This window comes from Antedon bifida, chromosome 8, assembly GCF_963402885.1.
Source record: "Antedon bifida chromosome 8, ecAntBifi1.1, whole genome shotgun sequence".
NCBI lineage: Eukaryota > Metazoa > Echinodermata > Crinoidea > Comatulida > Antedonidae > Antedon > Antedon bifida.
The window spans coordinates 7,585,366-7,710,154 of record NC_136233.1 but is presented as its reverse complement, the minus strand read 5'-3'; the positions used below and the strand labels follow the sequence as shown (position 1 = coordinate 7,710,154).

Here is a 124,789-nt window from a genome sequence, read left to right as displayed (position 1 = left end):
CGGGGGGTAGTTGTCCAGGGGGTAGTTGTCCTAAGGGGGTTGTTGTCCTAAGGGGGTAGTTGTCCGGGGGTTATTTGTCCGGGGGGTAGTTGTCCTAAAGGGGTAGTTGTCCTAATAGTCCGGGGGGTAGTTTTCCGGGGGGTAAATGTCCAGGGGGTGAATATCCGGATACGGAAAATAATTTAATCAATTTTGATATAATAATAATTGGTGTAATAATGATACACTATTCCTGTTTTAGTAAGCTAGGTATATTACGAACGATTTTTATTTATTGTTTTCCATGTACGTACTAATAAAACCTGGCGCTAGTTTCCTTCGCTTGTATTTTTACTCCAAATTTCATAACTAACTTTATCGTGTGAATACCACACCTTAGAAGTATACCTCATGAGTACTTTAATGAAAGAATCACATAAAAAGTAACAAATAAATCCTTAAATTAATGATTTTACAGGCGTGTTTCTCGCACACTGTCGAATTTCACTTATTCAATATTTTTGTTTCTACGGAGCGCCAAAAGAGCAACGATAATAGAGGACTAAAACTCAGTGGAATGCGTCAATTTCTCATGCATTTATTGGTGAAAAACACGTTTTATTTCAATATATTTGTTAATTTGTCAATAAAAACGCTGTAATATGTTACTGCTGATACTGTTCTGTTTTCAAAGAATAATAATCGATCCTAAATCAACATCACTACCTAGTCTAGACCTAGGACATCCTACTAAGGATATTATGATGAATTTTTCTATTTTATTCTTTAAAAGGTTAACGAAACCGTGTACAGTATCAACAGTAACATTTTTCCTTACTGACAGTGACAAAATCTATTGAAATTGTACGTGATTTTCACCAAATAATGCGTTAAATATATGGATTCCACAGAGTTTTTAGCCCTCTAATTAATTTTGCTCTTTTGGCGTTACATAAAAACCAAAACATTGAACATTGAGTGTGCGGCGAGAATACGTCTGTAAAATCACCAATTTAATGGATTTATTGTTACTTTTATGTGATTTTTCTTCATTAAAGTAGGCCTACTAATTCTAAGCTGTGGTATTCAGGATAAAGTTGGTTAAAATACAAGGCAGGTGCAAAAGGGAACTAGCCTAGCGGACCTAGGCTACTTCAATCTCGGTGATTTCCTGCCTCGCAAATTTGAGAAATGATAAAATGATGCCTCGCATTTTTTGATGATGGTAAAACGATGCCTCGCATAAATTTCTGACTTGCCTCGCATGCCTTCCCTGCCTCGCGTGCCTCGCTGCCTCGCACTTTGTTACTACCCTTTTGTTCCTTTAAAATATATTTAAACAAGCCCCTATTTTTCACAAGAGATGACTCATTAAATAATCTGAAAGCAAGCAGCAGTTATAGTACTCTAGGCCTAGACACTGACGTTTTTGCTAAAAAGGATTCTTGACTACTCGACTCGACGATTCTCACTTCTGTAAAAAAAAAAATATATTTATTCACGTATAAAAAGAGAAAAGAAATGTTTAATTATAACCCAAAAACCATTGTCTGACAGACAATTTTTAAATTGAACTTAAAAATACTTTTTGCTTTAAATTTTCAGGTAAAATAACTATTATGTGACAATAAAATGACACATTAAAAAACAAATTTGAAATAAAAAATATTTTTCAGAGGGACAATATATCTGTAAAACTGTTACGTCAATAAGCGAGCAGCGTTTTTTGTAAGAAATATTTCTTGTTTATATAATAATAATAATAATAAATAACATTTATAAAGCGCAAGAGACAAAGGTTTCAAAGCGATGTGTTTCCAAGATCTGTGCAAGTAGTAGTAGTAGTAGGTATAGGAGGCCTAGTCGCCTACTAATGGAGGTACTGTTCTGTAATACATTGTGCTCAAATGGACACAAGTTGGCACCAGTGTTATAAAATGAATAAAGTCACTGAATTTTAAATATTTTCGTATGTTCATACTGTGCTCAAAGTGGACCCAATTTGGCGCCAGTGGAGCACAGTGATATACTGCAGGGGCGGACGCAGGCAACGCCCTTAATTTCATACTAAATGTTTTTTTCTGCCACTAAATTAAAATTTAGATCCTATTTCATCATATTATTGATTAACTATTAACGTTATAGAAGTCCAGGGGGAAAAGACTATATTTATCTTCATTTCCCTACTTCCGTATTATTTGGGCGAATTTCCGTAATAATTACGGACGTTACGAACTTTGAAAATCAGTGTTTAATTGCTTCTTTCTGCATATTTCGATGGTGGTTGTACAGTTTATAGTGGATAAATGAAAATGAATTTAGGAAATTGTGGTTTCACTGACTTATTTTAGCATTTATTTCAAAATAATAAAATTTAAAGTTTTGCTCAATATATTTGTAGCAGCAGCTTCACATTTTGTTTCTAAATTGTTTTAATTATTAATTGATAATAATTAATTTGTATTCATTGATTTTAATTGCTGGAATTTATTCAAGTACCGATACTACCAAACAATGTTATCCTGGTTTTTCGCTTGTGTTTTACCGGCGGAAAAAACAGGCGTGATACGATCTGTTTGCTACTGTGTAGCCCGATATAGAGTATCATTTCTATTCGTGAATTTTACGTGCGAGCGTACCATTTCCGGCCATCTAGGGGTGTCATTTAACAAAAATTCCTTTGCCACAGGCCCCACCATGGGGACCTGTGGCGCAAATACTCGGTGTCTACGGCCCTCTGAGAACTCTTGGGCAACCCCCTTAAAATAGTTCTGCGACCGCCCCTGTACTGTAATAGATATACGAAACGAACTGAGTTGATGATACATATATAGCGTCACAAAATTAATGTCCGTATTGCGTCAACTAGTATGACCTACCAAGAACTACCAAGACCTGTCGATTTAAAGTGTTAATTTAACTTTTAACTTCTAATAGCGGACATTTGTGACGCAATGTATGCATCAACTCAGTTTCGTCTATATCGCGCTAAAATTGAGGTTTTATTATTGAAAATGCTATTATAAGAAGTCTATATATATCAAATTTCGTTAAATTAACACTTTAAATTGACAGGTCTTGGTAGGTCTTGTTAGTTATTGGTATTTAGGAGGACCCCAAGTCACAAACAAAAATACTTCTGGAATTCTAAAATATTTCAAACTTGGTATAGGCCTATGTTCAATATCGGTTACCCCATCTGTAATGAAAAATCTAGAAAACTCAGATCTCAGATATATCTGAGTTTTCTAGATCTAGAAAACTCAGATACTGTATCTGACTCGACTTTTCTAGATCTAGAAAACTCAGATATCAATATCTGAGGTTTCTAGTTCCAGAAATTGAACTAGAAAACTCAGATCATCAAATGAGTGGTTGGATTAATTAGAAGGTAGGTCATTTGAAATACTAGAGTATTATTAAAACTGATTACTGTATGTTTTCTTAATAATATTGTAACATGCAAATCATAAAGAAAATACAGTGCACGTTACCGTTAAAGTGTAGGCTTAAAAATTAGGTATGTACGTTGCCATCATTGGCACTCCTCGCAAAAAAAAACAGCCTCCTGGCGATGATTAACAGGTTCTCTACACTGTATAAAGATGTTCGTTTTTGTTGCAGTCAAAGATAAATAAGATTAAAAGTGAGCATGTACGTACTTGCATCCCCATTTTGTACAGAGAGAGGAGACAATTATTTGCTCAACTATTGTGTTGCTTTCACAAAGGACATTTTTTAGTATTGACAAAAAATTATGATTTACGCATCATCCGACTTTTTGGTTTACGAAAAGCAACCGAACATTATGCTTTGTCTTGTGTTTTTTCTTTTATTATAAGCCTATGCATTAAATCAATGCGCCTCAAAGTCAATGACCATTTATCATGTGATGTATTGTTTCTATAATGAATGAAATCAAAGCGTCATTATATACTTTCTTTTTATTCAATTACTGCTTTGATTTGTTTGTGTTTTTTTTTTATAAAATCTGCATGCCGATGTTTCCATTCGTATTGAATATATATATATAAATTAATTAATTAAATTTCAGTATATCACCGGGCGGTTTAGAATTAATGTTCTTTGCCTCTTGTGTTTATATATATAAAAGTATCTCTTCGGAGATCCCGCCTCGTGAATAAAAATACTGAAAGATGAGGGCGTATCAATTTGATCTCTGTTGCGCGTGCGTACAACTGAGGACTAGTGCTGTTCCGCCGTACCACGCCGAGAATGTTAAAGAGTCGTTATCCAATCGAGTTCGAACAATACCATGAAAGCCCCAGTGGTCTAATGGTTAGGACATCTGCATATCAAGCAGGCGGTCCGAGTTCGAGTCTCGGTTGGGGCGACTTTTTCTCATTCTCACAGATTTCCTCATCTTTATCGTTTCAAATTAATTAATTAAATTTCAGTATATCACCGGACGGTTTAGAATTAATGTTCTTTGCCTGATTTGTTTATATATATAAATATATATATCTTTATCGTTTCAAATTATATATATATATATATATAATTTGAAACGATTTGTTTATATATATAAATATATATATCTTTATCGTTTCAAATTATATATATATATATATATATATATATATATATATAATATACTATTTTGATGGTGCTGTTGTGTTGACTGCATTTTATAAGTAGTTTGACTCAACGCAAAGAATGGTACAGATATCATTTTAAATCGTTTATTTTGTTTTTATTTATTAAACAAGTATATATTATAATATGGCAGTATATACATTTGCTGAAAAAATAAATCAGTCAATGTTCACATTAATACATAAAACGAAACATATTTTACTATTCTATTTATTTTATATATAAAGCTGGCTAACTTTTGGTAAATATTATTTGAATTGATTGACTCATTGATTGATTGACTCAACTTGATTCATATTCTCGTTGTGGCCAGGAAATATTTTTATAGTCTATAGTTCTATATTTATCTTTTTGATTTATTTTATATCTATTTTAAAATTTAAGCAAATGTAGGCTTATTTGAATTTATGCCATTTTATAGTAAATTGAATCTGTATAAAAGGCCCATGTAACGATCATCGATAAATAATTAAACATGCATCTTGCATAAAACAAACGAAATTGAAAAATTTTCATTTTAGAATTGAACTATACAATAACCATTTATGCTGTCTTTGATAAATATCATATTAAATACAATTTGATTAATAGACAGATTATAGAGGTATCTAATTGTATACCTCCATGGACTGATATGTCTATCGTTATCTTTCTCATGTTGTAACTATAAGAAAACGATTTTTTTGCTTAAAAGTAGTAATTTCAAAAAGCCGCGGAGAAGGGTGCGTGGCGCAATGTCATGGACGATGTTACGGTGGACAAGGATCATCCCTCCAAGAAATGTTGGTTTGCCTCTCTCCACCCAGGGGCACAAATGGGTACATGGTAAAGTCAAAACTCAATTGCGCTGATTTTACTAGCTGCATTTATTATGGTAGTATGTGTCCGGCATGTTTGATCCAAAAAATTACCGGGGTAATAATGTGAAGCGCTTAGAACTTTTGTGCAAAGCTCTATATAAAAATGAGTATTATCATTTATTGTAAGTACTTTAGATTGAATTTTATCAGAATACTTAATACAACGTCACATATGAGCATGCGCAAACAACAATGGTTACATCATCTATGTTTTGCGCATGTGCAAAAGATGCTATCACATTGATGTGCGTGTGGTTACCATAACTACGTACGTACATATAGTATACATACTTGTTCATTCATCGCATACTCGGAAAACCTAAAATTAAAATGCCTTCTTTACTTTGCTGTTGCGGAAACAATACTTCTACAGTCCAGGTAAAGTTTAATAACTATAAAATTGTTTGTATGGGGGTTAGACAATTTGAAAAAATCAATAAAAAAACTTGGAAAAGTTAACATTTTTCTAGGGCTTCTAGCCTAGACAGCGCCGCCTGCTGAATCGAGCGTTAGGAGGTGCGCGGCGCATGAGAATCAAAGAAACATGGTGCTTTCCAAAATTCTAGGCTACACCATCATGATTCGTTTGTGCGTATGTGCAAATAGGCTCACAATATGTGCGCATGGTTACCATTACTACGTACGCGTACATAACCTATAATGCAAAGTTGTTACATTCATTTCTTTTGTATCGTAATCGTTCAGAAAACCTAAAACAAATGTTATCTTTTCTATGCTGTTGTAAGAACAATACCTCAAAAATCGAGGTAAAGTTTTATAACTATACAAATTGGGAAGTACAATTTTAAATAAACAATGAATTAATGCAAAAATTGGACAGTTTGCTAGGCCTCTCCTCCTCCTCCTAGATAAGCGCGCCTGCTAAATTGCTGCTGGTGCGCGCGCGAGGATGGAAGAAACACACAAGGCCGGCCAGCATCGGCGGAGCTAGAGGAGGAGAGCCTGTTTTTAGTGTGTATAATAATATGGCTACACCATCATGATTTGGTATGTGCGCATATGCAAATAGTCTCACAATTGTGCGCATGGTAACCATTAACTACGTACGCGTACTACAAAAATAATAAAATACAAAGTTACATACGGTTTCTTTAACATAAATCGTACTAAAATAAAAATGTTATCTACTCTATGCTGTTGCAAAAGCAATTCCTCTAGAGTCCAGGTAAAGTTTGATTTTATTCAATTTTAGCTAGGAGCCTAGGGGCTAGACTAGGCTAGTTAGTTAGTTGCATGCAGGAGACTAGGCCTGCTGGAAAAACGAGCGTTTGTACGTATACCTTTGGTGTGTGTGCGCGCACGCACGTCTCGTGAGGAGGAGGATCGAAAAAAGGTACGTTCAATGAGAGCTAGTTGGCGCATCAAAAGTACACATCCAAAGTATCTATAGGCCTAGCCAGGCTAACTTTGGGCATTTAATTATTAGAGAAAGAGAAATTTTAATTAGGCCCTACGCCTATACCAGGCCTAACTAGCTACTAGGCCTCTAGCCTAGTAATAATGTATAATATAAATTGTTTTATTTCTTTTTATCAAATGAAAAATAAATGGCTAGGCCTAGCCTAGTACTAAGTAGGGCCCTAGGCCTAGCCTAGGGCCTAGGCCCTAGTAGTAGGCCTCTAGGCCTCCCTAGCTGTGTGCTCTCTAATAATTACCAATCCAATCCAACAACAGTGTATATGGTTTATTATTAGTTTTAGGTATCTAAGAAAAGATTTCATTCAGACTTAAAAAGTATATTTTTTTTAATTATTAATATATAGCCTAGGCTAGCCTAGCCTACTAGCTAGGGGGTAGGCTAGGCTAGGGGCCTATAAATAGGCCTATTATAAATTTTTAAATGATATTTTTTAAAATTTTATTTTTTTATGTCTGTTTAATATATCTTATTATTTGTCTATACTTCTTGTCTTCCACAAGCATTCTGCTTTTTTTTATGTTATCGGTTTTTATCTCTTTTTTGAATGTCACTTTGAATTGAATAGAATAGTCTACCTACATAGTTAGTTAATTAGTTTTCTGTGCTAATGTATTGTATATTCTTGTATTTAATATTCAGCCTTTCTTTAGATGCCTATTTTTTATCCAAGGGATAAGCAGAATTATTGGTAAATAAAATATGTGAATAATTTTATGTCACTGTGTGTTTATTTGTTTGTATCCTCATTTAATATATTTGTATTTCTGTATTTTCCCTTTTTATAAAACTTTGTAACAATTTAAATGATTTATTAATACAATGATTTAATTTAATATTTTATAATTTTATTTTCTAGTTAATGTTAGATATTATTTAAAATATGAATATTTTATATTCTATTAATTAAATATGAACTTGAACTTTATTTCAAAAAATAATTACTTAATTAAAAATAATTGTATAGCTCATATTCATAATTTAAAATTGTAATACTTATAGGCCTATACCTATATTGATTTATCTAAAATTATAATAATTAATATTACGTTTTTATTTAACTTTCCTCAAGAAATGGAAATTAAAATTTTACTATAGATCATTGTTATTTTATACTAGGCCTATATTATAATGTATTGATTACATTTTCCAATCATTAGGGGTTATTAAATATTAATTAAATTAATAACTGAAAAATTTAATAATTACATGTAATTTTAATTTTAATCAATTTTTAAATTTATTTTTTAAACAATTCAAATAAAGATAATACATTTCTTTTTATTTAAAATGTGTTATTAAATTATTTTTGTTATTGTTATTAACCGTAATATTAAATAATATATATTATATATTTATTGTTATTAAAGTTTTCAATTATTGACTGATTTGCTTTAAATGATTGTTAATGTTACTAATAATAACTAACATTTAACAATAACATTTGAAATACTTAATGTTGATTTTTTTTAATAATTTGTGATTCATCAAAGTTGTTCATAGTTTGTTTTATTGTTTGTGTTATTTTTTTGAAAAAGTTACTATCAATTAAAACATAATAGTATAAACACAAACATACAGGGGTGAAATAATGACCGGAATTATTTGGTTTCACAAAAAGTCACAAAAAGACTTTAAAGATGTCCCCAAAACATAAAAAATTAAAATTAGTGAAAAGTGAATAACCATTATATGACAAAGAATTGTATAAAAACAAATTTTTTCGGGGGACAATCTTTCAATTTAGTATTATTTGAGGGGTTTCAACTTGCATGGATATATTTGTTTGAGATAAAAATATAACTTTGCACTGACTAAAATTATTTTAAAATGTCAATGATCGTAATTTAATTTTTCTGTCTATCGAAAGACCTGTTTACATTTTATAAAGATAAATTATAATTTTATTCAAACAACAAAATGTGATGTTAAGAAATGATTGCAATACTAATAGTTTTTATTGCTGTTTAGGTATTAGATACCATTGGACCGGCTGCCGCAGCTAATGCTGCCGCCGCTGATGCTGCTGCTGCTACATCAGCAGCGACCACTGATGACCCCACATTATCAGAAAACCAGCATGTATTCCTTTCGTGGATAAGGAGTAGGCGGAGGAGAAGAATTAGAGAGAGTAGCTTTGTGAGTTTTGTGTGGTTATGTATCCAGCCTCTCACCGTTGAGATCTATGGTTCTTTTTTTTTTTTATTACTATTTTGTAATTATTATTAATTATTATTATTTATTATTCATGACCACATATCTGTGGTTTCAATTTGGTAAAGGTCTGGCAATAACTTTATGAGTAATCCTGCTAACTAATGAAAAAATATAGAAACACACTCAATTGACTACATAACCTCTCGCCATTCTGGCGGAGGTAATTACAGACAGATAATAAAAAGGGTTAGTAGTAATTAGTAAGTAAGTAGAATAGTAATTTTGTATTATGATATTGTAACAATTGACTGATTGATTTATTTATAGCCTATTGATGACATCAAAGAGGAACCTACCATCAAACCAACTTTCAACACTCCCACAGTGGATCCAAGTGGGCGCCCTTCGCCCACTTTCTCAACCACAACATACGTTGTATCCACTGTTGGAAGTGTTGAGAGTATACAAGTTGAGGAGAAAGGTATAATGCAAAAAGCTAACTCAACAATGATTTACCCATCATAGTATGATAAACAAAATATTCAAGTAAAAAGTATATTATAACACAATTAAGCTAACGATAACAGTAAATAATAAGTTAATAAGCTACTAAGAAACTGAGCAAAATAACATGTTGTGTGTAATACACATAATGGAATACACAATTAAATTAATTTCTTTAAATTAATCAAAATTAATGAAAAATAAAATTAAAAATATTCAAATGTATAAATAAAAGACAAAATAAATAAAATTAATTAAAGGATACTTGAAAAAACAATCCAAAATTTAAAAAATAGAAATCAATCAATTTATAACACAACAGCATTGACCTAATTTAAAAGAGCATACATACTGGGCAAAAAATAAATCAAAAATTATTTTCAAAAAATAATAGTTATAATTAGAAATGAATAATATTATTTTATCATTAATTTTTAGATAGAACCTCTCCAGCACAACCCACCACACCCGAACCTCCTACCAGCGAAGTTGAACCAAGTGCCTCCCCAGTGGTAGATCGGGATTCCCCAAGTGGTTCGATCGAAAAGTGTGAATTTCCACCAGAGACTAAGGCTGCTTTTCCCGATGTGCCCACTGAGAAAAGCTGGATCGACGTCCTTAAAGAACGTTTCAACTTAAGGAAGATGTTTCTCAGACTAAGACGCCGATCCGGAAGGTCATCCGGTAGTGCATCTGTAAGTATCTTTTGTGGTGTTTGTTGGTGGTGGATTTGGTTGAATGTAAAAGAAAAAAAAAGTACAATATGGACATAGGTGTATAACTTTGGTTGTAATTATAAATACATATAATATTATATTACATATAGGATGGTTGGTTTTGGTGAAATTGTTTTTTTTTCTATACAAATGTATTATGGCTATGTATAATAGATTTTAACATTCATTTTATTATAATTTCTATAAAAAAAAAAATTAATACACTAGAGTACTTTATATCAAGAGTACTTTTAAAAAAAAGAAAATTATTAGATAATTTTAATTTGTTTTACAGCCCTCCTTCGAAGATGAGCCCAAAGAACCGGATGACTTGCCCGGTGATTTTGAACATGATTACAACTCCAACTTAAACGTAATCCATATTTCGTCGGGCATCATTCCAGACGAGGATGTAATCCTCCCTGGAATGGTCATGCCCTATTAAGTGTAAGGTAAGCAGTCGTTTAAACCACATCCTTCATTGTTGTTCTAACTAACATCAGTTTTTTTTTTATAGCAAAGCACTAAATTGTCAAAAATTAGCAAATCATCCATTCCTGGATACGCCTCTAACCGTTGCTTAATAGTTATGATTAAGTATGAAATTATAATTAGTTTAGTTTTTGTTTCCAAACTGTTGTAAAGATAATACAGCATGGTTCTTTTTAAAATGATTTGCTAATGGTTTTCTCGCCACCACTATCTTCAAGATATAATTGATTCGAAAAAAAGCCATTTAAATAATATGATTGCAATACGAGATGTACTATCACCAAAAATTAATCTAAATATATTAATAAAGCTATTAAAAATAGTTTACAGCCTAAAGCTTTTCAAAATAGTTTACAGCCTATATTTACTATGTTTCTTCTTTTTTTTTTCAGGAATTGTTTTGGTGTAGCTCAATGGCGGTAAGTTTGTAGGGGAGAGGAGTGTGTTTTTCTTATGGTAGGTGGATGGCGAAACCTGTCTATGACTCTTTCTTTCAAATCTCTTTACATATCTCTTGAGTTGTTGTGAAGTTATGAGCATGGGTTGTGTTATTTGTTTTGTGGTATGACTGATCGGTTATTTTGTTTGTTTTTTTTTACAGTAACGTTTTGGAGAGTTTTAATTGTTTACTTACAGTATTTTGCCAAACATAGAGGTTTATTATCATTGTTGTAGCTAAATTACATTTTTAATTTCACTGAATATAGAAGTACTGCAAAAACATAAAACAGTATTTTAATGATTACTAGTATAAGTATATTTATAATGGTTGCATTTTTATAACTAAATTGATGTTTGACAAGATACATTTTGGCAACGATAAACCTATACAGCTTCTCTGTTAATTTAATGTACAGGCACTATTTGGTACAGGTAAAGAATAACACACTGTTATTTGTAATTGTCTACAATGGACAATTTGCAAACTATTGTTTTCTATAGGATGTATTTTTCCACAAATTACTGACTATAGTTCAAAGGTCAATGGGGTTGTCAATGTGCATGCCTATATTTATCCGAGTGGCGCATGATGCGCTTGCGTTCCGAGTGCGTATGTCTACGCTTATCAATGTTCAAATGAGCTCGTTTGCTGTGTTGTGGTCGGTTAGAGAAGTCTTCGTTTTGAATCTCATGGATTTGTTCGGCTCGTGAGATGCATTCGTAAAGCCTGCAAGTGTTGCCTATGTTATGTAAGTAGCATTTGTCGGTAAAAAAATGCTGCAACTCGTGCCCGATATTGATTCATTTTGTCTTTGACTTGCGCTTACTCCTGCATGGTAATTTCACCTTATGTGTTCTCTGATTGGTTAAATATTTTGAACAATTATCAATTGTGATGTAATCTTAATATTCTCTCATTGATGTATGAGTGAAAGGTACAACAGGTAAACAAATACTAAGAAAAAGTGAATGATTTTTAACCTAAAAAAGTAGAAAGTTTATCAGGACATACAATAGTGTACACGCTCAAATAGCCTACCTGGTAAAATTTCCACTTTAGAATAATGGCCCAATTAAATATTGTCTTGTCCCATTATTAGATGACGCGTTTTATGTTTGCACCCTGGTCGGTATTTGAGAGAGTGCATTTTTCCTTATATGTCAAAAAAACTAGGTTCACTAATACTGTAAAAAAAAATAATAAAAGACATAAATATCCTATTTAGATTATTATTACAATAAACAAATATTAGATCAATATTATTTTTTTCCATAAAGAATTTGATTGGTTCGTTTACGTTATGCTTACACACTAAAATATGTAATTAAAATAAACTCTTACAAAATAAATTTAAATTAAACTTTTGACGTTGAATAATGCATATCTAGATATAATATTAGATATCTCATAATTATCTCTATAAAAAAAATTGATATGATTAAGATTTTAAAGTATACACCTTGTTATAAGAAAGACATTTTTAGTAATAACACATTTTAGTGGCAAAATCAACACAGTTATGTGCTCAACCTGGTGGTGGATCCAAACCAGACAGCTATGTGTTATCACAGGCTAGACCCAGGATCCACAGAGCTTAGGAGCCTCAGCATGAGCAGCCCCAATGCAACTACCCTTAGTAATGCCCTTCCCCCCTGTGTTACACCACTGAACCAAGCTATACTAGGAGTTTATCAGTATTTTACTTTTTAGGCAATGAGGCAAAATGAAGGAACACAACCACAACAGCAGCTCTTTCCTGTTTTTTAACAGGTCTATGGCAACATATTCAGTTATTGTTTTTAGCTTGTCTCACTCTTCTATAGCTAGTTTCCATTTACCATTCATTGTACATGAGAAACAATGCTCTCTATAGCTAGAATTTCAATCCCTGCCACTGTGAACTTTGCTATATACTTTAGCTTTCACACCAGTCCCATCTACGTTAATTGTGTTATAATATACAGAATACTTTTTACTTGAATATTACTCAGTGTTGAGTTAGCTTTTTTGCATTATACCTTTCTTCTCACCTTGTACATTCTCAACACTTTCGACAGTGGATACAACGTATGTCGTAGTTGAGAAAGTGGGTGATGGCCGTCCAATTGGTTCAACTGTGGGAGTGTTGAAAGTAGGTTTGATGGTAGGTTCCTCTTTGATGTCATCAATAGGCTATAAATAAATCAGTCAATTGTTACAATATAAGTTTCCTGGACTTTCTGCATTCTCACTCCTGAGAAAGAATGCAGGTACAGTGGTAATTAAATCTAACTGATAATTTTTGGTTTCACCACCAATCAAGAACTACTTTTTAAAATGCTTTAGGTTGCCTTCACTATTGCTTGAAAACAGTTATGTTTTAATGTGAATCTGTACATTTGTTATTAATCATATATAAAATAACACATCTTTAGGTTCTTAAATAATATTTTTACATTGTAGCACCTCTTAAACCAATGCAATCTAACAACAGGACACTGAGCTCACCTTGCCAAGATAGGAACTCATAAAATCATTCATTCATCAGTCATTTGATCTTAGTTTTGACTTAATATTAGTAAAAAGATAAATATTTTACTTGAGCCCGATTCAGGCCCGATTTCAGGTACAGACAAACATTGAAAAGCCTCAGAATAACTACAGACTTGGGGCAAGTCTACATGTTGTTTAGCCTGTCAAACTTTCTACCCACTGGCGGTTAATAATCATAAACATTTTCAAATGGTTTGTTCCCTTGTCACTTCCCATTCAAGCTGTTCTCTAACATCAATGCGAGAAAAGCGAGTTCATTGGTTAATAGTTCAAATATTAGACCAATCGGATTGCAAATAGGGTGTTACTGCAATGCACTGTAGGTAAAAGTTGATGGTTAAATATTTCAATATCGGGCTTTAGTTGTGGTGTTTTTTCGATGTATCTTGGGGTCGGGTGAATTCCAAAATGAGGTTTGAAGCGGAGGAGTCTCTGGCTGTCCATGGCATGGCATATACAGACTCATTGGGCATTGAATAGCGATTGATGTGCACATTCGGAATGCAGTCGGATCATTGGTTACTCGGTTTTATGTGGGCATGCACATTGAGAACTCTATTGGCAATATTGATACAGTGTGTATCCATGGTCTTTTGAAGAAGGCTAACTAGGTATGCTTCGTGGTCGCACACATCTACAACGTTGTGTTGCCAATAGCACTCTATATCATGTATAGTAGAAAACTAGTTATATATTTCTGTACCAATATAAAGCGTCTGAAAAGGTAAAAAATTTAATTTACCAAAAAGAAACACCTTGATTGCAATCAACATCTTGCATTCAAATGTAATTGGTTGCCATTTTGGTTTTAAAAAGTTGCAGTTAACTAACATCATTTAGGAAATAAAATGCACCATGATAACAATACATAAAGACCATTATTAACATCCGACAATGGTTTAGCAACTGTTAAAACACTGTTGCAAAAACATCAGCAAAAAAAAAACAGTGCTCTATTAGTAGTCTGTTACAGCATTGCTTTACAAATACCAAAGCATTTAGCAAAATGATGAACAGACCTTATGACTTTATACCGTTTTCATCAAGAGTATTGGGTGATTTTTTTGCCATCGATTTTAACTTTTACAACCTGAATTAAGTAAATATCATTAAGCCGACCTGTCTGCTGCATTCATTTACTGTGATTTTATGCAAATTTCTGACCAGCTTCGTCTTGAGTTTGAACGGAGTGCGTTTGATTGAGAAGTTGTCAGTCTAGACTGAAGCCTGCCAAAGATTACATAACGAGTCAAACCTACTGCTTGCCGCCACGAGCATACTATTTTAGCTACACCACCGAACATTGAATAAACTTTGATATACATATATATGATATATTTTTAGTGTTTTATTTGTGTCGCGTTTTTATAACATGTTTGCCAGGTCTTTGGATTGTCCCGCTGATTCTTTTGTTGAATAGGTCATTTTAACATTATACTAATGTCACCAAAAATTTGAATTATAAAAAATGTTTATCTGTTAAAGCAATAATAATTGAAACAAAAAATCAAATCAATTGGAAACCAATTGTCTGGAAGGCAACGGTTTTCTGGTTTAGTTTATTTTGTCTTTTTAAAGCGAAATCGTTATTTTTGTTGTTTTCCCCTACGAAAATGAATAGGCCTATTACAACCGCTAATGTAGAAAACGCCAGCTAATGTAGAAAATATTATATATTTGTCTAAAATCATGTGCAAATGAATCTCTTTACAATTAGAGCTATCAGTCTATATCCACCTCTCGTAAGCGACCGACTATTAAAAAGAGGACATTTCGTAAGTGACCACCTCCCAAAAAACAGACCGTACATCATATGCAACCACCCTCGTCAGCGACAACCTCTGTTGAACGACCACCATCTCTGTTAAGGGACCGCTTCTCATAATCGATAACCTTTCTTAAGACCACACCTCTCGTAAGTGTCCACCTCTTTTAAAGGACCACCACCTCTCTCTTTACTTATCAATCAATCTATCCACCTCTCTTAAGCGACCAACTTTCAACAAGCGACCATCTCGTAAGCGATCACCTCCCTAAAAGGACCATACATCGTAAGCAACCACCTCTCTTAAGGGTCCGCTTCTCATAATCGACAACCTCCCGTAATAACGACCACACCTCTCGTAAGTGACCACCTCTATTGAACGACCACCATCTCTCTTAAGGTACCACCATCTCTCTTAAGGGACCGCTTCTTATAATCGACCATCTCGCGTAACAACGACCTCTCGTAAGTGACCACCTCTATTGAATGACCACTCAATAGAGGTGGTCGCTAACGAGGGTGGTTGTATACGATGTATGGTCACTTACGAGATGGCCGCGTTTTGAAAGTCGGTTGTTTACGAGATAGCTAAGTAAAGAGATGCATTTGCAAATATTTGTATAAAATGGTTTGTAAAATATATAATATTTTCTACATTAGCTGGCGATAGTAACTACATTAGCTGGGAGGCAATTTTTGTTACAACATTAGCTGTTGACCGTTCTAATACAGACAGATTCGCCTAGAATTACATGCAGGCAATGGAAAGGTGTACAGAAATCGGTGGAATGTGGTCATTCATAATTATCAATGATGACCAAAAATCTTGCATTTATGAGATCTTTTATAGGGTCTAATTTTAAAATCGTTATCTATTTTATAAGTGAGAGAGTTTGTACGTTTGTTTGTTTGTTCGTTATACAAATTGTTGTTACTGCACGTAACCTTACATATGGGGTATCAAAATGACCGCAATTGTACCGGGAAGTTCTAAACTATTTGAACATCATCCGCCATCTGGGATCCAAGTCAGGGGCCAAAATGTGGTCAGAATTGCCCACTTTTCCCCACTTTCGATGTTTGTTCGTTATACAAATTTCTGTTTCTGCATGTAACGATAGATAAGGGATATCAAAATGATCGCAATTGTACTGGGGAGGTTTAAAACTACATTTTAAAAAGTCCAGGGAATTTGTTGGAAGGGGTTGGGAGATAGGGTGTGGGAGTTGGGGTTAAGGGGATAGTGGGGATTTGCTAAGGCTAGGGGTAGTAGGCTATCAAATTGACCAGAATTGTGGTTGGAAAATGTATTTTAATGATCCCTGGGAAGGGGATGGGAGTTTGGGGTGGGGATGTAGGCCTATCACCATGACCGAAACTTTATTGGGAATGTTTTACACATCACCCAGTATCTGTGGTGTGTTTGGAGGAGCGAACATACTGGCGTAATGAAGTAGCCTATATGATTGAAATTGTACTAGGAAAAGTTACTACATTTGAACTTTCCAGGGGAGAAGTTAAGGTTTGTTGATTGTGGCTGCTGTGATGGTGAGAGAAAAAAAGAAGGCTGGGGGACCGCGGTATCAAAATAAGATATTTTAATCATCAGCCAATATGACACCTATTCATTTACACAATGTACTTAAACCATTATTAGGCCTATCATAGCTATGTATATCCCTCTCAATTTGAAGCTAAAGTTGAATTGAATTTGTCCCGAGGAAAGGACTCGCTCATCTTCTCCTCTTCCTCTTCTTCCATCTGGACACTATTGAGCCAACTTTCAAGTCCTACTAGTTCTTTACGCGTCGTCTGACGGCTCTGAAACATAGCATGCATATACTATAGGGTAATAGGTAAACAAAGCTATAGAGAGACAATTTTCGTACGGATGCAGAATTATGACGTCATAAACACTGTACCAATCGAAAAAATTCGGATTTATAAAGTACTACTAACTCCTCCCTTATTCGTTGTAGTATTGAGCTGGGATTTGGCATGGGTATAAAACAGGGACATGTCCTCAAAGCTATAGAGCTGGATTTTCACGGTGCTGCTCTAGCCCGCTACGTCACAAGAGATGACTCATTTATAAGCTGAAAGCAAGCAGCAGTTAATAGTACTGACGTTTTTGCTAAAATGGAAACTCGACTATAATTTATAGTTCCCAGCTGCTGGATCCAAAAAAGAGAGTCTATTAGGACACGTCATGCTAAAATTACGAATCCCAAAGCATTTCTGGTATTTATGAGTTCCATTTGACCAAAAAATGTAATACTGTAATTCGCTGTCAGATAATCATTTAATTATTATCAAAACAGTCCATTAAAGTTTTTGTTTGTAATAGGATACTTCACACTTGAAGTATCTAGGCGTGATGAAGTGACCCCCAGACTTGACCTTAGCAATAAAATAAACTATAGTGACAGAAATTGAGTCTGTGTTTCATATCAAAGTTATTCACTTCTGTAACAAAAAAATATTATTCATTCACGTATAAAAAGAGAAAAGAAACGTTTAATTATAATCCAAAAACCATTGTCTGACAGACAATTTAAGTATTTTTTGCTTTAAATTACATTTTTTCAGGTAAAATAACTATTATGTGACAATAAAATGACACATTCAAAACAAATTAGAAATAAAAAATATTTTCCAGAGGGACAATATGGAGATTGTAGTTTAATTTTCAAAAACGAATGTTATACTACAAACAACCTGTTAAAATACACACATATATATGTAAAGTTACAAATATGAATATGTTTTTTACGAGAAAAACCTGTAAACAAATTACAGATGAATTTTCTCTTTTTCAGAGTTTATGAGAATATAAATATTTAAGAAGTTATAACCGTCAATTTTAATGTAGGACATCACATTCAATGCGGATAAACGTTATTTATAAACTTGTTTATACACATAATTAGATTTTCTGTATACATCATACAGAAAAAGTGTCTATTCGGAGTGCTAAAGTAGGCCTGTATAAAGTTATAGCCAGCATGTCACAATGTCACGTTCTTTTTCGATCATGTGAATAGGCAATTTCATAATTGCTAGTTCCGGGAAAAAAGTTCAATAACATGCTCAAAGACTACATCGTATCATGTAACAATTTTGGAAAGACAGGAACTTCCTTTTACTACTGTATATAAATTCTTGTTTCATAGTCAGTATTTAATGTAGGGCTACGTTTCAATTACAAAAGAGCGTGATGGAACCAATACAATGCATTCTGTAAGTAATAATTATTTTAACTTCTTTAAATCAAAGCTTTTAACCTTTTAAGACCTTTATCATCATCTCGCACTTTAACTGTACTTCATGATTTCATTCATTGTATTGTTGTGTCAATGCGCCATGAGCATCTAATTTGTGATGGAAACCGGCGCAATATAAGATTTCCTTATTCATATTATGAATATTATTTATCGGTTATCTCCAGTGTTCTTCTGGGTTGTTGGTCATGTCTCAACTGCGATAACACTTTCTTAATAATTATGTGTGCTGTTCCCAAGATGGCCGACATGTGTGCGCTCCCTACGGAGCCGGTACATTTAAATTTTCATGCATGTTTTTGCATTTTTTGAAATTGTTCCGAGAGCGCCAAATACGATTGGAACCACAATAACTTTTGTTCTGTGGATTCTATTGATTTCAAAAACCAGATCTTGGTAATTTTCACTTCTCGACCATTGTTCTGGTGGTAGAACAAGTCTTCTCGGATAATGACTTAAAACTGGAGGTCCAGTGTACACATCTAGCTTGTGTGCACTTTAAAGAACCCAGTAAGTCTTTCAGAAAAGTAGGGGGTTACCCCGGTGTACTGGTCCATTCAGCCCCTGTCGTTGTGGACAGACGAACAGGCGCCGTTTGGTGGCAGCACTTGATACGAAGGGACCCTTAGGTGGAGTAGAGAGTTGTGGTATGTGTTGTCCACACATGTGCGTAATTCAGCCCAGTAGGCTGCGAGTCGCAGGTTATTCCCACATTTACATGTACATTCCTGTGAGTAGTTTCCACATTATTGGCAGACAGGCAATAGGACGAGTTATTTGCCTGGGTGCCCTTTGCAGGATTTTTTTTGGGAATTAATACTGTTCTTCCTTTTACCATCCACTCAGGCACATTTCCTTGGGACATACAGTCATTCAGGTGTAATACAGACACATTTTAAAACCAGTATCCCTGGACATGGTCAGGTTGTTCTAGCTCTTCTTTTCCCTTTCCATCCAGAGTTTGATAAAAACCATTTCTGGTTTGTTCTAAATTGGCGCTTCTGTTTGAACTGTTGACATCTTTCATCATATCTCCTAACCTTAATTCCTCCTGTCTTGATTTTCTGCTTTAATATGTCTGAAACTTGCCTTTCTCTTCGAGGCTGTATTTTCTATTGTTTTCTTTGTGTTTTAATCTCATGTTTCCTTTTCGGATTTCCTCGATCTTGCTGAGATCTTTTCTCCATGATTTAATACTTTGTTTTGTTTGCATTATTATTATTTGTATTATTATTATTATTTGAATTATATTATTGTACAAATATGTCTTTTTTATGTGATTAGTTTGAACAGGTTGAAACAATTTTTTATTCTCAAATTGTCTTGTTTTCAAGTTTGCTTGTTTTAGTAACTTCTTCATCAGCAGACGATCGGTTGATATGGACAGAAGTGGACACAAGGAACCCATCGGTACCGGCTGTAAAAATTGTAACTATGTCTGCAAATCGAAATATGAAGCAGGCACAAAGACAGATGTGGAAAAAACGTTATTTAACATTTATTGTTGAACCAGGGAAGTTTGTTGCTTTAGACACTGACAATACCGATCAGACGGTATTTTTCAGTGCTAGCTTGCGCACGTCGGTATACAAAACAAAATTGATTGCAAATAAGAGTGTTAGTGTAGTAATCGATAAAACCTCCAAAAGTGTTGAAGGAATTGCTGTCGACTGGCTGGCAAAAACTCTGTACATTATTGACCAGACATACAACTGGATTTTTCTAATCAATTATAGGGACAATCGACGTTTATCCTATTCTTTATCACTGTGCTCAAGTATACCAAAATGACTATAGTCGAGAACAGTGTTAAACGGGATCATACATTAATGTTATTTGTTAGGAGGATCAAACACAATTCTTGTTGCCAGATTTAATTGACATTACAGGTATGAAGTCTATCAATATACAGTACCGCTTAATACAATACTTGTTGAGGCCATATCCATCTTTAAAAAAGTCGATTTATATCAATACTCATCAACATACGATATAACGATAGTATTTATTGCAACTTGTCCATGTCATATTCATCTACAAATAAAGTGTCTATTACCGTACTTTTAAAAATATATTTATATCAATACCCATCAACGTATGTACGTGTGCATATTATATATACAAAAATATATACATCAACATAAATGACTATAGTCGAGAACAGTTTTAAACTGCATCGTGTACTTGTGTTATTTGTTGTATATTGTTAAGTTTATCCTATTCTTTATCACAACAACAGAACAGTGTTAAACGGGATCGTACATTGATGTTATTTGTTGTATATTGTTAAGTTTATCCTATTCTTTATCACTGTGCTCAAGTATACCAAAATGACTATAGTTGAGAACAGTGTTAAACGGGATCGCACATTAATGCTATTTGTTGTATATTGTTAAGTTTATCCTATTCTTTATCACTGTGCTCAAGTATACCAAAATGACTATAGTTGAGAACAGTGTTAAACGGGATCGTACATTAATGTTATTTGTTGTATATTGTTAAGTTTATCCTATTCTTTATCACTGTGCTCAAGTATACCAAAATGACTATAGTTGAGAACAGTGTTAAACGGGATCGCACATTAATGTTATTTGTTGTATATTGTTAAGTTTATCCTATTCTTTATCACTGTGCTCAAGTATACCAAAATGACTAGAGTTGAGAACAGTGGTAAACTGGATCGTACATTAATTTTATCCTTTGCTTTACTGTGCTTTGATTTACTGTGCTTTGATTTGGTTGCCCCGCCCCCATATGCTGCCTACTAAATTAGGATTCCCTAGCTTTTCTATAAAAATTGAAGTACACACAATGCACGTTATACGGAAGTCATAGTCTTGTAAAATACAGACACAATAGTTTTTATCGTATTGTTTTCATTTAAATATCACTAAGATTGTCTTAAACTACAAACAACTAAAATTAGTGAAGGTATGCAAGTGTTTCTAAATGTTTACTACTGGTAGTATTAATACAATTTGGATTATATCATTTTCCAGAAAGGTAAATTCAAGGTGTTATCATCGATTTTGTGTGATTTTGGTCGGATTTTGTGTACACTACCATTTCGTAGGGTCTTCGCTTTCGAGGTCTTCGGTCTTCGATCTTCGCTTTCGAGGTCTTCGCTTTCGACACACCCACTTAAACGATCCACCCCGCCGTCAAACCTGGTTACGGCCCTGGTACGAGTTGGTGTGGGTACGAGTTGGTTGAGGTACGAGTTTGCCAAGTTGGGAATAGGTACGAGTTATTTTGAGTACGAGTTGACCACTTCTAAATGCTAAGCCTACATTTTAAAAGGTGTATACTGTATTTCTTTATGATTTAAGTCGTAGGCCGCTACTACAAGTTACAATAATTATTAGTTATCCGCTTGGTAGAGCGGATAACTCCTTGTTACTGTATGGGATCAATATTTTTGGTTATCCGCAACTTAGTTGCAGGATAACCCTTGTGATTGTAAATATCTTTTTCTTCATCATCTTCTTTGTTGGTTATCCGCAACTTAGTTGCAGGATAACCCATGTGATTGTAAATATCTTTTTTTTTCATCATCTTTGTTCTTCTTTCTTTCCCGGAATTTTGTTGCACGCATATCTCTCACCCTTGTCAACATAAGATTGTATAACTTTGTCATAAGATTGATCTGTAGCTGTAGATGTGCAGGAAACTTTGTTATATGACGTTAGAGTCGCGTAGCGCAAGTTACGCGCGATTTTATGAATTTCAATGTTTGGTCATAGATTATAAACCAAAAGTCATTTTGTATTGACACTTGGTGAAAATTTAAGTCATATCAAGGGCAAACTTTCTATGGATTAAAAATGGCATGTTTTACAAGAAGTTACGCGCGCACGCGCATTTAAAGTTTCAAAATGCGAAAAAATAATTTCTAATCAACTTTCTGCGCTGATCATGACATTTTAAGCATGTCAAAAATTCCTGTGCGCGCGAAAAATTTTACGCGTAAGGTGCGCACGGAGCATGAAAATCATGTGTTTTTTTCTTGAATTGTGATTTTCTAGCCTTTCCTAGTCATTTAAAAAAAGATTGACATCATTTCAAATTAAAATGACGTCATACGAACACGTTGATTTATACCATTTGCGCGCGTTTTAGTTGCAAAAGTGACAAAATATTGTCAAAATTTTGCCTATTTTTAATCTATTATAGCTCCTCAGGATCATCCACGACCCCCAATTTTTTTAATTTAATATGTAAGCAGATATGTTGTAGATATAAATTCATGCAGAATCTTTACCACTCGGATGTTATGACGTCATCGTATGGCCACACGAATGTAAAATATAGATTTTTTTACTCTTTCGTTATTGCTCATCACATTAAATAGAGCGCATCTCGCTTATACGTATTCCATTTCCTCAGATATTTTAATACTGTCTACGTCAATCAACTATCTTTCGCATGAATTAAAAATATTTTAATTTTTATGACGTCATCGTGCCTAAAAATGTAAATAACGTGGGTCACCTATTTTCATCTTTACAGTAAATTTCAATCTGTTATAGCTCGTCAGAATAAAAAGTGATAATCATGATTAAAATGTTTTCTGGAAGCTATTGGATTGTAGATACGAATTCATGTAAATATTTTGCCAATCAGATGTTGTGACGTCATCATATGGCCAGTTGAATTAAAAAAGTCACATTTACATCTCTTGCGTAAAAGTTCATTGCGTTTAAACGAGAGCGCATCTCACTTTTACGTGCCCAAAATTTTTCAAATTTGTATTAATGTAATTAATTAGATAATTATCTTCTAAAATTGTTATTTTATATGTCAATTTGATGACGTCATCATGTTAATAATTGCATTTAAAAGATGGGTCTCGTAATTTCGTCTATGCTATACTGTATATAACATATACAGTTTATTCTGTAAAATACTGTAATATGCTGTATGCTACATAATAGGTACAATTCAGCACTGTAAACATATTTATTTCATGTCATAGGATGGCATAATAATTGTCGAGGTTCATATAGTTAAGTATGTGCATGTTGCGTTTGCGCGGATAACCCGAACTCGTCAAAGTGACGAGTTCAAATCTAGTTGGTTATCCGCAACTTAGTTGCAGGATAACCCATGTGATTGTAAATATCTTTTTTTTTCATCATCTTTGTTCTTCTTTCTTTCCCGGAATTTTGTTGCACGCATATCTCTCACCCTTGTCAACATAAGATTGTATAACTTTGTCATAAGATTGATCTGTAGCTGTAGATGTGCAGGAAACTTCGTTATATGACGTTAGAGTCGCGTAGCGTAAGTTACGCGCGATTTTATGAATTTCAATGTTTGGTCATAGATTATAAACCAAAAGTCATTTTGTATTGACACTTAGTGAAAATTTAAGTCATATCAAGGGCAAACTTTCTATGGATTAAAAATGACATGTTTCACAAGAAGTTACGCGCGCACGCGCATTTAAAATTTAAAAATGCGCAAAATTAATTTCTAATCAACTTTCTACGCTGATCATGACATTTTAAACATGTCAAAAATTCTCACGCGCGCGAAAAAAATTACGCGTAAGGTGCGCACGGAGCATGAAAATCATGTGTTTTTTTCTTGAATTATGATTTTACAGCCTTTCTTAGTCATTTTAAAAAAGATTTACATCATTTCAAATTAAAATGACGTCATACGAACATGTTGATTTAGACCATTTGCGCGCATTTTAGTTGCAAAAGTGACAACAAATTGTCAAAATTAAGCCTATTTTTATTCTATTATAGCTCCTCAGGATCATCCACGACCCCCAATTTTTTTAATTTAATATGTAAGCAGATATGTTGTAGATATGAATTCATGCAGAACCTTTACCACTCGGATGTTATGACGTCATCGTATGGCCACACGAATGTAAAATATAGGATTTTTTACTCTTTCGTTATTGCTCATCAAATTCAACAAAGCGCTTCTAGGTTATACGTATTCCATTTCCCCCGAAATTTTAATATTGTCTACGTTAATCAACTATCTTTCGCATGAATTAAAAATATTTTAATTTTTATGACGTCATCATGTCTAAAAACGTAAATAACGTGGGTCACTTATTTTCATCTTTACAGTAAATTTCAATCTGTTATAGCTCGTCAGAATAAAAAGTGATAATCATGATTAAAACGTTTTCTGGAAGCTATTGGATTGTAGATACGAATTGATGTGAATATTTTGCCAATCAGATGTTGTGACGTCATCATATGGCCAGTTGAATTCAAAAAGTCATATTTTCATCTCTTGCGTAAAAGTTCATTGCGTTTAAACGAGAGCGCATCTCACTTTTACGTGCCCAAAATTCTTCAAATTTGTTTTAATGTAAATTTTTAGATAATTATCTTCTAAAATTGTTATCTTTATATGTCGATTTGATGACGTCATCGTGTTAAAAATTGGATTTAAAAGATGGGTCTCGTAATTTTGTCTATGCTACACTGTATATAACATATACAGTTTATTCTGTAAAATACTGTAATATGGTGTATGCTACATAATAGGTAGAATTCAGCACTGTAAACATATTTATTTCATGTCATAGGATGGCATAATAATTGTCGAGGTTCATATGGTTAAGTATGTGCATGTTGCGTTTGCGCGGATAACCCGAACTCGTCAAAGTGACGAGTTCAAATCTAGTTATTCTTCTTTCTTTCCCGGATTTTTGTCTACAGCATATCCCCTATTGCTTGTGAACTTAACTTTGTATAACTTGGTAAAAAGATTGACATTGAAGTGTAGATGTGCAGCCAAGCTTTTCGACGATGTCAGAGCCACGTTGCGTAAGTTACGCGCGATTTTGTGAATTTATATAACTGATCATAACTGTAGAACCAACAAATATTCTTTCATGAACCTTAGTGAAAATTTAAGTCATATCAAGGGCAAACTTTCTATGGATTAAAAATGGCATGTTTCACAAGAAGTTACGCGCGCATGCGCATTTAAAATTTCAAAATGCGCAAAATTAATTTCTAATCAACTTTTTACGCTGATCATGACATTTTAAGCATGTCAAAAATTCCCACGCGCGCGAAAAAATGTACGCGTAAGGTGCGCGCGAAGCATGAAAATCATGTTTTTTTCTCTTGAATCATGATTTTACAGCCTTTTCTAGTCATTTTAAAAAAGATTGACATCATTTAAAGTTAAAATGACGTCATACGAACACGTTGATTTAGACAATTTGCGTGCGTTTTAGTTGAAAAAGTTATAAAATATTGTCAAAATGATGCCAATTTTGAATCTATTATAGCTCTTCAGGATCGAAGGTGACCCCCAATTTCTTTAACTTATTATGTTAGAAGATATACTGTAGATATGAATTCATGCAGAATTTTTACCTCTCGGATATTATGACGTCATCGTATGGCCACACGAATGTAAAATATAGGATTTTTTTCTCTTTCGTTATTGCCCATTACATTCAACAGAGCGCATCTCGCTTATACGTATTCCATTTCCCCCAGATTTTAATATTGTCTACGTCAATCAACTGTTTTTCGCATGAGTTAAAAATATTTTAATTTTTATGATGTCATCATGTCTAAAAATGTAAATAACGTGGTTCACTTATTTTCATTTTTACAGTAAATTTTAATCTGTAATAGCTCGTCAGAATAAAAAGTGACGCTCTTGATTAAAACTTATTATAGAAGTTGTTGAATTGTAGATATGAATTCATATTCAAATTTTGTATATCTGATGTCATGACGTCATCATATGACCAGTTGAATTCAAAAAGTCATATTTGCATCTTTGGGTAAAAGTTCATTGCGTTTAAACGAGAGCGCATCTCACTTTTACGTGCCCAAAATTCTTCAAATTTGTATTAATGTAATTATTTAGATAATTATCTTCTGAAATAGTTATCTTTATATGTCAATTTGATGACGTCATCGTGTTAATAATTGGATTTAAAAGATGGGTCTCGTAATTTCGTCTATGCTACACTGTATATAACATATACAGTGTATTCTGTAAATTCTGTAATATGCTGTATGCTACAAAATAGGTACAATTCAGCACTGTAAACATATTTATTTCATGTCATATGATGGCATAATAATTGTCGGCGTTCATATAAAATAAACGTATGTGCATGTTGCGTTTGCGCGGATAACCAGAACTCGTCAAAGTGACGAGTTCAAATCTAGTTGGTTATCCGCAACTTAGTTGCGGATAACCCATGTGATTGTAAATATCTTTTTTTTCATCTTCTTCTTTGTTATTCTTCTTTCTTTCCCGGATTTTTGTGCGTCGCATATCCCCTATTGCTTGTGAATATATCTTTGTATAACTTTGTCATTATATGGACATTTACCTGAAGTTGTGCACCTCCATATTTTTAATGACGTTAGAGTCGCGCAGCGTAAGTTACGCACAATTTTATGAATTTCAATGATTGGTCATAGATTATAAACCAAAAGTCATTTTGTATTGACACTTGGTAGAAATTTAAGTCATATCAAGGGCAAACTTTCTATGGATTAAAAATGACATGTTTCACAAGAAGTTACGCGCGCACGCGCATTTAAAATTTCAAAATGCGCAAAATTAATTTCTAATCAACTTTCTACGCTGATCATGACATTTTGAGCATGTCAAAAATTCCCACGCGCGCGAAAAAATTTACGCGTAAGGTGCGCACGGAGCATGAAAATCATGTGTTTTTTTCTTGAATTATGATTTTACAGCCTTTCTTAGTCATTTTAAAAAAGATTTACATCATTTCAAATTAAAATGACGTCATACGAACACGTTGATTTAGACCATTTGCGCGCGTTTTAGTTGCAAAAGTGACAACATATTGTCAAAATTAAGCCTATTTTTAATCTATTATAGCTCCTCAGGATCATCCACGACCCCCAATTTTTTTAATTTAATATGTAAGCAGATATGTTGTAGATATGAATTCATGCAGAACCTTTACCACTCGGATGTTATGACGTCATCGTATGGCCACACGAATGTAAAATATAGGATTTTTTACTCTTTCCTTATTGCTCATCAAATTCAATAAAGCGCTTCTCGCTTATACGTATTCCATTTCCCCCGAAATTTTAATATTGTCTACGTTAATCAACTATCTTTCGCATGAATTAAAAATACTTTAATTTTTATAACGTCATCATGTCTAAAAACGTAAATAACGTGGGTCACTTATTTTCATCTTTACAGTAAATTTCAATCTGTTATAGCTCGTCAGAATAAAAAGTGATAATCATGATTAAAACGTTTTCTGGAAGCTATTGGATTGTAGATACGAATTGATGTGATTTTTTTGCCAATCAGATATTGTGACGTCATCATATGGCCAGTTGAATTCAAAAAGTCATATTTTCATCTCTTGCGTAAAAGTTCATTGCGTTTAAACGAGAGTGCATCTCACTTTTACGTGCCCAAAATTCTTCAAATTTGTTTTAATGTAATTTTTTAGATAATTATCTTCTAAAATTGTTATCTTTATATGTCAATTTGATGACGTCATCCTGTTAAAAATTGGATTTAAAAGATGGGTCTCGTAATTTTGTCTATGCTACACTGTATATAACATATACAGTTTATTCTGTAAAATACTGTAATATGGTGTATGCTACATAATAGGTACAATTCAGCACTGTAAACATATTTATTTCATGTCATAGGATGGCATAATAATTGTCGAGGTTCATAATAGTTAAGTATGTGCATGTTGCGTTTGCGCGGATAACCCGAACTCGTCAAAGTGACGAGTTCAAATCTAGTTGGTTATCCGCAACTTAGTTGCAGGATAACCCATGTGATTGTAAATATCTTTTTTTTCATCTTCTTCTTTGTTATTCTTCTTTCTTTCCCGGATTTTTGTGCGTCGCATATCCCCTATTGCTTGTGAATATATCTTTTGTATAACTTTGCCATTATATGGACATTTACCTGAAGTTGTGCACCTCCATATTTTTAATGACGTTAGAGTCGCGCAGCGTAAGTTACGCGCGATTTTATGAATTTCAATGATTGATCATAGATTATAAACCAAAAGTCATTTTGTTTTGACACTTAGTGAAAATTTAAGTCATATCAAGGGCAAACTTTCTATGGATTAAAAATGACATGTTTCACAAGAAGTTACGCGCGCACGCGCATTTAAAATTTGAAAATGCGCAAAATTAATTTCTAATCAACTTTCTACGCTGATCATGACAATTTAAACATGTCAAAAATTCCCACGCGCGCGAAAAAAATTATGCGTAAGGTGCGCACGGAGCATGAAAATCATGTGTTTTTTTCTTGAATTATGATTTTACAGCCTTTCTTAGTCATTTTAAAAAAGATTTACATCATTTCAAATTAAAATGACGTCATACGAACACGTTGATTTAGACCATTTGCGCGCGTTTTAGTTGCAAAAGTGACAAAATTTAGTCAAAATTAAGCCTATTTTTAATCTATTATAGCTCCTCAGGATCATCCACGACCCCCAATTTTTTTAATTTAATATGTAAGCAGATATGTTGTAGATATGAATTCATGCAGAACCTTTACCACTCGGATGTTATGACGTCATCGTATGGCCACACGAATGTAAAATATAGGATGTTTTACTCTTTCGTTATTGCTCATCATATTAAATAGAGCGCATCTCACTTTTACGTGCCCAAAATTCTTCAAATTTGATTTAATGTAATTATTTAGATAATTATCTTCTAAAATTGTTATCTTTATATGTCAATTTGATGACGTCATCGTGTTAATAATTGGATTTAAAAGATGGGTCTCATAATTTTGTCTATGCTACACTGTATATAACATATACAGTTTATTCTGTAAAATACTGTAATATGATGTATGCTACATAATAGGTACAATTCAGCACTGTAAACATATTTATTTCATGTCATAGGATGGCATAATAATTGTCGAGGTTCATATGGTTAAGTATGTGCATGTTGCGTTTGCGCGGATAACCCGAACTCGTCAAAGTGACGAGTTCAAATCTAGTTGGTTATCCGCAACTTAGTTGCGGATAACCCATGTGATTGTAAATATCTTTTTTTTCATCTTCTTCTTTGTTATTCTTCTTTCTTTCCCGGATTTTTGTGCGTCGCATATCCCCTATTGCTTGTGAATATATCTTTTGTATAACTTTGTCATTATATGGACATTTACCTGAAGTTGTGCACCTCCATATTTTTAATGACGTTAGAGTCGCGCAGCGTAAGTTACGCGCAATTTTATGAATTTCAATGATTGGTCATAGATTATAAACCAAAAGTCATTTTGTATTGACACTTGGTAAAAATTTAAGTCATATCAAGGGCAAACTTTCTATGGATTAAAAATGACATGTTTCACAAGAAGTTACGCGCGCTCGCGCATTTAAAATTTCAAAATGCGCAAAATTAATTTCTAATCAACTTTCTACGCTGATCATGACATTTTGAGCATGTCAAAAATTCCCACGCGCGCGAAAAAATTTACGCGTAAGGTGCGCACGGAGCATGAAAATCATGTGTTTTTTTCTTGAATTATGATTTTACAGCCTTTCTTAGTCATTTTAAAAAAGATTTACATCATTTCAAATTAAAATGACGTCATACGAACATGTTGATTTAGACCATTTGCGCGCGTTTTTGTTTAAAAAGTTACAAAATATTGTCAAAATAATGCCTATTTTGAATCTATTATAGCTCTTCAGGATCGAAGGTGACCCCCAATTTTTTTAACTTATTATGCAAGAAGATAAATTGTAGAAATGATTTCATGCAGAATTTTCACCTCTCGGATGTTATGACGTCATCGTATGGCCACACGCATGTAAAATATAGGATTTTTGTCTCTTTCGTTATTGCTCATCACATTCAACAGAGCGCATCTCGCTTATACGTATTCCATTTCCCCCGAGATTTTATTATTGTCTACGTCAATCAACTATCTTTCGCATGAGTTAAAAATATTTTAATTTTTATGACGTCATCATGTCTAAAAATGTAAATAACGTAGGGCACTTATTTTTATCATTACAGTAAATTTTAATCTGTTATAGCTCGTCAGAATAAAAAGTGATAATCATGATTAAAACGTTTTCTGGAAGCTATTGGATTTTAGTTACGAATTCATGTGAATATTTTGCCAATTAGATGTTGTGACGTCATCATATGGCCAGTTTAATTCAAAAAGTCATATTTTCATCTCTTGCGTAAAAGTTCATTGCATTTAAACGAGAGCGCATCTCACTTTTACGTGCCCAAAATTCTTCAAATTTGTATTAATGTAATTATTTAGATAATCAGCTTCTAAAATAGTTATGTTTATATGTCAATTTGATGACATCATCGTGTTAATAATTGATCGGATCGGAATGGAATGGATCGGAAAGCTTCCGAAGTTTCTTATACCTACATTATTGGTGGCGCAATATATTGCATTGCATTGCTATTGTTCACTACTGGTATTCGCGGGCGTATTTGCATATCAGGTGAATGATTATATCGAATAGGCTGCGTGAGCGTTGGTTCTGCAGAAGTTGTTTTAGTTGTTGTCTGAGTAAGACATGTTATATACTGTATTTCTTTTAAGTGTGGATTCTCGCCAATACTGTGAGTAGATAATTATTTTCTATACAACCATAATGTTTTACAGTATTACTCCATGTGCATAACCGAGTTAAGTTGTTATCGTTCATTATTTGTAACGACAATGAATTCACTGTTTTTAATTTCTCTTTGATATACAGCTTTGTCTTATTAGATAGCATACATGTTGAAGTTAGTTGTATCACATACCATGTTGAAGTTAGTTGTATCACATACCATGTTGAAGTTAATTGGATAACTTACCAGGTTGATGTGATTAGTAGTATGAAATTGGTGTATTGGATCCAGGTATAAGTTCGTTAAATGTTATATACAGTAATACTAATGTTATATACAGTAATACTAATTGATAATTAGTGAAGTGACCATATTATAGTAAGCTTGCTTGTGATTGTTTTTATTGTTGAATTATATTACACTGCTGGAAAAATAATAATTATGACGTTGTTTTATACAGGGTTTGTTCCTGTTTAGAAAAATAAATGATACAGAGTAAATGCAGCCTCATCTTGCGTATTGTTTTGTTGCATGGGATACATGGCTTCACAAACCAAACCTTAATGGTCTAAACCTAGCAAATCAATATTAAGGATTCCCGAACCACGACAAATTGGCGTCACGGACAGGATGGATGCAACGTTTCAAGCGTTCCTGAAGGAGGATTGCATTGTGTATTTTCAACAATTGTTTTACCAAACCCTGGATCGTGCATAAGACAAGGAGTATTGGACAGATAAGATTTATGAACTTAATTTAATTTTAGAACGGAAAGTGTATGGTTTTATATATATTACAGAATCTTTGTTCCGATGGACATGGCAGCCAGTGTGTTGTTATTTAAGATGATGTTGTGAATTGATGCTTATACTTACCTTATATGAAATATTGTTACTTTTGCATTACACTTACGATACTTATTTTTTGTATTGAAACTCTGTTTATTGTAGTAGTGTTTAAAGTATTTGTAGTTACTATAATATTGTCACAAATTCACCTTCTGCAATGTCGCTAGGCGAATCTAAATCTGAAGCAGCTGCAAGCGGCGATGGCGTTAATGATATGATTGCGGCATTAACTAATGTTTTAAAAGGCGTTTCGGTTCAGAAAGCTCCTCCGATTAAGTTAGTAAAATTTAAGGGTGTTCCAAGATCTCCTGGGGACCTTACGTTAAAAGAATGGCTTGAAGATTTTCGAATTTATTGTGATCATTATTCGTTGGGCGATGATGATCGATACGATACCCTGATTAGTCATCTTGGTGGCTGTGCGAAGGATGAGGTTAAATGCAGTATGAGCATGTGTGAAAATGGGAAGAATGTGAAAGCGGCTATAAGAATTTTAGAACTCGCTTTTAAATCGGAGGATTCTGTTGCATCATATAGTTCAGCATTCTATTCTAGGCAATTGTTACCGGGTGAAACCTTGGCTGAATATAGCCTTTCTTTAATGAAATTGTACTCCCAACTTGTCGAAGCGTCTCGCCCCTCTGAGCAATCCGCTTTGAGACATCTTCAAGATACTACTTTAAAGCAGCGTTTAGTGGACGGTGTTCGTGATCCTACAGTTAAGCGTGAATTACGTCGCATTGAGCTAGCTTTTAGAGGAAAATCTTTTTTTGATATGCGCGAAGAAGTTCTTGAGTTGTATAAAATTGATATTGTTAGGTCAAATCCGCGTGCACATGGCGTAGAATGTAATGAACGGCCCTCAGAACTATCAGAAGTAAAGCGAGAATTGCAAGCATTAAAGAAACAAATTAGCGAAATTCAGCGTTCCCAATTTATATCTAGTCCACCTAAGTTTAATCAAAATTCTACAGGTCCTTTGAAATGTTACAATTGCGGTAAAAATGGTCATACCAAATCTGATTGTGAAATACCTTCTGGGTTGTGTTGGTTTTGTAGAGGAAGAGGTCATTATTCATATGCATGTCCACATAAGAATCGTAGTAGTAATTCTAATACTCCGGGTATCCAACGTAGTGCTTCAGATACGCCTACTCAAGATATAATTAATACTGTTTCTAAGTCACAAGCCAATCATCCAATTCCAACTGGTAGTGTTGAACGTGAAGTTCATATCCCTGTTGTTGCCACGGACAATAATGGAAATATGTCTAACGCCCAATCCTTGAAATGTTCCGATGCTGTTTTAGTAGATAAATTAGTAGCCAGAAGTCCATGTACTATCGTTAGAATAGGCTCAACTGAGTTAGGTTGTATCTTGGATACAGGGGCTGAAGCTTCAATAATTCCGTCATCGGTCTATAATAAGCAGTTAAAGTCAATTGTTGGAGAGCTGGGATCTGTTAATGGACTTTTCATGAATGTTATCGGTGTTTGTGGGGTGGAGGTTCCAATCGAAGGATATGTAGAAATTCCCATTGTTATAGGTGAACAAAAGTTAACTGGTAGCTTTTTGGTAGTTTCAGATGCTGTCACTGTAACTAATCATAGTAATGAATATCCTGTTTTGATTGGGTGTAACATTTTACGCGAATTACAAGGTTTCCATCTATTACGTGATCTTTCACAGGTAACAGCTACACATGTTGATGCTCCATGGAATAGAAAGGCTGAAATTCTTTTGCAAGTAGATGAGGATGAATCAAGTATCTTAGTTTCTTTGCAACATTCTGACGTGACTGTTCCTTGTGATTCACATTCAGACATTGTTGACGGTAGTGTAAAATCTGATATTGATGATTGTAAATTTAGTGACCACACCCAAAGTCGACTTGTATCCGTCGGTTCTGTGCGTAAGTTATATGACATTAATCACTCTTATTCTAATTCTTTTTGTGGTACCGAGTTAAATTCTGAGAGCCAGCAGTTACCGCCTGGGGTAATTATCAACGGTAACCTTGATTGTGTGGAAACTCAACTAGTGACTAACCTATTGTCCAAATATAATCATGTTTTTTCTCATAGTGCTTTTGATGTTGGAAAGTGTGATGTTATTCCTCATGTTATCAATTTAAAAGATGAAACTCCAATTAGACTACCATATCGTCGTATTCCTCCTCATTCTATATCAAGTGTTAAGTCTATGTTACAAGAAATGTTAGACCAGGGAATAATTAGGCCGTCCAAGAGCGAATTTGCAAGTCCCATTGTGTTGGTCAAAAAGAAAGACGGGTCTTTGCGCATGTGCGTTGATTATAGGAAGTTGAATTTCCAAACGTTGAAAGATTCATTTCCCCTACCACGCATTGATGAGGTTTTAGAAGTACTCACTGGGTCTTGTTATTTTTCTACCTTAGATTTATCTCATGGATTTTTCCAAATTATAATGGCAGACGAATCCATTAATAAAACTGCATTTAGGGTTCCTTGGGGACTGTATGAATTTGTTCGTATGCCGCAGGGTCTGTCTAATAGCCCGGGAACATTTCAACGTGTAATGGAATATGTATTAGGCGACATGAATTTGACTCAGATTGTGTTGTACTTGGATGACATTTTGATATTTTCTTCTTCGTTTAAACAACATTTATCTAGATTAGAAAATGTGTTGTCTAGATTGTATAAGTATGGGTTAAAGGTTAAGGGCAAGAAGTGCGATTTCTTTAAGACGGAGGTAACCTATTTGGGTCATGTTATTTCATCTGCTGGAGTTGCTGTAGACTATGGGAAAATAGAAAAGATACTGACCTGGCCAACGCCAAAAAGCATTACTGAACTTAAATCATTTCTGGGACTCTCTTCATACTATCGAAAGTTTATTTGTAATTATGCCAAAATTGCTGCGCCTTTGCATTTGGTAACCCGGTTGTCTGACACACAAGCGGGGAAGGCCCACAGGTTTCGTTGGACTGAAATTGAAGAAGCTGCATTTGTTGAATTAAAAAATGCTTTAACTAAACCCCCAGTTCTTGTATATCCCAAATTTGATGAACCATTTGTTATTGAAGTAGATGCCAGTTTGAAAGGTTTAGGTGCTTGCTTGTTGCAGGACTCTAATGGTTCTCTTCATCCAATTGCTTATGCAAGTAGAAGTCTTCGTGGTGCTGAATGCCGATACCCTGATTTATCGAGTTTTAAGTTGGAGTTGTTGGGGCTAAAATGGGCAGTGGTGGATAAATTCGCTTCTTACATTCAGGGTTCAAAGGTTACCATTTTTACTGATCATAATCCTTTAGCGCATTTAAAAACTGCAAAGCTTGGCGCTACAGAAATGAGATGGGTCTCTCAGTTAGCTATGTTCGATATTGAAATCAAATATAAGCCAGGTTCTAGCAACAAATGTGCCGATACTTTAAGTCGTCGTCCGATTAGCGTGTGTACAGATTTTAAGTCAGATCTAGGAGTTATCGCTTCATGTCTTAATATATATGTTGATTCTCATCCCTCAATTAATAAGTGTAAACCATGTATTGAAATTGATCAATCATCACGTAGTATTAACAAGGCATTGTCTATTTTTCCTTCTTACTCTCATGAGCAGTTGGCAGAATGTCAGAAGAAAGATAGGGAATTGGGAGAAATCTGGAAATTATGGATGGAAAAATGGTGTCCTGGTGACCGCTACAATACAGATAATTCTAGAATGTTGGGCTGGTTGAGACAGTGGACAAGTTATAGAGAGATTTGTGGAGTTCTGTATAGAGAGATCAATGAAGATATCCATGGTAAAATTCATCAATTGTTAGTGCCTACTAATTTGCGCAATCTTTTTATAGATTTATGTCATGATAAATGGGCTCATCAAGGAGTTCAACGGACTATACAACTTCTAAAGCGTCGATGTTTCTGGCCAGGTATGAACGGTGATGTACGTACGCATATTTCCAAGTGTTTTAGTTGTGTATCTAGTAAAGTCCCTACACCAACGGTCAAACCCCCTCTTCGTCATATTCTAGCCTTTCGTCCCGAAGAGATTCTTGCTATAGATTTCTTAAAGATGGATCGTGGAAAGGGAGGCTATGAGGACATTCTTGTTATGACTGATGTGTTTAGTAAGTTTTCACTAGCGGTCCCATGTAAAGATCAGACGGCTGATACAGTGGCTCGTGTATTGAGAGATAATTGGTTTTCCCATTATGGTGTGCCAGCACGGTTACATTCGGATCAAGGTAGATCCTTTGAGGGTAAAATTATTCGAGGTATATGTAGTCTTTATGGCATGACAAAATCTCGCACTACGGCGTATTGGCCTGCAGGTAATGGGCAGTGCGAACGTTTCAACAAGACCTTATGCAGTTTATTGCGTTCTTTAAGCCCGAAAGATCGACACAAATGGCCCGAATTGCTGCAGCATATTGTGTTTATGTATAATTCCACCCCTCATACCGTTACAGGTGTAACACCGTATCTTCTTATGTTTGGTCGTGAACCATTAATTCCATTAGATCACTTTATTGGAGGTGCGGAACAAGATTGGTCTGAGGATTATTTGACTAAAGAAGCTGATCTCATGAAGAGGGCATATGAAGTGGTTTCACGTAGAATCAAATCAGCAGCAGCTAAAGAAGAGCATCGTTATAAGTCTTGTTCTCCGAAGGAAATATTAGAAATTGGTGATCGGGTTTTACTTCGCCGAAGACATTTTAATACTAGACATAAATTGGCTAATAAGTTCGAGGAGCACTCATATATTGTTGAGACTATTAACAAAGAAGCAGACGTTTTTGGTATCCGCTCTGCAGTTGGGGGTCCTTTGAATTATGTTAACCGCAGACGATTGCGATCAGATCCTAGGAGTGTGGTGGAAGAACCGGTACATTTTGATTGGAATGAGTGGTTGCCGTATGATGGTCTAGAAGCGGATGTAAACTATAAAGATGAAAGTTGTGAGTCTGAATCTGACGATGATGTTGAAAGTTTTAAGATTGTTGTAGATGTGAATTCTGATAAACAAATAGATGTTGAGCGTGATGATTCGGGAGTAATTCCAAGGCGATCATCTCGTTCTACAAAAGGTGTTCACAAAAATCGATATCGGTTACCCATGTCCACTCTTCAAAAATAAATTTGTTTGTTTCGCTCCTTTTGGGTCAAAAGGGCATCCAAGCGGGGAAATTGTAATGGATCGGAAAGCTTCCGAAGTTTCTTATACCTACATTATTGGTGGCGCAATATATTGCATTGCATTGCTATTGTTCACTACTGGTATTCGCGGGCGTATTTGCATATCAGGTGAATGATTATATCGAATAGGCTGCGTGAGCGTTGGTTCTGCAGAAGTTGTTTTAGTTGTTGTCTGAGTAAGACATGTTATATACTGTATTTCTTTTAAGTGTGGATTCTCGCCAATACTGTGAGTAGATAATTATTTTCTATACAACCATAATGTTTTACAGTATTACTCCATGTGCATAACCGAGTTAAGTTGTTATCGTTCATTATTTGTAACGACAATGAATTCACTGTTTTTAATTTCTCTTTGATATACAGCTTTGTCTTATTAGATAGCATACATGTTGAAGTTAGTTGTATCACATACCATGTTGAAGTTAGTTGTATCACATACCATGTTGAAGTTAATTGGATAACTTACCAGGTTGATGTGATTAGTAGTATGAAATTGGTGTATTGGATCCAGGTATAAGTTCGTTAAATGTTATATACAGTAATACTAATGTTATATACAGTAATACTAATTGATAATTAGTGAAGTGACCATATTATAGTAAGCTTGCTTGTGATTGTTTTTATTGTTGAATTATATTACACTGCTGGAAAAATAATAATTATGACGTTGTTTTATACAGGGTTTGTTCCTGTTTAGAAAAATAAATGATACAGAGTAAATGCAGCCTCATCTTGCGTATTGTTTTGTTGCATGGGATACATGGCTTCACAAACCAAACCTTAATGGTCTAAACCTAGCAAATCAATATTAAGGATTCCCGAACCACGACAAATTGGCGTCACGGACAGGATGGATGCAACGTTTCAAGCGTTCCTGAAGGAGGATTGCATTGTGTATTTTCAACAATTGTTTTACCAAACCCTGGATCGTGCATAAGACAAGGAGTATTGGACAGATAAGATTTATGAACTTAATTTAATTTTAGAACGGAAAGTGTATGGTTTTATATATATTACAGAATCTTTGTTCCGATGGACATGGCAGCCAGTGTGTTGTTATTTAAGATGATGTTGTGAATTGATGCTTATACTTACCTTATATGAAATATTGTTACTTTTGCATTACACTTACGATACTTATTTTTTGTATTGAAACTCTGTTTATTGTAGTAGTGTTTAAAGTATTTGTAGTTACTATAATATTGTCACAAATTCACCTTCTGCAATGTCGCTAGGCGAATCTAAATCTGAAGCAGCTGCAAGCGGCGATGGCGTTAATGATATGATTGCGGCATTAACTAATGTTTTAAAAGGCGTTTCGGTTCAGAAAGCTCCTCCGATTAAGTTAGTAAAATTTAAGGGTGTTCCAAGATCTCCTGGGGACCTTACGTTAAAAGAATGGCTTGAAGATTTTCGAATTTATTGTGATCATTATTCGTTGGGCGATGATGATCGATACGATACCCTGATTAGTCATCTTGGTGGCTGTGCGAAGGATGAGGTTAAATGCAGTATGAGCATGTGTGAAAATGGGAAGAATGTGAAAGCGGCTATAAGAATTTTAGAACTCGCTTTTAAATCGGAGGATTCTGTTGCATCATATAGTTCAGCATTCTATTCTAGGCAATTGTTACCGGGTGAAACCTTGGCTGAATATAGCCTTTCTTTAATGAAATTGTACTCCCAACTTGTCGAAGCGTCTCGCCCCTCTGAGCAATCCGCTTTGAGACATCTTCAAGATACTACTTTAAAGCAGCGTTTAGTGGACGGTGTTCGTGATCCTACAGTTAAGCGTGAATTACGTCGCATTGAGCTAGCTTTTAGAGGAAAATCTTTTTTTGATATGCGCGAAGAAGTTCTTGAGTTGTATAAAATTGATATTGTTAGGTCAAATCCGCGTGCACATGGCGTAGAATGTAATGAACGGCCCTCAGAACTATCAGAAGTAAAGCGAGAATTGCAAGCATTAAAGAAACAAATTAGCGAAATTCAGCGTTCCCAATTTATATCTAGTCCACCTAAGTTTAATCAAAATTCTACAGGTCCTTTGAAATGTTACAATTGCGGTAAAAATGGTCATACCAAATCTGATTGTGAAATACCTTCTGGGTTGTGTTGGTTTTGTAGAGGAAGAGGTCATTATTCATATGCATGTCCACATAAGAATCGTAGTAGTAATTCTAATACTCCGGGTATCCAACGTAGTGCTTCAGATACGCCTACTCAAGATATAATTAATACTGTTTCTAAGTCACAAGCCAATCATCCAATTCCAACTGGTAGTGTTGAACGTGAAGTTCATATCCCTGTTGTTGCCACGGACAATAATGGAAATATGTCTAACGCCCAATCCTTGAAATGTTCCGATGCTGTTTTAGTAGATAAATTAGTAGCCAGAAGTCCATGTACTATCGTTAGAATAGGCTCAACTGAGTTAGGTTGTATCTTGGATACAGGGGCTGAAGCTTCAATAATTCCGTCATCGGTCTATAATAAGCAGTTAAAGTCAATTGTTGGAGAGCTGGGATCTGTTAATGGACTTTTCATGAATGTTATCGGTGTTTGTGGGGTGGAGGTTCCAATCGAAGGATATGTAGAAATTCCCATTGTTATAGGTGAACAAAAGTTAACTGGTAGCTTTTTGGTAGTTTCAGATGCTGTCACTGTAACTAATCATAGTAATGAATATCCTGTTTTGATTGGGTGTAACATTTTACGCGAATTACAAGGTTTCCATCTATTACGTGATCTTTCACAGGTAACAGCTACACATGTTGATGCTCCATGGAATAGAAAGGCTGAAATTCTTTTGCAAGTAGATGAGGATGAATCAAGTATCTTAGTTTCTTTGCAACATTCTGACGTGACTGTTCCTTGTGATTCACATTCAGACATTGTTGACGGTAGTGTAAAATCTGATATTGATGATTGTAAATTTAGTGACCACACCCAAAGTCGACTTGTATCCGTCGGTTCTGTGCGTAAGTTATATGACATTAATCACTCTTATTCTAATTCTTTTTGTGGTACCGAGTTAAATTCTGAGAGCCAGCAGTTACCGCCTGGGGTAATTATCAACGGTAACCTTGATTGTGTGGAAACTCAACTAGTGACTAACCTATTGTCCAAATATAATCATGTTTTTTCTCATAGTGCTTTTGATGTTGGAAAGTGTGATGTTATTCCTCATGTTATCAATTTAAAAGATGAAACTCCAATTAGACTACCATATCGTCGTATTCCTCCTCATTCTATATCAAGTGTTAAGTCTATGTTACAAGAAATGTTAGACCAGGGAATAATTAGGCCGTCCAAGAGCGAATTTGCAAGTCCCATTGTGTTGGTCAAAAAGAAAGACGGGTCTTTGCGCATGTGCGTTGATTATAGGAAGTTGAATTTCCAAACGTTGAAAGATTCATTTCCCCTACCACGCATTGATGAGGTTTTAGAAGTACTCACTGGGTCTTGTTATTTTTCTACCTTAGATTTATCTCATGGATTTTTCCAAATTATAATGGCAGACGAATCCATTAATAAAACTGCATTTAGGGTTCCTTGGGGACTGTATGAATTTGTTCGTATGCCGCAGGGTCTGTCTAATAGCCCGGGAACATTTCAACGTGTAATGGAATATGTATTAGGCGACATGAATTTGACTCAGATTGTGTTGTACTTGGATGACATTTTGATATTTTCTTCTTCGTTTAAACAACATTTATCTAGATTAGAAAATGTGTTGTCTAGATTGTATAAGTATGGGTTAAAGGTTAAGGGCAAGAAGTGCGATTTCTTTAAGACGGAGGTAACCTATTTGGGTCATGTTATTTCATCTGCTGGAGTTGCTGTAGACTATGGGAAAATAGAAAAGATACTGACCTGGCCAACGCCAAAAAGCATTACTGAACTTAAATCATTTCTGGGACTCTCTTCATACTATCGAAAGTTTATTTGTAATTATGCCAAAATTGCTGCGCCTTTGCATTTGGTAACCCGGTTGTCTGACACACAAGCGGGGAAGGCCCACAGGTTTCGTTGGACTGAAATTGAAGAAGCTGCATTTGTTGAATTAAAAAATGCTTTAACTAAACCCCCAGTTCTTGTATATCCCAAATTTGATGAACCATTTGTTATTGAAGTAGATGCCAGTTTGAAAGGTTTAGGTGCTTGCTTGTTGCAGGACTCTAATGGTTCTCTTCATCCAATTGCTTATGCAAGTAGAAGTCTTCGTGGTGCTGAATGCCGATACCCTGATTTATCGAGTTTTAAGTTGGAGTTGTTGGGGCTAAAATGGGCAGTGGTGGATAAATTCGCTTCTTACATTCAGGGTTCAAAGGTTACCATTTTTACTGATCATAATCCTTTAGCGCATTTAAAAACTGCAAAGCTTGGCGCTACAGAAATGAGATGGGTCTCTCAGTTAGCTATGTTCGATATTGAAATCAAATATAAGCCAGGTTCTAGCAACAAATGTGCCGATACTTTAAGTCGTCGTCCGATTAGCGTGTGTACAGATTTTAAGTCAGATCTAGGAGTTATCGCTTCATGTCTTAATATATATGTTGATTCTCATCCCTCAATTAATAAGTGTAAACCATGTATTGAAATTGATCAATCATCACGTAGTATTAACAAGGCATTGTCTATTTTTCCTTCTTACTCTCATGAGCAGTTGGCAGAATGTCAGAAGAAAGATAGGGAATTGGGAGAAATCTGGAAATTATGGATGGAAAAATGGTGTCCTGGTGACCGCTACAATACAGATAATTCTAGAATGTTGGGCTGGTTGAGACAGTGGACAAGTTATAGAGAGATTTGTGGAGTTCTGTATAGAGAGATCAATGAAGATATCCATGGTAAAATTCATCAATTGTTAGTGCCTACTAATTTGCGCAATCTTTTTATAGATTTATGTCATGATAAATGGGCTCATCAAGGAGTTCAACGGACTATACAACTTCTAAAGCGTCGATGTTTCTGGCCAGGTATGAACGGTGATGTACGTACGCATATTTCCAAGTGTTTTAGTTGTGTATCTAGTAAAGTCCCTACACCAACGGTCAAACCCCCTCTTCGTCATATTCTAGCCTTTCGTCCCGAAGAGATTCTTGCTATAGATTTCTTAAAGATGGATCGTGGAAAGGGAGGCTATGAGGACATTCTTGTTATGACTGATGTGTTTAGTAAGTTTTCACTAGCGGTCCCATGTAAAGATCAGACGGCTGATACAGTGGCTCGTGTATTGAGAGATAATTGGTTTTCCCATTATGGTGTGCCAGCACGGTTACATTCGGATCAAGGTAGATCCTTTGAGGGTAAAATTATTCGAGGTATATGTAGTCTTTATGGCATGACAAAATCTCGCACTACGGCGTATTGGCCTGCAGGTAATGGGCAGTGCGAACGTTTCAACAAGACCTTATGCAGTTTATTGCGTTCTTTAAGCCCGAAAGATCGACACAAATGGCCCGAATTGCTGCAGCATATTGTGTTTATGTATAATTCCACCCCTCATACCGTTACAGGTGTAACACCGTATCTTCTTATGTTTGGTCGTGAACCATTAATTCCATTAGATCACTTTATTGGAGGTGCGGAACAAGATTGGTCTGAGGATTATTTGACTAAAGAAGCTGATCTCATGAAGAGGGCATATGAAGTGGTTTCACGTAGAATCAAATCAGCAGCAGCTAAAGAAGAGCATCGTTATAAGTCTTGTTCTCCGAAGGAAATATTAGAAATTGGTGATCGGGTTTTACTTCGCCGAAGACATTTTAATACTAGACATAAATTGGCTAATAAGTTCGAGGAGCACTCATATATTGTTGAGACTATTAACAAAGAAGCAGACGTTTTTGGTATCCGCTCTGCAGTTGGGGGTCCTTTGAATTATGTTAACCGCAGACGATTGCGATCAGATCCTAGGAGTGTGGTGGAAGAACCGGTACATTTTGATTGGAATGAGTGGTTGCCGTATGATGGTCTAGAAGCGGATGTAAACTATAAAGATGAAAGTTGTGAGTCTGAATCTGACGATGATGTTGAAAGTTTTAAGATTGTTGTAGATGTGAATTCTGATAAACAAATAGATGTTGAGCGTGATGATTCGGGAGTAATTCCAAGGCGATCATCTCGTTCTACAAAAGGTGTTCACAAAAATCGATATCGGTTACCCATGTCCACTCTTCAAAAATAAATTTGTTTGTTTCGCTCCTTTTGGGTCAAAAGGGCATCCAAGCGGGGAAATTGTAATGGATCGGAAAGCTTCCGAAGTTTCTTATACCTACATTATTGGTGGCGCAATATATTGCATTGCATTGCTATTGTTCACTACTGGTATTCGCGGGCGTATTTGCATATCAGGTGAATGATTATATCGAATAGGCTGCGTGAGCGTTGGTTCTGCAGAAGTTGTTTTAGTTGTTGTCTGAGTAAGACATGTTATATACTGTATTTCTTTTAAGTGTGGATTCTCGCCAATACTGTGAGTAGATAATTATTTTCTATACAACCATAATGTTTTACAGTATTACTCCATGTGCATAACCGAGTTAAGTTGTTATCGTTCATTATTTGTAACGACAATGAATTCACTGTTTTTAATTTCTCTTTGATATACAGCTTTGTCTTATTAGATAGCATACATGTTGAAGTTAGTTGTATCACATACCATGTTGAAGTTAGTTGTATCACATACCATGTTGAAGTTAATTGGATAACTTACCAGGTTGATGTGATTAGTAGTATGAAATTGGTGTATTGGATCCAGGTATAAGTTCGTTAAATGTTATATACAGTAATACTAATGTTATATACAGTAATACTAATTGATAATTAGTGAAGTGACCATATTATAGTAAGCTTGCTTGTGATTGTTTTTATTGTTGAATTATATTACACTGCTGGAAAAATAATAATTATGACGTTGTTTTATACAGGGTTTGTTCCTGTTTAGAAAAATAAATGATACAGAGTAAATGCAGCCTCATCTTGCGTATTGTTTTGTTGCATGGGATACATGGCTTCACAAACCAAACCTTAATGGTCTAAACCTAGCAAATCAATATTAAGGATTCCCGAACCACGACAGTGACCCCCAATTTTTTTAACTTATTATGCAAGAAGATAAATTGTAGAAATGATTTCATGCAGAATTTTCACCTCTCGGATGTTATGACGTCATCGTATGGCCACACGCATGTAAAATATAGGATTTTTGTCTCTTTCGTTATTGCTCATCACATTCAACAGAGCGCATCTCGCTTATACGTATTCCATTTCCCCCGAGATTTTATTATTGTCTACGTCAATCAACTATCTTTCGCATGAGTTAAAAATATTTTAATTTTTATGACGTCATCATGTCTAAAAATGTAAATAACGTAGGGCACTTATTTTTATCATTACAGTAAATTTTAATCTGTTATAGCTCGTCAGAATAAAAAGTGATAATCATGATTAAAACGTTTTCTGGAAGCTATTGGATTTTAGTTACGAATTCATGTGAATATTTTGCCAATTAGATGTTGTGACGTCATCATATGGCCAGTTTAATTCAAAAAGTCATATTTTCATCTCTTGCGTAAAAGTTCATTGCATTTAAACGAGAGCGCATCTCACTTTTACGTGCCCAAAATTCTTCAAATTTGTATTAATGTAATTATTTAGATAATCAGCTTCTAAAATAGTTATGTTTATATGTCAATTTGATGACATCATCGTGTTAATAATTGGATTTAAAAGATGGGTCTCGTAATTTCGTCTATGCTACACTGTATAACATATACAGTGTATTCTGTAAATACTGTAATATGCTGTATGCTACAAAATAGATACAATTCAGCACTGTAAACATATTTATTTCATGTCATAGGATGGCATAGTAATTGTCGAGGTTCATAGTTTAAAGTATCTGCATGTTGCATTTGCGCGGATAACCCGAACTCGTCAAAGTGACGAGTTCAAATCTAGTTTTTCTGTATTATTCTTGGATCCTTCCTTCCTTTTTGTGAGTCGCGTTTCTCTAAAATGTGTAAACATAACATTTCATAACTTTGACAACATATGGGCATTTACGTGAAGTTGTGCACCTCCTATTTTTGAATGACGTCATAGTTGCGCAACGTGACTTACGCGCAATTTTATGAATTTCAATGATTGATTATAGATTAAAAACCAAAAGTCATTTAGTATTGACACTTTGACAAAATTTAAGTCATATCAGGGGCAAACTTTCTACGGATTAAAAATGGCATGTTTCACAAGAAGTTACGCGCGCACGCGCATTTAAAATTTCAAAATGCGCAAAATTAATTTCTAATCAACTTTTTATGCGTTTCTTGTCATTTTGAGCATGTCAAAAATTCCCACGGGCGCGCAATTTTTTACGCACGCGGTGCGCACGTAGCGTTAAAAACATATTTTTTTCTCTTGAATTATATTTTTCAAGTCTTTCCTAGTAATTTTGAAAACAATTTAGACCTTTTCCAGTTTAAATAACGCCATACGAACACGTTGAATTAGACAATTCGTGCGCGTTTTTTATGAAAAAGCTTAAAAAATCGTCAAAATTATGTCTTTTTTTAAACAGTCATAGTTTCTAAAGTAAACCGTGAACCGTTTATTTTTATTACAAAATCTAGAAGTTGATGAGTTGTAGATATCGGATCATGCATCGATAAGGCTAAAAAAACATTGTGACGTCATCGTATGGCCACACGAATGTAAAATATAGGATTTTTGTCTCTTTCGTTATTGCTCATCACATTCAATGGAGCGCATCACGCTTATCTGTATTCCTTTTTCGCCTAAATTTATATATTGTGTAGGTCAATCAACTTTCTTTAGCATGAGATAAAAATATTTTAATTTTTATGACGTCATCGTGCCTAAAAATTTTAATTACGTGGGTCATTAATTTCATCTTTACAGTAAATTTTAATCTGTAATAGCTCGTAAGAATAAAATGTGATAATCACGATTAAAACGTTTTCTGGAAGCTATTGGATTGTAGATACGAATTCATGTAAACATTTTGCCAATCGGATGTTGTGACGTCATCATATGGCCAGTTGAATAAAAAAAGTCGTATTTTCATATTTTGCGTAATAGTTCATCACATTTAAAAGGGTGCGCATCTATATTTTACGTATTCAAATTTCTTCTACACGTTAATATGTTGTTCCTGAGATAATTTCCTCCAGAAATTGCTATTTAAGTGTTTCATTTTGATACCGTCGCCATGTTAAAAATTGGAATAAATGGCGGGTCCCGTAATTTCACCTATTCTACACTGTATGTAATATGTATACAGATTATACTCTTTGCATGTATATACTATATGACACAAATTGACAGAATTCAGCACTAACAGCATATCATATTCTTCAGTTCTTGTCATAATGCCATAATCTTTATCTGTGTGCAATATTCCAACGTATGACGTGCACGTGGCGTTTGTCGTGGTGCGGATAACTAACTCGTCAAAGTGACGAGTTTCATGTCTAGTTAGTTATCCGCTTGGTAGAGCGGATAACTCCTTGTTACTGTATGGGATCAATATTTTTGGTTATCCGCAACTTAGTTGCGGATAACCCATGTGATTGTAAATATCTTTTTTTTCATTAGTTATCCGCTTAGTAGCGGATAACTCCTTGTTATTGTAGTGGATCAATATTTTTTTTTTTCTGTATTATTCTTATTTCTTTCCCGTTTTTTTGTGGCTCACGTATCTCTAAAATGTGTAAACATAACATTTCATAACTTTTACAACATGTGGGCATTTATGTGAAGTTGTGCACCTCCTATTTTGAGTGACGTCAGAGTTGCGCAACGTGACTTACGCGCGATTTTATGATTTTTAATGATTGATCATAGCTTAAAAACCAAGCGTAATTTTTTTTTTACCCTTTATGAAAATTTAAGTCATATCAAGGGCAAACTTTTAGTTAACTAAAAATGGCGTGTTTTACAAGAAGTTACGCGCGCACGCGCATTTAAAATTTTAAAATGCGCAAAATTAATTTCTAATCAACTTTTTACGCCATTCATGACATTTTGCGCATGTCAAAATTTCCCACGCGCGCGAACAATTTTACGCGTGCAGTGCGCACGCAGCATGAAAATCATGTTTTTTTCTATTAAATTGTGATTTTCCAGCCTTTCCTAGTCATTTTTAAAAAGATTGACATCATTTCAAATTAAAATGACGTCATACGTACACGTTGATTTAGACCATTTGCATGCGTTTTAGTTGCAAAAGTTACAAAATATTGTCAAAATTATGCCTATTTTGAATCTATTATAGCTCCTCAGGATCAACCGTTACCCCCGAGTTTTTTAACTTAATATGTAAGCAGATATGTTGTAGATATGAATTCATGCAGAATTTTTTCCTTACGGATGTTGTGACGTCATCGTATGGCCACACAAATGTAAAAAATAGGATTTTTGTCTCTTTCGTTATTGCTCATCACATTCAATGGAGCACATCACGCTTATCCGTCTTCCATTTTCTCCGAGATTTTAATATTATCTAGGTCAATCAACTATCTTTCGCATGAGTTAAAAATATTTTAATTTTTATAACGTCATCATGCCTAAAAATTTAAATTACGTGGGTCATTAATTTTATCTTTACAGTAAATTTTATTCTGTTATAGCTCGTAAGAATAAAATGTGATAATCACAATTAAAACGTTTTCTGGAACCTATTGGATTGTAGATACGAATTCATGTGAACATTTTGTCAATCAGATGTAGTGACATCATCATATGGCCAGTTGAATAAAAAAAGTTGTATTTTCATATTTTGCGTCATAGTTCATCACATTTAAAAGAGCGCACATCTATATTTTACGTATCCAAATTTCTTCTACACGCTAATATGTTGTTGCTGAGATAATATCCTTCCGAAATTGGTATTTTAGTGTTTCATTTTGATACCGTCGCCATGTTAAAAAATGGAATAAATGGCGGGTCCCGTAATTTCACCTATTCTACACTGTATGTAATATGTATACAGATTATACTGTTTATACTGTATATACTATATGACACAAAATTGACAGAATTCAGCACTAACAACATATCATTCTTCAGATCAGGTCATAATGCCATAATCTTTTTCTGGGTGCAAAATTCTAACGTATGACGTGCACGTGGCGTTTGTTGTGCGGATAACTAACTCGTCAAAGTGACGAGTTTCATGTCTAGTCTTCTTCTTTGTTATTCTTCTTTCTTTCCCGGATTTTTGTGCGTCGCATATCCCCTATTGCTTGTGAATATATCTTTTGTATAACTTTGTCATTATATGGACATTTACCTGAAGTTGTGCACCTCCATATTTTTAATGACGTTAGAGTCGCGCAGCGTAAGTTACGCGCAATTTTATGAATTTCAATGATTGGTCATAGATTATAAACCAAAAGTCATTTTGTATTGACACTTGGTAAAAATTTAAGTCATATCAAGGGCAAACTTTCTATGGATTAAAAATGACATGTTTCACAAGAAGTTACGCGCGCACGCGCATTTAAAATTTCAAAATGCGCAAAATTAATTTCTAATCAATTTTCTACGCTGATCATGACATTTTAAACATGTCAAAAATTCCCACGCGCGCGAAAAAATTTACGCGTAAGGTGCGCACGGAGCATGAAAATCATGTGTTTTTTTCTTGAATTATGATTTTACAGCCTTTCTTAGTCATTTTAAAAAAGATTTACATCATTTCAAATTAAAATGACGTCATACGAACACGTTGATTTAGACCATTTGCGCGCGTTTTAGTTGCAAAAGTGACAACATATTGTCAAAATTAAGCCTATTTTTAATCTATTATAGCTCCTCAGGATCATCCACGACCCCCAATTTTTTTAATTTAATATGTAAGCAGATATGTTGTAGATATGAATTCATGCAGAACCTTTACCACTCGGATGTTATGACGTCATCGTATGGCCACACGAATGTAAAATATAGGATTTTTTACTCTTTCCTTATTGCTCATCAAATTCAATAAAGCGCTTCTCGCTTATACGTATTCCATTTCCCCCGAAATTTTAATATTGTCTACGTTAATCAACTATCTTTCGCATGAATTAAAAATACTTTAATTTTTATAACGTCATCATGTCTAAAAACGTAAATAACGTGGGTCACTTATTTTCATCTTTACAGTAAATTTCAATCTGTTATAGCTCGTCAGAATAAAAAGTGATAATCATGATTAAAACGTTTTCTGGAAGCTATTGGATTGTAGATACGAATTGATGTGATTTTTTTGCCAATCAGATGTTGTGACATCATCATATGGCCAGTTGAATTCAAAAAGTCATATTTTCATCTCTTGCGTAAAAGTTCATTGCGTTTAAACGAGAGTGCATCTCACTTTTACGTGCCCAAAATTCTTCAAATTTGTTTTAATGTAATTTTTTAGATAATTATCTTCTAAAATTGTTATCTTTATATGTCAATTTGATGACGTCATCCTGTTAAAAATTGGATTTAAAAGATGGGTCTCGTAATTTTGTCTATGCTACACTGTATATAACATATACAGTTTATTCTGTAAAATACTGTAATATGGTGTATGCTACATAATAGGTACAATTCAGCACTGTAAACATATTTATTTCATGTCATAGGATGGCATAATAATTGTCGAGGTTCATATAGTTAAGTATGTGCATGTTGCGTTTGCGCGGATAACCCGAACTCGTCAAAGTGACGAGTTCAAATCTAGTTGGTTATCCGCAACTTAGTTGCGGATAACCCATGTGATTGTAAATATCTTTTTTTTCATCTTCTTCTTTGTTAGTTATCCGCATAGTAGCGGATAACTCCTTGTAATCGTCCTGTTACTTTTTTTTGGTTATCCGCACTTGGCGGATAACCCCTTGTTATTGTCAGGATCTTTTTTTTTTTTTTTTTTTTTTTTGGTTATCCGCACTTGGCGGATAACCCCTTGTTATTGTCAGGATCTTTTTTTTTTTTTTTTTTTTTTTCTATGTTATTCTTCTTTCTTTCCCAGAATTTTGTGTCACGTGTATCTCAAATTCTGATCAACATTACATCGTATAACTTTGTCAGAAGATTTACCTCTATCTGTAGAAGTGCAGGACAGTTCGTTTTTTTACTTTAGAGTCGCGCAGCGTAAGCTACGCGCGATTTTATGAATTTTGCGTATTTAACATAGACTAAAGACCAAAGGTCATTTTGTAATGACACTTGGTGAACATTTAAGTCATATCAAGTGCAAACTTTCTATGGATTAAAAATGGCATGTTTCACAGAAAGTTACGCGCGCACGCGCGTTTAAAATTTCAGAATGCGTAAAATCAATATCTAATCAACTTTCTACGCGTTTCAGGTCATTTTGAGCATTTCAAAAATTCCCACGCGTGCGCAATATTTTTACGCGCACGTGCGCACGTAGCGCAAAAACATCTTTTTTTTTGCTTGATTTTTGTTTTTTCAGCCTTTTCTAGTAAATGTACCAATTTTCAATCAATTTCGACTTAAAATCACGTCATACGAGCACGTAGAATTAAACAATTTGCGCGCGTTTTTAATGAAAAAGTTAAAAAATTTGTCAAAATTTTGCCTTTTTTAAAACAGTCATAGATTGTAAACTACGTGGTGAACTTTTTTAAAATTGCATATTCTGGAAGTTGATGAGTTGTAGATATCGAATCATGCATCGATATGGCTAACCAGACATTGTGACGTCATCGTATGGCCACTCGAATATAAAATATAGGATTTTTCTCTCTTTCGCATAGCTCATCACATTTAATAGAGCGCATCTCCACTTATCCGTATTCCATTTCCCCCCATTTTGTTATATTGTCTAGGCCAATCAATTATCTTTCGCATAATCTACCATTTTTTAAATTGTGATGACGTCATCATGTCCAAAAGCGTCAATAACTTGGGTCCCTTATTTTCACCTATTCTGCACTGTATGTAGTACGTATACAGAATATAGTGTATACCGTATATACTTTGACGTGACGCAAAATAGAGAGCGCACTAACATTTTTACAATGGCATAATCGTTTTTCTGCGCGCAATATTCTAACGTATGACGTGCACGTGGCTTTTGCGCTGCGGATAACCTAACTCGTCCGTAGTGACGAGTTCAAATCTAGTTTTTTGGTTATCCGCACTTGGCGGATAACCCCTTGTTATTGTCAGGATCTTTTTTTTTTTTTTTTTTGGTTATCCGCACTTGGCGGATAACCCCTTGTTATTGTCAGGATCTTTTTTTTTTTTTTTTTTTTTTTTTTTCTATGTTATTCTTCTTTCTTTCCCAGAATTTTGTGTCACGTGTATCTCAAATTCTGATCAACATTACATCGTATAACTTTGTCAGAAGATTTACCTCTATCTGTAGAAGTGCAGGACAGTTCGTTTTTTTACTTTAGAGTCGCGCAGCGTAAGCTACGCGCGATTTTATGAATTTTGCGTATTTAACATAGACTAAAAATCAAAAGTCATTTTGTAATGACACTTGGTGAACATTTAAGTCATATCAAGTGCAAACTTTCTATGGATTAAAAATGGCATGTTTAACAGAAAGTTACGCGCGCACGCGCGTTTAAAATTTCAGAATGCGTAAAATCAATTTCTAATCAACTTTCTACGCGTTTCAGGTCATTTTGAGCATTTCAAAAATTCCCACGCGTGCGCAATATTTTTACGCGCACGTGCGCACGTAGCGCAAAAACATCTTTTTTTTGCTTGATTTTTGTTTTTTCAGCCTTTTCTAGTAAATTTACCAATTTTCAATCAATTTCGACTTAAAATCACGTCATACGAGCACGTAGAATTAAACAATTTGCGCGCGTTTTTAATGAAAAAGTTAAAAAATTTGTCAAAATTTTGCCTTTTTTAAAACAGTCATAGATTGTAAACTACGTTGTGAACTTTTTTAAAATTGCATATTCTGGAAGTTGATGAGTTGTAGATATCGAATCATGCATCGATATGGCTAACCAGACATTGTGACGTCATCGTATGGCCACTCGAATATAAAATATAGGATTTTTGTCTCTTTCGCATAGCTCATCACATTTAATAGAGCGCATCTCCACTTATCCGTATTCCATTTCCCCCCATTTTGTTATATTGTCTAGGCCAATCAATTATCTTTCGCATAATCTACTATTTTTTAAATTGTGATGACGTCATCATGTCCAAAAGCGTCAATAACTTGGGTCCCTTATTTTCACCTATTCTGCACTGTATGTAGTACGTATACAGAATATAGTGTATACCGTATATACTTTGACGTGACGCAAAATAGAGAGCGCACTAACATTTTTACAATGGCATAATCGTTTTTCTGCGCGCAATATTCTAACGTATGACGTGCACGTGGCTTTTGCGCTGCGGATAACCTAACTCGTCCGTAGTGACGAGTTCAAATCTAGTTTTTTTCTATGTTATTCTTCTTTCTTTCCCAGAATTTTGTGTCACGTGTATCTCAAATTCTGATCAACATTACATCGTATAACTTTGTCAGAAGATTTACCTCTATCTGTAGAAGTGCAGGACAGTTCGTTTTTTTACTTTAGAGTCGCGCAGCGTAAGCTACGCGCGATTTTATGAATTTTGCGTATTTAACATAGACTAAAAACCAAAAGTCATTTTGTAATGACACTTGGTGAACATTTAAGTCATATCAAGTGCAAACTTTCTATGGATTAAAAATGGCATGTTTCACAGAAAGTTACGCGCGCACGCGCGTTTAAAATTTCAGAATGCGTAAAATCAATTTCTAATCAACTTTCTACGCGTTTCAGGTCATTTTGAGCATTTCAAAAATTCCCACGCGTGCGCAATATTTTTTACGCGCACGTGCGCACGTAGCGCAAAAACATCTTTTTTTTGCTTGATTTTTGTTTTTTCAGCCTTTTCTAGTAAATTTACCAATTTTCAATCAATTTCGACTTAAAATCACGTCATACGAGCACGTAGAATTAAACAATTTGCGCGCGTTTTTAATGAAAAAGTTACAAAATTTGTCAAAATTTTGCCTTTTTTAAAACAGTCATAGATTGTAAACTACGTGGTGAACTTTTTTAAAATTGCATATTCTGGAAGTTGATGAGTTGTAGATATCGAATCATGCATCGATATGGCTAACCAGACATTCTGACGTCATCGTATGGCCACTCGAATATAAAATATAGGATTTTTGTCTCTTTCGCATAGCTCATCACATTTAATAGAGCGCATCTCCACTTATCCGTATTCCATTTCCCCCCATTTTGTTATATTGTCTAGGCCAATCAATTATCTTTCGCATAATCTACCATTTTTTAAATTGTGATGACGTCATCATGTCCAAAAGCGTCAATAACTTGGGTCCCTTATTTTCACCTATTCTGCACTGTATGTAGTACGTATACAGAATATAGTGTATACCGTATATACTTTGACGTGACGCAAAATAGAGAGCGCACTAACATTTTTACAATGGCATAATCGTTTTTCTGTGCGCAATATTCTAACGTATGACGTGCACGTGGCTTTTGCGCTGCGGATAACCTAACTCGTCCGTAGTGACGAGTTCAAATCTAGTCTATGTTATTCTTCTTTCTTTCCCAGAATTTTGTGTCACGTGTATCTCAAATTATGATCAACATTACATCGTATAACTTTGTCAAAAGATTTACCTCTATCTGTAGAAGTGCAGGACAGTTCGTTTTTTTACTTTAGAGTCGCGCAGCGTAAGCTACGCGCGATTTTATGAATTTTGCGTATTTAACATAGACTAAAAACCAAAAGTCATTTTGTAATGACACTTGGTGAACATTTAAGTCATATCAAGTGCAAACTTTCTATGGATTAAAAATGGCATGTTTCAAGGAAAGTTACGCGCGCACGCGCGTTTAAAATTTCAGAATGCGTAAAATCAATTTCTAATCAACTTTCTACGCGTTTCAGGTCATTTTGAGCATTTCAAAAATTCCCACGCGTGCGCAATATTTTTACGCGCACGTGCGCACGTAGCGCAAAAACATCTTTTTTTTGCTTTATTTTTGTTTTTTCAGCCTTTTCTAGTAAATTTACCAATTTTCAATCAATTTCGACTTAAAATCACGTCATACGAGCACGTAGAATTAAACAATTTGCGCGCGTTTTTAATGAAAAAGTTAAAAAATTTGTCAAAATTTTGCCTTTTTTAAAACAGTCATAGATTGTAAACTACGTGGTGAACTTTTTTAAAATTGCATATTCTGGAAGTTGATGAGTTGCAGATATCGAATCATGCATCGATATGGCTAACCAGACATTGTGACGTCATCGTATGGCCACTCGAATATAAAATATAGGATTTTTGTCTCTTTCGCATAGCTCATCACATTTAATAGAGCGCATCTCCACTTATCCGTATTCCATTTCCCCCCATTTTGTTATATTGTCTAGGCCAATCAATTATCTTTCGCATAATCTACCATTTTTTAAATTGTTCTGACGTCATCATGTCCAAAAGCGTCAATAACTTGGGTCCCTTATTTTCACCTATTCTGCACTGTATGTAGTACGTATACAGAATATAGTGTATACCGTATATACTTTGACGTGACGCAAAATAGAGAGCGCACTAACATTTTTACAATGGCATAATCGTTTTTCTGCGCGCAATATTCTAACGTATGACGTGCACGTGGCTTTTGCGCTGCGGATAACCTAACTCGTCCGTAGTGACGAGTTCAAATCTAGTTTTTTTTTTTTTTCTTATTTCTTTCTCCCTCATTTTTGTGTCTCACGTATCTCAAAAACTTGTAAACATAACATTTCATAACTTTGTCAACATATGGGCATTTACGTGAAGTTGTGCACCTCCTATTTTTGAATGACGTCAGAGTTGCGCAACGTGACTTACGCGCGATTTTATGATTTTTAATGATTGATCATAGCTTAAAAACCAAGCGTAATTTTTTTTTTACCCTTTATGAAAATTTAAGTCATATCAAGGGCAAACTTTTAGTTAACTAAAAATGGCGTGTTTTACAAGAAGTTACGCGCGCACGCGCATTTAAAATTTTAAAATGCGCAAAATTAATTTCTAATCAACTTTTTACGCCATTCATGACATTTTGCGCATGTCAAAATTTCCCGCGCGCGCGAACAATTTTACGCGTGCAGTGCGCACGCAGCATGAAAATCATGTTTTTTTCTATTAAATTGTGATTTTCCAGCCTTTCCTAGTCATTTTTAAAAAGATTGACATCATTTCAAATTAAAATGACGTCATACGTACACGTTGATTTAGACCATTTGCATGCGTTTTAGTTGCAAAAGTTACAAAATATTGTCAAAATTATGCCTATTTTGAATCTATTATAGCTCCTCAGGATCAACCGTTACCCCCGAGTTTTTTAACTTAATATGTAAGCAGATATGATGTAGATATGAATTCATGCAGAATTTTTTCCTTACGGATGTTGTGACGTCATCGTATGGCCACACAAATGTAAAAAATAGGATTTTTGTCTCTTTCGTTATTGCTCATCACATTCAATGGAGCGCATCACGCTTATCCGTCTTCCATTTTCTCCGAGATTTTAATATTATCTAGGTCAATCAACTATCTTTCGCATGAGTTAAAAATATTTTAATTTTTATAACGTCATCATGCCTAAAAATTTAAATTACGTGGGTCATTAATTTTATCTTTACAGTAAATTTTAATCTGTTATAGCTCGTAAGAATAAAATGTGATAATCACGATTAAAACGTTTTCTGGAAGCTATTGGATTGTAGATACGAATTCATGTGAACATTTTGTCAATCAGATGTAGTGACGTCATCATATGGCCAGTTGAATAAAAAAAGTCGTATTTTCATATTTTGCGTCATAGTTCATCACATTTAAAAGAGCGCGCATCTATATTTTACGTATCCAAATTTCTTCTACACGCTAATATGTTGTTGCTGAGATAATATCCTTCCGAAATTGGTATTTTAGTGTTTCATTTTGATACCGTCGCCATGTTAAAAAATGGAATAAATGGCGGGTCCCGTAATTTCACCTATTCTACACTGTATGTAATATGTATACAGATTATACTGTTTATACTGTATATATGACACAAAATTGACAGAATTCAGCACTAACAACATATCATATTCTTCAGATCAGGTCATAATGCCATAATCTTTTTCTGGGTGCAAAATTCTAACGTATGACGTGCACGTGGCGTTTGTCGTGCGGATAACTAACTCGTCAAAGTGACGAGTTTCATGTCTAGTTCTTCTTTCCTTCCTTCCTTTTTGTGAGTCGCGTTTCTCTAAAATGTGTAAACATAACATTTCATAACTTTGACAACATATGGGCATTTACGTGAAGTTGTGCACCTCCTATTTTTGAATGGCGTCATAGTTGCGCAACGTGACTTACGCGCAATTTTATGAATTTCAATGATTGATCATAGAATAAAAACCAAAAGTCATTTAGTATTGACACTTTGACAAAATTTAAGTCATATCAGGGGCAAACTTTCTACGGATTAAAAATGGCATGTTTCACAAGAAGTTACGCGCGCACGCGCATTTAAAATTTCAAAATGCGCAAAATTAATTTCTAATCAACTTTTTATGCGTTTCTTATCATTTTGAGCATGTCAAAAATTCCCACAGGCGCGCAATTTTTTACGCACGCGGTGCGCACGTAGCGTTAAAAACATATTTTTTTCTCTTGAATTATATTTTTCAAGCCTTTCCTAGTAATTTTGAAAACAATTTAGACCTTTTCCAGTTTAAATAATTGATTGATTGATTGATTCCTTTATTTTTCACACAACATTCATGAAAATATAAATAATAAATTAAGTACAATAAAGTGTGAAAAACAGGATAACCACAAGAAAGCAAAGCTTTTAATCTGTGGCACCCTAACTTAAAATATAAATTTACAAATATATTACAAAATGTTTTCATGTAGTAAATAAATGAAGGAAAATACAACGTACTATAATATAATATATATATATATACATCACATTCTCAGAATATATACGAAAATGTAATTAATTAAGTTAAAGTTAGACATATTTTACAAATGTTGTTTTCGCAAAGATATATTGTTTCTTTATAACTATTAATGCATTTATTTAGTAATAGTTTTTTAAATATTGATATATTTTCACTATCTCTTATATTTCTTATAAGTTGATTCCATAGCTTAGGTCCTCTATATGCTATACTTTGCTGACCCATATTAGTTGATTTTAATTTTATACAATAATTGTCTTTATTTCGAGTGTTATATGCATGATAATTATCAAATAAACTGAATAAAGAATTAAAACATTTTGGAAGTTGTCCTTTTTGGTATTTAAACATAAAATTTAAAACACTGTTTTTATACAAATCAAATATATTAATTGTGCCCGTTTTTACAAAGAGCTGAGAAGAAGGATGATGAAAGTCTACCTTACAAATAATCCTAAAAGCTCTTTTCTGAAGCAAAAGGAGGCGATCCAAATTTTCTTTGTTTCCCGCACCCCATACAATAATACCATATGTCAACACTGGTAATATAAGTGTCTTGTATATGGTAAGTAACACTTCAGTAGATACTAAATGTTTTATATGACACATGGCACCAATTATTGAGGATGCTTTACAAGAAACTGCATTTGTATGGTGTCTAAAGTTCAGTTTCTCATCAATGATGACACCGAGAAATTTAGTATATGGTACTCTATCTATTGAAACTCTATTTATTGAAAGTACAAATTGGGATGTGTCAATGTTGGTATTCTTTCCACTAAATAACATATACGTAGTTTTGGTTGTATTAATATTTAATCTATTAGTTTTACACCATTTCTCAATTTTATTTAGTTCATTTGTCATTATTGTAAAGGCAGTGACGACATCATTGTGTTGTAAAAACATATTCGTATCATCTGCAAACATTATTAAATCAACGACATTACTTACAGAAAACATGTCATTTATGAAAATCAAAAACAGCAGGGGTCCAAGAATTGACCCTTGTGGAACGCCTTGTTTTATTATTTTGGTTACAGACTGACACTTCCCAATTTGTACGAATTGTTGTCTTTCTCTAAGGTAGCTTCGGTACCAATCAAGAACCACGCCTCTTATTCCATAATGGGGCAATTTTGTGAGCAATAATTCATGATCTATCGAATCGAACGCCTTGGATAAATCCAAAAATACGCCAATCATAAATTGCTTGTTGTCAACGGCTGTCGTTATTTTATCAAGGACTTGTAGGAGGGCGTGGTTAGTTGAATGACCTGCCCTGAATCCATATTGAGATTCATGTAACATATCATATTTACACAAAAAAGCGATTGTTTGGTCATATACGACCCTTTCAAATACCTTAGATATACATGGTAATATCGATATCGGTCTATAATTTTCTATGTTCTCCCTTGCTCCTTTTTTATACACAGGAATTGTTTTAGCAATTTTTAGTTGACAAGGAAATACACCCGATTGAAGGGATACATTGATTATATGAGATAACGGTTTAGCCAGTATATCTGAGTTATTTTTTATATAAATGGTACCAATGTCATCACAACCACTTGACTTATTTACATTTAAGTCATTAATGTATTTAATGATATCGGACTCAGTTACAGCTCTAAAAAACATTGAATTCAAAATGTCATGTTGTATTTTATATTCGGTGTTACTATTACGGTTATCATCACCTGTCATTTGGTCACCTATATTTATAAAGTATGTGTTAAACGCATTGGCTATGGTTGTTGGGTCATTAAGTTGATGGGAGTTGATTTTCATTTTTTGAGGCATGTCTTGATGTTTCTTCCTACCTAATAATGAGTTTATGACACCCCATGTTTTCTTTATATTACTCTTGTACTTTTCAAATTCATTTTTGTAATAAGTAGTTTTTCTTTCTCTTATTATTGATGTTAACTTATTTTTATATTTCTTATATTTAGATTTATTTATATCTGTTGGTTTCTGTTTATATTTGATGTATAATTTATTTTTGGTACAAAGAGATTTTTGAATTCCATATGTTATCCACGGGGATTTAATTGTATCTACTTTTAACCTAACTCTTTTTAGTGGGAAATGCTTATCTATCATTGTTTTTAAAGCATCTGAGAAACGTTCATATGATTCATTCGCATTTTCAATGCTAGTTACATATTGCCAATCATAGTCCTGTAATTCAAGTCTAAATTGCCGTTTTTGTTGATCAGTATAGCTTCTTTTTATTATAAATTTTTCTGATCGTGGTAATGAATAATTTTCTGAATCATCCATGCAGAAAACTGCAAAGTGGTCAGATATGTCGTTAACTAATATCCCTGTGTTAATATTTTGGAATTCCTGATAATTTGTATAAATATTGTCAATTACTGTTGCGGTATCTTTTGTGATTCGAGTGGGTTTATTGACTAGTGGAATGAATGATTCTGTTAGCATGTTGTCTACGTGAGTTTGAACATTATTGTCACAGTTATATTTTTGTAGATCTAGGTTAAAGTCACCCATTAGGTATGCCTTTTTATTTTCATTGTTTATCATGTGCATTAATTCACTAAGTTGATTATTAAATGTTGGAATATGGGCTTTAGGGGGCCTGTAGATTATTCCACATATAATTGATTTATCATTATTTTTTAATTCAATTATAATGCACTCTCCCTCGTTTATCATAGCAGACAAGTCATTTCTTATTTGATATGATATATTTGAGTGTATGTACAATGCTACACACCCCCCTGTCTGGGTTTCTCTGTTTTTAAAGATGGGTGTATAGTTTGGAAGTGTATATAAACCAAGGTGATGTTTGCTTGAAAGCCAAGTTTCAGTAAGTCCTATTACATTAAATTCAAAATCGAGAGAGGATACATAATTTTTAAATTCTTCAAATTTGTTAACAATACTTCTACAATTTAATGCAAACATAGAAAAACTATTAGTTGACGTTTGACTGAACGTGGATTTAAATGTATCAATACTAAAGTAATAGTTTTCCTTATAGTTAAATGCGGTTGTATTTTCGTCTTCATAATTAAAATTATCAATATTTAGAATTGAAAACATATGATTTCGTTAATATAAATAAATATCAGTTAATTATAGGGCCTAATGACAAAAGAAATATTTGATAATAAATATAACCTTATTTGCTATATCTGTACATTAGCTACCCGTCATAAAGTATTTTATTTTACCGTGACCCCTTATTAATGAATGTAGTAATACAAATTTATATACAATTTTATAAACAACCCCAACTTATATGAATGCACTGTATGTAACAGTTCACAGCAATGTGGGGCTGTGTATAATAACATGACATGGATAGTATTTTGTCCAAATTACATAAATACCATCTCATGTTAAATAAGTGTGTTTCTTACTAACAGAGTTTGGTCTGGTCACTTTGTAGGTTCACGGTATAGTCTCCCATCTATATATAATGATCCATTTCTAAATACAGGATGTCTTCCTTCATTGTATGCTTTCAACATTATGTCTCGGTACTCACGTTTCTTCTTGGCATCTGCTGCTGTAAGGTCCTCCATGGCATAAAAATCTTTATTTTTCAGTGACTTCACCTTCTTAAGAACCTCGTTTCGTTCTGGCCTATAGATAAATTTAGCAATTATTTGCCTAGGTTTTTGGTCTCCTCTGGTCTGTTTACCGGTTCTATGGGCGTTTTCAATGTTAATATCCTTCAAGTGTAGTTTATCGCTTATAAGTGTATTTAGTTTATCTAGTGTATTTTCGTTCTCTTCTTCATTTATTCCTCCAAATCGTAAATTAAATCCTCTTGAATATCTTTCCATTCTATGAATATCCCCTTCTAGGTTACTAATTTGCTTATTTTTCTCCTTCAGTTCTGTTTCTATGTTGTCAATACGTGTATTTAATCTACTTACACTCGCTTGATTTTCCGTAGTGGATGTTGTGTAATATTCCAATGACTGGTCCATAATACGTTGTGTTTCTTCCACTTTTGTTATTCTTTCTATTAGTACTTGTTGATTGGATTTGATCGACGATATTCCATCTTCGATTCTTTTATTAATATCAACAAACATCTCTTTTAGATCTTTTCGCAGGGCCTTAATTTCAGAAGATGACGTGTCAGTCCTCAAGTCGGTAGTCGCGGGAACTTTAAGCTGACGTGGCATAGGCGTTGCCTCAGTAGTTTCAGATATTTGTTTAGATTTCGCTCTAGTAGCACTCATTTTTTACAATCGACTTCTTATTTTACTTTTATTTGATTGTAGAAGCTGTTTAAAACTTACGTTCAGTTTATTTCATCCTTTAACTTACTTTTGGGAGTTCGATAAGATTTAGCTTTGACGGAGCTCAGTAACTGTACGTCTTCATTTACATGGCGCCCTCTCTTACATGGCGCCATACGAACACGTTGAATAAGACAATTCGTGCGTGTTTTTTATGAAAAAGCTTAAAAAATTGTCAAAATTATGTCTTTTTTTAAACAGTCATAGTTTCTAAAGTAAACCGTTAACCGTTTATTTTTATTACAAAATCTAGAATTTGATGAGTTGTAGATATCGGATCATGCATTGATAAGGCTAAAAAAACATTGTGACGTCATCGTATGGCCACACGAATGTAAAATATAGGATTTTTGTCTCTTTCGTTATTGCTCATCACATTCAATGGAGCGCATCACGCTTATCTGTATTCCTTTTTCTCCTGCATTTATATATTGTGTAGGTCAATCAACTTTCTTTAGCATGAGATAAAAATATTTTAATTTTTATGACGTCATCATGCCTAAAAATTTTAATTACGTGGGTCATTAATTTCATCTTTACAGTACATTTTAATCTGTAATAGCTCGTAATAATAAAATGTGATAATCACGATTAAAACGTTTTCTGGAAGCTATTGAATTGTAGATACGAATTCATGTAAACATTTTGCCAATCGGATGTTGTGACGTCATCATATGGCCAGTTGAATAAAAAAAGTCGTATTTTCATATTTTGCGTAATAGTTCATCATATTTAAAAGGGTGCGCATCTATATTTTACGTATTCAAATTTCTTCTACACGTTAATATGTTGTTCCTGAGATAATTTCCTTCTGAAATTGCTATCTAAGTGTTTCATTTTGATACCGTCGCCGTAATTTCACCTATTTTACACTGTATGTAATATGTATACAGATTATACTGTTTGCATGTATATACTATATGACACAAAATTGACAGAATTCAGCACTAACAGCATATCATATTCTTCAGTTCTTGTCATAATGCCATAATCTTTATCTGTGTGGAATATTTCAACGTATGACGTGCACGTGGCGTTTGTCGTGGTGCGGATAACTAACTCGTCAAAGTGACGAGTTTCATGTCTAGTTATTCTTCTTTCTTTCCCGGATTTTTGTGCGTCGCATATCCCCTGTTGCTTGTGAATATATCTTTTGTATAACTTTGTCATTATATGGACATTTACCTGAAGTTGTGCACCTCCATATTTTTAATGACGTTAGAGTCGCGCAGCGTAAGTTACGCGCAATTTTATGAATTTCAATGATTGGTCATAGATTATAAACCAAAAGTCATTTTGTATTGACACTTGGTAAAAATTTAAGTCATATCAAGGGCAAACTTTCTATGGATTAAAAATGACATGTTTCACAAGAAGTTACGCGCGCACGCGCATTTAAAATTTCAAAATGCGCAAAATTAATTTCTAATCAACTTTCTACGCTGATCATGACATTTTGAGCATGTCAAAAATTCCCACGCGCGCGAAAAAATTTACGCGTAAGGTGCGCACGGAGCATGAAAATCATGTGTTTTTTTCTTGAATTATGATTTTACAGCCTTTCTTAGTCATTTTAAAAAAGATTTACATCATTTCAAATTAAAATGACGTCATACGAACATGTTGATTTAGACCATTTGCGCGCGTTTTTGTTTAAAAAGTTACAAAATATTGTCAAAATAATGCCTATTTTGAATCTATTATAGCTCTTCAGGATCGAAGGTGACCCCCAATTTTTTTAACTTATTATGCAAGAAGATAAATTGTAGAAATGATTTCATGCAGAATTTTCACCTCTCGGATGTTATGACGTCATCGTATGGCCACACGCATGTAAAATATAGGATTTTTGTCTCTTTCGTTATTGCTCATCACATTCAACAGAGCGCATCTCGCTTATACGTATTCCATTTCCCCCGAGATTTTATTATTGTCTACGTCAATCAACTATCTTTCGCATGAGTTAAAAATATTTTAATTTTTATGACGTCATCATGTCTAAAAATGTAAATAACGTAGGGCACTTATTTTTATCATTACAGTAAATTTTAATCTGTTATAGCTCGTCAGAATAAAAAGTGATAATCATGATTAAAACGTTTTCTGGAAGCTATTGGATTTTAGTTACGAATTCATGTGAATATTTTGCCAATTAGATGTTGTGACGTCATCATATGGCCAGTTTAATTCAAAAAGTCATATTTTCATCTCTTGCGTAAAAGTTCATTGCATTTAAACGAGAGCGCATCTCACTTTTACGTGCCCAAAATTCTTCAAATTTGTATTAATGTAATTATTTAGATAATCAGCTTCTAAAATAGTTATGTTTATATGTCAATTTGATGACATCATCGTGTTAATAATTGGATTTAAAAGATGGGTCTCGTAATTTCGTCTATGCTACACTGTATAACATATACAGTGTATTCTGTAAATACTGTAATATGCTGTATGCTACAAAATAGGTACAATTCAGCACTGTAAACATATTTATTTCATGTCATAGGATGGCATAGTAATTGTCGAGGTTCATAGTTTAAAGTATCTGCATGTTGCATTTGCGCGGATAACCCGAACTCGTCAAAGTGACGAGTTCAAATCTAGTTTTTCTGTATTATTCTTGGATCCTTCCTTCCTTTTTGTGAGTCGCGTTTCTCTAAAATGTGTAAACATAACATTTCATAACTTTGACAACATATGGGCATTTACGTGAAGTTGTGCACCTCCTATTTTTGAATGACGTCATAGTTGCGCAACGTGACTTACGCGCAATTTTATGAATTTCAATGATTGATTATAGATTAAAAACCAAAAGTCATTTAGTATTGACACTTTGACAAAATTTAAGTCATATCAGGGGCAAACTTTCTACGGATTAAAAATGGCATGTTTCACAAGAAGTTACGCGCGCACGCGCATTTAAAATTTCAAAATGCGCAAAATTAATTTCTAATCAACTTTTTATGCGTTTCTTGTCATTTTGAGCATGTCAAAAATTCCCACGGGCGCGCAATTTTTTACGCACGCGGTGCGCACGTAGCGTTAAAAACATATTTTTTTCTCTTGAATTATATTTTTCAAGTCTTTCCTAGTAATTTTGAAAACAATTTAGACCTTTTCCAGTTTAAATAACGCCATACGAACACGTTGAATTAGACAATTCGTGCGCGTTTTTTATGAAAAAGCTTAAAAAATCGTCAAAATTATGTCTTTTTTTAAACAGTCATAGTTTCTAAAGTAAACCGTGAACCGTTTATTTTTATTACAAAATCTAGAAGTTGATGAGTTGTAGATATCGGATCATGCATCGATAAGGCTAAAAAAACATTGTGACGTCATCGTATGGCCACACGAACGTAAAATTTAGGATTTTTGTCTCTTTCGTTATTGCTCATCACATTCAATGGAGCGCATCACGCTTATCTGTATTCCTTTTTCGCCTAAATTTATATATTGTGTAGGTCAATCAACTTTCTTTAGCATGAGATAAAAATATTTTAATTTTTATGACGTCATCGTGCCTAAAAATTTTAATTACGTGGGTCATTAATTTCATCTTTACAGTAAATTTTAATCTGTAATAGCTCGTAAGAATAAAATGTGATAATCACGATTAAAACGTTTTCTGGAAGCTATTGGATTGTAGATACGAATTCATGTAAACATTTTGCCAATCGGATGTTGTGACGTCATCATATGGCCAGTTGAATAAAAAAAGTCGTATTTTCATATTTTGCGTAATAGTTCATCACATTTAAAAGGGTGCGCATCTATATTTTACGTATTCAAATTTCTTCTACACGTTAATATGTTGTTCCTGAGATAATTTCCTCCAGAAATTGCTATTTAAGTGTTTCATTTTGATACCGTCGCCATGTTAAAAATTGGAATAAATGGCGGGTCCCGTAATTTCACCTATTCTACACTGTATGTAATATGTATACAGATTATACTCTTTGCATGTATATACTATATGACACAAATTGACAGAATTCAGCACTAACAGCATATCATATTCTTCAGTTCTTGTCATAATGCCATAATCTTTATCTGTGTGCAATATTCCAACGTATGACGTGCACGTGGCGTTTGTCGTGGTGCGGATAACTAACTCGTCAAAGTGACGAGTTTCATGTCTAGTTATTATTATATTATTAAGAAAACGTATAATATACTGTAGTATTTCAAACAAGCTACCCTCTGATTAATAATGGAACGATCCATTTGATAATCTGGTATTATTCTGATAAATAAAACAACATACAACGTGACGTGATGATGATGCGCGTTGTACAGATCGACGCGACTAGCTAGGGGTTTCCCCTGATCGTATGTAAAGCTGAGCTGTTAATTTGTCGGTAAGTAGGCCTAGACGGTTATTTTAAATATAATAATAATATATATAACGCAAACTAGACAGACGTTTGTTATAACAGGAAGGTTAATTAATTAACTTAGCCTGGGATTTTCTTTTAGGGCTAGGTAGGCCTAGGCCTAGCTAGGCCTATAGAATAATCACTGTGTAGTAGTGCCTTGCGATTAACTAGTGGTTACGTCATCTATATGTCACATCCAATCGCCTGGCCTACGCGCACTCAACACCCCACACCCCCCCCCCCCCCCCCTCCCTCGAATCCGGCTCTGGGACTGGCCAATGGCGAAATACGTCATGACTAGCCCCAGGGGTTGAGGAACAGAACAAGACAGAAAGTAAATTATTAATATTACATAATCATCCACGACGAGTACTACAACTCTGACAGCTCAGGTGAGTACATGATGAATGTGTAGATAAATACCAAACGAAGAGACTGGAATACTGTAGGTGGGATAATATATAGATAGTCTCTTTAATGCAACGAGGATGGGATCGAATTTGGCGCTCACATCACTATTGAAGGATTTACCTTCTCAACAGTCGCTGGACTGCAGCAGCACTCTGCGGCTGGCCGCCCGAAAACAGCAAGGGAGCCGAAGTCTGATGACAGGCGATGCTTACCAGTCCGACGCCTGGCCAAATGTGAGAGGCATTCTGCCCAGCGGGGGACAAGGGAAGCAGCGGTCCGGATGTTGAAGGTCTTTCTGGACAGGCTGACCTTAGACGAGGAGTTGGGCAGTAAAGAAAAAAAAAACCCAAAAAACCCCAAAAAATTGAAATTCATTTCGTCAACAGGATTGTTTTATTATTCCCGGCACACCGGGAAAAAAAAATCGATTGGGTACACACCCCTCCTTGGTTTACTTGCGTATCAAATTTTCAGCCATAACTCAGTTAATTCTTATGGTTTACAGTGTATCCTTTTGGACTTGGATAGTTTTTAACCCCAGGACAACTACCTGTCCTCAATTCACCGCATGTCAAAAAATTGGCGAAGAGCAAATCCTCTTCCCACCCTAAAATTTGAGGTCCAACATGTCCTCTAACAATGTAGTTGGGACCGTAAATTTTACTGGTGTGTGCTAAATTTTTGCCATTCCCCATAGGCTTGTGCCTCCTTTTTCTTTCAAATCTGTGATTCTTTACCCCTAGAACAGTGTTTCCCAGATTTTCTTTCGGAGGGCCGACAGGTGCCAGTGCTTCCCAGGGAACACGGTGCCTGGCTGCAACGCGGTGGATACCCTATGCCACTTGGCTTGTAGGGAATTGTTTTTCTTATTTCTTTCTGAACTATTGCATCACTTGTTCATATGTTTTTACCCATTGTTCGTTTGTTATGGCATATTTTTTGATTCAGGACTCTTTAGTTTCCTTTTGGCACTCAAATTTTCAAATTGTTGGGGTTCATTCCTCACCACCTTGACGTTCTGGTGTTTGATTTTTTTTATCCTGTTCTTGTTGGGGCAGTGTTGTGTTTATATGTTTAAAGAGAGAAAAAAAAAAAGAGGAAGGAGTGGAAGTGGAATTTGAAAGATTTCGATCCAAGTCGGCCCTAAACCGTCTCGGCCAAAGTCAAGTCGGCCACAAGTCAAGTCGGCCCCAAGTCAACTCGGCCTCAAGTCAACTCGGCCTCACGTCAACTCGGCCTCACGTCAACTCGGCCTCACGTCAACTCGGCCTCACGTCAACTCGGCCAAAAAATAATCGGTCAACTCGGCCCGTTAAAGTATGGAACGCAAAAAGTGCAAATGAAGGGGATTGATAAAATAATATTTCTTCACAATTTTTTAACTATGAATAATTCTGACTTTTAATGAATATTATTATTTAGACAATAATATATTTAGCAAAAAAAATAGGAATGATTTCACAAACTTTCCTTTATTTACGTTAAAAATTTCGTAGCTGAGCCTCCCTGCGCGTTTGGCAGCTTTTTCGATATCTACAACTGGTACGTGTTTTCGCTGACCGGGGGATTCCCCTTTTTTAAAAACGCAAATCATGGACAAAAACGATGTAGGCCTGTAACAGTACGATCATTTTTTCTATGGCCAAATGGTAGGACGTAGGCCTCCGTCTTCGATTTACTAAAATGCGGTACCTGCACATGTTTTTTGTAACACACGGGTACTTCTATTCATATCGGCAATGAGTTAATTTTTTTTATATATTATTTAATTATATTATATTTTTTATTTCTTCATTTTTTTTAAAGCGTGGATAGTAAGAATCATAATAATATTAAGCACTTTTTGCGTTCCATACTTTATTGTGGCCGAGTTGACCAATTAGTTTTTGGCCGAGTTGACGTGAGGCAGAGTTGACTTGAGGCCGAGTTGACTTGAGGCCGAGTTGACTTGGGGCCGACTTGACGTGGGGCCGACTTGACTTTGGCCGAGACGGTTTGGGGCCGACTTGACCTGCACCCATTTGAAACACAAACTGAACCTTTTAGTATTATACTTTGAAAGAAACTTTTGGATGCCGGAAGAACATTTTACAGGATTGCCAGACACTGAAAGAAATATAACATTAACTCTATTTAACTCCACCAATGTGGTATTGGATAGGACGAACCAAAATTGGACTATAATGTAAATTGGACATTGGACTAACTTGTACCTGCCCTCTCAGAAGAGACCAGTCCAAGGATAGTCAGGGAGGCAGAAACAACAAAAATAAAACAGGGAGGATTGTAGTGCCTGGTGATTGGTTAGTACTGTAGTTACGTCATCTCTACATTACAGCCAATCACCTGGCCTACGCGCACTCAACCTCCGAATCCGGCCCTGGGACTGGCTAATGTCGAAATACGTCATGTCCAGCCCCAGGGGTTGAGGAGCAAGGAAGAGGAATCGCTTTCTCGAAACGAAGACACAGAACAAGACAGAAGTAAATTATTAATACATATTCATCTACGAGTACTACAACCCTGACACTGACAGCTCAGGTGAGTACACGATGAATGTGTAGATAAATACCGAAGAGACTGGAATAGTAGGTGAAATAATATATAGATAATCTCTTTAATATATGCATAGAGCAGCGGTCAGTCTAATTACCGAAAACAACAGAAAACAACCATAAACAACCGAAAAACAAACCGAAAAAAAGAAATCTAAATACCGAAAACAAACTTTTTTAATGTCGCCCTCTACTCATGGGTGTTTCTAAAGCTAAGACCATGACAGAGAGAAGACCATTTTGACGCACTTTGACCATGTTGTTTGTGATATTTTGAGTGGTAAAGTGACGGACATTGACACACCATCGTTCATTGATGTGACGTACCTTCTAGGTTTGTTGTAAATGACGCATAATGATTCACAATATAATCTATTCATTAAAATCACTGTAGTCGAGTTATAAAATATCATTTTATCCTTAATCACTTCAAAACGCGCGCATAAGCAGTTATAGGTAAAATCATGCTTTGTTTTTGAAAATCGCAAAAGGCTAAAAACGAAATGTGTTTATAGATTTAGTAAATAAAGTAAATGTACGGTGTATATCATTGAATTTGTACGATTTTGAGTTGAATTTTGTGCTTTAGAAAACCATCAATAGAGGGTGACATTAAAACAAAATATTATACAAATTTGTTTTCGGTATTTAGATTTTTCAATAAGTTTGGATATGCTGGTTTATATGGGCTAAATCAAATTTAGTGTTATACTTATCATACTAATAGTAAAATTAATGTGTTTGAATAAATTGTTTTCTTGTAATAATAATATATAATAATAATATTAAAACATATATGCCTAATCTATATATAAATTTACGTAAGGGCAAAATTTGGTAAATCGTGCATAACTTCTACAATGTTTACTTGATGGTATTGTAAAGTTGGTACAGGTACATACTTTCGGTACTGATATTAACCATCTAATGTAACCCTGTATACTAATTAAGTTTAGTAGATAATTAGTTATTGATGATTAAAATGAATTTAGGTTCAATGATTTGCCCCGAATAGGAGTGTTTTTCAAATGTGGTATACACTGTATGGATTTTTGTAATTGCTGAAAACAACTCGAGTATAGCATCATAATGTTGAAGACAACTAAAAGTCATGAAAAAATTCTATTTTGATAGATTTAATATACGTTTATACAAATGTATTGCTTGTCGACGAATAGAACAATCCATTCTCTCTTCCAAGTGTCAATTCCCTCAGGTGTAATAAATTAATCAATCTATTCAATTAGCGATTTTTAAGTTCACAGCGCTGTTGACTGGGCTGTAACGGCAAGTGGTTTTATCTTCGAAAAATGTTTTCATCTGGTTTTATATTCACTACCTGTATACAGAGAGACCCGGGTTCAATTCCCGACAACTCCCAGTTCACTCAGCTATAAATGAGTACCTGGTTGAAAATGCTAGGGAGAAAAAGGCGGCGTAGAAAGGAACAGGCCATCCTACCACATAATGCCGAGGCTTAGTACAATGAGCTCCTAACAGCTCATTCCCCTACGTTCAGAATGAACACAGGACTCACCTTTACCTTTACCTGTATATAATTTTTTACATTAAACCATTCATGAATACGTACATGTGCAACGTTTCATTACCAAATGAAGATTTGTTAAAAACAAGTCAAAACGTCGCACACAGAGGTTACAAGATTGTTTTGAGATATTGAAATCTATCTCACAAACAATAATCAGGGCAAAACAGTTAACAAACTTTCCATAAAAAATATCTATTCATAAAGTCATCATCCAAGCATTGATTGTGTGTTGTCCTTGTCATCACTATACAGACCTGTCAACTCTTACGCATTCCCTGTAAGTTTTACCCAAAACTTAGCTTAATTATCCTAAAAATTATTGGGTTTTTTCTATTTTTGTAATGAATTTTACTATTTTTTTTCTATTTCAACTACTGTAGTTCAATCAGAAATTACATGTAAGTAAAAAATTGTTAACAATTTTTGTATTTCTTGTTTAGAAACAATCAATCATGTCTACAGAATTAGGCCAAACAATTCTATGTGAATCAAAGTTGAAGAAGCTGTTTGACTTAGTGGAAATGCTAAAATGCTTTCAAGTGGTTTGGTTAGATGAGTATTTACAGAGGAAAGATAGGTTTTCAAAAGAAATTGAAGGTCTGTATTTGTGTTTACATATAATAAATAAGTAATTGAAACTAGAGAAAACTAAAGGAAGGAAACTAATGATTTTTTTCAAAACACAAGCACTCCTACTACTAGCTTCACGTTGTCTAGCTCGCTCCTCATGTGAATGCTTATGTCATCACTCTCCAAAAATACACAATTTTCCATTTCAGTTAATTACCGCCCTGGTCTGTGTGTGCAAGTGTTAGCGTGGTATATTTACACCCCTGTACAGAGTGGAGTGTAACATCGTGAACTTTTTTCTTTTTTATCTGAGGTTAACAGACCACCAAAACACAGTACACTAACACATGCACTATCGAGGCATTTTCCGAGTACCACATTACCAAATTTTCATTTCGTTAAAAGTGTTTTTCGATCAAAGTTTATTATTAGTTCGTTGAAAAAGATCCGTACAGTATTTAGAAAGGATTTATTTACATTTACATTATGTAACATTTGTTATTAAATGTGATGGAAACAGTTGCTCTAGCCTAATAAACAGTGTGTAAGCATTATATATTTTTTCAAAAATGTTCTGAGGCTCCCCAAACCTACCCTGCTCGGTGCTACGCACCTCGTTTGCCACTGTCGTGGCCACCCCACCTCGTCAGATCCTAAATCAGATCCGCCACTGCATCATTTGTATGTTCTACTACATATCATTTCCAAAGTCATGATCTCAATTCATCCGATGCTGTTTGTAGAGCTTTCATTTGCAAATCTTCTAAAAACAAATTTGCGGCAATGGGACTGATTGGACTTCCTATTCCCACCTATCTGTCTGCTGGTATGTTATTTTTAAAGGACAACTTTAACAATAGTTTGACAACGTATTAGGGATGTACATATGGTCAGAACAATTGCAAGATTTCCAATTTTACCACACATGCTCGTTCACTGTCATGAATTGGCTGATGGATTGGTTGATCAGGTTATACAATTATTCATTGCCTAACACATAGGACAGTCTACCCACTGTTGTGGTATCTGTCACTTCAAATATGATATTACATGTTTATTAAATAAAAAAGAGTGTTTATTTAACCTACAGTAATATTCAAAGAATTTCGATAGATTATTTTCCTTGTGTTGGACATGCAGTCCTCAGTACATCATGACTCACTTCGGGTGGATTCGCGTTAATTCAACCAATCAAAGGGCGAGAATCCAAAATCATTCTACCGTGAGCCCTCATAAACTCTCTTTTCCCAAACGTTTTTTGGGTCCAGCAGCTTGGACCTATCAATTAGTCGATTTTACAAAATACCAAAAATGTCAACCATAGATAAGACTGTGACAGCTGGTATGACAGGTAAGTCTGTATCCATAGGAACACCTGTATGACTTGGTTATTCCTAGTGCTGCGGAGACAATTTTGTCTACTTACTGTATATTTTTTGTACAGCTCCGTTTACTGTGTATATTTCCCATGTTTTTTGTAATCACTAATGATTTTTACTAAAGGAAAACTTCCTTCATATTTAAGAGACCTTGCTTTTCTTGGAAAATCTTTGTCAAAACTATTTTCAAACCTAAATTCTCCTTTTTTTCATCATTCGTCTGCTGAAAATACATTGTGTCTGATTGGTCCAATTGAAGTCATGTGATGAAAATTGACATTAAATGAGTATTTGTCTAAAATGATAGGATACAGTAGAATGTGAAACTTTTGGCTAAAGTATTCTATAATATATTATTAGTTGACAATCAACAAAAGCTCAAAGGAAAACATTTTTCACCATAAATCCTAATAACCATTTTATATCAATTCATTTTTCTTTAAGGTTTTATTTGCACAAAGGCTGGTTTAATTGATGAGCAATTTTTGGATCATCTTCCCAATCTGAAGGTCGTGAGTATATGTTCAGCTGGATTTGAAGGACTAGATGTATCCATGCTTCATAGATTAAACATCCGAGTTTCCAATGTCCCTCACCTAGTTTCAGAATCAACGGCCGATCTAACATTTGCATTGATACTTGCAACTGCAAGGCAACTTCGAAAAAGTATGTAATCTTTTTATAAAAACTAATGATGATTATGTTGATTATTGAATATAGTAATAATGATGTATTACTTTTTGTACATTTATAATTCACTTAAAATTTCTTTTTTAAGCGTTATTTTTATATTATGTACTTAAAATTTCTGCCACTGAAAATTATCTGGTAAGTAAATTAACATAAGAAATTAACGTAAGATAATTTACAAAAAATATCAAGTGTTTTGCATCTCGTCAAACACTAATTGAAAGGCACAACAAATGGGCTTTTGCATGAGTGTCCATTTATGGGAGATGTGTCCTCTAATACAAGAAGTAAACATTTTGTTTATTGCTAGATATTCAGAGTTCTCAGCATCCTGATTTGGAAGTCAGAATGTCACCACAATTCACCTCATTAGGCACAGACGTGACAGGTGCTACCCTGGGCATTCTTGGAATGGGTAGCATAGGTTATTGTGTAGCTATGAGAGCAACTGGCTTCAGAATGAACACTTTTTACTACAACCGAAACAGAAGGTATTATATTTCACAGATACAGTAAAGCCTAAGGAGACACTTTCTTAATAGGGATAGAGATACAGTAATTGTAAAGCTGATGTATGCCATCCTATGACCTGAAGCATCGTTTATAGTGTTGAATTGTGTCTATATCATATAGATAACAGCTTTCATAATAAGTTAAAAACATGAAGCTAATATTAATAATAAAAGTTTGACATGCACATGTGTCATTTCATGAGAAAGATAATTACCGGAGAAATAACACAATCAAGATTCTCTCTGTTGAATGTGATGATGATCTATAATGAAAGTGAAAAATCCTACTCTTTAAATTCAGTTGGTGAAACAATCGTGTCAACCGTTTGTGGGGCTAATGTACATGAATTTGATGGCTTTCATAATTTAACTAAACAAGAAACATTTGAATCATGTACATTACCGTTGACCTGAAGTTTATGTGTATTGTGGCTTGGTTATGATGGCTTGGCTACCACTCCAAGGGTCTTGGGTTAGAGACCCTTCACATGTCAGGATTTTTTCTAAGGTACACAATTACAACTCCACTCCCAAAGACTTATAATTGAAATTGTGAATTCATAAAATGGCACCTTGATGAAATCATAGCTGCATGATCATGTTGAAAATTAAGTCACTTATGACCAGCTTTTATTTGTAAGTTGTTGTGAAAATTTGGAAATCAATGATAGCATTTTTTTTATATAATCAGTACACAAAATCTGTGGAGAAATAAACAAAGATTTATAATAGGTGGAAAAAATAAATATGCAAAATTGTTCATTACAGGTATGATTATTGTTATTCATCCAGGTAGTATTAAGTTTGGATAAATAATTAAATCTATTCAACTGGACTTACTTGTATAGTAGTAGCAACGTTTCACAACCTATCCAGGTTGTATCTTCAGATTCAAACTGAATGATGGATTTGTGGCTGGTGGTCTGTGACCCGTGACGTAGTCAAGGAGCTAACAGCGAGATTTTCTTAATTGCTGAATTGAATGTTCCAGATAAGTTGTGATGTAGCCCTCCCTCTCTGTTCAAGGAAGGTTCTTCACATTTAACGTACACTGCCTCTTTTAAACCATCTGGATTTTCTTTCTAATATGACAACATCCTCGTTGTTTGAAGAAAGTGAGTGTGAAGAAACTGCAGAATTTCTGCAACCAGATAAACTTGCACGTCGATATTGGTACATACCTTTAGCTAAGATTTGTTTTCTCCAATATATATTAAATCATCACAATCTTTTCTTACATTGTATGGCAACAACAATATTGTTTCAAATTCAGAAACTTCATTGATCTCTAATGGAGAACTAATTTTCTCAGAGTTCATAAAATTCGTTATAATAAAAAGTGCAATACAAAAATAAATATTCCATAATAAAAATATATATAAAACGTGAACACACGTCGTAAAAATAGTAAATAAACACACCATTTAATAACAGTCATACTTACAATTATCATTATTATCATCATTATTATTCTTCTATTTATTTCAAAATTATTATATTAATACGCTTCATCGTCGCTCTACTATTTTGTGCCATTGTAATTTAATATTGTTTTCAAGTCATTCTGTATCATTTTTGTCCGTATTTTCTTTGGTCTTCCAACTTTCTTGTTATGTTCCCCAAGAACTAATTTTGCAGGTGTATTATCTGCGAGTCGTTTTAGATGACCGTACCAGTTTAGCCTTCTTTTTGGGGGCTTGTGCTGTGAAATTTGTAATTTTCCCAAATACTGAAGTTTTCCACCCAAAAAAGGCATAATCTGTTGCAGCTCTTCAGAAATTAAATGTGACCTTGATGTTTATTAAACTAATTATGGAAGCTGTAGGTAAACATATTGACTTCTGTACTGTTACTGTGGATAACCTGAACTCAGACCTCCCAACTTGAATTGACAAAAAATATGGAGATTTTTTCGGTAAAAAATATATTATTACGACGCATTATGCGACGCGCGTTACACAACAAAGATATACAAAAATAAATTGTCTCTGTTTTTTAAAAGGCTACAATACAATATTTTATTTTCATCTTTCATCTTATGTACATTATTAACATAACACATTTAGTGCCTTTGAGCATTTAGCTCTGTAAGTTGTTTTTTGGTTGCTTTCTTTGCGTTAGTAAGCACATATCTTTTCGCAATCTCAGAGTCCGGGAACATAGCTGGAAAAAGTTCTTTTGCGTGCTGCGTAATGGCGAATGGAAGATTGTGTTCTACAATATACGATGTATAAAGCACCTTAACCTTTTCTGCTATTCTCTGTTTATATTGAACAACAAAGTCTGGCATTGGTTCACAGCTCTTGCAACTTTTCATGCTTCTTTGTCTGTAAAAAATATCAATTTCAATAACTAATTACAGATCTAGGCTAAATATTTTTTTAAATTTTTTTTTTTAGGCTAAATATTATATTTTTAAAAAAATAGATAAATCTGCCTGAACTTGTCATGGTGACAAGTATAGTTTTAATTATTTTATTATATGTCTTGAGGCACGTGGTCAAGGATTACCATAGTGAATTATCTTATTTCTTCAAAGCACCATGATATTCGACATTCTGTTTTGTCCCAAAAAAAGTTTATGTTGCATAAAACAAAATATAAAACAAACTTTTCTCAAAGCTTGCCAAACCATTAAGTGTTTTGAAAACTGTTTTCCTTCCTACAGGCCTAAATTAGATGAAGATCGTGTTAATGCTAAATATTGTCGCAGTTTAGATGAACTATTAAAGCTCTCTCAATTTCTTGTGGTCTCGGTCCCACTCACCCCAGAGACCGAAAATATGATTGGTCATAAAGAACTGGCTCTTATGAAGCCATCCTCCATACTCATCAATGTTTCAAGAGGTATGTATATTATGTTTAAAATAGACTCCAACTACAGCTATTTTTTGCTTTTGCTCCAATGAATAGCTACTGTAACTAAAAATGTTCTCTTTCTCGGTAGGGTGTGTTGTTGACACCAGTGCTTTAGTAGAAGCTTTAAATGATGGAAAAATTTCAGCTGCAGGTTTAGATGTCACTGAACCAGAACCTCTGCCATATGATCACCCTCTTGTGCATATGGATAATGTTATACTGTCTGGTCACTCTGGTGCAGCAACAGTGGAGGTTCGCAAAAAAATATTTAAACAATCATTAGAAAACTTGAAAGCTGGATTCACTTCTGGGCCAATGAACAATGAACTCTGAACTCTTCTTGATAATACTGTTTGTATTTGGAATCTTTATGTTCTTAAAGATTCAAGCCTAATCCTGATTTACATCTCTGTGTGGTGTTTTGGTCATCTTTGTTGAAAAAGAAAGTTCATAGGCAAATCAATAATATAAATAATAAATACCTTTCTTAGACATAATCATCACTTTACTACAAGATGGCTAACTCAGAAACACACGCACACACCTCCAGTAATTGAAAACATTGTACGTAAACGCAACATTAGTGATTCCGAAAACTTATGAAGATTATGAATATAACGTTGTGAAATTAGATCACACGTACTGCTTGAATTTTTCTCAAGAAGAAAAAATAATATTACTAGAACAAACAATAAATTTATTACAATCAAAAATAAAGATAGAAAGGAATAGAGTACGAAGAAAAGAAAGGAATCTTAAATCATTATCTAATCTACTTCAAGAGTTAAAAAAAACGAATAAAATAAATATTGAAGCAACATCCTTGAAAATGAATTTTCTTGTCGTTGGACTTGATTAAAAATGCAAAAAATCAAAACCTGGATAACCATGGAAAACGATACTCAGAGATCGCAAAAGAATTTGCAGTTACACTTCATTATTTGTCACCCAAGGCTTACAATTATGTAAGAAAAATTCTGCATCTTCCACATTCTGCTTCAATCAGGAATTGGTGTTGCTCATTGAATTGTCAACCTTTTTTAACAGAAGTTATCAATGAGCTTAAACTGAAAGTAGAAAATGGGGAAGTTTGCAGAGATGCCACAATAATAATAGATGGCATACACATAAGGAAACAAACCTTATAGGATCCCCAACAACAGCTATAGTTTATGAACTATGGAAATTCAAAAGTAGAGATATGAGAGGAGTTGGCAACAGAAGCTCTTGTATTTATGGTTTTGGGCTGAATGGCCGCATCTGGAAATCTGTGGTGGGATACTTTCTGTGCGATAAAATCAATGGTGTTTTCCTGGCACAGTTAGTAAGAACAGCTCTTGCACTACTATCTGATGAAGGGTTGACAACTTGGGGCGTAGTGTGGGATGGAACATATGTCAATCAAGATGCTGCTAAAATCCTTGGTTGTCAAGTAGGAAAAACGTATGAGTTACGAGCTTTGCGCATCCGACTTGTGGTTATATGGTGCATGTGATATTTGATGTTTGCCATTATGTTAATATTGCTTCGGAACACATTGTAAGTAGTAGATTGTTTGTTTAGCACTGTCACACAGCCGCAATTACGGCTCTTTCGGACATGTAATTGCTGGTAACCAACGGTGAACAACGGTAAACAGCCACAACTGTACACATATAAATGTAAAAAGTAAAATTTAATAATAATCTTTGACAACCAATTCTTTCTTTTATAATTCAAACCCCCAAAAAAAAAACCCACAAAAAAAACCTCAACCAATTCTCAAACAATGATACCGTGTTCCTATTCCCCACAAACTTTATGCAATTCCCCAAATTTCCCAATCCTTCCAAACCAAATATCAACAATCTTCTTATTTTTAAATAAATCCCCGAAACCCCCCTTTCAAATACAATAATATCACAAGATGAATAATTAAACAATAATAAATGTCCACAATATCGTTCCTTCTTGCCTTCTCTCCTACGCTGACACAAAACAAATTAGAAAGATAAAAGTTAAAACGATTCTGCAAATAAACAACTCCCACGCCTCTGCTCCCGTTCTGCTTGTATTATCAATTATAATTCTTCCTATTTTCTGACATATAAATAAATCAAATATAAAGTTAAAATGTTTCTTGATGTCGTTCTGCCCTGCAATCCGCTCCCCGACCAATTATTTCTTTCTCCTTTTCCACGTAAAATAATATCAGTATCAATCCAGTTACTCTTCAATATTTCCAAACAATTCTTTACATGCAACAACTTCTGCTGTTTCCAACAGTTATTTCTTCCGTCAATTTACATTCACAATTTCAATTAATCCTCAGTAATCTCAACAATTAACAGTTCTACATTTAAGTACAGCCTTATAGTATTACTTCCAACTCACAATTTATTAACTTCATGTATATCACTTTATTTCCTTTCTGCTTCAGCTCTATATCACCATAATTATCTCCAACTCACAATTTATTAACTTCATGTATATCTCTTTATTTCCTTTCTGCTTCAGCTCTATATCACCATAATTCAATTACTTCTTCTCCTGCACGTCTTAGTTTCTCATATCAATATTCACCTATCCCTTTCTGGCTTAACATAACATAGCCCTCCTTCTCTGTCTCCTCTCAATTTCCATCTACCTCAAAATTCCCTCAATTATCCACATATCACCACCTTATCCTTCTCCACCAATCAGCAACTCACACACTAACTTAACCCTTATACCTCTCCTCCAATCAGCAAACACCACACAATCCTTCTCTGCAACACAAAAACTCTGCTCCACTGGCTTCACACAATAGCTTCCTAAAACAAAAGAAAGGTTCAAATAGTGAAAACAAAAGGAAAAGTAAGAATGACTTGCAAAATATATACACAACTTTATGTCACTTGTGACATTTACTCCCCTCTAAAAGAATAATGTATCAACATTTTCTCTATACCGTGACGGGTCCTATTTACACTCGACTTAAATAATCAGCTCCTACATTTTCACTGCCTTTAATCGCCTCTATTCGGAACTTGTACGGTTGTAGAGCCAGGGCCCATCTCATAATTCGCCCATTGGACAATTTCGCTCTGTGCATAAACACAAGCGGCTGGTGATCAGTTTCCAACGTGAAGTTTCGTCCATATAAATAAGACTCAAATTTTCGTACACTCCATACAATGGCTAAGCATTCTTTTTCCATCACTGAATATGCTTTTTCTCGAGGAAGCAGTTTCTTGCTAGCGTACGCCACGGGAAACTTCACGTCACCATACTGCTGCATTAGAACCGCTCCCACTCCATATTCGGACGCATCTGTTCTCAAAATAAAATCTTTGTTTAAATTAGGAAGGCATAAAATTGGAGTACTGTTTAATTTTTCCTTAAGTTTAACAAACGCACTTTCCTGGGCCTTCTCCCAACATATTCGGTTAGGTTCCCGATTCTTCGTTTTGTCGGTTAATGGACAAGCAATCACAGAGTAATTAGGAATGAACTTTCTATAGTAGTTGGTCATCCCAAGGAATGACCGGAGTTGTTTCTTTGTTTCTGGTTGTTTGGCTGACAAGATGCTTTGTATCTTCTCCACTCGAGGTTGAACATGTCCTTTCCCTACCACATGGCCAAGAAACTCGATTGTTTCATAACCAATGAAACATTTGCTTGGTCGAGCAGTTAGATTGGCCCTGCGGAGACGTCCAAACAATTCAGACAAACATTTCATATGTTGATCCCAAGAAGCTGTGTGAATTAGAATGTCATCAATATAATTAAGTGTATTATCCATTCCTTTTAGTAATTTTCTCATGATACGACTGAAAGTAGCCGGTGCATTGACTAAGCCGAACGGCATGACATTAAATTGAAACAAACCATCTGGTGTTAGAAAGGCTGTTAAAGGTTTTGACGCTTCATCCATGGGAACTTGCCAATACCCTTTACTTAAATCTATCTTAGTAAAATAATGATCATGGGCCAACTTTGTGAACAGTTCCTCTTGGTCCGGAATCGGTTCGGCGTCAAAAACTGTAACCTGATTAAGTTTTCGAAAGTCCACGCAGAATCGATTTGACCCATCCGGTTTCTTTACCAATACTATTGGAGAGGCAAACGGTGCCCCTGAAGGCTCCACTACACCCAGATTTAACATCATATTTACCTCATCCTTAATGGTACCTCGCAATGCATGTGGAAGTGGATAGGGCTTGGAACGGATTGTATCATCAGTTTCCAGCTTGATTTCATGCTGCCCAAGTGTAGTCTTACCCGGTAAATCCGTCAGTACATCTTTGTAGTTTCCGATAAGTCGGTGCACCTCATGCTTTAGTGTATCATCCAGGCTTTCGTTGATGTGGATGTCGGCTGTTGTTTCTTTTGCTAGTAGAGGGTGGAGCTGTAAAAGATTCTCATTAGATAGATGATAATTTTGGTTATTTGTAAATGTTTCATTAGGTTCGCATTCAATAACAGCGGTGCTAGCTAATTCAAGGATACCAGAAGGCTCGGATACCCCTAAGGCAGCACTCATGTCTGCGGTTCGCTCATAATACTTTTTCAAGAGATTGGCGTGAAATATTTTGAATTTCCCGTTAAGGTCAATTTGGTAGTCTAGATACCCAAATTTCTTTACAACCTTAAAAGGACCTTTCCATTGAAGCAATAGTTTGTTTTTGTCTGTGGGTAATAAAAGTAGTACCTTATCCCCAACCTCAAATTCCCGGGACTTACTCTTTTTGTCATAATATTGTTTGTACCTGACCTTAGATTTTTGTAGATTCTTCTGAGCCATCTGACAGGTTTCGTGTAGTCGTTCCCGTAAATCCATAACGTACTGGTAGGTGGTTTTTGTTTCTGGTGTTTCGATTTCTTCGGTCCACAATTCCCTTAGGATGGACATGGGTCCTCGTACGGTACGGCCATATAACAGTTCAAAAGGAGAAAACCCTAAACTTTCCTGTGAAGATTCCCTAACCGCAAAAAGTAGTGGGTCAATGTAACGATCCCAATCAGTAGGCCTTTCTGCACACATACGTTTCAGCATTTGTTTGAGTGTTCCATTGAACCGTTCGACCAAACCATTACAAGCTGGGTGATATGGAGATGTCATTACCTGACGTATAGACAACAACTTACTAACTTGCCTCATGACTTCAGATGTAAATTGTGATCCCCTATCGGTAAGCATTTCTTTCGGGATACCAAGTCTAGAGAAAACACCAACCAAGGCCTCAGCAACCCGTTCAGCTTCAATATTTGGTAGAGGCACTGCCTCTGGATAACGAGTAGCAAAATCTATTATTGTGAGTATATAACGATTACGACCTTTAGACATGGGGAAAATGGGACCAACTATATCAACGGCAATCCGTTCAAACGGCACCTCGATCAAAGGCATGCTTCCTAGAGGCACTTTCGTAACTCTACCTTTTTGTACAGTTCTCTGACAAATGTCACAGGATCGACAATATCGAGTAATATCTGCAGTTACCCCAGGCCACCAAAATGTTGTCAACACTTTATCTGTCGTCTTTTTTTACCCCTTGGTGTCCTCCTAATAAGGTTTCATGGGCTTGGCGCATTACCTGGCGTCGATAGTCAGCTGGCACTACTAGTTGGGTAAACTTATCCCCGTGTTCAATATTAGGAGAGGAAAATTGCCTATATAATAGGTCTTTATGATAAATAAACCTAGCCTCGGCTTGTTTGTTACTCACAGTTGTAGTTTGTTTCTCTGCAAGATTCTTGAATTTTGCAAGGCTGATATCTTGTTGCTGGGCGGTTTTCATAATTCCCGCTGTGATGATTTGCTTGTGTATTTCTGTAGTTTTAAGTGTTCTGAATGGTTTATCCATAGTGTTAGCTTGAGACCGGGTAACAACAGAACATCCTTGAAGATTTCGCTCTGTCCATGTGGGATCTGGATTTCCTGGTGCTCGTACTCCTGCAATATTACCTAATATCAAGTCATAAATAGGGTTATTCATACATAGTGCATACGTCTTTCCTGAAAAAAATGGAGTATTAACATGTATTAATGCAACCGGTAAGTTGCGGACCGTGCCATCAATCAGCACACAGGTTTTCTCCTTACCAGTAAGTTGTTCGGCTGATACAAGATCTTTCTTCACAACCACCCCACTACAGCCACTGTCACGAAGAACAGAGACGCAGCGTGACCCAACACAACCTGTATAAACGGGCATTTTACTAATTGAATTATTTAGAGCCGCTGTCATAATTGGAAGACAGTGCCCACATTGAAGAGTGACCTTATCACCATCATTATTGATACAACATTGATTTAAAGACTCTGACATTTTCGTAACCATACTGGCACCCACATCGGGAATTTCTTCTTTGGCTTTACATTCGTGTTGTTTTGCACATTTCTGGCAATCAGACTCTGTTTGTGGTGAAGTAGACAACCCAGCGCAACTGTTGGCGTCCTGTCTACAATTTCTGGCAATATGTCCTGTTTTTAAGCATCGGTAACATTTTGGAGGAGAGTTTGGCTTATGCATAGTTGAGGCTCTGCAATTTCTAGCTAGGTGACCTACACGATGACATATAAAACAAGTTGGACTACGGAAACTAGAAGGGCTTTGTGATGAGGATGTACTGGGAACATTATTAGAGGAGAGTTGAGGAGAATTTGGCTCTTTTTGTTTAAACTCTATTGGTTTACCAAATAATCCCCCACGAGCTTCCAAATATTGCTCCGCAATTTCAGCCATCGCTTGTATCGTTTTCGGTTGACGTTCCCTTAGGAACAGAGCTAGGTCCTTCCCACACCCATCGGTAAACTGCTCTCGCAGCAATAAATCTTTTAACCCCTGAAAGGTTTTTACCCCCTCTGCTAGGTCAATCCACCTATCAAGATAATTGCTTATCCTCGCAGCAAATTGCGGGCCGCTTTCTCCGTATTCGGGCTTAGCTGTTCGTAACTTATGTCGAAATCCATCGGCGGTTAACTGAAACCGTTTTAGAAGAGCCAATTTCAACAGTTTGTAATCGTTAGCTTCAGCTGACGACAACCTGGAATAAACCTCGAGAGCCTTCCCAGTTAGTAGGGCACTTAAGTTAACCGGCCACTCAATTTCTTTCCACTCCTGACTAGTCGCATACCGTTCAAACCTTTTCAGATAGGCATCTAGGTCATCTGTTCGATCATGGAAAGGGGGTAATTTAGGTTTACTGGCCTTAACCCGTGACTCAGGATTGGGTAATACTCTACCACCCGGCCGTGCCCGATTCTTTTCTTGTTCTAATTGGATTTCTAACCTTCGCATTTCTATAAGATAGGCCTGATTCTCAGCTTCTTTCGCCCTTTCGTTTTCTCTCTCTTTTTCTTCACTCGCTCTTTTTCTCTCTGCTTCGTCCCTCTCTAGTACCTCTCTCCTCTCTCTCTCTTCCTTCTCTAGTGCCTCTCTTCTCTCTCTCTCTTCCCTGTCTCTGTTTCGCTCCATTTCTTCTCTCTCCCTGTCCCTGTTTCGCTGTTTTTCTTCTCTCTCCCTGTTTCTCTCTTCTCTCTCTAGTGCTCTCTCTTCTCTCTCTCTGGCAGCTTCCTCTCTCTTTTCCACAAACTCTCTTAATTCCACTCCATCTAACCCCAACGCTTTTCCTGCGTCAACAATTTTAGTGAGATCCATTTCTTAAGAAAAAAAAAATATATATATATAAGTATCCAATATAAGTATACAGTATGCCAATAATATGGCAAATAGACAATCCAAGAATCACGTACAATTGTTTCATCTACCAATGTTCACGCTAGGTTACAAAGTCTCCCGGACGAGCCCCCATAAATGTCACACAGCCGCAATTACGGCTCTTTCGGACATGTAATTGCTGGTAACCAACGGTGAACAACGGTAAACAGCCACAACTGTACACATATAAATGTAAAAAGTAAAATTTAATAATAATCTTTGACAACCAATTCTTTCTTTTATAATTCAAACCCCCAAAAAAAAAACCCACAAAAAAAACCTCAACCAATTCTCAAACAATGATACCGTGTTCCTATTCCCCACAAACTTTATGCAATTCCCCAAATTTCCCAATCCTTCCAAACCAAATATCAACAATCTTCTTATTTTTAAATAAATCCCCGAAACCCCCCTTTCAAATACAATAATATCACAAGATGAATAATTAAACAATAATAAATGTCCACAATATCGTTCCTTCTTGCCTTCTCTCCTACGCTGACACAAAACAAATTAGAAAGATAAAAGTTAAAACGATTCTGCAAATAAACAACTCCCACGCCTCTGCTCCCGTTCTGCTTGTATTATCAATTATAATTCTTCCTATTTTCTGACATATAAATAAATCAAATATAAAGTTAAAATGTTTCTTGATGTCGTTCTGCCCTGCAATCCGCTCCCCGACCAATTATTTCTTTCTCCTTTTCCACGTAAAATAATATCAGTATCAATCCAGTTACTCTTCAATATTTCCAAACAATTCTTTACATGCAACAACTTCTGCTGTTTCCAACAGTTATTTCTTCCGTCAATTTACATTCACAATTTCAATTAATCCTCAGTAATCTCAACAATTAACAGTTCTACATTTAAGTACAGCCTTATAGTATTACTTCCAACTCACAATTTATTAACTTCATGTATATCACTTTATTTCCTTTCTGCTTCAGCTCTATATCACCATAATTATCTCCAACTCACAATTTATTAACTTCATGTATATCTCTTTATTTCCTTTCTGCTTCAGCTCTATATCACCATAATTCAATTACTTCTTCTCCTGCACGTCTTAGTTTCTCATATCAATATTCACCTATCCCTTTCTGGCTTAACATAACATAGCCCTCCTTCTCTGTCTCCTCTCAATTTCCATCTACCTCAAAATTCCCTCAATTATCCACATATCACCACCTTATCCTTCTCCACCAATCAGCAACTCACACACTAACTTAACCCTTATACCTCTCCTCCAATCAGCAAACACCACACAATCCTTCTCTGCAACACAAAAACTCTGCTCCACTGGCTTCACACAATAGCTTCCTAAAACAAAAGAAAGGTTCAAATAGTGAAAACAAAAGGAAAAGTAAGAATGACTTGCAAAATATATACACAACTTTATGTCACTTGTGACAAGCACATTAAACTTATAATAGAAAAAAAAGAAATATCAAGTATTAAAACAAACATAATGGGGTGGCAAATGTCATTTCATTCACTTATGAGAATTTACATTCACTCTCTGTGCATTCCATTTTATGTATTTTAATAATAATCATACTTTTTCCATCAACAAACACAGTTTGCAGTAAAACATACAATTAAAACACATTCTCTAATGATTTTCATGCTGCTGCTTTAGCCAGCTACATCCCAAGAGGACAACTCATTCAGAAGCTATAAGCAAGCAGCAGTTACAGTTCTAGAGGCCGACGTTTTTGATAATTTGTAAACTAGGACGGGTCATGCTAAAATTACAAACCCCAAAGCATGTCTGGGACTCGAGAGTCTATGAAAAAATTGGCTGATAATACAGTATTATATAGATGCATGTAGACAGTAATCTGTAAAATCTTGTTCAATAAATAATGACTTTGTTCTTGCTGTCAACCTAGGCAAGTATTATAATAATTCACTGTCAAATAATCAAAACATTATTTATGGTATTTACAATGAGTCCCATTATCAAAACAGTCCATATAATAGTAAAGTTTTTGTTTATAATAGGATACAATTTGATGAAGTGACCCCCAGACTTGACCTTAGCAATAAAATAAACTAAAGTGATAGAAATTGAGTCTGTTTAGTATAATAAAGTAATATTATTTAGACATCATTTTTATTTAAATTATTTAATAAGCACATCATATTTTACAGATTCAGTATTTTTTATTTTTCAATTTCAATTGCACAATTATGACATATCAAAGTATGAATTCTTGTTATATTTGACTTCAAATACAAAAGTTATTCACTTCTGTAACAAAAAAATAATATTTATTCACGTATAAAAAGAGAAAAGAAACGTTTAATTATAACCCAAACCATTGTCTGACAGACAATTGAAATATTTTTTGCTTTAAATTACATTTTTTCTGGTAAATAATTGTTTGGTTAACGTGAATAACTATTATGTGACATTAAAATGACGCATTCAAAAACAAATTTGAAATAAAAAATATTTTTCAGGCTGACAATATATCTTTAAAACTGTTACGTCAACAAGCGATCAGCGTTTTGTGTAAGAAATATTTTTTGTTTAAATCTGTATCTTATTAAATTTCAGGGCAGATTGGAAGCAATTCACAATTCCTTATGGAGAAAATGGAAACCAGGCAGTTAAATGAAATTATTTCCAACAGCTTAATACATTACAAGATAAAGAAGGCCTTTATTTAGCAAAATAACATCCAATCACATACACAATGGCAGATGCACAAGATGAATGTGAAATTGGCAGCCCAAACACTCAGTGCGTCAAAATAATTTTAATATAATAAATATAATATTATTGATTGTTTCCTACTACTCATCACAATGATGACAGGTAATAAAATATTTTTACTAATTTATTATTATGTTGTTTACTACTGAATGCAAGGTGCAACAGATAAGTAAAAGTATATTTATAACTAATCATAAAATCCATCACATTGATGGCAGGTAATTAAATATTTTTACAACTTATTTATTATTATTATATTGTGTACTGCTGAATGCAACGAATAAGTAAAAAATAAATAAAAGTATTTATAATTAATCATAATCTATCACATTGATGGCAGGCAATTAAATGTTTTACTAGTTTTTTATTATTTTGTGTACTGCTGAGTGCAGCGTATAAATAAAGAGTTTATTTATTTCATAAAAAAAAACCTTTTTTGCGAGGTGTTTTCAAAAAAGGTCATTTTTTAAGCTAAATCTAAAACATTGATGAGTACACTATTTAAAAAAATAAAAAAAAGCCTGTACTGACCATAAACAATGCATGGTTTGTTTAACATGTAGCCTACGTACGTGATATTAATTTTATTTGTGTTAATATTACGTACGTAATAATCAACACGTACGTACGTAATATTAACACGTACGTACGTATTAGATAACACGTACGTACGTATATATTATTACGTACGTACGTAATATTTATTTAATAATACGTACGTACGCATTATTATTATTACGTACGTAATATTACCACGTACGTACGTATTATTATTATTACGTACGTACGTGATATTTAATTTTACCTATTTCATTTTGTCTAAACCCTAAATAAAAGTAGGCCTAGAGACGTACAAGATGATCTCTATCCATTTTAGAATTATCGGCTAAGCATGCGGCTAGCGGCCTATCTCTATCTTTACTATTACGTACGTAGGTAAATTAAATATCACGTACGTAGTTAATAATACGTACGTACGTGTTATTTAATACGTACCAGGGGCGGACGCATTCATGCTGAATGTTTTTTTCTGTCACTAAATTAAAAGTTAGATCCCATTTTATCATATATAATAACCATTAACGTCATAGAAGTCCAGTTTTGGAAGAGCCTATATGTAAATTGACAGATTGCAGCCCAAAGTTAACCAGCATTACAATACCGCCTGTCAGCGTATTTTTTGTGTAGATATATTGCTGAACATGCTCAGAAAAAATTTCTGACTGTTTGAATTGCTTGTGTGCGTCATGAGAAGGTACGAAAGGCACATTGTGTTCGTGGAAACCCCCGTCATAATGGGTCGTTTATTTGTCCATAATTATTGCATTTGCCGGAGATTGCCCTATGTATATATCTTCATCTTGTGTGGAATATTGGGTCAAATTTCCGTAGTAATTACTAATTACGGACGTTCCAAACTTTGAAATAACAGTGTTTAATTGCTTATTTTTGCAAATTTCGATAATATTTTATTTTCTGAAGTGTATAGCAACACTGTTGTACAGTTTATAGTGGATAAATGACTCAGACTCATGACTGATCAAAGTAATACAATTTAACGTTTTGCTCAATATTTTTATAGCAGCAGCTTTATATTTTTTGTCTTTTTTTTTTTAAATTATTAATTGATAATAATAATTAATTTGTATTTTTTAAAATGTATTTTTATTGATTATAATTACCAGAATTTATTAGCTTACCGGAAGTACCTGTGACGTTAAAAAAGTCGAGTGTGTTTTACCGGGGGAAAAAACAAATTTGCTCATTCTCGTTTAAAAGAACAATGTTTCTCATTATCGATCTCCGTATTATCGAACGGGTAATTATTGCTGGTTCTCGTTCCTGATCAAAATAGCGAAAGCTCTCTAATAATAATCAAGTTCCTTCCTCTTAAGCTAATTGCAATAGTGTATGTCTTTTTTTAATCAGATAATAGAATAAATCAAAAACAATATTTCATTTTAAATTGCTTGTTTTTATATGTCTTATACTGTACTAACTACATGTTTTAACGAATAATGAGCTATGTAACGCGTATATCTGCAGAACACATATAATTTGTGGTAACGTTACCCAAATCGTTGTATATAACTAAGTCAAATATGGACGTTATAAATTCGTCAGTGGTAAAAAGTTTATGATGTAACATTATCAAACTAGGATTTGAAAATGTATCTGGTACGTTATAATGAACGTTACTAATTCGTATGTGCGAAAGTCATAATTACGCCTTACATACGTTATTTAAAAACATAATTGAGAACGTTAAAAACACGTAGCAAATACGTCATTTACAAACGTTGCTGTTAACGTAGAAGGCACGTTCCTAACACGTTATTTGTGAACATTTTTTAGGACGTTATAAAAACGCGTTGCATACGTTATATATGAATGTTATTTTATCAACGTTATTGCAGAAGTTGTAAATACGTTTTGAATACGTTATTTATGAACATTATTGAGGACGTTCAAAAGACGTTATAAACACGTTATTTTGAATGTTACTGTATTTTGGACGTTATAAAGTCGTATAAAAAGGTCGACATTTTCTCGTTCGTGCAACGTTATTGTAGAAGTTATAAATACGTATTTAACACGTTATTTCTGAACATTATTGAGGACGTTCAAAAAACGTTATAAACACGTTATTTTGAACGTTAAAAAGTCGTATAAAAAGGTCGACATTTTTGCGTTCGTGCAACGTTATTAGAAACGTTTTTATAACCAAAAAATAACGTAATTATAACGTTACCAAAACGTAAAATTGTTTTCCTGGGTTAACACCAACATTATTTGACTCTAACAACTTCTTAAATTCATTAATAAAAATGGAAAAGAGTACAGGAGATAGAGTACATCCCTGTTTAACTCCCTGATCGATTATAAATTAATCAGTAGAAATGTTTCCAAATTTTACATATCCTTCAACATTTTTATATAATTTGTCAATAAGTTTCCATATATTACCCTAATACCACAGTTCCGTATAGCTTTTAGTAGCCCTTCTCGCCGGTTCTAGGACGCCTACCCCCTAGACAGTTACCCCCCGGATGTTTACCACCCGGACATCTATCCCCTTAGGACAACTACCCCCCGGACAACTACTCCCCGGACAACTACCCCCTTAGGACAACTACCCCCTTAGGATAACAACTCCCCGGACAACTAACCCCCGGACAACTACCCCCTTAGGACAACTACCCCCTTAGGATAACTACCCCCCGGGTAACTTCCCCCCGGGTAACTACCCCCCGGTCAACTACCTATTATACACTGTTGCAGAGTCAGGTTGTTGAATGGTCTGGGTGGTAGTTGTCCGTCCGGGGGTAGTTGTTCTAAAGGGATAGTTGTCTGGGTGGTAGTTGTCCAGGGGTTAGTTGTCCTACGGAGGTAGTTGTCCTAAAAGATTATTTGCCCTCGGAGTATTATCCAGGTCCAGGAGGTAGTTGTCCTACGGGGAGTATTGTGTCAGAGGTAGTTGTCCGCGGGGTAATTACCCGGGGGGGGGGGGTAATTGTCAGGGGGTAATTGTTCCTAGGGGGTAATTGTCCGAAGGGTAGTTGTCCAGGGGGTAGTTGTCCTAAGAGGGTTGTTGTCCTAAGGGGGTAGTTTCCCGGGGGGTATTTGTCCGGGGGGTAGTTGTCCTAAAGGGGCAGTTGTCCTAAGGGGGTAGTTGTCCAGGTGGTGGTTGTCCGGGGGGTAGTTTTCCGGGGGTAAATGTCCAGGGGGTGAATATCCGGATACGCTTCTCGCCATACACTGTCGAATGCCTTTCGAAAGTCCAGGAAGGCCATATAGGTGTTTTTCCCTTCTGCAAATCTGCAGGCAGCAATACTTTTTAATGTAAAAAATGTGATCCTCACACCTATGCTGTGCGCGAACCTGTACTTCCGAAGGGACATCCCCTTCTTCAAGAAAATCAGTTATTGAGAAAGCAATAATCCTATTGAAAATCTTAGATATAGGCCTACAGGAAGTCAAAGAAATGCCTCTATAATTATTTAAGACTAACCCATTTCCCTTTTTAACAAGCACGAATGTGCGATACTCGGGGTACAGCAAAAGAAGCTGTAATGACGTCATAAGACCGGATGTAACGTCACATACACATCAATAACTTCGCTACCAAATACGGCTATACGGTACCATCTTCGAGACGTGCACATGGCTGCATCCGGTTTGAAATTAAAAAATCCGGCTCTAGCTTTGAGCAGTGGCGTATCCAGTGGGGGGGCCGGGGGGGCCCGGGCCCCCCCCTGATTTGGCGTCCGTCGGCACATCATCGCGTCCGTCGGCAAACAAAGGTGCCGGGGAAAAAATAAAGTTAAGCAAATAAGAATAAACTATTATTCTGACAATAATTGTACTGTAAACATAATTCTTTTGAGTGTTTGTTTATTTACATATCATATTATTACCTTCAGATCAACTATTTTTTATTTTCATTACATCTAACCAAACACGTAAAAAATTAGGTTAAAATATCTTCTCATCTTGCACGTCGTACGGCCGTACGCGCTAGATTGTTTACTCTCAAAAAGTCTGAACTTATCCTATTCAACCTTGTTTTTGCAGTTGACCTGGGATTTGTATGTTTTCCTACGCTAAGATTATATAGTTCCACTTGCCATGTGCTTTTTTCTCTAAGATATATTTATTATAAGTGCCAAAAACCTGGTTTTTTCTCGATTATTATTATTATTCAAATTTTTTAAAGAAAAAGCACACATACCATAAAAAATATCCATGTATTTAATTTTTGGAACATAATATTCCGTGAGGCTCAATTAGAAAACCACCATTGTGTGATATGATGTCATCGTTAGCCAATCAAAGCTGAGCTTTCCCGTGATTATCGGCATTGGTCACGGTTGAATGATTTTGGATTCTGGCTGATTTGATTTGATTGGTGGATGCGAATCACCCGCAGCGAAATGTTTTCTCTCGCGCGTGTACAGTACCATGAACTCACATGATCTCTCGTTATACACAAAGTTAGAGCAATGAATTTGTCCGAATTCCGTTAAGTAAACAACTTTTTATATTTTATAAGCATTTAATAACATGTTTTATTGATATTTCCAATGGGTGATATATAAAATAAATTACTAAAAAACGTAATCATATGTAATTATTTAAACCAAAAATGGCGTAGTTAATAGAATTGTCGACTGAGGCCGGCCTCAAGTGGTTTTACTTCTTTCGTGGCTAAAAACGATCTTTTTCGGCGATGTTTTAGACCCTATATTTCGAAAACTACAAGTCAGATTTTCGTAATTCTTTTTTTATTGTAATATTAATACAACATACTAACAGATAATGTTTAATTTGGTTTTAATTTTGCATCGTTATCCCTATAAGACAACATATGACTATGCAATCCTGAACATATATTGATCAGGTGTATATCGGGGTGTAGGCCCTATGTACAGGTAATGACACTAATTTTGTCGGCAAATTGGCAATTCCGGGCCCCCCCAACTTCAAAATCCTGGATACGCCACTGGCTTTGAGGACATGTCCCTGTAGTATATTCATACCAAATCCAAGCTCAATACTACAACGAATAAGGGAGGAGTAGTACTTTATAAATCGCACTTTTTGCTCAATAGTGTCCGGATGGAAGAAGAAGAGGAAAAGATGAGAGAGTCCTAGACTCAGGTACCCAGAGTAATAAAACGAGATATACTCTATATCATATTACGTATACAGTATATTTCACCATTAAGTTTAAGAAAAATAGGTTTCGCCAGGTGGGCTCGAACCGGGGACCTTCTGCGTGTTATGCAGACTTGATAACCACTACACTACGAAACCTCTTACACCAAAAATGTGGGTTACACAAAGTTTTTTAATCCATTTAAATTACAAATAAATATGGTAATAAGCACAAAGCAAAATAAACAGGTGAGTGATAATTACCGATTACACAAAATAAGTATTTCAAGAAATAATAAAAATAAGATATATTGTATATCATATTGCGTATACAGTATTTTTCACCATAAAGTGAAAAAAAAAGTTTTGCCCGGGCTTGAACCGGGGACCTTCTGCGTGTTAAGTAGACGTGATAACCACTACGCCAAGAAGCCGCATATAACTACATAACGCTGTGGTGTGTGTCGCACATTGTGGCTTCTTAATTAAACAAATTAATTAACAAAAAAGCACGAATGTGCGATACTCGGGGTACAGCAAATGAAGCTGTAATGACGTCATAAGACGGGATGTGGCGTCACATACACATCAATAACCTACCAAATACGGCTATATGGTACCATCTTCGAGACGTCATATGGCTGCACCCGGTTTGAAATTTAAAAATCCGGCTCTATAGATTTGAGGACATGTCCCTATAGTATATTCATGACAAATCCCAGCTCAATACTACAACTAATAAGGGAGGAGTAGTACTTTAAAAATCGCACTTTTTACTCAATAGTGTCCAGATGGAGGAGAAAATGAGTAAGTCCTAGACTCGGGTACCCCGAGTAAAAATAGGGATAATAGTAGATTTGTTCCATTCATTTGGAATTTCTCCTAGTTCGATAATTCTTTGGAACATAAACAAAAGAGAGTATTCAATATAAACACCCCCATTTTTAAGGAGTTCGTTTGTAATTCCGTCTGGCCCTGGCGCCTTATTATTTTTGGCATGTGCAAGAGCAATAGAAACAGTATTAATATTTAATTTGATATTATGTAGGAATGATTCCGAGTGTTCATTACTATTTGCATTATTATCATTAATATTAGTATTATTAGGATTGTCTGAACTTAGATCGGAACGTACCTTCTGGATAAACATCGACGTGTTAAGTGAGATGCAATCAGACATTCATGTGCATTTTTCCTAGAGTTTCCCAGTATTGTTTTACTGTTTGGTTCATTCTAACCTTTTCCGTAATAATTTCGTCCGAAAAAGGTGATAATACAACTGACCACTTACTGTTTATGTTTAGGGCCTCTTAGGGCTTTCCAGAAATCTTTACATCTTGGTCCACCTTTATTAGCAATTTTAATTGAATTATCGACTCTTTTCTTGTTAATCTTTTCTTTAATTAAAATGTTAGTATCGGCACGTTTTTCCAGGTAATTATTCCATAAAAATTCTGAAGTAGCATTATCTTTATCTTCTCTTTTAATGTACTTTCTATGCGTTCGTGCAGCATTTTTCCTACGTTTTATTGCAATATCAGCTTCTTTATCAAACCATGGTTTATGTTTATTATTAATTACCCTCTTTCCAATTCCATTTACCGCAGTTGAAATAACAATTGACTTCCATGCTTCCCAAATGTCATTAACATTATTGAAGTTGTTAACAATAACATCCCAGTTATCAAAGCCTAAGTTCAGTTCTTGGTGGTAAGCAGAATAATCTTGACCTTTATGTGTATCCCAAATAACTGACTTATTTTTTCTTTCACCTAAACTATACTGATTATTTTCATTAAGCCTATTAATTAAATTTAGGATCAACATGTTATGATCACTACCAATACTATAATGCCTAAGTTCGTCTCAATTAGCTTACTAATCGTATTAAGAATACATTTAGAAGAGAGCATATAGTCAATTGTACTGGTCTGATTACCTTTTACTCATGTTATTTTCCCTTCACAGAAGATAGTACGATTCAGTATTGATAAACTAGAATTATCACTGAACTCTAGTAACTTAATTCCGTTTGAGTTTAAAGTTCTATCACTATTTACAATTGCAATGCCTATATCCGACCATTAAAATCGCCTATTATCAGGATAGAGGGGTCATCCTCTTCGTTAATATTTTCTATCTTTAAAATTTCTAATAAGAGTTGATTATATAACTCTTTGTTAACTCCCTCGACGGGAAAATATACAACGGCAATATAAAAAGGTTTGTTATTAATATTCATTTTTAGCCACATCCTTTCATATTCATCTAAATTGCTTTCAAATAAGTTTTCATCGAGTACAACAATATAATTAGACACAAATAGGCCAATACCTCCTCCATTCTTAAGCTTCCTATTTTTACCGAACCATTTATACCCATTAACAGAGACTGTCAGCGACACCAAAGATATCTATATTATTGTTATATAAAAAGGATGAAACTTCATACATTTTAGGTCTGAGATGATTAACATTATTAAAGGCAATTTTAAGAGTTAACTCTTTAAAAGGTTTTTTAAACTGTTTACCTTTTTTACCTCCTCTTCTATGTCCTCCTAACCCTAACCCACTGAAAATGTAAAAAATACACAAACGGCGTTTCATAGTTATTGTTGGCTGGAAAAAATAAAAGTGTATTCTTATTGGTTGGTCGGCTGCTTATTGTTGTTTTGGCTAGCTTGACACAAGCGTTTTTTTTTTACATTTGAAATGGCGGAAGTGGGGGAAAAAACCCACGATGACTGTGTTTACGAGGTAAAAATTAACGAAAAATATAGCTTTGTAATTTAATGCCAAGAATAAAATGTACAATCCCATACTACTAGTAATGAATAATAGGCTTATATTAGCTAGGATTTGTGGCCATAGAGGTAGGCTAAACCTTTCTGTACGTTCTGACATATCATCCACCGCCAGTAGCCAGCAGAGGCCTAATAACGGGTGCAGGTGGGGAACAGACGATCGGGACCACGGACGATCGGGCCCACATTTTGCGGTCCCCGGACGATCGGGCCCACATTTTGCGGTCCCGATCGTCTTATGTGTTGGGCCCGATCGTCTTACCAGTTGGTCCCGATCATCCAGTATTTTCAGAACCACGTTGGGCCCGATCATCTTATTTACCACCAGTTGTTCCCGATCGTCTTAGGCTTAGCGTTGTATCCGATAGTGTTTTGTGTTATATAAAATAATGTGCCACATTTCATTCCTAGTGCTTAGTAAGTGTCAACGTGCTTTTCTTGCGTAAATTAAGATTTTAATTAAAAAGGTTAATTAGATTTTTCTGATTTTATCATAATTTTCCCCTAATTAACACTACTGGTTTAGGAATTTCTTACCCAATACTCTCGATTTATGAATAAATGTGATTGATTTTGATTGTTATTATTGTGTTGTATGTATTACCGTATTTAATTTTTGCTCTATACAGTGTGATATAACTTTAATTCTCTCCTCTCGGCCCGATCGTCTCTGGTCCCGATCGTCTACTCTTTCACCCCTGATGGGCCCGATTGTCGATAGTCCGTGGTCCTGATCGTCTGATAACCATGCAGGTCAACTCGGCCCTAAACTGTCTCGGCTAAAGTCAAGTCGGCCCAAAGTAAACTCGGCCCCAAGTCAAGTCAGCCTCAAATCAGCTCGGCCAAATACTAATCGGTCAACTTGGCCCCATTAAAGTATGGAACGCAAAAAGTGCTAATAGGCCTTGTTAATATTTTAATGGCAGGATTACAGTAGTAAGGTTAGGCCTAGACAAATAAAACGGAAAATTCAATATAAATTAAAAAATTATAAAAATAAAAACACTTTTCGTTTAATTGATAGGTAGTATTTATTTTAGTTTATTATTTTATTTATTATTTAGTATTATATTAATATTATTAGTTGTGATGTAGTCTCAGTATGTGTTGTTAGGTAGGCCTAGGCCTATATATTTAGATGTTCCCAGAATGAATCGAAATATTCTTGAATCTTGGATATATCTAGATATTATTAAATTACAGTAAAATAAAAATATTTATAACAAAATAATATATTTAAAATTATTTTATTCTTTTATCAATTCGCTTTTTGCGTTCTATACTTTACTGGGGCCGAGTTGACCGTTTAGTTTTTGGCCGAGTTGAAGTGGGAATGAGTTGGCGTGGAACCGACTTGACTTGGGGCCGAATTGACGTGGGGCCGACTTGACTTTGGCTGAGACAGTTTAGGGCCGAGTTGGATCGAATTCCTAATAATAATAAGTACAGAGTATACTGTGTAGCAGGCCGGTCCTAGACTTAGATTTAGTTAGGTATCTAGCCTCAGAGAGGCCTTTCTAGACTATAGGTTAACTGCTACTACTAGGCTAGCTGAATGATATTATGACTATTAAAAATGTTATGCTGATCTTGAATGAGAAGTGGAAAGATTGGTCACAACACAGTTGCATATGTTATACGCAATTTGAAATTGCTCAAGGAACTAAGTTTCTCTTACAGTTTCTTTGGCAAACGGCAAGAAGTCTGATGTACCACCTTGCGAAAAAAAAAGAGAAAAAAAAAAAAAAAAAGAGCCTTAACTTGGTGAGACTATAAAAAGAACCCAAACGGATCCCAAACAGTACCAAAGATATTCTTATAGTGATGCAGCATCCTATTGGTCAGATTTTTGTAATTGAATTTAAAAGGTTACTGATACCGACCCCACACAACACCACCGATATTCTCAAGCTCTAGGAGGAGGAGTAAAAACAAATGAGAGAGAGGCAGCATGGCTTTCATCATCTTCTCGTAAGCTGTTTTTCTTGGCATGTATCCAACAAATAGGCACTGTTACGTACAGTATAGGGATTTCTGTCAAAATCTTTACTACGATCAACACAGCGTTGCTACTATAATTAGAAGATTATCTAGTTCACCGGTGCCTCTTTCATCATTGAAAAATTCTATTATATTTGCCGTCATGAAAAATTTCTATTCATGTACTTTTTTTCGATGTTTGGCAGAAGGCGGATTTGTGGTTAATGCACAACATTAGCAACGTCCATGTGTGCCAGTATAACATTGGAGACCACATGCCTCCTTATCTGTTTATTTACGATACCACAGTCATGGTGGCAGGCCTGTTGCTTTTGCTGAAACGATGAGTGCTAAGATTGCCGAGATTTATCATCATCTTCAAAATAAATCTCCTGAAGGGGTATCTATTATCCTTGGTGACTTTAACAAGTGTTAAGTTAAATCATGTCCTACCTATTAACCTCTATCAATATGTAAATATTCCAACTAGGAAGGCGAAAACCATAGATCTCTGTTACAGTAAGATTAAGGACACGTACAAAGCTGAGAAGAAACCTGGGTATTGTGGTGCATCTTTTACCGAAGTACGTACAGAAGTGTAAGCATGAAAAACCTGTTATTAAATCTGTTAAGAATTGGAGCAAAGAAACTGAGAAAGAATTGAAGGACTGCTTTGATGATAGTGTACTAATTGGGATATTTTTCTAGATAATGCGGCTTCAATAGATAGCGCAACAGAATGCGTAACAGAAAATATTAAGTTCTGCGAGAACAACATTATACCAGATGTGTAATTTAAAGTTTATGCTAACAACAAACCGTGGATAACAAAAGAACAACGTGAGACAGTAGTAAACAGGAATTAGTAAACAGGAAGCCTTTAAATAACAATGACTTGGAGTGGCTTATTGAAATTAAAGGACTTGAAAGAAAAGTATGGCAAGAAAATAGAAGAAAGTTTTAACATGGAAAGGATTAAAATCTATAACAATTGGAAAGAAAGTAACTAAAGTTGAATTCAAATTTGGATTTAAACACTTTTTATACTCGGTTTGACTCAAATTGTTTTATTGATGACAAAGATAATGTGAAACAAGATATAAGAAATAACTTAATGATATTAATAATGTTTGATTTAGAATTAGACGTTAATACAATTAGGAATTGTTTTAAAAATGTAAAATCTGGTAAAGTTACAGGACCTGATGGTATCTCTGCGAAACTTCTCAAAAGGTTATGTCTTTCATAAATTATTCGCATACTATACCTGTGTTACACACAAGGTAAAAGGTGGCCGAAAACGACACCTGATATGCCACTCCCTCTGTGAATAGCTTCAAGAAAAGACTAGATCAAAGTATGCTCATTCCTAACCTTTTTCCACTACTATCAAGTATCAAGTCAATCAAATAATAATCAAACAATACCTTCACAATCACAATTTTGTTTGCGTTTCTTTTCATAGGTAGAAAAAGTTATCAATAGAAGAAAAACAAGACATGGAAAAATTCAGTACCTCATCAGGTGGAAAGGTTTCCCTAGCGATGATGACACCTGGGAACCACTTAAAAACCTTGCCAACTGCCGCAGTCACATAGATGAATTCAACGAAAAATGTGATTCTAAAGAAACATTGGAGGATACAAATAAAATCAAAGGAAATGGAAATATGACTGCAATAAAAATGTCAATGGTGCAAAACAATTTAAATAAAATTGATGATATAATAAATATTAGAACTACAAAAAGAAAGCATTCCATGGACTCGGATGCATATTTGATAAATGGTCCTGAACAAACTTGCAGCAACTCCACTGCATCTTTGTTCAATGAATCTGAAAGATTGGAAGATTTTCCCCTCAGTGGTAATCCTTTGAGCTATGTTAATGACTTTACAATTGAAAAAGCAGTGTTCAACCGTTCTTTTTCATTATCAGTCAATACTGAATATTCAAACCCCAAAGCTGATTTTGAAACGCCTGTAAAGCGCCACAGATGTTTAAGTCTACGCAGTTCAGATGGTATGTTCATTGTTCCTTTTGATACATGATTTTAGTCATTCTTTCAACAATTCATTGATCATTAATATACATTCAATCTATAATTCAATCATCCACTCAATTGCATACATGTTAAGTACGATGCATCACGCTTTTTGACCCAACCTCAAGCTTTACGCCACACACCTAAATTCTTGCTCTTTTTTACCACTCTCAATTTTTTTTTTTCAGATAACTAAATTCTGTTGTTTTTCATGCCTAGAATCACCAATCAACAACATAAAAACAAATTTTTGGGGGGAGGTTCCATATGCTGCTACGAACGCTTTGACCCAGTCCGCTGGGAAGTTTTGTCCTAATTTAGGCCGAAAATCATAGTTTCCAAAGGGTGGGGCCAAGGCCTAAACAATTTGAAAAGGCAGCGCTCCAATTTTTTTATTGTGATCAGCCTAGCCTTGTGTTTGTGCGCGTGGTTGCTCACTATGAAACAAGAATGATACACGCATTAACAAATTTCAATAGGCATAACGAAATTGCATGCTTGATAATATATATATCTCTCTACGCGGGTATGTTAATATTAGTAAGTTATATGCATTATTGTGCATATAACCTTATTGATTCTGTCAGAATCTTTATTAATTTATTTATTCTTTCCTTAGCACTACTATTTTGTCTGTCAATTATCTTGAGATCAATTTCATCTAGCTTTCAGAGTATGGACCACTTATGGTTAGGAATCGATGTGATTATCTTTCACTGTGCGAAATCAAAAATTACGCGGTCTATGCGCCTTTTAACAAAATCATGTTTATAATCATATCTTCACAAGCATCAATCATAATTAAACCATATTTGGTACTCAAACATTTAAGGTCATATTTCATCATATTGTATTGTAATACAAATATGTGCGTAGCGCATGTACTGTAACGTACAGTATGCGTATGCGTGCTTAAAGTTGTCAAAATTTATTTTCGATGAATAAGCATTTAAAAATTGCCATGAGGACTTAGATTTTTGCACACGCACTGCACTTTAAATGTTAATACGCACTCTTTTTGCCTGATTTCTGTTTTTTAACCTTTCTTTAGCAATTTCATCATATTTTTTTCACTTTTCAACTTGAAATCACGTTATAGGAGTGACAGGCTACGCACATGTAAGTTAACAAAACGATGGAAATATGCTAAATTTTAAAATTAATATAGATCGTCAGAATGCTCGGGAACCCCTATTTTGTATTTCATTTCTTAAAGTGTACCTGTATGTATCATATGCATGATTTATTATGAAATTAATAGAAAAAAAAGTTGATTACGTCATCATTAATTGCATATTATTAAATTTTAAAAAAAATTAATTTCGACAATCAAACAAACTGACATTTTCTTGGACTGAAATAACAAACTTAACATTAACCTTCTTCTTTAAAATGTTCATATATTATTTAGTTAAAAGTATATACTTAACAGTGCATAATTTTTTTAAATGTTTAAAGATATCATCGTAGTAAAAAATTATGATTCATTGCGGTATGTAATATGTATCGGCACCAAAGTGGTTACTGCATAGTTAAAATACACACAGATGAATTTTTCTTCAACATTTAGTCAGTTGTGTATTGCTCGGTGGTCTGTGCTCGCGTCTATAGCATTCAAGGTACCGAGATCGAAAACTAATTGTTGTTTATATCCGTATTGTTAGTTCAATTTCATTTCTTAATGTATAGATTATATTATACACATGATTTATAATGAAATCTAGCGAAAATGTAAATTATGTCTTTATTATTATGTAACAATGGTGGTTTATGACATTATACGCAGAGGGATCTTTGATCGGATTGTATTTGTGTTAACAAGATCCTATCTTTCATCTATTATAAATAATTATAGATTCTGACAAAATCAATCAATATCTTTTAAAAATCAATTCTCTTTATCTATAAATCAATGCATATAATTATAACCTACTGTATAATTCGTCATAGTGACGAATTAAATTTAGTTATTATTTTAAAATTAGTTTAAAACTCGTAAAACAATCAGGAGATCATCATTGTGATGGTTGTCAATATTAAGAGCACAACTTAACTATTCTCTAAACTTGTTTTAGAAAAGATATACCGAGATAATAACCATTTGTTAGCTGGTACTACAACATCACCAGACCTATTTCCAAAAACACCAATTGTGAAACTTCATGACCTGAATAGCTCATCTGCAGCAGGACAAGGAGTGGATTCCTGGCCTAATTTAAGGAAATTATTGACTCTCACTCATAAACAAAAAGACAAGGACAATACAAATAAGGATGAGCAAGTAATGGAGAACGCATCTATACAAAGAGCATTGCGTTCCAGTTCTAAGCAAAAATGCAAGGACAACAGCGAAAAAGATAGGCAAGTAATAAATCATTAAAAAAATTAAATAAAAACAACTTTGATTTTTAGAAGCATTCTATAGAAAGTCTGTATTAACTTGATGAGAACATTGTGTATTATTCAATTATACTGAATATATAAGAAGCTAGCATTGCAAACTATAATCAATACAATTCCACTCTGCGCCCTACAGTAGCTCAGTAGTAAAGAACTTGCCAATTATTGTATGGAACTTTTTTGTAGCCAAAATTAAACTTGTAGTTATTGCATGGACCTTATCCTCCAAAACATAATATAGTGTAAATTTGATCCAATTGGCTCTAATGGAGGCAACAAGAATCATCATATACTAATTAATGCAATCTTCAAAGCATAGACATCAGGATTTTTCTGATATGGCTCATCACTTTCCGATAATTTTTATAGAAACAATGTTAAAGCTATTAAGGTATTTATTAATGAGAACTTTGTTTTGCGGTCAAAATTTCGACCGCAAATCATTTTTAAAGGCCAACTCGCATAAAAAAACTTATACATCAAATCTAATTATTATGGCTTAAAACTACAAATCGCAAAATATAATTCTTGCCTCTTGTACAACATGAAGTTTTCTCGAGAAAATACAATTTTAGTTTACTTGTTACTTTAAGACTGCTCACTGGCTTTTGAAATTTCTGTCCTATCTTTTAATACTAGCAAGTCTGAAAATAATTTTAAAAAGTGGTCCAGAATTGGGACTGTGGTCCGGATTGCCTCCAAAATTTAATGGACTGATAGTATAGTAGTAAAAAACTATGAAAAATAAACTGTGTGGTAAAAAAATGTTATCAGATGACTAAATTATAGGTAATATAACTTGAATTTTATGTTTCTAGTATTTCTATTCAACTTCAGAGTTTTATTTTCATGATATAGCAAAAATTATCCACCGTATATCCACCATCTTTTTCGCGCCGCAGCTTTAGCCACCAATGTCCCAAGAGGACTTTAAGCTTTATCGTCGCGGTAGCTATAGTTCTACAGGTAAGGCTGACAGTTTTGGGAATTTGTAAACTCTACTATAATTTATAGGTCCCAGCTGCTGGACCCAAAAAAACATCTGGGAAAAGAGTCTATTAGGGCTCATAGTTGAACGATTTTGGATTCTCGCCCTTTGATTGGTTGATGCGAATCAACAGACTGTGGAAGAATTTTCTCACTTGTACCACCGTGAAGTCACGTTGTCTCTAGAGGGTATTCAGTTGCATGCCTACAGGTTGAGGTCACACACACACACACAGCACATTAAAGTTCAAAATTGACCATTTTCAAATGCCATTTTTTAATTAGTACAGTAGATTAATATTTGTTGGCAAATAATATATTTTTGGAAAGGTACACATGTCTTCTTTCAAATGCTGTTGAAAATTAGCAGAAATATCAATTATTCAATGAAATACAACCAGATTACTTACACCCACCAAAATGGGCATGATGTGATTTATAATTAAATAGACATGTTAGATTTTTTAGATTAACCAACATATTTTTATTTTGTTACACATTTCCATGGTAACAAAAACATATTTTCTATAAATTATTAATAAACAATGATTAATTTTAAAATTCCGAGCGGCGTTTTTTGTAAGAAATATTTCTTGTTCACCTTATAGGGAGTCACCAGACATGTTATTAAACTACCTAACTACTGAAAAAAAGTCTTCCTGGTTTTTGTTGCAGAATTTTGCCAAATTTGGTATTTGACTATTTTACAAATACAAATATTTGATTTATGTACGGTACAATGAACCAGATATTATATTTAAAATTCATGCCTAGGTACCTGATTGGTTTGAGAAATTGAAATAAAACCAGATATTATTTAAAATTCATGCCTGTACCGATTGGTTTGAGAAATTGAAATAAAAATAAAATGTTTTAGCTTCATAAAAGCACGTTTATTTTTGCAATTTTCACAGCTTACAACAAACAAAATGCTGTTTGATCTTTCCTAAATTGTTTGTTTTTTTCTCTTTTGTGGTGTAATCTACCACATTTATTCATTCATCATAATTATTACAAATATTAACATACTCTCTTTTTTTTCATTATTTTCTTGAATTTAGGATACTCAAGGTTATAGTAAATAAAAGTAAACAATGCATATTATAATAATGTTTACAATACAGTGTAGTATTATATCTAAAATGGCTATATAAAATATCTCATCAGGAGGTGGGAACACCAGAATGATTAATAAAAAGTATCATATATTGTAAATACATGAATGTGCATAAAAAACTAGCACCATTTGCATTGCAGATTTTTTTTTCACTTTTGTTGTGTAACTAACATAAACTGAATGTATTCAAAATGAATTCATGTAATATAATTATGCTACATTTAAATCAAACCTACGGCAGTCATATCAACTACATTAGATTTAAAGACCACCCATGGATTTTGACAAAATGTTTTTTTAATTCATTATATATATTTATTTTATAATTAGAATAGGTAGCAATGGTATATAATCGTTTTTTTGTACAATTTCCACAGCCAAGAATGAGCTCTTTAAAAGAGCTTTTTACTACCATCAATATTTTTAAAAATGTTATCTATATTTCCCCATAATTTCTTGTTACCTGGACATTCAAAGAAGTTTTCCATCGTCTAAGGCATCACAGTTATTGCATTTACTGGTTACTCATATTCCACATATATTTTTAAACGACTATTGGTAGGAAAAGTTACTGTAGATTCAACAATTTATAATTAAATTGTGCATATAGTTTTTTTTTTCCATTTTAATACTTTTTGTTTCCAAACTTCTGACCATTTTATTGTATTTTTAAAAACATTCTCCCATTTACGTATACATTAAGGAGGAATAAAAATGCTGTTGACAAAGTATAAATATGTGGTCGTTTCTAAAATTGTATCGATTACGTCACATTTTGTAACCATATTATTTACCTGTTTATTGTTTTTCTTAATTACATTTATCCACATTTTGGAATTGCCTCAACGTGTATTCACTAATCCAATTTCTTTTTATACCCAAATTATTCTTTATTTCACTTCACGATTAAAGGAAACAATGTGTTTCACTTTTGTAAACCCTGATGAAACCCAATTTTTATAAAATAAAGCCTTGTTTATTTATTTTTAATATTCTTATTTCCCCTTTGAAATAATTTCATAATAAGTTGAACAAATTGTATATTCAAAATAGGCATGCTTTTTCATAAGTTTGCATTCAATATTAGCCATTTTTAAGCGCACAGTTTTTAAAGTTTAACATTGCGTCATTATTTTGCAATTTAAGTTCAAAATGTCCTGAAATGTATAGAAAGTTGAAATTAATCTTGCGCATTTTAAAATTTTAAATGCTTGTGTACGCGTAACTTTTTGTATAACAAAACAATTTTTACTCCACAGAAAGTTGACACTTGATATGAATTAAATTTTCACTTTCACTAAAATGACTTTTTTTAGTTTTTAATCTACAGTATGATCAATCATTGAAATTCATAAATTCGCGCGTAAGTCAAGTTGTGCAACTCTGATATGTTGACAAAGTTACACAATTTTATGTTTACACGCACACAAAAAAGGGCAGAAAGTAAAAGATGAGGATGATTCTATACAATCACAATGAGTTATCTAATCATTTTATCTTTTTAGAATCTACTGTTTTTGTGAATCTAAGATTTGAATTACTGTATAATTATTAATATCAATATTTTCAGGAGATTGAGTTTGCGACCTATAGAATGCTTATTCAAGTTTAAAGAGATAGTGGTACGCAAATATAATGGTTATACGCAAGTCTGGTTTTTTACAGGTTCAACTGTTAGAAATTCATTAAATCCAAAGGTATGTATTAGTATACAAATAATGAATGTTTAAGAGTTGGATGGTGAAAATAGAGTAAGAAGTCTTTCAACTCATGAAATATTCTCACCATCACCAACCTTTTATTATTTGTTTTATAACACACCTACTGTTCAACAAGGCCATATACATGGCTGCAGTCACATGCTCAAGTTAGTGTTTACTGACCAACTGACCGACATAGTGAGCTGTAGAGTCGCGTTGCACGTGACTAAAAGTAAACTGTTATAAAGTTCTCCATCTTTAATTATTGTCCAAGGCTAGGCTGGGAAACTAGGCAATTCACAAAGGCAGCGTCATCATTCATTAGTGCAAAATAAATGCACATGATTCACAATCAAAAAATATAAAATGCTAAGCAGAACAAAAAACTATTCGAATATGAGCTCTTGCCCAGAATGACTGCTTACACAATATGAATTGAAAGATACACTTTATCATCTATTAATCGTTGTTAAACACTTTGTATAATGTTTTGCGATGTCATTGGCCATTTTTCAATCATTGTTTTGTGAATGTCTCTTTTTATTGTTTAATGTCATTGTCAGGTATTTCACGAGTTGACAGCAATTTTAACAAATTCAGTGAAGGATAGTAATTCTGTCTTCCTACTTCATGGTGCTGGAAATATTTTCTGCTCAGGTGTGGATTTAAGATTTTTGGCACATCGATGTAATGAAAGTCGCAAAAAAGCTGCAAGGCAAATGTCAGAAGCAATAAGGTAGACAGTTTCACAGTTTATTAATATTAGGTTATATGCAACCTGTTGATTCTGTTAGAATCTTTTTTATTTAGTTCTTTGCTTTCAACAATTTTTTTAGATCTGTTTCAATAATCTACTTTTCACACTATAGACTCACTCTAGCCATTCGCTGAGTCACCAACGGTGATTATGAAATTAACATTGGGACATAATGTTATATTCATACAGCAAATCTTGCTTTTTTAAACAAGTATGTCTTAAAAGAAGCCTCTTAAAAAGAGCCACTGACTGTGCATATTTAATGCAGTTTGGAAGGGAATTCCAAAGCATAGGAGCTGCATAAGATAATGCACGGTGACCATGAGATGGTCTTCACTTTAGCAGGAACAAGACGATTCTAAAAATTGGAATGAAGACTGCGACAAGAGGATTGTGGAGTGAGAACATTGTCGATGTACCTCGGTGCAAGGCCTTGAAGAGATTTATGTGTGAGCAACAATATCTTGAAGTTGACGCGCTCATTCACAGGAAGCCAGTGCAGTTCATGCAAGATAGGTGTTATGTGGTCTCTACACTTAATTCGACACACTAGACGGGCAGCACTATTTCGTAACATCTGCAACTTCCTAAGCAGTGCGACATGAATACTGTTACAGTAGTCCAGACGTGATGATATAAAGGCATGCACAAGTTGTGTAGTTGTTTCCCTATCTAGAAACCTACGAATTAGACCAATCTTCCTAATCCCAACCATAGCAGAGTGACAGATGGCATTGATGTTTGCATCCATCCGCAAGTGGGAATCCATGTAAACACCAAGATTTCAAACTTCTGGGGATCTAATACAGAAGATAGTTGCAATGGCAATTTTCGGAATCATGAGGTAATATGGATAAACTCTGTCTTCTGTATGTTGAGTTTCAGATGATTGGATAATGACCATGTGTGTATGTCTTTCAAACATGCAGAGATTTGACATTGTATTATGAAGATTACTGGGCGCAAAATCTAAGAAATACAGCTGTGTATTGTCAGCATAAAACATGCAGTTTAGACCATGTGCATTAATGATTTACTGTAACTTAAGTGGAGTGGTGTATAGATAAAAAGAAGGGGTCCAATAATGGATCCTTGAGGAACGCCGCATGACAAACTGCGTGATGATGATGAAATGGAACGCACTTTAATGACATAAGTGCGAGAAACTAAATATGACTCAATCCAAGTGATGGCCAGAGAGACCATATATTGATTTCAGACGATGAAGTAGAAGAGAATGGTTGACAGTATCAAAAGCAGCAGAATAGTCCAATAGAACTTTGTGACCAGTATCAATGGCCCTTATCAAATCGCTGTGTGCACGGACTAGTGCTGTTTCAGTACTGTGGTTGGCCCTGTATGCAGACTGAAAGTTTCCCAGATGTTTATATTCTTCAAGGTAATTCTGAAGCTGTATGCATGCAATTCTTTCAAGCACCTTGGAAAGAAAGGAAATGTTTGAGATAGGTCGGTAGTTAGCAAGTACATTATGATCCAGCTTAGGTTTTTTAATTATAGCAGTGATGATAGCGTGCTTTAAATGTGATGGAAATTTACCTGTTGAAAATGAGGTGTTGATAATGGTTGTTATACATATTATGACTCATTTATGTGGGTTTTCAGCAAAGATGTAGGATCAAGGTCATATGATCGTGTGCGCGATGCTATGATTATTTCCAATATGTTCTCTGACATCAAAACATACCAGTTTTCCAGACTTGAAGTAGGTGGTGGTTTTACTGCAGGTTCTGGAGGTAAATCGGCACTTGAACTTAAGATATGGTCGTTGACCTTCTGAATTTATCTCTGAAAAAGTCAGCAAACTCTTAAGTGAGGGCCTCTGGTTCAGCATATGAAGGCAAAACCTGACCATGACCTAGATCTGTAAGTTTGTTTACTAAATGAAAAAGGTTACGCTGATCGCATTCCTGAAAACGAATGGTGTGTACTGTTTCTTTGCTTCTCTAAGGTGTTATGAGTAGTCACGACAGGAATGATGATAAGATTGTTTATCAGTACTGCTGTTCAACTTCTTCCACTTTCTCTCTGCAATACGCTTTAGACGTTTCTCACTCCGAGGTTGATCGTTGTACCACGGAGTGTGGGGGCGTAAAGTGATTTTACGGTCGCAAGCTTGTCAAGAAGATTTCCAAGAAGAGAATTGTATTGTTGGACTAGGGTGTTTAGGCAGTCTGAAGGATTGAGTAACAGTGATGATGAATGAATATCATCACATAACTCAACATGATTGATTTCCTTAAGCTTGCGCTGCTGTCTGTGCACAACAATAGAAGGTGGACGACTCAGGTTGACCAAAGCAGTTAAAGCCATATGATCAGATGGCAAGTTGTCATAGCAGTCGAGAGCCGATACAAAATTACTGGAGGTACGTGTACAGTAATTATGAGGTCTAGTGTGTTACCATCAACATGAGTAGGCATTTCTATGTGGTTCTTCAGGCAAGCTGATTGTAAAATATCAAGAAAAGTATTAGCATGAGTATCACCATCATTTATTCACATGGAATTTAAAATCACCGGCAATTAGTTATTCCACATTATCATTGCAGGGGGAGACCTGCTCAAGTAAAGATGAGAAATCATCAAAGAACATTTCAGGATAAGTTTGTTCTTTGCTGAAGGAGGAGGGTGATAAACTATAAAGACTCTTAAAGCTGTGCTAGATACTGGTGTTGAGACACTAAGATCGATGTATTCAAGTGCTTTGAAGGAAGTAGTATCATGGAGATGAACATTAAAAGAACTCTGCCTCCTCTAGAAGAATGTGGTAAACATCATCACGTGTAAACCAAGTCTCTGTTACTTACAGTCATTATATCGACCTTGTGTTCAATGAAGTCACACAAATGATTTGCGTTTTAGAGAGCGAGCATTCCATAGTGCAAAGCAGGAGTCAGGAGCCCGAGATGAGGTGATGTTTCGAGGAAAAAATGCCATGTTACTGCTCTTAACACCACAAGAAAACGTAGTAATAATGTGCTTAGCTCTATTCTTGATTTTAGGAATTTGCTTATGCACGACAACCCCTAGAAACAGGCAGAAAAATATTTAAATCTTTTAACGTATTATTTCAACTTTAATGTAAGCTTTGAAGGTTTTCCTTTTCTGATTTAAATCTCTTCTGGTCTTACTCTTAGTTAAATCCTTCATAATATAGTAATTTTAAGCAAACTCAGTTTTTCTAAGGTTCCCATAAAATTGCATGCGTATCTGAATTTGACCAACCACCAAGATCATCTGAAGTTTAGTGTTTAAGACGTTAGCTTTGAAATGTGCCATTTTTACAGTAATTGTCCAATCCATTATCTATCAGTCAAGCAAAAAAATATAATGATAGATATTTTCCTCTTTTTCATTACAGAAAATTCATAGATATACTAATTAACTTTCCAAAGATAATTGTGGCTGCAGTGAATGGCTCCGCTACAGGCTTAGGATCGGCCATCTTGCCTTTATGCGACATTGTATATGCTTCTGACAAGGCTGTCTTCTCAACACCGTATGGCAGCTTAGCTCAGGTCCCTGAGGGTTGTTCATCGGTTACTTTTCCTGCTTGTATGGGAAATGCAATGGTGAGTTGAAATCATTTTCAATTTTTATTTCTATCATTTTAGTGTACAATTTTTAAAAATAATTCATAGTATTTTAAAATGAAAAGTAATTTTCAGCTTGGATATTTTACCTAGATTCGAAATCAAGCATTTCTAAATATTAAAATTAAAAGACATTTTCCAAAAACAAACATTTCACAATTAACACCTGGCTAGCAGTTACCCATGCTTTGCACTGTATTTTTCTACCTTAATAAGGACTTTACAAAACACGAAGGGAAGTTATAGGACGGTGCTCATGAATTATGCATGAGCTTTAATAAAGTAGGCGGAGCTTAGCGTGAAATTCCGTCGTCTTAACTTTTTGAGAACTTTTTATTCTAAGCAATGACAATGATTTATTTGATAATATATTATTAAATTTCTAATTGACAAATTCTGTAAGTCATTGGCTAAACAGTTCTAGTTGGCCGGAAATGGCGGGCAGCAATCAACAACACATAGCCTACTTTACATGCGATAAGATAACATTTGTTCAATTAATACGAACGTCAAGGGTCCCAGATTAAATAAAACTAGTCCTACTTCTCAGCATACACACATTGAGAGAAGTATGTGTGAACTATAATAGTAATACGACTCCTCTACGAGAATCCAAGTCTTTTTCACGACATGGAAGAAATTTTCTATTGATGAGAAACAATGCTGTGCAGGGAAGCGTAACCAACAGAAATAGCATAGTGCAGGGAGCATATTTTTGGAGGACAAGTTACTTAAAAATGTGTAATTCAACAGTCCTTATTTCTTATGGGCAAAATTGTTACTGTAAAAAATTAGCCTACATCATGGTATGATGATGAAAATGTTTTGATCGCGAAAAATTCAATGGAAAAATATGAAAAGCAAAACATATAAGTGTATTTAAAGCATGCACTGCTATCACCACAATAAAATGGTGGTGGCAATCTATTCTTCTATTTAGGCCAGGCTGCCCAGAACGTGTGCCCATTTTACCCCCGCTGGATCTGCCACTGCAAAAGGATCGATGGCATACAGTATCAACTTTCTACAATCATACGTACACACATGTCACATTTGCGCTAATAACCTAAGATTGCTGTTACCAATTATCTCTGCTTTTGTCTTCAATCACAAAATCATCTATAATTTGTCAAAATCTAGTTTTATATGGATTTGTTTGATTTTAGGCCAATGAGATGCTAATTGGTGGGCGTAAGCTAACAGCATTGGAGGCCTATGCATGTGGACTTGTCTCCCATGTATTCTGGCCTAGCAGTTTTATGCAAGAAGTCATACCCAGAGTTCAAAATATTGTTGAAAACTCTAGCAAGGTAATATGTTTTTAATTATTATTAGTTGCAATAATAAAATTGATATTATGTAGAAATAGAAAAATAGATATTCCAAATTACATAAAGATGTACATGCAAACATATAGCAATTGATAATAAAAAGTTTGTATAAGGGGTCTTCCTAGAACTGTCAAAAGCATTTGACTCTATGAGTCATGAAATATTGCTTGATAAACTAAAGGCATTATGGTATAAGAGGCATGCTGTATAATGGTGTGTAAACTATTGAAGTCAGTTTTAAAAAATCGAAGGATGTAAATCGGATTACACAGAGATAAAACAAAGGGTGCCTCAGGGCTCGATATTAGGACCGTTATTGTTCCTATTATGTTAATGATATGCCTGGTATATGTACACAAACAAACAATAATTTTCGCAGATGAAAAATGTTTTCTTAGAACATGATAATATTGATACTGTATTTAATATAATGAATAATGAAATACATCACATCAAGTATGTGGTTCAAAGCAAACATGCTTACTGTAAATGTATCAAAAACAAAATAAATATTGTTTAGAGGCAAAACTAAAGCAATTGATATTGGCCTAAATATACTTAAAATAAACAATGTGTATTAGAACATGTAGAGAGCATTTCTTGGTATTGAACATTCTATAGACATCAAAATTTAAAGTCTTACTAAGTATATACAACTCATTGATCTTACCAAATACATCATATTGTGTAACAGTTCGGTGCACAACTGATGGCAAAAACATGAAACGTATCCATGTACTCCAAAAAAGGCTTAAGAACTACTACCATCCATCTTTACCACTATTTATTAAAACTAAATCTCTTACCGTTTATGACCTATATAAAAAATGTATTTCACTTTTTATGTTTAAATACAAAAAAAATCAATTGCCATCAAATTTTAATTCCATTTTCCAAACATATGACTCTATACATTATACATGATACGAGAAACAAAAATAATTTGTATATCACTAGGGACTATCTTATGAAGGGCCAAGAATATGGAATAATATCAGTAACGAAATTAGATTAAGTTAAAATTTGTATAATTTAAAAAAAATATTAACAGTTTTTATATTATTGATCTGAAAATTGTATAATTTTTATATAATTCAATTATCAATTGTTTTTATTAATAATTTATTTAATAATATTTTAAAATGTTGATGTTCTAGTTGTTTCTCCCCCCAGTGGTGCCCAATTTAAAGATTGCTTGCTGTGGTGTCCTTTGTCCACTTATATATTAATTATGCTCTTTATCGGTTGTATATTTATTATGTTACTCTGTATGTTGCTCCATTAGTGATTTAATCATAATAGTCTTATGAATAATCTTTAGCCTATAATTTATTTCAGGCAATGCAAATGTCTAAGGCTCTTATCCGTAGCAACAATCGTGCTAAGATGGAAAACGCAAATGAATGCGAGTGCTCAATGCTGGAAAAATGCTGGACTTCACTTGAGGGATACAAGGCTATTGCAAAATATATTGAAAAAAACAAAGATATCTACATTTGATTGGAAGATTTAATTGTGAATGATGCAGTGTGCTACAGTTACTAATTCCAATTGTTACTAATTGAAATAGCCCTTTATTGTGAAGATTTTATGATGTTCCAAATCAGAATACAATACAAGGAGACTGAAAAGTTATTGTGACCTTTGATTCTCTATACTGTATTCATTTTTGCTGAGCTTAAGTGGCTGTGTGCAGTAAATAGCAAGATCTTTTTAAAATTAATTAAATAATTTAAATTTCAAATTTCCATTGTAGATTGTTGAAAATAAGAGTCTTAACTGAACTCACGAATCTTGACAAGAAAATGTTAACTGAAAGTAGGTTGATATATGGTGTGAAAATAAATATTTATGATAGTTTTAAAGGTGCTTTTTTATAAAACCTTCCTTATACAGTAATTAAAGTGTACAATGTACTCTATTTATAGTTTGTATTTAGTGTTTAATTAGCTGTCAGAGTGTGTTTACTCATTGTACCTCCATCGTTTCCTCAATTGACTAAAACAACTAAATTGGGTTCTTCATGTGTGCGTATAGCAAGTGAAACAATAGAATGGTCAGATTGTATAGGAGGCTGGATATTAATATTGAGTCTACAAAGGTATGTGATAATAGAAAAAAAATCCAATCGACGGTGGATATCTGCAGAGTATCAGCTTACAATATGAAAAAAAGTGTGATGAACATTTGAACGAAACAAAAACCGATACAGCATAGGAGACAGACCATCGTTTTCACCCATCCATCCCATCTTGGTTGGGATAATAAATGTTCCTGGAAAGTCAGCGTTAAATAGCGAGCAGTAACGTTAACGAAAAGTTAAAAGCAATCTGCAAACAGTGATTAAAAGGTGTACTCAAACTAGTCGAACTTGTGAGGCTTCCCGTCTTTTCCTCTACTAACAGAGGCCCCCGGAAAAGCGAAGTCGAATTCCCTTTTGGTAGAGCTCCTGCTGGACTTTTGACCCCCATTTCTTTTTTTCTCTGAGGTCCTCCAGTGTAAGGTCATCAATGATATAATAATAAAGTTTGAATCTCGAATCTTTGAATCTTGAATCTTAATAAGTTTTGGCTTCTACAGAATACAGAAATGTATTGGTCCAAAAGGAAATTCGTTTTGGTGACAAGCTCTCTAGTCACTTTGAGGACCGCCACGTTGTCTTGGTAAAAGGATAGTTTAACCAGCATGTTTCTAGTACCGTAACTTTGCCGTGTAGTGGGCCACTTTCCCGTCCCGATCGAGTCTTTCAATAATACCTTGTATTCCTATTTTTTCAAAGATTTTACTAGCTAGCTCCCTCTATGCAATTTTCATTTTCCACTTGGTTTGGACCAACTATTCTGATGTTATTTCTTCTAGAAAATCTCTCCTGTCTATTAATAAGGGCGGCCTGTTTAAAAACTGCATCCTCCATCCTTTAGTTAGTTGGGACAGGAGCTGCAAATCCATATGGATCGTATATACAACCACCATCGAAATTTGCTGAAAGAAGCAATTTAACACTGTTTTTCAAAGTTCGGAACGTCCGTAATTATTACGGAAATTCGCCCAAATATTACGGAAGTAGGGAAATGAAAATAAATATAGTCTTTTCCAACCCTGAACTTCTATAACGTTAATAGTTAATCTATAATATGATGAAATGGGATCTAAATTTTAATTTAGTGGCAGAAAAAAACATTTAGTATGAAATTAAGGGTGTTGCCCGGGCAACTGAACACCACTGCGTCCGCCCCTGCACTGAAACGAACGCGATAACCCTATACTATATAAACTATCAAGTATAGCAAGGAACTTGTTGATTGCACTTTTGTCCATTAATGTATGAAAAAATTGTTTTGTCGAAGTTGATAATGTAAGCTATTCACATTAAATTAATAGGATAGTTTTATGTTAACATTATTGCGAAAATATCAAGAAACAAAAACAACAGTTGTTGCTGAATGCAACCGGCAAAAATAAACCGGGAAAGGGGGTCCTTTCAAATTGAACAGACACTCTGTTCATTCTAAATTAAGCAATTTATTCCCTCTGTCTCTTTTGTATTGTCTCACACTAGGCATTATTCGTACATAAGATAGCGAATGATTAGCTTTGGTAGTGGAAGCGAACTTAACTTTCGAACCTAACTAAATTTCGGCCAAAATAGTCGCGAATAAACAACATGGAGAGATGTTTCAAAGACCGGGGAGTATCGTTCATTGTAATCAGGTGTGATATTAGAGGCTTTGCAGATTCTCGAATGTTGCCATTGCTGTCATAAAGACAAACAATATCTGATCCTTCAATAACAACACTCGCTGTCTCTGATATGTATGGCAAACCAATCAGAAGTGGTAGGAGGGTAAATGGGTCATCTCGACTGAAACTTAATGTCCAGACGGCTCCGTTGTTAATCAGAATCCTCAATTTCTCGCTACACATGCTGTCCAAGGCTTCCAAATCCTTATTGAAGAAGCTTTACAACTTCAGCAAGACGTATTCCATCGGTGTTTCCCCACTTTCTGTCTGCGCATTTTGGGTTTGCTCCATTTGAACCATTTCCGAATTGCACTGTGACACGCGCGCTCATCATTTCCGATCTGTGTTGGTACGCGCGCGTTTTACTAGTGAATGCGGGTCAAATTGTACTATGGAAACGACAATAATAAACATTCAATTGAACAGCTAAAACGAAGAAGATCGTTTTATACTGACCACATCTGCTATTATTAACTAGAAATCTAAGAGAATTAATAAATGGATATGCCAAATGGTAAGATAATTTACTTATGTAGTATTTTTATTATATAATACTGTAATTGCATTGATTATTAAATTGATTTAGGCCTATACTGTACAACAATTCATTTTTATTTCTTTTGTTATTAAGGTCCTGTGCGTAAGTCTGGGACCCGTTGTAGACATGAACCGAACAACCGAGAGCGCTCTCTCGAATTACCGTCATCGTTTAGAAGACCTAAACAAGTTCCAGTAAATTCAACAAATGATTCTGATGCTGGAACAATCAGAAACTTGCTAGCAAGTGCCCGTTCTGAGATTCAACGGTTTACTGATCTGATGTCCGATTACGTCGACTTAGCCGATAGACGAGTTAAAAATTTACAAGAACCACCGGCTGGTGCTTTCCCCGGAGGAACGACAGATGAAAAAATACAATATTATGAAAACAGACGTCGGATGTGTGCACACGCATACGAAATCAGTTTGAAATCAAGAAAACGTGATGAAAATGCGAAGAATTTACAGATTTTCCCAGATGACGGTTTTAGAAAGAGATATTTTCTGAGAAAAGAAATGAGGATGGAAATGAAACGCGAAGCAGAGGAAGAATTTGCACAGCTATGCGAATACATAGTTGAAATCAGGCAACGTAAATTTAATCGTGCTAATAGTGTAGCCGATGTTCAAGAAGTTGGACATTCCCGCTCAAATGAGGAGTCACAGGCGTTACTGACTAGACGACAGTTAGTTGAGAGCGAAGATAGGGATAGAGTAATGGATCACAGTGCTGGTGATGGAGCAACGAACCAACACCAAGGAGATGTAATGGCACGTCGTGACGAGACCACGACGCCAGCCATTGATGGTGATAACGCAACAGTAGGCAGTAATCAACAGGAAAATACTACTGCCCAACCTCGCCGCCACCGTTGGCGAATTCGTGTGCCGTGGCTTCGACGGATCTGGCGATGGGCACGCAAGCATCGACGGCGAAACACCAGAACTATCCCGGATGCTGCAGCAGACAACCAATAGTGGTTTTTTTTTATAACTTTCATGATATTTGTATTTCAAAATGTGAATTAAACAAGATTTCATAGCAAAACGAGTTTTAAGTATTATTGTTCACACGACACACAAGAAGCTGGAAATAATTCCGAAATCAAAAGCTTAACATTTCTGTTTAAAAAAAAACTCCTAATAGCATGGTATGTAACATCATACACAAAAAATAACTTTTTCCTCAACGTAAACAAACACCTATTTCGACACAACAGTCTACTTTAATTTTGTAGCCAGCGACTTCAAAGATCCTCGGCCCGGGAATCGAGGTTCTGGTACATGCACATGGTATACCAATTATTTATTCGACCCAACTCCCCACCCTTAAACTCACTCAGATGTTGGTTTTCAAAACATTTCGAAAGTAAAACCAGTGTTTATGAAAGTCCTTAAATGTTAAGTTCTTAACACATTCACTTAGCGTATTAATTTCTTAGCGTATTCATTTCTTAGCGTATTCATTTTCTTAAACATATTCATTTCTTAAAGATGTATTGTCCCTTGAAACACAAAAAATGAAAAAAAAAATATTCTAAATTTAAATTGGCCATATCAAAGTAATATTAAAGGTATTCACTTTAAGTCGAAAATTTGAGCCAAAAACAACAAGTTTACGTAATTAACAGGTAAATTAATTTGATTACATTTCGTCTGGAAAATCATCACAAGCGAAAGTAAACAAAGATTTCAAACCACGAGTATGCATTATACATGATGCTAATTAGGATTGTTTACAACTCGTCGCGGTTGAGAAGGTGTTTTCACACAGATCGCGAGGAAGTTTTATGATTATGCATACAGAGTAGCCAAACAAGCGCGTTGCATTATGAGATATGTTTTGATTAGGCCATAAGCAGTAGCTCAAAAGATGCCTAGAACATGGATTTCGTTCCCATCTCTGGGATCTACATTTTGAAAGTTGATATTGTGAAATGAATATGTTACCCATACTATATCAAAAGTTCTCCATGAAATACCTGTACACTTTTGAGCAATGGCCTCTCAAAGGTACCCCACTACTGCAAAAAAGGCACTTTTTGAGGTCTGGAGGTACTTTTATGGGCCAATATCTTTAAAAGTATTTGTCCAAATGCAATTGTCTTTTCTCTGTGAGTAGTCCAGTATATTGTTAACACTTATCCAAAATTTTAAATTTTAAAATTAAGTATTGTGTATGTGAGGAAAAATTACAATTATTTAGTTGTAAATGCACTTTTCAAGATTTTTAAGACACAATATCTTCGTAACTAATTGACATACCATATTTATATTTTTTTCCCAACTATTTGAGAGGGTTGTTAATCAACAGTTAAAGTTTTAACTTGTCAGCTCCAGGAAGTTTTTATTTATGAAGATGCAAAAACTGAGATTTGGCCAATTTTATAGATAATTTTAATATTTTTTAGTCGTTTTTTGAGCAGTTATATCTTGATAATCAACTCTCACTATGTATTTATATTCATGCAATGGGTATCCTAGTGAGTTAGTGACACACAAGTGAAGTTTCAACGCAAAAGAAATTATTATGCAATAATATGATTGTAACTTACATTGCACTTTTTTTGTTTTTAGTGCCAATATTGTGTGAACTCGACTCAAACCGTAAAAGGCGCCTGCATAAATACTATCCCTTTTCTGTTCAACTACATGAGAGGGTTGATAAACAACCTTTTCAAACCAGCTTGATGATTTTTTTTATAGGAAGATGCGCTGCACCAGCTGAGAATTTGCTAATTTTATAGATAATTTTGATGTTTTATTTGTTTTGAGAAGTACGTAAGCCTACATGATTTCTTAGAAAGTGACTTGCCATAATAATATTTATATTCATGCAATGGATATGCTAGTAGGTTAGTGACAACCGAGTAAATTTTCAACACAAAAAAATAAATGATTATGCAATAACTTATTTATTGTAACTTAAATATTGCATTTTTTGGGAGTTTTTAGTGCCAATTTAGGCCAGGAGCTTCCATAAAAACAACCCCTTTTTTCTGTGAAACACCAGATAAGTAGGCCTGCCATCCCATTTTTACTGTTGTTATATTGATAACATGAATGTAACTCTTGTGGAGAGAATTATTGTTGATAATGATATGAACTGGACATATATACACACAATATAAAAACAAATACCTTGTGTACACATGTACCTCATGGTACATGTATTTTCATTTATTTATTTTTTTTTGTTTCTTTTGGATTTGTGTTTTTTTACAACCCTACATGTTGCCCAATATACAATGTATATAATCCTACTCTTCTCTAGATACGTTGTACCAGCATAACTAGTAGTCAATTAGAAAAGTTGTCAATTTCAGGTGCGGCATGGCCAGTGTACAATGGAAATAGCAAATATACTTTAACTATGTAGTAATAATTACTATGTGGAATATCCTTCATATACAGTATGTACATACTACATGGTAGGTATGTACAATTAAATATTGTGCTGTTGAAATAAAATGTGATCAACAGAGATTCAGCAACATTTGCAGTAAGTATTTTACATTCAGCCAGTTGATGGTTGTGAAGTTTATGAAAAATTCAAGATGATGACAATTGTTTTGAAGCTGGTATCATTTCTGTAACAAATAATCAAGAATAGATTATCTAATTTATATCGATTACTTAATATTTAGTTAAACTGAATATTATTAAATTACAATGAATCTTTTTGGTTTTATATTTAAAAATTGTGGTAAACCATATACAGAAATGTTGAAACATTCTTAACTTTACTTACTCTACCACACACTTTACATTACTAATACTATATAGTGTTTATTGACAATGCAACCTGGTATATAAAACATTTTTAAAGTAATGGATGTTTTTCAGCTATTTCTTGCATTCATTACTATTTTTAACTTTCATTACTAATTTTACTACTATTGTACATAATTACAACAAAACATAAATCATTTGGCATTTCTCATCTCTACATTAATAAAGGATCCAAAACTTACCAAAATCAGTGAACATGTTAAGCATTTTTGTGCCTCCGTTCCACTAGACAACCTAGACATAAATTGAAGATAAATTGAATTGAAAAGATACAGTTGAAATGAAATATATTATTTTTAATTAAAATGAAGCATTTATAAATAAAAATAATATCGGGCTGATGTATGAATACTAGGCCTAGTCCGAGGATGAATGAATGCATAATACTAAATAGGATAGCCTAGGTACAGTATATAGGGAAAGCCTGCTTACTAGGCCAGACCAAATTAATTATTTCAAACAATAACAGAATTAAACAACAGTAATTATTAATAATAATAATAATAAATAACAAAATATTAATTTTAATGTGTATTTATTGGGTTTGCTCAAAATGTACTAAAATTATGCTATCCTCACCTGTGTCTTTGTATTCCGTTTGTCGCCGTTTACTTAATAATAGCCCATTTAGTTATAGTTTAGTAGCAGGCCTATAACTGTACTGTGCTGTTGCTGGGCCTACCTAGCCTATGCCATCTTGAGAGTAGCCTAGTATACACCTCCAGACCTAGGCTAGTGTGCTACCTTTAAGCCCTTTAGGCTAGAGCCTAAAGACGTAGCTAGCTAGGCTAGCCTTTCTGTACGAATATTAATATAGCACACTGGTTAAGTGGTAACATTCTAAAAATCCCATTTCCTATATATGAGCAGGAGACTATTTCAATACAATAGGATGATCATAAGATGCATAATTTCTTCGTTTACAGTAGCATTTGTTCGGTGGGGAAATCAAATTTTCTTCCACGTCTAGTTACTCCATTCATGATTGAATATTTTTGTCCACGTGTGACGTTGCCGTGTGTGAGTTTTGGGGATTCCCTCATCTGTAACCAGAGCATGATTGGTGAAATACGATCACGTGGTACAGTTTTTAAGACGTTGCGGATAATTTGAACGTGTAACGTTCGGCCCGACCAAATCACTCACGCGGTGTATATTAAAATAAAGTACCAAAATAAAACAGTAATTTCTCAAAATTGTCTAACACGATTATGGAGAACTTTTGATATGTTGTTATTTATAAAATTATTATTCTAAATATGTATAGAAATTGTAGATCCATGACATCGGAACGAGATGAAACGTTAGAATTTACTGCTTATGGCCTAGATCGAAAACTTTGACTGGAAGTCAAAGTTATTTTTGGACAAAAAAATGTCTGTATTTCGGTTAAATAATTTTTTTTTTACTAATTTTTGGTGAAAGTTAATAACTATTATGATACTTCAAAATGACCCACTTTTTTCGAAATTTAAAAAAAAAATAATTTTTTTTGAATTGGTCAAAGGGACAATACATCTTTAACATAACCATTTTAGCATATAAATTTTAATTTAGTGGCAGAAAAAAACATTTAGTATGAAATTAAGGGTGTTGCCCGGGCAACTGAACACCACTGCGTCCGCCCCTGCACTGAAACGAACGCGATAACCCTATACTATATAAACTATCAAGTATAGCAAGGAACTTGTTGATTGCACTTTTGTCCATTAATGTATGAAAAAATTGTTTTGTCGAAGTTGATAATGTAAGCTATTCACATTAATAGGATAGTTTTATGTTAACATTATTGCGAAAATATCAAGAAACAAAAACAACAGTTGTTGCTGAATGCAACCGGCAAAAATAAACCGGGAAAGGGGGTCCTTTCAAATTGAACAGACACTCTGTTCATTCTAAATTAAGCAATTTATTCCCTCTGTCTCTTTTGTATTGTCTCACACTAGGCATTATTCGTACATAAGATAGCGAATGATTAGCTTTGGTAGTGGAAGCGAACTTAACTTTCGAACCTAACTAAATTTCGGCCAAAATAGTCGCGAATAAACAACATGGAGAGATGTTTCAAAGACCGGGGAGTATCGTTCATTGTAATCAGGTGTGATATTAGAGGCTCTTGCAGATTCTCGAATGTTGCCATTGCTGTCATAAAGACAAACAATATCTGATCCTTCAATAACAACACTCGCTGTCTCTGATATGTATGGCAAACCAATCAGAAGTGGTAGGAGGGTAAATGGGTCATCTCGACTGAAACTTAATGTCCAGACGGCTCCGTTGTTAATCAGAATCCTCAATTTCTCGCTACACATGCTGTCCATGACTTCCAAATCGTTATTGAAGAAGCTTTGCAACTTCAGCAAGACGTATTCCATCGGTGTTTCCCCACTTTCTGTCTGCGCATTTTGGGTTTGCTCCATTTGAACCATTTCCGAATTGCACATTGCACTGTGACACGCGCGCTCATCATTTCCGATCTGTGTTGGTACGCGCGCGTTTTACTAGTGAATGCGGGTCAAATTGTACAATGGAAACGACAATAATAAACATTCAATTGAACAGCTAAAACGAAGAAGATCGTTTTATACTGACCACATCTGCTATTATTAACTAGAAATCTAAGAGAATTAATAAATGGATATGCCAAATGGTAAGATAATTTACTTATGTAGTATTTTTATTATATAATACTGTAATTGCATTGATTATTAAATTGATTTAGGCCTATACTGTACAACAATTCATTTTCATTTCTTTTGTTATTAAGGTCCTGTGCGTAAGTCTGGGACCCGTCATAGACATGAACCGAACAACCGAGAGCGCTCTCTCGAATTACCGTCATCGTTTAGAAGACCTAAACAAGTTCCAGTAAATTCAACAAATGATTCTGATGCTGGAACAATCAGAAACTTGCTAGCAAGTGCCCGTTCTGAGATTCAACGGTTTACTGATCTGATGTCCGATTTATACGTCGACTTAGCCGATAGACGAGTTAAAAATTTACAAGAACCACCGCCTGGTGCTTTCCCCGGAGGAACGACAGATGAAAAAATACAATATTATGAAAACAGACGTCGGATGTGTGCACACGCATACGAAATAAGTTTGAAATCAAGAAAACGTGATGAAAATGCGAAGAATTTACAGATTTTCCCAGATGACAGTTTTAGAAAGAGATATTTTCTGAGAAAAGAAATGAGGATGGAAATGAAACGCGAAGCAGAGGAAGAATTTGCACAGCTATGCGAATACATAGTTGAAATCAGGCAACGTAAATTTAATCGTGTAGCCGATGTTCAAGAAGTTGGACATTCCCGCTCAAATGAGGAGTCACAGGCGTTACTGACTAGACGACAGTTAGTTGAGAGCGAAGATAGGAATAGAGTAATGGATCACAGTGCTGGTGATGGAGCAACGAACCAACACCAAGGAGATGTAATGGCACGTCGTGACGAGACCACGACGCCAGCCATTGATGGTGATAACGCAACAGTAGGCAGTAATCAACAGGAAAATACTACTGCCCAACCTCGCCGCCACCGTTGGCGAATTCGTGTGCTGTGGCTTCGAAGGATCTGGCGATGGGCACGCAAGCATCGACGGCGAAACAGCAGAACTATCCCGGATGCTGCAGCAGACAACCAATAGTGTTTTTTTTTTATAACTTTCATGATATTTGTATTTCAAAATGTGAATTAAACAAGATTTCATAGCAAATCGAGTTTTAAGTATTATTGTTCACACGACACACAAGAAGCTGGAAATAATTCCGAAATCAAAAGCTTAACATTTCTGTTTTTAAAAAAACTCCTAATAGCATGGTATGTAACATCATACACAAAAAATAACTTTTTCCTCAACGTAAACAAACACCTATTTCGACACAACAGTCTACTTTAATTTTGTAGCCAGCGACTTCAAATATCCTCGGCCCGGGAATCGAGGTTCTGGTACATGCACATGGTATACCAATTATTTATTCGACCCAACTCCCCACCCTTAAACTCACTCAGATGATGGTTTTCAAAACATTTCGAAAGTAAAACCAGTGTTTATGAAAGTCCTTAAATGTTAAGTTCTTAACACATTCACTTAGCGTATTAATTTCTTAGCGTATTAATTTCTTAGCGTATTCATTTTCTTAAACATATTCATTTCTTAAAGATGTATTGTCCCTTGAAACACAAAAAATGAAAAAAAAAATATTCTAAATTTAAATTGGCCATATCAAAGTAATATTAAAGGTATTCACTTTAAGTCGAAAATTTGAGCCAAAAACAACAAGTTTACGTAATTAACCGGTAAATTAATTTGATTACATTTCGTCTGGAAAATCATCACAAGCGTAAGTAAACAACGATTTCAAACCACGAGTATGCATTATACATGATGCTAATTAGGATTGTTTACAACTCGTCGCGGTTGAGAAGGTGTTTTCACACAGATCGCGAGGAAGTTTTATGATTATGCATACAGAGTAGCCAAACAAGCGCGTTGCATTATGAGATATGTTTTGATCGAAAACTTTAACTGGAAGTCAAAGTTATTTTTTGAACAAAAAAATGTCTGTATTTCGGTTAAATATTTTTTTTTTTACTAATTTTTGGTGAAAGTTAATAACTATTATGATACTTCAAAATGACCCACTTTTTTCGAAATTAAAAAAAAATTTTTTTTGGAATTGGTCAAAGGGACAATACATCTTTAACATAATCATTTTAGCATATACATTTCTTAACATAATCATTTTAGCATATTTTGGCTGTTTACAATTGTAATAAAAAACTTAATATTAAAGATGCCTGGAGAAATAAAAACCAGACAAAATACAATATACCTGGCGTAGGAAATCCAAGCAAATTGACAGACGGCTTGACTACTGGTTGACTTCTAAACAAATTCTTGACCACGATGACGTAATATCATGTGATATAAGACCAGCTATTTTGATAGAGCATCAAGCAATTTCAATTAAAATCAGTTTTGATGAGTCCAAAAGCGGCCCAGGCTATTGGAAATTTAATAACAACCTATTGCAAAATACTGATTACCAAAACTATATTACAAATATAATTTAAAAAACCCCAAGCTGGAAAATATTTATGATAATGAAACAAAAGGTACATAATATACGTATACATGTTCTAGAGTAAAATGGATTGAAGAGGGCGAACGTAGCAATAAATATTTTCTTAGTCTGGGAAAAAATAAGGGGAAAAAACCAAATCAAATGTTTACAAAACGAGAAGGGTATTAGTACTAACAAAGACGAAGGAAATCCCTTGTGAGGAAGTTAGATTTATAGACATAGA

At 34.5% G+C, this 124,789-nt stretch overlaps 3 protein-coding genes and 1 long non-coding RNA gene across 5 annotated transcripts; 2 read left to right on the top strand and 2 right to left on the bottom strand.

Annotated features, from left to right (window-relative positions):
• Positions 1-21,663: 21,663 nt before the first annotated feature.
• LOC144849541 (putative 2-ketogluconate reductase) lies at positions 21,664-77,102 on the top strand. 2 transcript variants are annotated; one of them, XM_078706482.1, is made up of 6 exons: positions 21,664-21,786; positions 71,036-71,192; positions 72,989-73,210; positions 73,545-73,725; positions 76,415-76,593; positions 76,694-77,102. In XM_078706482.1, exons 1-6 carry the CDS (start codon positions 21,733-21,735, stop codon positions 76,936-76,938), a joined length of 1,038 nt encoding a protein of 345 aa, XP_078562608.1. In that variant the 5' UTR covers positions 21,664-21,732; the 3' UTR covers positions 76,939-77,102. The 2 variants fall into 2 exon arrangements, with proteins under 2 accessions (XP_078562608.1, XP_078562609.1); XM_078706483.1 differs by lacking the exon at positions 21,664-21,786 and adding an exon at positions 65,965-66,062.
• On the bottom strand, positions 60,611-61,784 carry LOC144850164 (uncharacterized). The gene has a single exon (XM_078707387.1). It carries the CDS (start codon positions 61,642-61,644, stop codon positions 60,829-60,831), a length of 816 nt encoding a protein of 271 aa, XP_078563513.1. The 5' UTR covers positions 61,645-61,784; the 3' UTR covers positions 60,611-60,828.
• An 18,226-nt stretch (positions 77,103-95,328) lies between the features above and the next one.
• Positions 95,329-113,341, top strand: LOC144849533 (chromodomain Y-like protein 2). The gene is made up of 8 exons (XM_078706467.1): positions 95,329-95,429; positions 98,922-99,477; positions 101,575-101,860; positions 105,574-105,700; positions 106,267-106,439; positions 109,842-110,052; positions 111,240-111,383; positions 112,743-113,341. Exons 1-8 carry the CDS (start codon positions 95,385-95,387, stop codon positions 112,902-112,904), a joined length of 1,704 nt encoding a protein of 567 aa, XP_078562593.1. The 5' UTR covers positions 95,329-95,384; the 3' UTR covers positions 112,905-113,341.
• Positions 113,342-119,160: 5,819 nt separating this feature from the next.
• LOC144850000 (uncharacterized) lies at positions 119,161-120,123 on the bottom strand. The gene is made up of 3 exons (XR_013614036.1): positions 120,057-120,123; positions 119,660-119,711; positions 119,161-119,275 (listed from the first exon to the last, which is right to left on the bottom strand). It is a non-coding gene; the product is annotated as an uncharacterized LOC144850000 (long non-coding RNA).
• Between the last annotated feature and the right edge of the window lie 4,666 nt (positions 120,124-124,789).

Excerpts from the sequence above, each read along its gene's own strand:
- LOC144849541 (XM_078706482.1), top strand. The coding sequence starts at position 21,733 with ATGTTTACTACTGGTAGTATTAATACAATTTGGATTATATCATTTTCC. Across the intron at positions 73,211-73,544 it reads TGCAAGGCAACTTCGAAAAA|ATATTCAGAGTTCTCAGCAT; the intron begins GTATGTAATCTT and ends GTTTATTGCTAG. Across the intron at positions 73,726-76,414 it reads TACTACAACCGAAACAGAAG|GCCTAAATTAGATGAAGATC; the intron begins GTATTATATTTC and ends TCCTTCCTACAG.
- LOC144850164 (XM_078707387.1), bottom strand. The coding sequence starts at position 61,644 with ATGAGTGCTACTAGAGCGAAATCTAAACAAATATCTGAAACTACTGAG.
- LOC144849533 (XM_078706467.1), top strand. The coding sequence starts at position 95,385 with ATGGCGGAAGTGGGGGAAAAAACCCACGATGACTGTGTTTACGAG. Across the intron at positions 95,430-98,921 it reads ACGATGACTGTGTTTACGAG|GTAGAAAAAGTTATCAATAG; the intron begins GTAAAAATTAAC and ends TTCTTTTCATAG. Across the intron at positions 101,861-105,573 it reads GACAACAGCGAAAAAGATAG|GAGATTGAGTTTGCGACCTA; the intron begins GCAAGTAATAAA and ends CAATATTTTCAG.